We start from the raw sequence: 110,871 nt of genomic DNA, 5'->3' as shown, positions 1-110,871 counted from the left end.
TCACACACACACACACACACACACACACACACACACACACACACACACACACACACACACACACACACACACACACACACACACACACTTAGAAGGGCTATGTCATCTTAGGTCAAAGGCATTTGATATGGTGAAGCTCATCTCAGTCAGTAATGCTTCTTTACACAGCGGTTTGTGTGGTATTGTCCTTGCATTTCATAAAATGGTATGCCATAAAACTGTCTGTTACAGTAACACCCTAGATTTTAGAGCACCAAGAAGAGAGCACTCTGGAGCACTGAGTGACAGCTTTACGGTTGTCTTTGGTAATGGATGGTTTGTCTTCTGGCTGAGTGGGAGGGGGAAAGGACTTTGAACCAGAATGCATCTCTCATTTTCCATCTGTGCTCCCCTATCGGTGTGTGTGTGTGTGTGTGCGCGGGCGTGTGTGTATGTGTGCTTGTGCAAGCGTGTGTGCGTGTGTATGACATGACAGGTGTCTTATGATGTACACTGCTTCAGTTTGTTACATCATCCCAGGCTGAGGTTGCCTCTCCTCACCCCTGACCTAATCAACCACCACTCCATGTGTTTTGTAGTCAGTGCCCCTTGCTAGTGGGCATAAGGGCGTGAACATCCCTTGATAATCTACACAGTCTGTATGCTTTCCCAGAACTGTGCTTTAGTAAAAACCTCTGGTCTCCATCCAATCTCTCCTTCTCAATGAAACATTTATGCCACATTCAGATACACTTTTAAAAGGGCTATTATATAAAACGTACTTGCAGGAGAAGAAGGGGTATTTGGGTGAACTGTGGAGTGTGAATAGTAGGTGCTGAGGATGAGCCGAGGAGAAGGAATGACAATGATCAGACCGTTTACTGTACCTGGACTACTTCCCCCTGAAAATAAACCCTCTCCTCTGCTGACCATGTGGGGTCTAGTTCAGCGCTACCCTTCGCACAGAAGGAATAGAAAAATCCAAAGGAATACAAATCTTATTTTTTTCTACAGTGCATTCGGAAAGTATTCAGACTCCTTCACACGCTACAGCCTTATTCTAAAATGTATTAAATAGTTGTTTCCCTCATCAATCTACACACAATACTCTAATTGCTCCTGTAAGTCGCTCTGGATAACAGTGTCTGCTAAATGACAAAAAAAAAAGATTTAAAAAAGAAAGAAAAGAAAACCCATAATGACAAAACAAAAACAAGTTTTCAGAAATGTTTGCAAATGTATTAAAAATAATAAACTGAAATATCACACTTACATAAGTATTCAGACCCTTTACTCAGTACTTTGTTGAAGCACCTTTGGCAGGGATTATATCCTTGAGTCTTCTTGGGTATGACACTACAAGCTTGGCACACCTGTATTTGGCGTCTCCCGAGTAGCGCAGTGGTCTAAGGCACTGCATCGCAGTGCTAACTGTGCCACTAGAGATCCTGGTTCGAATCCAGGCTCTGTCGTAGCCGGCCACGACCGGGAGACCCATCGGGCGGCGCACAATTTGCCCAGCGTCGTCCAGGGTAGGGGAGGGAATGGCCGGCAGGGATGTAGCTCAGTTGGTAGAGCATGGCGTTTGCAATGCCAGGGTTGTGGGTTCGATTCCCACGGGGGGCAAGTATAAAATAAATAAAAAATATGTATGCACTCACTAACTGTAAGTCGCTCTGGATAAGAGCGTCTGCTAAATGACTAAAATGTAAATGTAAAATGTATTTGGGGAGTTTCTCCCATTAATCTCTGCAGACCCTTTCAAGCTCTGTCAGGTTGGAAGGGGAGCGTCGCTGCACAGCTATTTTCAGGTCTCTCCAGAGATGTTAGATCGGGTTCCAGTCCGGCCTCTGGCTGGGCCACTCAAGGACATTCAGAGACTTGTCCCGAAGCCACTCCTGCGTTGTCTTGGCTGTGTGCTTAGGGTCATTGTCCTGTTGAAAGGTGAACCTTTCTGTCTGAGGTCCTGAGAGCTCAGGAGCAGGTTTTCATCAAGGATCTCTCTGTACTTTGCTCCGTTCATCTTTCCCTCAACCCTGACTAGTCTCCCAGTCCCTGTCGCTAAAAAACATCCCCACAGCATGATGCTACCACCACCATGCTTCACCGTAGGGATGGTGCCAGGTTTCCTTCAGACGTGACACTTGACATTCAGGCCAAAGAGTACAATCTTGGTTTCATCAGACCAGATAATCTTGTTTCTCATGGTCTGAGAGTCTTTAGGTGCCTTTTGGCAAACTCCAAGCGGGCTTTCATGTGCCTTTTACAGAGGAGTGGCTTCCGTCTGGTCACTCTACCATAAATGCCTGATTGGTGGAGTGCTGCAGAGATGGTTGTCCTTCTGGAAGATTCTCCCATCTCCACAGAAGAACTCTGGAGCTCTATCAGAGTGACCATCGGGTTCTTGGTCACCTCCCTGACCAAGGCCCTTCTCCCCCAATTGCTCAGTTTGGCCGGGAGACCAGCTCTAGGAAGAGTCTTGGTGGTTCCAAACTTCTTCCATTTAAGAATGATGGAGGCCACTGTGTTCTTGGGGACCTTCAATACTGCAGAAATGTGTTGGTAACCTTCTCCAGATCTGTGCCTCGACACAATCCTGTCTTGGAGCTCTACAGATAATTCCTTCGACCTCATGGCCTGGTTTTTGATCTGACATGCACTGTCAACTGTGGGACCTTACATAGACAGGTGTGTGCCTTTCAAAATCATGTCCAATCAATTTAATTTACCACAGGTGGACTCCAATCAAGTTGTAGAAACATCTCTAGGATGATCAATTGAAACAGAATGCACCGGAGCTCAATTTCGAGTCTCATAGCAAAGGGTCTGAACACTTCTGTAAATAAGGTATTTCTGTTTTTAATTTTTTATACATTTGCAAACATTTCTAAAAACCTGTTTTTGCTTTGTCATTATGGGGTATTGTGTGTAGATTGCTGAGGATTTACATTTTTTTAAAATCCATTTTAGAATAAGGGTGTAACAAAATGTGGAAAAAATCAAGGGGTCTGAATACTTTCCGAAGGCACTGTATATATATATATATATATATATATATATATATATATATATATATATATATATATATATATTTGTAAATATTGATCACATTCCTTTTGTATGGTCATATATTTTAATACATTGAATGTTGATATTGTATATATTTTTACCTCCTGTTTCAGGAAGTGATGTCACTGAGTACTGCCCATATATATAGGACCTTCCACCCCCACCTGGGATATGGATGCCTGATGAAGACCTAAGGATCGAAACGTTGTTATAAATATCACATGGGAGCATGAGCAGCAGTGTGCAGCGTTTTTGTTTTTGTTTTTCAATTATTCACTTACAACTCCAGCACCTGGATGTGTGTATGTTCTTCAGCTTTTGCACAACACCTCAATATCAGCAATATGGTGCTACTTTAATTATCTTCCTCCTGCCACTTCCTGGCAGTAATCTCTGTGAGGCTCTCTGATAATGAGACGGGCTTGCGAAGACTCCCACCAGCCAGCCAGGAGGATCAGACAGAGGCAGGCAGAGAGTAATGTTTTCGCTTTGTCATTATGGGGTATTGTGTGTAGATTGATGAGGTAAAACATGTATTTAATCAATTTTAGAATAGGGCTGTAATGTCTAAAGGCACCACAGCAGTAGAGATGACTGAGTGGAGTGGATGAGGTGCTAAAGGGTTTGGGTGAAGGAATCTAATGGCTGGCTGATTGGGTTGTGAGTGTTTGTCTCTGTGAGGTGGTTGTTGGCTACATAGAAATGGAACATAAAGAGCAGCCATCAGCATTAGGAAAGTGTGCCAGCCAGCCAGCCAGAAAGCCCTGATGGGGGCTATTTAATCAAATGAATCAAAGCCTGCTTACTGCAGCTTTTTCCATGATTTGTGCATTATGAGCACAATGTACTAATTCAAGTGGAGTAGTAATCTGTTGAATACATTTAAATTGGTTACAGTATATTTTTGGACTGGATGGTCTAGCTGGACTATGTGTGTGTGCTGCAGTGTTGCTCTGTGGGCTGACTGTGTCCGGGCTGAGGATGAGGTCATCATTGCATGGGCCATGCACTCGGACCGACCATATGTTACATAAAAACAGTGTGAAAGTCCTAATCCTCGACTGCAAAGCATTACGCAACCCCTCTCTGCCAAAGGGCAACCCATCTGTCCATCATCATCATCACAGGCAAACAAATATGATGAGAGGAACTCATTATAGTAGATCTGTAGATCTGTCCAATGGCCAACTGTCCAAGAGCAAACACCAGCCACTGTTTGTTCTCCTTCTTTTCACTCAGGTCATGCACTGTCTGACTGTCTGTTTCAGTTTGTTCACAAATGTTGAGGGCACCAAACCACGAGTAAAACATTCTCTATACTCAAGCCTTTTTCTGATGGAGCGAGACATTCAAAAGTTTCAGCTCCCTGCCCTCTAATCGTTCATGGTAATTTATTATGCAACAAGTGGATGACAACTGTTTGAGATCTAACCTGTTTGCTACACATAGGCCTATTTCATCAAACTCCAGGACATAAAGATATTGGATATGGGCCAGGAATGATCGGTCATCCCTAGGGGGGTTAAATCCTGGATATGTCATGCATGATAAAGCTGATCGCGCATGCTTGATCACCATCAGGTTAGTAGACTTACTGGATTCCATTTGCAAGGTCTCCTGATATGAGCTTTTGAGACCAACATACACTATGAAGAGAAATTGCAAAAGGACAAATATATATGTCATATACAATGTACAACATTTTGATTGTAGTGCTGGTAAAAAAAAGAATGTCAATGCAATGGCGAGAAGTAAAACTATTTAAAAGCCAAGGCACTTGGCCTCCACACGCATGCGGTTCTCATCATTGCCCAACAATGTTGTAGTTCACCCCATATTAGCCTACTTATCTCATTATTCAGAAAACACCCCCCACACCCCATTTGCCAGTGGCGAGAGAAGAGGGCTTGCTTAGTTCATCACACTGGCCCAGTTGCTGATTGCGCGTGGAGGAGGGGCGAGAGGGAATCCCGGGCACCGAAGAGTTACAGATATCGCGTTATTGTCGTCCGTTATCAAAGGAAGTGAAGGTAGAATAATGAATGGACTGCGGAATGCAGCCAGGGAGAAAAACATTCTCTCGAATTTTTTAAGATTGAGCGGAAGGACGATGTGTTTTGTTATGTCATGGACTGTTAATGCCTTGGGAGTCCAAAGAAGTGGATAGATTCCTGGGCGAATCAGCGGCAATGTCAACTGGACTGACTGAGCTCGAGGAAGCAGGTTTGCACGTCTCGCACCGTTGCTCAAGCAGCATCAACCGCGAAATAAACATTCTGGTATATTGTGAACATGTAATGCTGTAGGTGTAACTTATTTTAGATACCGCCAAAGAATTGGTGCAGTAGACCGCCAAAGAATTGGTGCAGTAGACTATATTGCAAGTGAAGTCTCTAAAGAAATGTTGGTGGTGCACAAAGATGCTCTAAAAACAACCTGAAGAAGTGAAGGTGACAGTCGACTATCAACATGGGGCAATTATGAATCATTGACTTAAACATTTAATAAACCTATAGGCTACAGCGGAATAACTTTATTTTAGAGACGTAAAAGCCCGAAGACCCTGCTTGTTTCAGATGCTACGGGACATCTTAGCATTTGGTGGTTTTCAAGCGGTTCCTCAACGTGACACTGCACGCGCTTTGGCTCAAAGTGAGCAGCGCCGCGGTCTCGGCTGTGTTATTTGAGTGAGAACCGGACAGCCAGTGGATGCCGCAGAGTTGTTTGGGTTGAAACCGAAGCAAGTGAAGGGTCAGGGGGCTGTTTTGGGGAAATCCCCATCCGACTGCGCCTTATTACGCAATGGATGACTCGGGGATAATTCGGCGTCGGAGGCTGCAGGTGAGGTTCGGGCGTAATGTGTTTGATAGTATCTCTCATTTGACAGTTAGTTCTATGTAGGCTACACTCATGTCAATAGAAATCGTACAGAATGTGCCAATGATTTTGAGATTATGTTAAATACAATATTTTGGCTAATATGTTAATAACCAACTACCCATACACGACATCCTTTTTAGAGCATGTGTTATAACAACTGTGTTATGCATTTACGACTTAATATGCTCAGCTGCAGAAATCTTTAGTTAATGTATCTCAGCAGAGGTCATATTTAAAAGATACTTGGCGACTCTATGTCTATAATGCCACTCAAGGTAATAGCTCCATAATGAAAATGTACCGCCATGCATATTGATATGACATGTTCATATTACTGAAGCCGACGTGTTCATCCATTATGAAGTAGCCTGGTTAAGTACGGGTCACCCCTCCCCCTTGGAGCGTGATTCAGTCAAGTGAACTGAGCTGAGCGGTCAGCCAGCCAGCCAGGCAGGCAAGCAGAGTGCCTTAGGGCCTCGTTAGGGCTGGGAAGTATAGTGATGAAGAGGAGGGAGGGATAGACAGCTGGGGATGGAGAGACTGGGGTTGACCATTACACAGTTTCTTTACTGTGGTGGGAAAATCCACCTCATGGCATTGTCAACACTCTCAATTCCAGTGTATGTGTGTGTGTGTGTGTGTGGTCTGTGTCTGTGCACATATGCTTGACTTCACAGTATTTTATTTTTTATTTAACCTTTATTTAACCAGGCAATTCAATTAAGAACAAATTATTAATTGCAATGACGGCCTGGCAAAAGGCAATGTAAGACAAAATGGACAACACAGACAGAAGACACTGGCAAACACAACAGCAAACAAACAGTGGATGTGTGTGTTTGTGTAGGCATGTGTGTGAAATAAAACATAAGGCAAAGCAAACTAGTGACATCGGGTGACATCTTGTCTCAACAACAAGCATGAGTCATGAATGTGCATAAAGAAGATGTGTGTGTGTGCCAGTGTGCTTCTGTGTGTTTATGGGGATGGATAGTGTCTGGATGACCATCCAACAGCTCATCTCTCTGGAGTCTCATCATCCCAGTCAACACACACTCTCACAACCGTTAGTGTCTGTTTAAAATCCCCCTTCTGGCGCATCTCTCTGGAGTCTCATCATCCCAGTCAACACACACTCTCACAACCGTTAGTGTCTGTTTAAAATCCCCCTTCTGGCGCATCTCTCTGCGCCATATGGTGACACACCCCACTCCCACAGAGAGCAGGTCAAGGGTCAGCCCCATGATGCACTGCTTCAACATGACTAACATGAAACAAACATCTTTGTATCCGCTCCAGACACTATCCCTCCAGCCTCCACACACACATTTGGGAAGGTAAGCCAATCACTGACACTGACTGAGGTGATGAGCAGGCCCCTGTCTAGTTCCCGTCTCAGCCCCCAGACTCACTTTCTCACCATTGTCCTTTGTGTGTCCACGAAATGATGGGGCCAGTGGCGGTGTAGCTGTGGGCAGGGAGCCCATCCAGTACTAAGTAATTACAGTCAGGGCCATTTCTCCTCCAGCTCAGACAGGAGGAGCTGAAGGGCATGACATCAGACGACCATTTCTAGTGCTGTTGTTTCTCATATCTCAGGGGAAACATGGCAGGGTCCGGCGGTAGCATTACTCTCTGCCTGCCTCTGTCTGATCCTCCTGGCTGGCTGGTGGGAGTCTTAGCAAGCCCGTCTCATTAACAGAGAGCCTCACAGAGATTACTGCCAGGAAGTGGTCTGGAGGAAGATAATTAAAGTAGCACCATATTGCTGATATTGAGGTGTTGTGCAAAAGCTGAAGAACATACACACATCCAGGTGCTGGAGTTGTAGCTGAATTATTGAAAAAAAAAAAAAAAACGCTGCACACTGCTGCTCATGCTCCCATGTGATTTTTATAACAACGTTTCGATCCTTAGGTCTTCATCAGGCATCCATATCCCAGGTTAGGGTGGAAGGTCCTATATATATGGGCAGTACTCAGTGACATCACTTCCTGAAACAGGAGGTAAAAATTTATACAATATCAACATTCAATGTATCAAAATATATGACCATACAAAAGGAATGTGATCAATATTTACAGTAATATATATATATATATATATATATATATATATATATATATATATATATACAGTGCCTTCGGAAAGTATTCAGACCCCTTGATTCTTTCCACATTTTGTTACAGCCTTATTCTAAAATGGATTTAAATTTTAAAAAATCCTCAGCAATCTACACACAATACCCCATAATGACAAGGCAAAAACAGGTTTTTAGAAAGTTTGTAAATGTATTACAAATAGAAAACAGAAATACCTTATTTACATACTCTAAGTATTCAGACCCTTTGCTATGAGACTCGAAATTGAGCTCAGGTGTATCCTGTTTCCATTGATCATCCTTGAGATGTTTCTACAACTTGATTGGAGTCCAACTGATTGTGTCGAGGCACAGATCTGGGGAAGGCTACAAAGACATTTCTGCAGCATTGAAGGTCCCCAAGAACACAGTTGCCTAAAGGCACCTAAAGACTCTCAGACCATGAGAAACAAGATTCTCTCGTCTGAAGAAACCAAGATTGAACTCCTTGGCCTGAATGCCAAGCGTCACGTCTGGAGGAAACCTGGCACCATCCCTATGGTGAAGCATGGTGGTGGCAGAATCATTCTCTGGGGATGTTTTTCAGCGACAGGGACTGGGAGACTAGTCAGGATTGAGGGAAAGATGAACGGAGCAAAGTACAGGGAGATCCTTGATGAAAACCTGCTCCAGAGCTCTCAGGACCTCAGACTGGGGTGAAGGTTCACCTTCCAACAGGACAACGACCCTAAGCACACGCCAAGACAATGCAGGAGTGGCTTCGGGACAAGTCTCTGAATGTCCTTGAGTGGCCCAGCCAGAGCCCAGACTTACAGAGCCCAAACCTAATCGAACATCTCTGGAGAGACCTGAAAATAGCTGTGCAGCAACACGCCCCATCCAACCTGACAGAGCTTGAGAGGATCTGGGAGAAACTCCCCAAATACAGGTGTGCCAAGCTTGTAGCATCATACCCAAGAAGACTCAAGGCTGTACTCGCTGCCAAAGGTGCTTCAACAAAGTACTGAGTAAAGGGTCTGAATACTTATGAATACAATTTTAGAATAAGGCTGTAACCTACCAAAATGTGGAAAAAGTCAAGGGGTCTGAATACTTTCCGAAGGCACTGTATATATATACACTACCGGTCAAAAGTTTTAGAACACCTACAGTTGAAGTCGGAAGTTTACATACACCTTAACCAAATATATTTAAACTCAGTTTTTCACAATTCCTGACATTTAATCCTAGTAAAAATTCCCTGTCTTAGGTCAGTTAGGATCACCATTTTATTTTAAGAATGTGAAATGTCAGAATATTTACATTTTTACATTTTAGTCATTTAGCAGACGCTCTTATCCAGAGCGACTTACAGGAGCAATTAGGGTTAAGTGCCTTGCTCAAGGGCACATTAACGTCATTTAGCAGACGCTCTTAGCCAGAGCGACTCACAAATTGGTGCGTTCACCCTATAGCCAGTGGGATAACCACTTTACAATGGTTGTTTTATTTCAGCTTTTATTTCTTTCATCACATTCCCAGTGGGTCAGACGTTTACATACACTCAATTAGTATTTGGTAGCATTGCCTTTAAATTGTTTAACTTGGGTCAAATGTTTCAGGTAGCCTTCCACAAGCTTCCCACAATAGGTTGGGTGAATTTTGGCCCATTCCTCCTGACAGAGCTTGTGTAACTGAGTCAGGTTTGTAGGCCTCCTTGCTCGCACACACTTTTTCAGTTCTGCCCACAAATGTTCTATAGGATTGAGGTCAGGGCTTTGTGATGGCCACTCCAATACCTTGACTTTGTTGTCCTTAAGCCATTTTGCCACAACTTTGGAAGTATGCTTGGGGTCATTGTCCATTTGGAAGACCCATTTGTGACCAAGCTTTAACTTCCTGACTGATGTCTTGATGTTGCTTCAATATATCCACATAATTTTCCTTCCTCATGATGCCATCTATTTTGTGAAATGCACCAGTCCCTCCAGCAGCAAAGCACCCCCACAGCATGATGCGGCCACCCCCATGCTTCACAGTTGGGATGGTGTTCTTCGGCTTGCAAGCTCGCCCTTTTTCCTCCAAGCATAACGATGGTCATTATGGCCAAACAGTTCTATTTTTGTTACATCAGTGTACATGTTACACCAAAAAGTACGATCTTTGTCCCCATGTGCAGTTGCAAACCGTAGTCTGTCTTTTTTATGCCGGTTTTGGAGCAGTGGCTTCTTCCTTGCTGAGCGGCCTTTCAGGTTATGTCGATATAGGACTTGTTTTACTGTGGATATAGATACTTTTGTACTTGTTTACTCCAGCATCTTCACAAGGTAATTTGCTGTTGTTCTGGGATTGATTTGCACTTTTCACACCAAAGTACATTCATCTCTAGGAGACAGAACACATCTCCTTCCTGAGCGGTATGCCGGCTGCGTGGTCCCATGGTGTTTATACTTGCGTACTATTGTTTGTACAGATGAACATGGTGCCTTCAGGTGTTTGGAAATTGCTCCCAAGGATGAACCAGACTTGTGGAGGTCTACACATTTCTTTCTGAGGTCTTGGCTGATTTCTTTTGAATTTCCCATGATGTCTAGCAAAGAGGTACTGAGTTTGAAGGTAGGCCTTGAAATACATCCACAGGTACACCTCCAATTGACTCAAATGATGTCAATAGCCTATCAGAAGCTTCTAAAGCCATGACATCATTTTCTGGAATTTTCCAAGCTGTTTAAAGGCACAGTCAACTTAGGGTATGTAAACTTCTGACTCACTGGAATTGTGATACAGTGAATTATAATTGAAATAATCTGTCTGTAAACAATTGTTGGAAAAGTTACTTGTGTCATGCACAAAGTAGATGTCCTAACTGACTTGCCAAAACTATAGTTTGTTAACAAGAAATTTGTGGAGTGGTTGAAAAACCTGTAGAAAATAGTAAAGATAAAGAAAAATCGTTGAATGAGTAGGTGTTGACCGGTAGTGTATATTCAGTTAGGATTTTAAAAAGCACACAATAATTCAGACATTTTGGAACTATAAAAACTGTTTTATGTCGAACTCCTTGTTAAGGCCTGATATTGAGGTGTTTCCATAATTCTAGAGCTGATACCTCTTTCCGCATTAGTGACATCTCATCATACATCACAATCACTTGTATTCTATTAATTAGGAATTCTTATTGAAAGGATAAAACCCCTTGAGACGCACCATCTCGTGTTGAAACGGTCATCAGCGCAGCACTTTCTGCTCTGGGCTGAATACACAAGCATGTTGTGGAGCATCCGGTGGAACACGGACTCCTAACTGGGAGTTCAACCTCCCCCCTGGGCCACAGCATAGTATACTGTACTGTACACAGCTTACAATCAGGCAATACAAACATGAACCTGAACTATATTTGTAATGCTGCCAACCACAGCAATCACAGGACAATGCAGTCTATTTGAATATTCATAGACATTTGACATACGTTTTGTCATTTTGTCACAAACATCCCAATGTGGATGCGACTCAGAGGGACCATTTAGACTCTATAGGAGCCCACTCCTCAACCCACAGTGCAGAACCTTCTGGAAGAGCAGTCATCCTCGTCAGAGAGATGGGGTAAATATAGAGTATAATTGTTTTGCTTTCAAATCTGTGATCAGTCAGTGGGAACATTATCGTTGTGACAGAGCGCCATCTGTCGTCATTCCGCTCCAGATCCATCAGATTCAGAGCACCAACCTCCACCGTCAGCCAGGCTGTGCTTTTAGTGTGTTTAACACTCGGAGAGCGGAAACTCAATTACAATCCCTTTCATTAGTGTCAGCTTCCTGGATTGACTGAGTCAATGGCCGACAGAGGAACAAAATGACACAATGGCTGGCCATTGATTAAGTCTAGATTTCAGTGGGACATGAGTTTCTCCCAATCTGGCCTTGACAAAGTGAGAGAGCATTAGAATATTGGTTCAACAATTAAAATCATGTTGTTCGTAGGGTAGATTGAGTTAATAGGATATGTTGGCTCTAGAGCAGCTAATCTCCTCTCCTGATCTCATTTGGTCTTTTTGAACCTATACACTTCTCTGAATCCCTTTACTATATCTCTTCTATATCCCACTACTGAGTTGGCTCTGTGGAGTGACCTCCTCCTAAGTATCTCCGGTCCATGGTTCTGATCCCTTCCTCCAAGGAAGGACCAGAGACGGTAGTGAAAGCGAGACACCCCACTCCCTCACTCTGGTCTACTTATTGCCCCCGTCTCGCGGAGGGGGTGCCACAGAAGCATCTCACTGGCAAATTGTTTGGGAGCGGGGCGGGTGGGGAGAGCAGGGAACCGACAATAAGTGGCCCATAGCCATTGGTCTCACACAGAAAAGTATGCTCTTGCGAGAGAGGGAACGCCAATTTACACAGACAGGAACCTTGACCATCTTTTCCAATGGTAAACTGCCTGTGTAAGACATATTAATTTATCTACCATCTGTCAATGGTGCAGATTCCTTCCTCCAAGGTAGAGCCCTGTCCATGGTGCTAATAACTTCCTCCAAGGTAGAGCTCTGTCCATGGTGCTGATAACTTCCTCCAAGGTAGGGCCCTGTCCATGGTGCTGATAACTGCCTCCAAGGTAGAGCCCTGTCCAGGGTGCTGAACACTTCCTCCAAGGTAGAGCCCTGTCCATGGTGCTGAATCCTTCCACCAAGGTAGAGCCCTGTCCATGGTGCTGATTCCTTCCTCCAAGGTAGAGCCCTGTCCATGGTGCTGATAACTGCCTCCAAGGTAGAGCCCTGTCCATGGTGCTGATTCCTTCCTCCAAGGTAGAGCCCTGTCCATGGTGCTGATAACTTCCTCCAAGGTAGAGCCCTGTGCATGGTGCTGATTCCATTTAAAACTTGTAGTGTATTTGAAGTTTAAAAAGGCCTCTGAAGTTTGTAATTTACACTTAGAAATGTCAGAGTTGATTTTGCCTTGTGTAAAATGTATCAACCCCGACAAACATTTCCATTAATTATAATCGACACAATAAGTCACATTTCCTGTTGCTGCTGGATTATTTTCCTGAGGTAGCAAACTGGCTCAAATTATGCACCACATTGTTATCTTTGTTGTCTAGACATGCCTCAGACATGCCACAGCAGTTAAGGGCCCTACTGAGGACATCAGACAATGAGCAGACTCATTTTGATTCAATGCCGTAGTCGGCGTAGTGCATCCTGCTTTGTTCCTTTGGTTTTAGACCTCTAAATTCTGAAGGTTTTCTCTTCATTCTTTCTTACTAGTCTGCACTTGTAGCAAAAAAATATCTCCGCTCCTTGTGTGTCAAAGCGAACTAGATATTCTCTTCATAATCATGTTGTGAGAGGTTACATTGACTTTGTTTAGTCCTGGATGAAAAAGTATGAGCAATGCAGAGTATCTATTGAAAGTGCATTTCAGTACAGGCATAGACTCAATATGGATCTATGCAACAGCCCTTAAAGTGGCAATTATAAAGTGATTTACTGGTATGTACAATATGACGGGTATAAGCCAGCTTTATGATGTGGTGTCTGAGATATGTTCATACACCCTCCCCCATCACTAGTCTCTCTGCACTGTCTTCCCTCCATCCACCCTTTCAAGTCATGTTGTACAGAGCTCTGATGGCTCAGGGTCAATTAGTCTGATCAATGGAGGACGAGTGAGGAGGAATCAATAGGTTGAATATTCGGTCGTCCTTGTAAAGAGGGATTTGTGTCTACACGTAAACCCATGAGAGGAGCTTAATATACACCAACAACTATCGATAACCTTCGGTTTGTGCTGGGTGTAAAACTCATGTGAGAATCTGACTTTACAATGGTGAGGTTACTTCTCTGTTGATCCAAAATGGTTTCTTTCATATTCACTCATCAATCAAGGCCCTACTGCCTTCTCTCCCAAGCATTCCTAGCTTTTACCAGCTCTCTATGGGGTAAGACTAAATCTGTGGAGTGTTCTGTTTGACACTTCAAGGTAACTGAATGTTGAAGGTATTCTGCTATGTGGGAGGTTTGTCCCTTGGATACAAAGACATTCCTCTAGACAAGCACACACTGTGGAGAGGGTTTCTCTAGTTGTTCAAGAGGGAGAACCTTATTAAGAGGATCACACACATTATACAGTCTATAGTCTATAGTGATGGGGAAAAAATCGATACAGTTAGATATCGCAACATTCTTTTTGGATGATATTAAGTATTGATTTGTAATAATAAAAAATAATAAAAATAATTGTAGGTAGAGCTAGTCTGCTGTACCTGCACCAAACCTCTGGTATTTTTCATCCTATAGCTTGTTCTCCATCTTCCTTTTAAATAGTGAGCCAACATGTTTTCAGAAGTTTTATTTCCATGACTGATCAAAACTCATTTTCTCATTCTCTCTGCAGCAGACATATAGTGAGCAATATGTTTGGAACACCAAATCGCAATATATATAGAATCATGACAATCGCAATACAAATTGTATCGGCTCCTAAGTATTGTGATAATATCGTAGTACCTGGAAATTCCCAGCCCTAATAGCTTATAGTATACATGTAAGCACACACACACTCACAAACAAATGTACACTTTAGCTCAAGATTAACCTAATATTGTATTGATTGTCACTGGTTGCCTGTCAATCAATGCTAATGGAATCTTGACTGAGTCACCCCTATTTGACAGGAGTGGATGTGGAGTGGCTAATGCATTAATTAGTGCTCTACACAACACACACCTGGGAAACGGGCTCAGTGTTAGTCACCAAAATGATGCCTGTGAGCGTTTGGACTTTCTGGATCCGCGTTTCTCTCAATTATCTCTCTATTCACCTCTTCTTGGCCTTCTCTCTTGGCCCCTCTTTCCCCCAATTTATTTTGCATTACCACTTGGTCCATTTGCAATTTCTCTGTCTCTTTCATGTTCTACATGTATGTCTGGAGAGAGTGGGAGTCTGCTGCAGTGAATGTGTGTGGGCAAATGTGTGTGTGTAAGAAGTAAGCAGTCAGGGACACAGACAGAGGCAGAATCAGGCTCAGGTGGAGGCTGAAGCTCTAGCCACCACAGAGCTTAAAGGGATAGTTCACCCAAATTACAAAATGACACATTGGTTTCCTTACCCCGAAAGCAGTCTATAGACAAGATATGACAGCAATCCATGCATTAGTTTTATTTTCCTGGCATTGTTTTCAAATGCTAATGTTTTAGCATTTGGGGCACAAATCCCATTCAAGTCATGGTACCAATATTAGCATTTTTCGCGCACCAACTCCTCCGAAAGTATCTAAAATTGATTGTGAAGCTCAACAAAGTCACTTACAGATGATTTGAACATGATGCGTGAAAAATGCTAATATCAGTACCATGACTTGAATGGGATTTGTGCCACAAATGCTAAAACGCTTGCGTTTGAAAACTGTGCCAGGGAAACTAAACCAGTGCCTCAGTGTGAAGCATTTCAAAGAGCCAGGCTGGGCTGGCGTAGGATCTGGCACTTCTCAATCCGCTTTTCATTCAGGGTACACAGCGTTTGCTGCTGTTCCAGCCCAGTGTTCTGGGTCCATCTGGGACCAAGGGGAGAGATAGGAGGATGGACACACTGTTCTGCTCTGCTCGGGGAACACAGAGACAGAGAGAGAGAGCGAGAGAGAGAGAGAGAGAGAGAGAGCGTTGGTCCACTTCAGAGAGAGCGTTGGTCCACTTCAAAGCACTGCTTATTGAAGCACACACTCACATATACAAGCACATAATGGACTTACCCATCCTCTCTGTTCTGCTGTTTCCTGGTATCTCTCCCTCAAGGGAATTCACAAACAAAGACACACAGAATAGCATGTACAGTATATAATAAGAATGAGAGTCTTTATAGCAGAGGCGAGGTCCAAGTGGACTGAAGGGAGGTGTCATATCATAACATTCCATTGCTAAGCTTATGTACTAATGTGGTGAGGTGACGTACAGGGAATCTGTTTCTCTGCTTTTAACCACCTCGTAACCTGTGAATCCCTTTAATGTTACCAGTCCCTGATCTCTGTTGTCCTCTCTTTTTCTACCTTTCTTCCAGAAGGATCTGCCACTGCCCCGCAAGAACAGCAGGTTAGTACAGTCCCTCCCTCCTAGCCAACTGGGCACTCTATATGGAACACACCCCAAGCCAGGGGAAGTGGGTGTTTGGAAACAACAACTATTTTATCAGCCGAGGGCTCTACTGTCCTGGTTGGAAGATTTAATCCGTGTTGAATCCCTTTTGAGACATGATTAGCATTTCAACACCCTATTGAGGGGTTGAGGATACTCTGTCTAGAGGTACTTAGAAGGGAATTAGAATGAATGGAGGAGGCAATCCTGCAGTCTGTCTGGGTAGACAGCGCTCTGAGTCTGATCGCTGTCCATGGTGCTGAAACAGTTCCTCCTCTTTCTTTGTCTGTCTCTCTCTAACTCCGTCTCTCCCTCACAATGTCTCTCTGTCTTTCTCTCTCTCTCTCTCTCTCTCTCTCTCTCTCTCTCTCTCTCTCTCTCTCTCTCTCTCTCTCTCTCTCTCTCTCTCTCTCTCTCTCACCCTCCTTTTCTCATGTCCTAGCTTGTGTGTGGTAGGGAAACAGCTCCAAATCAAATCAAATCAAATTTTATTTGCCACATGTGCCGAATACAGGTGTAGACCTTACAGTGAATTGAGGTAATATGTACATGTGGGTAGAGGTAAAGTGACTATGCATAGATAATAAACAGAGAGTAGCAGCAGCGGGGGTGGGGTGGTGTGGGGGAGGGGGAGGGAGGGGGGGTTTGACGACGACAATGCAAATAGTCCAGGTAGCCATGATTAGCTGTTCAGGAGTCATATGGCTTGTGTTATGGTCTGTGTCAGCAGGACAAAGATATGGCTGACATGATTTATTGTGTTAATTAAATGTTATAATATGTTAATAATGTGGTAGATGGAGCTTTCATCATCCTATCATTGTGACTTTGTGTGTGTGTGTGTGTGCGCGCGCACACTTGTGTGTGTTTATAATCACAGCATACAGAACACAGACCCAAGCAGTCTCTCTGTGTAGTCTCTTCTCCCTACTTCCATCCAGTCCCTCTCTCTGCCTCTCTCTGTAACCCGTCTGTTCCCCATGCCCATATCACCCACACCACACCCCATGGAAATAAACCAGGAAATGAACCTGGGGACCGTGCTGACCTCTGACCTCGGTGACCACTGGTCATCTCCTCTATTTTCCACTCACAGTTGTATTCAGCTTTCATTTTGTCCCCCATTTTGTCATCAACTCTATGCTCTCCTCCAGAGATGTACCATCTGGGTTCATTCTGTCTCAGTCTGGTTCCCATTTTAGGCCTCCCTAGACCAGTATCATCCATATCATCCATTATAGATATGCTCACTGGAGTAGGCCTCACATTAATCTACTGCCTTGATCTATTCATCTGGAAGGGCTGTCTCCTCTATTGTTCTCAGCAGGCTTGTATTTATCAGCACTGTTTTGGTTTTACATTTGCTTGGATGAATTATGAAATGGATATGTTCATATCTAACCTAAAATATCAGTTTTTTGTTATGTAGGACACATCCAATTGTATACACACATATTGTAGATAAACACACACACCTCTACCACCTCCTAGCATCAGCTTCAATTAACAAGCTCTGGACTATCTTCTCCTCCTCCCTGGAATAATGAATTCATCATCCCTTCTTCCCTTGCTCTCTTTTCTCTCATTCATATTTACAGTAGCCTCCAGTAAAAAGCTTTTCAGACAGATTTACCTCTCAAGCACGCACACACACGCGCACACACACGCACACACACACACACACACACACACACACACACACACACACACACACACACACACACACACACACACACACACACACACACACACACACACACACACACACACACACACACACACACACACACACACACACAGTGAGACATGACATTGCCCCCACCACCACCCCTCCTTTCTGGCTCAAATGAGTCCTTTTGGAAGTTTTTCTTGGTAACCCCTTCCCTTGCCATGGCCCTTACAATTCCCTGTCTGCTTTTTTGTTCCTATCTAAAATCAAAGACAGCCTCAGCCTCAGCCTCAACCCCTCCCTCCCTCCCTCCCTCCCTCCCTCCCTCCCTCTCGCTCTCCCTCACTCTCCTTTACTGTCGTTTGTCCACCGCCACATCACTCAGACACCGGTGCACATCTAAAGGTTGAGGAAGTGTTGCGATGACATTTTCAAGGGACCCTGCTGCCTGACTCTCTCTCAGTTCTCAACTGCTCTCGTTGCTTAGCATTACGCTAAGCTACCCTCACTACGCAAGCAACATGTTCCGACGCACCAAAAGGTACAATATAAAACAAAGGGCACTGTTAAATAGGTCTGTGTGTCCTGAGGGGTGGGGGGATTCTGTCTTTGTAATACGTGATGTTGTTCCCTGTCCTCCCTTCTTATCCTTCTCTTATCCCTCCCTCCATCACCTCATCTATCTGTGTTTCACTCCCTCTCTGTGTTTGTGTAGCAGCTAAGTGTACATTAGGAGGTGGTTAGCATTGACAGTGTGACTGATGTGTTTGTGCTGGGCAGAAATACAAAACCAGATGGACACACACACGCCTGCACCCACTCACACACACACACACTCGGTCCCCTGTAGCTCAGTTGGTAGAGCATGGCGCTTGCAACGCCATGGTTGTGGGTTCGTTTCCCACGGGGGGCCAGTATGAAAAATGTATGCACTCACTAACTGTAAGTCGCTCTGGACAAGAGCGTCTGCTAAATGACTAAAATGTAAATGTAAAATGTGCTTGTAAGGTCACCGAGTGTGTGTGTGTGTGTGAGTGGGTGCAGGCGTGTGTGTGTCCATCTGGTTTTGTATTTCTGCCCAGTTCTGCTGAGTGAGCCTGTCGAGTGGCTCAGAGTAGTGTTTATGAAGATTGCTGTGTCAGTGGTTCTACTGACAGCTTCTATGTACCAGTTAAGACAAGACTGTAGCATTGGCATTGACAAACCCTCATACTCATCAAATGAGGCTTATTTGAGGCTTAATATAGTCTTTACTAATCAGTGACTCAAATGAAAGGTGACTGTTTGATTACATCCATGACTCTGTTTGAATCAGTTTGTCTCAGTGATGTTGAGATAAACTATTTGTTGAGCAATGACTGTAAGGGCATACGTAGCTCTCTGACACATAGAATATTATAAAACGGTTAGTTCTAGCCATGATCAAGATCATTTGGCTTTTTTCTCAGAGAAGTTCTCCTACTGTGCCCCAGTCCCTCCGACTCCCAATTACTTCATTCTCTCCTGCTGATTGGCCAGGAATTAGGCTGTCTCCTCTGGCCTGTTATTACTGCAGTTTTAACGCACACACCAACACACATAAACACCCACCAGACAGAACATTCTCGTCTTAGTCAGCATGCTGATTTACAAGAAGGCTGATGGTAGTAGTTTCATATGAATTTGTGTGTTCAATCATCTCATAGTGCCCCTATATAATTACTTTCAAACAAATGTCTATCTTCTCATTACACTGCATTGCAATAGATCTATCAGCCTGTGTTGCCATTTTAAGTTAGCTGGTGCTCTGCTGCAGTAGGTTCATCACCGTCATTCCCTGTTTGTTTTGAATGGACATGCCATTATCACACTGAGGACACTACATTATCTTCCAGTCACATCCTCAAGTCAAAGTGGCTTAGCAAGTGTAGGAGAGAGAGTGAGGGAAAAAGAGAGGGGTAGAGAACATGAGAGCGGGAGAGACAGGGAGTGATTGAGTAAGAGCACAGGGCCCAGGGGTAATATCTCTATCTCAGCCTCCATTAGGGACCATCACACTGGGGTTACGTGAGCAGTGAAGACAAGCACAGGCCTCTCTTACTCCCTCTCTCTTTCTCTCTCCCTCTTTCTTTCTGTCTGTATCCACCTCTTTACAGATTAAACATGAAAGAGAGGATGACAGAGAGAAAGAGAGCTAGTGAGCAAGAGAACGTCCTGGGATGAGTGTCCATTCAGCTGTAGTCAAGCACACGTGTCTCTCCTCTTTTTATGTGGGGGGGGTGTGTGTTTCCATGTGTGTGTGAGCTAAATACAGATGTAGTGGTTGGGTGTTTGTGTTCAGGATGGAAGGAGTGAGGTAAAGTAGATAAGGAGGGAAGGAGAGATAAATTAGGGATAATGAGTGTTGATAATCAGACGGTGTATGTCCCTCAGGTGCTGGGCTCAGGTGTACCTCATCACAAAAAAGATCAGAGCGAAAACAACACTGCTCCATCCCCAACCCCTCCCTAAAACACACACACACACACACACACACACACACACACACACACACAGACACACACACACACACACACCTACACACACCTCTCTCTCATGGCCACACCTTAACCCTTACAAACAAACAAGGCCATCAGACCACTATTACACAGTACTTAAAGGTAGACTCAGTGATATGACGTAGATGCAGAAAGTAAAGAGCGTAGTGGGTCAATTTCCACAACAACTAAGAGCATTGAAGCGCAAGGCTCAACTTCTCTACTGTTTTGGTGCCCTGGCTACCACGTTGTACACAGTGTGAAGCGAACCCGTGTACATACGCAGATACTGTGTGTGACTGTGAGAGCGAAGTCTTGCATCTCATTTATCTCAATGTATCGCCGGTGCTGCTCGTGGCAATGTCATTTCGCTGAATCTTCCTTTAACCAATACCACACATATCACACATCGGAGGAGGTAAGTGGGGTGTCAAGATACCTGGGCCAGACCAAAGAATCTGTCCTTCTTCTGAGTGCTCTCCTGTCTCTCAGGGAATGTTTGGATTCAATAGCAGTACCTTTGGTGGTAGCATTACTCCTCTCTTAGAGTAAAAATCAATTCTGTGGAGTAATGGGGCTTTTATTTTCTTTGATCCTCTCTAGTCCCGTCGGAGCCTGACTTCAGTTCCAGGAAAAGTCTACACCCTCAATACTGAATCTGAAGAATGCCACTCTTGACACTGTCTGCTGTTCCTCTGTCAGCCTCTATGTTTATGACAAAATAAGGGATCTTTGTTTGTCAAAGACAATAACAAGAAGCTAATGTTTTGTCTCTGAGACGCTTTGAAGTAAGCCTCTAGACCAGTGTTATTCAAAGTTGGGGTCGTTATAAAAAATAAGAGTAAAGATTATTGTATGGTACAATATACAAACGTTTTTGAGAAAGATAATTAGAAAATTGTTAATTTATTGAATAAATGTATTTATTGGTTTCTTTTTTTATTGGAGATGAAAATGCAATGAATTGAATTAAATCTAAATTTACCGATTTTAAGGTTGTGTCGTTGGGGTACCCAGAAACTCTTGGTGAAAAAAATGTGGTCTTCGCTGAAAAAGTTTGAATACCACTGCCCTAGACACTGATCTATGGTCAGTTGTGATTTCTCTTAACTGGCGATAGCCCCCACAATATTATGGCATTGGTTAAAGCTCAATGTTAAATTCAAATCTCCCTACCATCATATCTAAGCCAATATGACACCAATGTCAATGAGTCAACAGTTTTGATTAAATGTATAATTTGTCAATCTCATGTGCTCATTTCTGTCCATTAAGAACCAACGATGTGCTACCTTTTTGTTGCATTTCTGACAACGCTAACATCTTTTCAGCCGAATCTCAAGAGTTCTAAAACCAGACCAAAGCACTTGGGTTGTGTTAGTAGTTAGCTGACACAAGTCGGATGAGAGGCAAGCTACAAGCAAAGGAAGCTAGCTATATTTTGCGATGGAAGGTTTTTCACATGGCTGAAGTCATCTGTGTAAACTGTTGGCCTTGACACTTGTGTGTAATCAGAGCACAAACAAATAAGCACAAATAAGATAGCGAACGTCCTTGGCTGCTATTGCCAGTTAGCTAGTCAACTAATGTTAGCCAGTAATGTTAGCTAGCTAGCTATCTACAAGCCAACAAGGCTTTAACATTAGCTGTATGGACAGATCGTGCACCGGCACAGCTGAATGTTGACAATATCTCCCATATTCTTCCACAAAGCACAGCTAGCTAGCTAAGTAAATTTCATAGTCAACACCAAACCTTAGGAAACTGCCACGCTGCTAATGTATAATACATGCAATGGGAGTTGCTCATCTAACGTTAACATCAGCTAACGTTACTCCATACACTAGTCAACCTGGCTTGCTTAGCAATATAGCTAGCTAACGTTACAGCCCTTACCTTATGTATTGATTCAGTACGCTCCCTCCTCTGTCAATGCAAAAAAAAAAAGTTTATTATAATCAACATTTGCGCTGACTGATTAACACAAGTCAAGTTGTATTCCCGAAAATCTAAAGTCGCCATCCAAGTAAAGAGTAGGCAGGGGTGTGCGGGTGCACCCAGGTTAAACTACACCAAAATCATTTTCAACCTTTGCACAGTCAAAAGAAAAAGCCATGTTTGCTAACTTGGTTACCTATGTGACTGTTTTCAACACATCAACCGTTTTAGACTATTTTTTTTAACCAAGCAAGATAAATAAATGTTCAATCAGTACTGAGTGAATGAACAACAACAAAACATTCATGTCATCACCAAACTGTCCATTTAAATAGTGTCAAATTTTGACCCCTTGGTAGAGCATGGGTGGAGTAGGAATTGTGGAGCTCATGAATTTCCTTTCTTTTTCGGCTTCAGACCAATGCCTATGTCATGGAAATTCTTACACAGGGACACTCAAAGTCAATCTTTAATGAATCATTGTTTATTGTCAGCGCGCTGGAGAGGTTCCAACAAACTTAATGCACCATAGTGAACGTCTGTCAGAAGCTCTGCTGGGGCAGTCCCAGCAGTTGTCTTATATACGGCTATACACAGACAAGTTATATTTGCATGATTTAGCATAATTAATTAATCATTACCGTTTTGTTCCATTCATGTGACCGACCAATACTGGTTCATAACATGTGACAGACCAATACCTCATGAGGCTTCTTCTCTTTAAGGATAGACCTTGAAACCGAGATATCTTTAGTTGTCAAAACAAGGTCTGGGCGTACTGCCAATTAAAAAATATATATATTTAACCTTTATTTAAGTCAGTTAAGAACAAATTCTTATTTACAATGACGGCCTACCCTGGCCAATTGTGAGCCGCCCTATGGGACTCCCAATCACGGCCGATACTGCAGATACTGATAGTGAGGATTTGTTCAGTCAGTCACTTGCATGAACACAGAAATTGCTTTATAAGAAATGCACAAACGTAGAACATAGAAATTGGTAAATAGAAATGCACCAACATTCAAATTTCCATCACACCTACTTCTCACTTAAAACGTTTGTTTTTGTTTTTAACAGTTATAAGGATCTGGGGAAGGCGAGCTGATCCTAGATCTGTGCCTCAGGGCATCTTGTACCAGTATCTGTAGCTTGTGTCTCAGACAGCTGTAAGAGGGTCAGTAGAAGGTGACTAGGCTCTGTTTGACTTATCTGGTGGCGGTAATTAAATTAGGCCACACAATTTGACATTCAACACACAGCATCCTTATGTGGTCCAGTGCAGATGTGACAAAGCTGTGTTAGCCAGAGCTCTGCTTGAGGGCTGCCACGTCCATTTCAACATCTGTCAGTGTTTAAACTCTCAGGGACAATCAAGCCACATCCATCATCTGTATATAAAGTGTAGACATACAGTAGGCTGGGACAAAGGTTCCCTCATATATAAAATATACTGTACATTTTAGGATCTTTATCTCTATGTGTGGTTCTAGGAACTCTCAGCTCCATATATCAATTTCAGTAGCAGTATTTCAGCAGTAGCGTAGACAGTTTGCCAGGCTGGGGTGGCATCGCCTCTCCTCGGGTGTCTGTCCAGATTGGGTTGCTGTGATGTGCTGACGCTGGCGACTTTGTCCCAGCCCATGGAGGTCAGGAGGAGGAGAGGATGCTGGGAGATGGAAGGAATGTGTGACTTTGGATTGACTGAGAAGATTCTTGATGGCTCTAGAGGGGTTTAGGTGTTGAGTGTCAGGATAGAGGACTAGGCAAGGCACACTCTTTTTCACTGTAATGTTTTTCCCTCTACCCTGGTTTGCTTTGCTTGGTATATCATCGATTGTGGTCACATAGTGTAGCCTATACAGTACTATCACAGATAGAACAATGAGCTAGATGTTTCACCGGATGTATAAATCTGAAGCATCTGGTTGGAACTTCCACTCACAGCAAATATGGTTAATGAGAGGAAGCCCAGTGGCCGGCAGTGGGAGAAGATAGAGCAAGATGGATTTTGGCCGATATTCTGCACATTTTCTCATAGATGAAAACTCAATACAGTTTTCTGTTCCCAGAAAGTTTTCTAGTCCACTCTGTTATGAACAGAGTGGACTAAGTTTTGTAGACTTTACCCTTTGCCAAAGTTGAATTGTTTAGGGAGTGGTCGAAATTTACACAATTGTTACCTGGAGGCAAATTGGGGAGGGTCATGCTTTTACAATTTCAGTCAGGGGGAGGGTTTAGTTGTTATTTTTTTGGTCCAGGGGAGGGTCATGTAATTTGTACTCGATTAACAAACCTATTGCAATGGTAAATCTAAGTGCTGGCGATAGACCTTTAGATTCGGGGGTGTGCCAGAAATATGTTTGCTATTTTCACAGCCAAAAATGATCGGTGCAGTGCTGGCGGTAGCACACAAGTGGCTGGGTTTTGATGAATAAACCAGTTGTGGGTGTGTCGAGGCTTGGACCCTCACTGGCCAATCAGAACAGGGTTTCCCAAAATCAGGTGCACGTTTTGTTTTTTGCCCTAGCACTACACAGCTGATTCAAATAACCAGCTCATCATCAAGCTTTGATTATTTGAATCAGCTGTGTAGTGCTAGGGCAAAACCAAACCGTGCACGAGGGGGCAGGACCGAGTGTGGGAAACCCTGCTCCATGGCTAAATTCAAGAAATAAGAGGTAGGCCTACCTGTTTGACAGACTAAATTATATTCTACTATCCATAAATTTTGTCAGCAGTTTTGAGCCCCACCTGTTTAGCAAAAAAAATAGATATATAATCTGTTACTTTAGCATTAATAGGTGTCACATATCAGTTTGCAAACAATGTAAAAAACAACAACAACAACAACATTGAGTTAATAAAGCCGCATACAAACATGGTCTCTTTTTTGCTTACTTGAGTAAGGCAGCTCCAAAATACAGGTGTTTCAGCCTAGCTCAGGGCTTTCTGTGGTAGTGGGGCAGCCAGCAGAAAATACGGAGCGTAGGGGTTGGTAATGTTTTCTAGTTGCGCCGTGATTGGCTCAGTGTTCTGTCACTCATGGGGACACTACCTCACCTTAAAATCTATGGATAGAGCTTGAAAATTCAAGCCCCCTGGGTGCTGCCATAGAGTTACATTAAAAGTGCCCATCCAAGAACGCTCAAGGTCATTGGCCACAGATAAAATGGCGTCAAATCACGTTATATCTACCGTAGCTTTGATTGGACTGATCATGTCAACATCATACTTTCAAAATCTTAGCTAGCAAGCTAGCAGTCATCATCATGAATCAAGTCGACAATCTACTGGCAAATACTTTTCAATCCTTGTCACATTAAGAGAAATTATGAAGAGAAATTATAGATAAAACATACGTTTTACGTATCGGTGTTCATTGGACATAAACATTATACAACAAGTTGGATATCGCAAATTCAACAATGAGTGGTTTGGAAGGAATCAGTGGCTAACTACAAGCGTTGCAAAGCAATCACTAGCCTGCTATTCAGTGGAGTGGGTGTGTGGTCTGGGTTTAAGCGTATCTTTTCCAAGCTTAAAAGGATAAACATTTAACACGATGGGCCAGAAAAGGTTGAATACATTGGCCATGCTGTCAATCCAGCATGACTTCTGCCATGTTTAAAAACAACTGGAAACTCGGAACTGGGAAATCTCAGACTTCAGTGCATTCAAGACAACTGGGAACTCGGGAAAAAAACAAGCTCCAACCGGGAAAATACGTTTTGAACGGTCATCCAACTCAGAATTCTAGAGCTCCGACATGAAGATCACTGACGTCATGATTCGACTTTGTTTTTTCTCTCGAGTTTTCAGTTGTCTTGAAAGCACCATAAATCCAGAGAATGCAAGATTTTGATGACAAAATTTGCCCACGAAGGACCGCCGCGCCACCTTCCTGTTCAAGTGAGCACAGCACAACAAGGTGAGTCCAAAAATGTATTGTATGCTGCTGCATAAATTATGTAGTATGCCAGGGAGATATGTATACTGTAGCTAAGAAAGTAATACTAAGTGTATGTTGTGTAGTAAGCTGTTATTAGCCCATGTGCCTCACCCTAATAATTTGGTCCCTTTTCCCCTCATAATTTAGCCATTTGTTCTGACATAGTGGTGCACATGTAGCCTATAACCTGTTTTAGAAAAATGTCATCATCGAATATTGTAAGAGCTTTCATTGTCTGCTTATATGACCCCTTTATTTATCCTACGATTCTGACTTGGTGTACAGGGAGAATACTGTAAGAACGGCCCATGTTCTGAATTCTGACGCTGTACATTTCAAAAGTGCTGAACAAATAGTTATGTTGACTACGTCCGTCCTAGCTCGCTCATTAATGTCTTAATCGAAATTACGGATGGCCTCTTATCCACTTGTCGTCCCCTTATGCCATAGTTTGTACATCTCAATTGTCAGTAGAAACCACATTTGTTTAAGCAAGTCAGCCATATCAGCTATGTTTTTTAGGCTGAATTAACTGTTTCGCAGCCAGACAAGGCTCCGCTGATAGCCAGGTGTAGCAGTGGTAAAGATTCACTCCATGGTGCTGAAAAGAAAGCTCTGCTGTTGGGACAGCTTTATGTAGGCCCTAACAGTTTGTAGGCACTGTTTGTCACCGTTATAGTGCAATTAATGTATTGTTTAGTGTTGTATTGTGGCTTTGCTGGCATGCATAAAAATAAAAAATAAATGCGTTTGCCCCACCAAGATGCCACTGGGCCTACATTAGGTTTAGATAAATGTTTATAAATGATTATATAAAGCGATCTGTGTCTACGCCTTAGTCCGCAGTGCTTTATGCTAGAAGCAAGCTATAAAATGCAGAGGAAAGACGTGACTCCGATGCTAAAGGGACATCTTTGGTTTGTCTCTATGGCATTCAGAGGCTGCGCTACATCATTCTATAGCCGAGGAGACAAAATATGTACTTTGCTTGGGAAGTACATTTTAGTCATTTAGCAGACACTCTTATCCAGAGCGACTTACAGGAGCAATTAGGGTTAAGTGCCTTGCTCAAGGGCACAGACAGATTTTTCACCTAGTAATGAAAATTAATGGCTTTTTCTCGAATTCATTGATTGATCTGATTCATTGATCAGATACTTCAGTTGTAACTGGTTCTGTTGCGCTCAATTTATACAGTTGATAGATAACTTTAGCACTGTTCCAAACTTAGAATATCCTATTTTTTAACAATAGGCTGTATAGAAATCAAAACCTCTCTGGTTCTGCAGCATGCGCTCATTAGTTGTCATGCGCTGTTGCGGTGTTAAAAGATTCTGCTTGTCTCCAGTCATGTAAACTAATGTAGAATTGCATGAAATGCATTTATAAAAGGCAATTTTTTCTCTGACCACTAATAAGATGATCTATTCATGCAGTGCTTTTATTATAATGGAGATATTTTCACCCCTACCCTTGTGGAATGTGAATCAGGTAGCTTAGTGGTTAAGAGCGTTGTGCCAGTAACCGAAAGGTCGCTGGTTCTAATCCCGAGCAGACTAGGTGAAAAATCTGTCTGTGCCCTTGAGCAAGGCACTTAACCCTAATTGCTCCTGTAAATCGCTCTGGATAAGAGCGTCTGCTAAATGACGTAAATGTAAAAATGTACTTTGTCATGTAGGCTAATGCTTACAAAATGGAGGACAGTTTCTAAAACTGCATATCGAAAGGCTCTGGTCTCTCCTAGGAGTGAAGGTAAACGGTAGGCATGTTCTCTGCTATCCACTTCATGTTTTAATTATTATTTTGGGTATAGGGGAGGGTCACTTGTTTTTTTTTTCAAGCGTTCAGGTAGGGTCGGTTAAAAATATATTTTACTGAAGGGAGGGCCATCCATTTTCATTTCAGAGGGGTCTGATTTTCTTCAGGTATCCCTCACTATAAATAATGTACAGTCCCTTAGAAGGAGTGCAAGGGCACACACGTTATTGCACACGCGTTATTCACAGAGTAGGCGTTCCCTAACGAAAAAATGCAAATACATGCTAGAATGCGCCAATAGGATCTCGCTAGCTCGTGCTTGGGTCTGCCCACCTCTTTGCTTGTTCTGCCCACTATGCTTAATTTGCTCACAATGGAAACGACAGGCTGTGGTCTATCTTGGGTTAGTTACAAAAATCTTTGGTACTATTGTAGCAATTGTTTACACAATTGTTTAGAATGATTTTTGCACCCACATCATACATTCACTGTATTTTGTTCTTTCTCTCTTTCACATTATCGCTTTTCCTTTGTCATTTTCTTTTCATCTCACACGGTCTGTGAACTGTCCCCAGTCACCCTCTCTCAACTCTTATCTGTGTCTCCCCTGCTGCACATTGCGTAGCAACAAGCCACCATGTGATCTGAGCCCACCACTCAGTGCTCTCTCCTCTCAACTAACTCTCTCCTCTCCCTCCTTCCCACCTCTCCTGTACCCAGTAGTCTCCTCTTCCACCTATATCTCTCTCCCCTCCTTTCCTCTACTAATATCTCCCCTTCTCCACCCATTGGTCCCGATACCCTCTATCCATCTTTCCCCTCCTCTCCTCTACCAATCTCAGCTCTTGTCCACCCATCTCTTTCCTCCCTCCCTCCCTCCCCTTCAGTGAGAGGACCCAGGCAGTGAGCAGCCTGTCAGCTGGGAGGTTGTGTGGAGTCAGCCGGTTCAGTCCAGCCTTAGTCACTGGGGTTGAAACAAACAGCCACATCTCCCCGATGTCCTGTCTGCCCTGTGACCCTGAATGAGCAACCAGAGAATGGGCCTGGGCCCCGGGGCCTTGGGGGACTGGTCCTAAATTATAAAGCCATTACACCAACACTAATTTCCCTTTAAAATAATGGGTAAGGGGGTGTACTGACTGGCCGTTGCTAGCAGAGTACAAACACTGTGCATGGGTATTAATGTACCAAAAGTATGTGGACACCTGCTCGTAGAGCATATCATTCCAAAATCATGGGCATCAATATGGAGTTGGTCCCCCATTTGCTGCTATAACAGCCTCTACTCTTCTGGGAAGGCTTTCCACTAGATGTTGGAACATTGCTGTGGGGACTTCCATTCAGCCACAAGAGCATTAGTGAGGTCGGGCACTGATGTTGGGTGATTAGGCCTGGCTTGCAGTCGGCGTTCCAATTCATCCCAAAGGTGTTTGATGGGGTTGAGGTCAGGGCTCTGTGCAGGCCAATCAAGTTCTTCCACACCAGTGGCGGTCAGTGCTGTTACTTCTTTCATGAGCATGGCCTTATGAAAAATGTATGCACTCACTACCTGTAAGTCGCTCTGGATAAGAGCGTCTGCTAAATTACTAAAATCTCAAATCTAAATCTTATTTCTATTACAGCATATTGGATGACTGTCATTCATATTCCTTCACCCAGTTAAATGTAACAGCGATAGGTTTAGGCTACTACATGATACTACAATTTTCCCTATACCCATCATGAGGTTGCTACAAAATAGCCTATGAATGAAAGTTTACAACGTAGGTGCACACAGGTTGAGAGACACATTTTACAGTTTTTTACAATCACTTTGGCACTAATTTCAGAACCTTGATGTCATTTTTCTAAACTCTAGACACAAAACTCAAAACGGTCATCACTTGTAACACAGGGTGTCCAATGTTCAAAACATTGCATTGTGCATTCATATCTTTAAAGAAATCTTGCACTTGCACAATCATTGGTTCAAAAAACAAATGTATTGTGAAATACCAATGAAACTTTAATTTAGATCACCCACACACAAGCAACCGATAGTTTCACTGTGTCATTGTTCGTACAATCATTAAATATTGTAGTACAAAATAGGTGATACATGTTTCATTATGGTACTACATGTAAATACATCCCTGTAAAAGTACTGCTGTAGTAGAGAGAATACTACAGACACAGTGGAATCATTGAACAAAATCTGAAATATGTTGATGAAAAACGATACAGTACTGTAAAACATCAAATGCAGTGTTCCTCAACTTGCTTGCTTGTACTGTAAAAAGCAAAACATAGGAGTGATTACTGTACTTCTACATTTTCATCAACTCTGTCTTGTGGATTTGGCCACAGGTTCTCATCTACATCACAATGGATGTTTTCATTAGCCAAACATCTTGGAAAAAACCTTCAGGCATGGCGAATCCAGGCCTGACACTGGTCTGCCGTGATGTCATTGCATGTGTCATCCATGGCCTGGAGAAAAGTGACTTGTTCATGAGGGCGCCCATCATAAACCTTCCATCTCCATGTGGAGAAAAATTCCTCAATCGGGTTAAGGAAAGGAGAGTATGGGGGTAAATACAGGGTGGTAAATTGTGCATGGGCATGAAACCATGCTTGCTCGGATTTCATTGGACACTCTTTGCTGTTGCTGCCGCTGTCTTGGTCCGTGGCCTTGTCCTCTACCACGTTCCCCCACACCTCTCAAACGAGGCCCACGACCACCTCTCAGAAGGGGTGCTTGTCCCCTGCCATTCCTTTGACCAACACGTCTTCCTCTATTGTGACCTGGATCACCTGCCGGCTCCATGTTACAGTATGTATCGCTATATTGTTGCAAGTGGATCCCAATCAATTCTTTATATACTCGTTCCATAACGTGAACTCAATAAGTAACAAGTTGGCAGAATTGGACAAGCAATTACAAGGGCCTTCATCCATACAGTGCAGTACTGTCAATACTGTAAATAGTCTGAAAAGGTGGTACATGGGACCATAGAAACGGTGTCTGATAAAGAATGATGATGAAATATTACATCCATAGATAATGTAGTCTAATTGGTTCATGCTCCACGCTAATTGGTGACAATGAATCTCGTTATCTTGAAACTTTCATGATCTAAACATGGAATATTGTTTGTCTGTTTCCATACAACTATGCATTAAGAGTAATGCAACAGTTACTTATCATTTTGAGCAGTTGTATCAATTGATAGTTGGATAATTGTAATGAAATGAATAGACACTGATCTGAAATGTAATGTGTGAATTGCCTTTTGAAATAGTAGTACTTTGATGTTAAGTTGTGTCATATAGAACAGGTGATTTTTGTTAAATGAACAAATGATCTTAGTTTTATGTGTATTGTATCCAAGCAATTGAAAAAAAGTGTTAGAGTTTTGAAAAATGTGCATTTTGATCATTGGTTGTGAGTTTTGTGTCTAGAGTTTTGAAAAATTACGTCAAGGTTCTGAAATTAGTGCCAAAGTGATTGTAAAAAAACTGTATGTGACAGACAGTGACATTCAATACTGCCTTGCACTTGCACACTCTTGCCTGCATCTAGCTGATAGTGGGTGTAATCATTAGTCCAACAGTTGCAAACAAGAGTTTCTATTGGATAAATTCAGGTATGTTTATCCCTGTTTTGTTCCGTTTGCTTCTGTTTAAGAAACATTTTAACAGAATCGGCGGAATGAATACACCCCAGATCACGCGTAAACACAGTTCACAGTTTCATAGCAGCCACGTTCTATTACTTCTCGCATCTACGTTATGCGCTCTCCTCCTTTCACCTCTTCCCTTCGCTTGTGGACTTCAATGCACAACACATCAGCTGTATGTGACCAGACGAAAAAACCTTTCCAAGCCAAACCGCTACACACAGCCTACATCGTTGTCACCATATTAGCTAAAGTAACGTCATAGTCAGCATAGCTAATAGAACTAATGCGTTAGTAAACCCACTACAATCATGCAGTAACGTTTCAGTAAGCAGTTACACCGGCGGGCCCCAGTAGCAATAAATTAGTAAAACCAAAAGCTTACCTTGACTTGGAAGAGTTCCAGTGTTGTGCTGGATAGTCATAGCCAGCTAGCTAACATAGCATCACTCTGTTTGAGCAGGGTGTTTCAGTAGGCTAAACTAGCTAGCTGCATTTGCTAGCTAAGTAAATGAAACTGAAAAAAAATGTACAGTGGCTTGCAAAAGTATTCACCCCCCTTGGCATTTTTCCTATTTTGTTGCCTTACAACCTGGAATTAAAATGGATTTTTTGGGGCGTTTATATCATTTATTTGATTTACACAACATACCACTTTGAAGATGCAAAATATTTTTTTTGTGAAACAAACAAGAAATAAGACAGAAAAATAGAAAACTTGAGCGTGCATAACTATTCACCCCCCCCAAAATCAATACTTTGTAGAGCCACCTTTTGCAGCTGCAAGTCAGCTGCAAGTCTCTTGGGGTATGTCTCTATATGCTTGGCACATCTAGCCACTGGGATTTTTGCCCATTCTTCAAGTCAAAACTTCTCCAGCTCCTTCAAGTTGGATGGGTTCCACTGGTGTACAGCAATCTTTAAGTCATACCACAGATTCTCAATTGGATTGAGGTCTGGGCTTTGACTAGGCCATTCCAAGACATTTAAATGTTTCCCCTTAAACCACTCGAGTGTTGCTTTAGCAGTATGCTTAGGGTCATTGTCCTGCTGGAAGGTGAACCTCCATCCCAGTCTCAAATCTCTGGAAGACTGAAACAGGTTTCCCTCAAGGATTTCCCTGTATTTAGCGCCATCCATCATTCCTTCAATTCTGACCAGTTTCCCAGTCCCTGCCGATGGAAAAACATAGCCACAGCATGATTCTGCCACCACCATGCTTCACTGTGGGGATGGTGTTCTCGGTGTGATGAGAGGTGTTGGGTTTGCGCCAGACATAGCGTTTTCCTTGATGGCCAAAAGCTAAATCTTAGTCTCATCTGACCAGAGTACCTTCTTCCATATGTTTGGGGAGTCTCCCACATGCCTTTTGGCGAACACCAAACGTGTTTGCTTATTCTTTTCTTGAAGCAATGGCTTTTTTCTGGCCACTCTTCCGTAAAGCCCAGCTCTGTGGAGTGTACGGCTTAAAATGGTCCTATGGACAGATACTCCAATCTCTGCTGTGGAGCTTTGCAGCTCCTTCAGGGTTATCTTTGGTCTCTTTGTTGCCTCGCTGATTAATGTCCTCTCTGATTAATGCCTGGTCCGTGAGTTTTGGTGGGCGGCCCTCTCTTGGCAGGTTTGTTGTGGTGCCATATTCTTTCCATTTTTTAATAATGGATTTAATGGTGCTCCGTGGGATGTTCAAAGTTTCTGATATTTTTTTATAACCTAACCCTGATCTGTACTTCTCCACAACTTTGTCCCTGACCTGTTTGGAGAGCTCCTTGGTCTTCATGGTGCCCCTTGCTTAGTGGTGTTGCAGGCTCTGGGGCCTTATATACTGAGATCATGTGACAGATCATGTGACACTTAGATTGCACACAGGTGGACTTTATTTAACTAATTATGTGACTTCTGAAGGTAATTGGTTGCACCAGATCTTATTTAGGGGCTTCATAGCAAAGGGGTGAAAACATATGCACACACCACTTTTCCGTTATTTATTTTGTATAATTTTTTGAAACAAGTGATTTGTTCATTTCACTTCACCAATTTGGACTATTTTGTGTATGTCCATTACATGAAATCCAAATAAAAATCCATTTAAATTACAGGTTGTAATGCAACAAAATAGAATAACAAAGAGCGAGTAAACGACACGACGCTAACAATTACACAGAACAATGAACGAACAGTCCAGGGCTATATAGTGGTGGTGATGAGATGATGAGGTGCAGGTGCGCTGGAGGTGATTAGGGTGCGTTGGGTTTCCATTCCTGTGTTTGCCGAGTTGGTGCGCTCAGACCGGTGGCTTAGTAGACCGGCGAATCAGAGCGCTGGAGGGGAGCAACGGGAGGAGTCGTGACAATTTCTCTCTTCCTTCTTCTTCATTTAGGAAGAAATTAATTTGTTGAGAACTGTTCAACTATTGTCTTTCTCGCTCTTTGAGTCAACTGCTCACCACATTTTATGCTCTGCAGTGCTAGCTAGCTGTAGCTTATGCTTTCAGTACTAGATTAATTCTCTGATCCTTTAATTGGGTGGACAACATGTCAGTTCATGCTGCAAGAGCTCTGATAGGTTGGAGGACATCCTCCTGAAGTTGTCATAATTACTGTGTAAGTCTATGGAAGGGGGTGAGAACCACGAGCCTCCTAGGATTTGTATTGAAGTCAATGTACTCAGGAGGATGGACGCTAGCTGTACTCCGGCTAGATAACTGACTTGTTGGAAAGGTGGCATCCTATGATGGTGCGACGTTGAAAGTCACTGTGCTCTTCAGAATGGGCCATTCTACTGCCAATGTTTGTCTATGGAGATTGCATGGCTGTGTGCTCGATTCTATACACCTGTCAGCAACGGATGTGGATGAAATAGCCGAATCTACTCCTTTGAAGGGGTGTCAACATCCTTTTGGCCATGTAGTGCATCTTAAATTGTGTACGTTTGCATGCGTGCCTTTGTGTGTGTGTGGACATGTTTGTGTGAACACTTAGCCCTATTGATTTCCCACTGCATTGAAAGTGCATTTACCCTGCTAGTCTGAGAGCCACAGAAGTATAATCTCAGCCAGTGAGGCTCTTTGTACTCTGGGTTTCTCACTGACGCCTCAGAGCACCCTGCACTCCTTCAATAGCCCCAGTCGCTGAAGAAACAATTAACCACGAATGTGATGAAAGCCAAGTGAAACAGTGTTGTGTTTAATGTGCTCGCCGTCGCTTTCTGGTCCCACCATCATCTGCAGTGAAATGAAGCGTTAGTTAATACGTCTCCAAAGCCTCTCCCTCGAATTAGGATTGAATCTGGAGAGGCCCAGTGCTGGGTATGAGGGCAACAAATTAGGATTACAGAGGCATCCATCAGTACCAAAGGCTAAAGGGTCGAGACCGGAAAAAGAGAGAGTTTGTTGGTATTTAGCTTTAGAGCAACAGCCATTGACCTAATTGATCTAGCTGGGAAAAGTTGAAAAGCCACAACAGATCAGATTGGATTTGCACATATCTCTAGTATTGGCATAAATGACCATAACTATAAGCTTGACGACAGATCGTATTTTATAGGATATCATGCATGAAATGTAGGTAATAGAAAACAAAAATGAATGTACTCCTCACTCTGGTTAGTGGTTGGGGATATTTGGGTTTAGGCTAACAGCTGTTTTTGTGATCAACTCTATCAACATTTTCAGTAATAACCACAAGCACAGGAGTACAACCTTCACAACTGAAACAAGCAGATAGAGCAAACACAGGGGTTGATTCAACAGATTTGTTGCAGAGTCATGCTAATCATTAGCATTACCTACGGGCCAAAGATGCAGCCTGACTAGACTGTCTGTGATTGGTTGCTAGCAGCACTCTGTCACTGTGTCCCAGTGGGATAGAGGGGTTTGTCTCTGCGTCTGCCTCTGTGTCTGTCCGACTGGGTGATCTTACAGTCAGCTCACGTCAAGACTCAGCAAACAGCGTATTAGTCCCAGTGACTCTGCATTTATTCAGACAGAACAACACTCCTCGCAAACAACGTCAACGAAAGTGTGTGTGTGGTGGTAGGGGAGGGGGGGTCTGTTTATGTGTGTGCTGGGAGAGGCTGTACGGACACGCCTGGTGCCTTAAATTGATGATGTATGCCGCGCAGCGATAGTTGAGTGGGGATTATAATTTTTCTCGGGTCCACACATAACCCGAATACCCGAGACCCGACCCGAGACATAGTTGTGTTCTGTGGGTGTCACTGAGTAGGCTGATACCCCATTTCATGGGTGCGCACTCTATAGGTAAGGCTGTACAGTCCAATATGAATGTCCAATACACATAGTAGGTTGACTAGGGAGGTGATTTCCCACAGTCAAAGTCCTGCAATAAGAGCTAAGACTCTAATATTTGTGTAAACTCTTTGTAATTGTAATTTATGAGTGTTACTGAGTAGGCTGATACCCCATTTCATGGGTGCACACACTATAGGTAAGGCTGTACATGTGCATATACAGTGGGGAGAACAAGTATTTGATACACTGCCGATTTTGCAGGTTTTCCTACTTACAAAGCATGTAGAGGTCTGTCATTTTTATCATAGGTACACTTCAACGGTGGGAGACGGAATCTAAAACAAAAATCCAGAAAATCACATTGTATGATTTTTAAATAATTAATTTGCATTTTATTGCATGACATAAGTATTTGATCACCTACCAACCAGTAAGAATTCCGGCTCTCACAGACCTGTTAGTTTTTCTTTAAGAAGCCCTCCTGTGCTCCACTCATTACCTGTATTAACTGCACCTGTTTGAACTCGTTACCTGTATAAAAGACACCTGTCCACACACTCAATCAAACACACTCCAACCTCTCCACAATGGCCAAGACCAGAGAGCTGTGTAAGGACATCAGGGATAAAATTGTAGACCTGCACAAGGCTGGGATGGGCTACAGGACAATAGGCAAGCAGCTTGGTGAGAAGGCAACAACTGTTGGCGCAATTATTAGAAAATGGAAGAAGTTCAAGATGACGGTCAATCACCCTCGGTCTGGGGCTCCATGCAAGATCTCACCTCGTGGGGCATCAATGATCATGAGGAAGGTGAGGGATCAGCCCAGAACTACACGGCAGGACCTGGTCAATGACCTGAAGAGAGCTGGGACCACAGTCTCAAAGAAAACCATTAGTAACACACTACGCCGTCATGGATTAAAATCCTGCAGCGCACGCAAGGTCCCCCTGCTCAAGCCAGCGCATGTCCAGGCCCGTCTGAAGTTTGCCAATGACCATCTGGATGATCCAGAGGAGGAATGGGAGAAGGTCATGTGGTCTGATGAGACATAAATAGAGCTTTTTGGTCTAAACTCCACTCGCCGTGTTTGGAGGAAGAAGAAGGATGAGTATAACCCCAAGAACACCATCCCAACCGTGAAGCATGGCGGTGCAAACATCATTCTTTGGGGATGCTTTTCTGCAAAGGCGACAGGACGACTGCACCGTATTGAGGGGAGGATGGATGGGGCCATGTATCGCGAGATCTTGGCCAACAACCTCCTTCCCTCAGTAAAAGCATTGAAGATGGGTTGTGGCTGGGTCTTCCAGCATGACAACGACCCGAAACACACAGCCAGGGCGACTAAGGAGTGGCTCCGTAAGAAGCATCTCAAGGTCCTGGAGTGGCCTAGCCAGTCATCAGACCTGAACCCAATAGAAAATCTTTGGAGGGAGCTGAAAGTCCGTATTGCCTAGCGACAGCCCCGAAACCTGAAGGATCTGGAGAAGGTCTGTATGGAGGAGGGGCCAAAATCCCTGCTGCAGTGTGTGCAAACCTTGTCAAGACCTACAGGAAACATATGATCTCTGTAATTGCAAAAAAAGGTTTCTGTACCAAATATTAAGTTCTGCTTTTCTGATGTATCAAATACTTTGTCATGCAATAAAATGCAAATTAATTACTTAAAAATCATACAATGTGATTTTCTGGATTTTTGTTTTAGATTCCGTCTCTCACAGTTGAAGTGTACCTATGATAAAAATTACAGACCTCTACATGCTTTGTAAGTAGGAAAACCTGAAAAATCGGCAGTGTATCAAATACTTGTTCTCCCCACTGTATGTATTCCCCCAAATAACTTTTCTGTTTATTGTCAAATTAAATTAATTATTGTACTTATTTTTAAGTTATATAACAACATTCCAACCTTGAGCATTAATATCTAGTCCAAATATGGCATTATTCCACTATTTGTATCCGTTTTGGTCAGTTTTAATTGGGGACTTTAATTCTGAAGGCAAAGTGCAAATTCCACTATTGTGGCTAATCCTTATTGTGGCTAGCTTCACACAGGTGTGGGAAACAAATCAAATCAAATTTTATTTGTCAAATGCGCCGAATACTGTGAAATTCTTACTTACAAGCCCTTAACCAACAATGCAGTTCAAGAAATACAAGTAAGTAGTAACACAATAAAACACAATAAAATAACAATAACGAGGCTATATACAGGGGATACCAGTACAGACGTAATTTGTACATGTAGGTAGGGGTAAAGTGACTATGCATAGATAAACAGCGAGTAGCAGCAGTGTAAAAACAAAGGGGGAGGGGGTGTCAATGTAAATAGTCCGGGTGGCCATAAACAACTGCTGCCTCTATGCTGCGGCCCAGCGGGAGGGAAGCAAGAGTGGGAATTGCAACTGGTCATCCACATCGGCTTGTGGTTGAGTTAGCAATTGGCATGTCACGGTGACAGTCAACCACCAGACCGAATATTGATGATTATGTAAATCACGTGTTATCAAGTGTTACTCAAATGTTATGCAGCTTGGCTTGCTACCAGAGGAGGCTGGTGGGATGAGATATAGGAGGACAGGCTCATTGTAATGGCTGGAATGGAATAAATGGAACGATATCAAACACATCAAACATATGGAAACCCCAGTGGGTTCAGAACAACAATGACAAAAACAATACCCAAAACGGCACTTGAGGAGTGGGAGGGCAAAGGGGAAGGTGCTCTGGCACAGGTAGACCCCCCTATCTGTGCCACTGGTGTAACGCAGCTTCTCTAGACCCCCGCAAGGTAGGAGTTCGCCCTCCCTTCCCTAAAATAAAAATAAATAGAATGCATTAACCAGACAGCCACTCACAAAGTATAGACTACTGATCACTGTCCATGGTGCTGAAGTTGCGACATCTAATCGATGATAGGCTTTCTGTGGTGCCAAGGCATGTAGCCTAGAGCTTTAGCTAATGGATAAATGTTTAGTGGTAGGCCTATTTGGTCATCATTTCCTAATGTTAATCCTAACATTTCATGAAGGTGTCGCAATGCTGCCATTTATTTAGACTGCTGGCTGGCGGCAATAATGTAATTAATTCAAACATTGCCGATTGTAAAATAAAATGTTTATGCAACAGCGTATTAATCAGCTACCAATATACAGTTGAAGTCGGAAGTTTCATACACGTTAGCCAAATACATTTAAACTCAGTTTTTCACAATTCCTGACATTTAATCCTAGTAAAAATTCCCTGCCTTAGGTCAGTTAGGATCACCACTTTATTTTAAGAATGTGAAATGTCAGAATAATAGTAGAGAGTGATTTATTTCAGCTTTTATTTTTTTCATCACATTCCCAGTGGGTCAGAAGTTTACATACACTCAATTAGTATTTGGTAGCATTGCCTTTAAATTGTTTAACTTGGGTCAAACGTTTCAGGTAGCCTTCCACAAGCTTCCCACAATAAGTTGGGTGAATTTTGGCCCATTCCTCCTGACAGAGCTGGTGTAACTGAGTCAGGTTTGTAGGCCTCCTTGCTCGCACACGCTTCTTCAGTTCTGCCCACAAATTGTCTATAGGATTGAGGTCAGGACTTTGTGTTGGCCACTCCAATACCTTGACTTTGTTGTCCTTAAGCCATTTTGCCACAACATTGGAAGTATGCTTGGGGTCATTGTCCATTTGGAAGACCTATTTGCGACCAAGCTTTAACTTCCTGACTGATGTCTTGAGATGTTGCTTCAATATATCCACATAATTTTCCTTCCTCATGATGCCATCTATTTTGTGAAGTGCACCAGTCCCTCCTGCAGCAAAGCACCTCCACAGCATGATGCTGCCAACCCCGTGCTTCACGGTTGGGATGGTGTTCTTCGGCTTGCAAGCCACCACCTTTTTCCTCCAAACATAACGATGGTCATTATGGCCAAACAGTTCTATTTTTGTTTCATCAGACCAGAGGACATTTCTGAAAAAAGTACGATCTTTGTCCCCACGTGCAGTTGCAAACCGTAGTCTGGCTTTTTATGGCGGTTTTGGAGCAGTGGCTTCTTCCTTGCTGAGCGGCCTTTCAGGTTATGTCGATATAGGACTTGTTTTACTGTGGATATAGATACTTTTGTACCTGTTTCCTCCAGCATCTTCACAAGGTCCTTTGCTGTTGTTCTGGGATTGATTTGCACTTTTCGCACCAAAGTACGTTCATCTCTAGGAGACAGAACGCGTATCCTTCCTGAGCGGTAGGACGGCTGCGTGGTCCCATGGTGTTTATACTTGCGTACTATTGTTTGTACTGATGAATGTGGTACCTTCAGGTGTTTGGAAATTGCTCCCAAGGATGAACCAGACTTGTGGAGGTCTACCATTCTTTTTCTGAGGTCTTGGCTGATTTCTTTTGATTTTCCCATGATGTCAAGCAAAGAGGCACTGAGTTTGAAGGTAGGCGTTGAAATACATCCACAGGTACACCTCCAATTGACAGAAGCTTCTAAAGCCATGACATCATTTTCTGGAATTTTCCAAGCTGTTTAAAAAGGCACAGTCAACTTAGTGTATGTAAACTTCTGACCCACTGGAATTGTGATACAGTGAATTATAAGTGAAATAATCTGTCTGTAAACAATTGTTGGAAAAATTACTTGTGTCATGCACAAAGTAGATGTCCTAACCGACTTGCCAAAACTATAGTTTGTTAACAAGAAATGTGTGGAGTGGTTGAAAAACAAGTTTTAATGACTCCAACCTGAGTGTATGTAAACTTCCGACTTCAACTGTATGTTTTTGAATATACAACTGTCCTGTATCACCTACCTGAAACTGCATGACATTCTCCTAGCTTGGATAGAAAGTTGTTGTGCATAAAACCAGTCTATGCCCAAAATAAAAAATCCAAAAAATCCAGTCAGTCCACCCTCAAAACACTAGCTTACTACGGATTGTTTCATTATGCAGTATAGCCTTCTATCTAAAGCTATATAGCTTACCTATTTAGCTGCTATTTCAAAATGTTTTATAAAAATTACACATCAAACAATGAGGAAAAAAGTAGTTGGCTTGAGGATAAATTCAGCCACTATTTATTGTTGAACTCAACAGGTTGTCTGGCTAATACCTTACACAAATGGGCTGCAATATTCAAGGTAAATTAAATCCAACTTGAGAGACTCCCCTAGTCTCCTGAAGAGCTCCTTGCTGCTTCTCTCAACCTGGTCTAAGAGCATTTCGTATTATTCTGTACATAAACCTGCGACATTTAGTGTGATATGTTACAAATTACAATTCGTATTATATGTTATGAATTTTCAAAACGTATGATATGTTACGAATTCTAGCTAGGTGGATAACGTTAGCTAGGCTAGGGGTTAGGGTAAGGGGTTATGGTTAAGTTTATGGTTAAGTTTAGGAGTTAGGTTAAAGGGTTAAGGTTAGGTTTAGGGTTAGGGGAAGGGTTAGTGAACATGCTAAGTAGTTGCAAAGTAGCAAGTAGTTGAAAAGTTGCTAATTAGCTAAAATGATAAAGTTGTCCGTGATGAGATTCAAACTCGCAACCTTCGCGTTATATGCCCACCCATCTCTTTCCATAAAGTGTTGAAGCAGAAGGAGAGGCTCAATTAAAGATGTTGCAGAACTGCTGTATTTTAAGCACCATTCCCTTCTACCCAGTTTCCCGGATGTTGCTAGGGTAATCAAATTAAATTAAATTTTATTGGCCACATGCGCCGAATACAACAGGTGCAGACATTACAGTGAAATGCTTACTTACAGCCCTTAACCAACAGTGCATTTATTTTTAATAAAAAAGTAAAATAAAACAACAAAAAAGTGTTGAGAAAAAAAGAGCAGAAGTAAAATAAAATAACAGTAGGGAGGCTATATATACAGGGGGGTACCGGTGCAGAGTCAATGTGCGGGGGCACCGGCTAGTTGAGGTAGTTGAAGTAATATGTACATGTGGGTAGAGTTAAAGTGACTATGCATAAATAATTAACAGAGTAGCAGCAGCGTAAAAAGCTATTTTGACCAACCCTGTAACTGTCGCTTCTGTGGAGAGATCGTTTTCTAAACTAAAACACATAAAGAGCTAGGCCTACCTAAGAACCATTAGGCTCCCAGTCTGATATGCACTTTTAAACACGCAAGTAAGCTCCACTCATTGCACTGGCGCCGTCGTAGCCTTGACCACGGAATTAGTTCACTGATATCCCTTTACTTTCAGTCAGTGAAATGTTGTATTTATCAAGGCTTGAGGCACTTTTTTGGTCACATTCCTAAAAGCCAAGAAAACAAGACTTAGTACATATGGAAATTTAAAAGGTTTATGAATGACACTTTGGAGGGTTACTGTCAAAATTATTTATTAAATTTAAAATAAATAGACATCGATGACAGGCGCATGGGCCCCCAGAGCTTGTGGGTCTCCCTGCCTTGCTGGCAACAACAGCCATGCTCTGTGTGACAGAGGTAGGATGTGGAAAAACAGCAGGACTCTTCCCGCATTCACGTGCTAGACAGAACTACTGTAGGAAACTCTGACATTTCCGACTTGCTAACTGGTTGTAGTTATACACATGCCGCATTCAACAAATCCGCAAGTTGGACATTTTCGAGTCTCCTATTTCCGACTAGCATATGAACGCAGCGTCTCTCCTCCTTTCCTGGACAGTAAAGCCAAGCCACAGTGACTGACTAGCAGTGCATACAGTACTAAAGAGGACTGGTGATGGAGCTTTCTGAGTGTGTTTCAAATGGATCTGATCTGTGGGCTATTAGTGTCATTTAAGAGGCCTCGTGCCATTACTGAGAACATCTGTGTGTGACTCAGTCATCATGTGTAGCAGGACATGGCGGAGAGTGTGTGGAGTGGAGTTTCCAATTAGGGTTGAGGTTCTCCCATGGATTTGAAAGGATCCTGTTGTCTACCCATTCACCCTCTCGCTCTCTCTCTCCCCCTCCTCCCTACTCTACACCCTTATCTTGCATGAGAGGAGACGGCTGGGGATTGATGGCAAAGGAATTTTCTTTATCGCCTTGGTCCTCCTGCAGTGAGACCTGCATACGCACGTGTCAACACACTTGAACACACTAAACCACAGACAAACACACAAATACTTGCAGTAACACACTTGGAAAATAGGGGTAGGGTTGTAGAGAATCGAAGGACCATGAATGTAGTAAGAAATCTTAGGTGCTGGCTTAAGGCCGGTAGCAACCACTCCAGAATGTCCGTCAGAACAAGGATGAGGCGGATGTCCAAGTTATGGAGAGTTTAATGGAAGAAGATGTCCATATTCACACACACATCACACACATCTGACCGCTCATGGTTCAGATAACTGAGAATCATGTCTAGTGAGAACTGACATTAACTACATGGTCCTGAAAGGAAAGAGGAGAAAGAAAACTCAGGCTATAGCACTGCTATAATATGAATGACATGGCTGTATAAGCTAGCACAGGTAAGTATATAACAGCAAGGGCTATACACTACAGCAGGCATAAAGCCTAGTCACATGGCAATAGACTAAACAGCCTATTGCACTTGTACACATGAAACTCAGGCAAATGTGCTCAAGTAAACATTACAGTAATGTTGGAATGTATACATAATATAATTACAATGAGCATGAGTGATATACAGTGAGGGAAAAAAGTATTTGATCCCCTGCTGATTTTGTATGTTTGCCCACTGACAAAGACATGATCAGTCTATAATTTTAATGGTAGGTTTATTTGAACAGTGAGAGACAGAATAACAACAACAAAAATCCAGAAAAAAGCATGTCAAAAATGTTATAAATTGATTTACATTTTAATGAGGGAAATAAGTATTTGACCCCTCTGCAAAACATGACTTAGTACTTGGTGGCAAAACCCTTGTTGGCAGTCAGAGGTCAGACGTTTCTTGTAGTTGGCCACCAGGTTTGCACACATCTCAGGAGGGATTTTGTCCCACTCCTCTTTGCAGATCTTCTCCAAGTCATTAAGGTTTTCGAGCCTGACGTTTGGCAACTCAAACCTTCAGCTCCCTCCACAGATTTTCTATGGGATTAAGGTCTGGAGACTGGTTAGGCCACTCCAGGACCTTAATGTGCTTCTTCTTGAGCCACTCCTTTGTTGCCTTGGCCGTGTGTTTTGGGCCATTGTCATGCTGGAATACCCATCCACGACCCATTTTCAATGCCCTGGCTGAGGGAAGGAGGTTCTCACCCAAGATTTGACGGTACATGGCCTTGTCCATCGTCCCTTTGATGCGGTGAAGTTGTCCTGTCCCCTTAGCAGAAAAACACCCCCAAAGCATAATGTTTCCACCTCCATGTTTGACGGTGGGGATGGTGTTCTTGGGGTCATATGCAGCATTCCTCCTCCTCCAAACACGTTGAGTTGATGCCAAAGAGCTCCATTTTGGTCTCATCTGACCACAACACTTTCACCCAGTTCTCCTCTGAATCATTCAGATGTTCATTGGCAAACTTCAGACGTGCATGTACAGTGGGGAAAAAAAGTATTTAGTCAGCCACCAATTGTGCAAGTTCTCCCACTTAAAAAGATGAGAGAGGCCTGTAATTTTCATCATAGGTACACGTCAACTATGACAGACAAAAATAGAAAAAAAAATCCAGAAAATCACATTGTAGGATTTTTAATGAATTTATTGGCATATGATGGTGGAAAATAAGTATTTGGTCAATAACAAAAGTTTCTCAATACTTTGTTATATACCCTTTGTTGGCAATGACACAGGTCAAACGTTTTCTGTAAGTCTTCACAAGGTTTTCACACACTGTTGCTGGTATTTTGGCCCATTCCTCCATGCAGATCTCCTCTAGAGCAGTGATGTTTTGGGGCTGTCGCTGGGCAACACAGACTTTCAACTCCCTCCAAATATTTTCTATGGGGTTGAGATCTGGAGACTGGCTAGGCCACTCCAGGACCTTGAAATGCTTCTTACGAAGCCACTCCTTCGTTGCCCGGGCGGTGTGTTTGGGATCATTGTCATGCTGAAAGACCCAGCCACGTTTCATCTTCAATGCCCTTGCTGATGGAAGGAGGGTTTCACTCAAAATCTCACGATACATGGCCCCATTCATTCTTTCCTTTACACGGATCAGTCGTCCTGGTCCCTTTGCAGAAAAACAGCCCCAAAGCATGATGTTTCCAACCCCATGCTTCACAGTAGGTATGGTGTTCTTTGGATGCAACTCAGCATTCTTTGTCCTCCAAACATGACGAGTTGAGTTTTTACCAAAAAGTTATATTTTGGTTTCATCTGACCATATGACATTCTCCCAATCCTCTTCTGGATCATCCAAATGCACTTCAGACGGGCCTGGACATGTACTGGCTTAAGCAGGGGGACACGTCTCGCACTGCAGGATTTGAGTCCCTGGCGGCGTAGTGTGTTACTGATGGTTGGCTTTGTTACTTTGGTCCCAGCTCTCAGCAGGTCATTCACTAGGTCCCCCGTGTGGTTCTGGGATTTTTGCTCACCGTTCTTGTGATCATTTTGACCCCACGGGGTGAGATCTTGCATGGAGCCCCAGATCGAGGGAGATTATCAGTGGTGTTGTATGTCTTCCATTTCCTAATAATTGCTCCCACAGTTGATTTCTTCAAACCTAGCTGCTTACCTGTTGCAGATTCAGTCTTCCCAGCCTGGTGCAGGTCTACAATTTTGTTTTTGGTGTCCTTTGACAGCTCTTTGGTCTTGGCCATTGTGAAGTTTGGAGTGTGACTGTTTGAGGTAGTGGACAGGTGTCTTTTATACTGATAACAAGTTCAAACAGGTGCCATTAATACAGGTAACGAGTGGAGGACAGAGGAGCCTCTTAAAGAAGAAGTTACAGGTCTGTGAGAGCCAGAAATCTTGCTTGTTTGTAGGTGACCAAATACTTATTTTCCACCATAATTTGCAAATAAATTCATTAAAAATCCTACAATGGGATTTTCTGGATTTTTTTTTCTCAATTTGTCTGTCATAGTTGACGTGTACCTATGATGAAAATTACAGGCCTCTCTCATCTTTTTAAGTGGGAGAACTTGCACAATTGGTGGCTGACTAAATACTTTTTTGCCCCACTGTATATGTGCTTTCTTGAGCAGGAGGACCTTGCGGGCGCTGCAGGATTTCAGTCCTTCACGGCGTAGTGTGTTACCAATTGTTTTCTTGGTGACTATGGTCCCAGCTGCCTTGAGATCATTGACAAGATCCTCCCGTGTAGTTCTGGGCGGATTCCTCACCGTTCTCACGATCATTGCAACTCCACAAGGTGAGATCTTGCATGGAGCCCCAGGCCAAGGGAGATTGACAGTTATTTTGTGTTTCTTCCATTTGCAAATAATCGCACCAACTGTTGTCACCTTCTCACCAAGCTGCTTGGCGGTGGTCTTGTAGCCCATTCTAGCCTTGTGTAGGTCTACAATCTTGTCCCTGACATCCTTGGAGAGCTCTTTGGTCTTGGCCATGGTGGAGAGTTTGGAATCTGATTGATTGATTGCTTCTGTGGACAGGTGTCTTTTATACAGGTAACAAACCCTTTAAGAGTGTGCTCCTAATCTCAGCTCGTTACCTGTATAAAAGACACCTGGGAGCCAGAACTCTTTCTGATTGAGAGGTGGTCAAATACTTATTTCCCTCATTAAAATGCAAATCAATTTATAACATTTTTTTTATAAAGTTTTTCTGGATTTTTTTGTTGTTATTCTGTCTCTCACTATTCAAATAAACATACCATTAAAATTATAGACTGATCATTTCTTTGTCAGTGGGCAAACGTACAAAATCAGCAGGGGATCAAATACTTTTTTCCCTCACTGTGTGTGTATATATATATATATATATATATATATATATATATATATATATATATATATATATATATATATATATATTGTGATGTCACGAGAGGCTGTGTCCTGGAGGGACGTTACATCCCCCTGAGATGGCTGCAAACCCAGACAGCTATGGCTCCATCTGCTGGTATGGTCGGGAACTCCAACCCTCTATGGCCAATCTTCCCACGCAGCTGAAACCAATCAGGAGCTGATGAGCTGAAGGTTTGTTGAAGGGAAGAGACACGGTCTCCAAGGGGGGGCTCTCTGGAGGACAAGAGTGCTGCACGTCCACTTCCATGAGGAATATAAGGATTTGGAGATACTTACCTTTGGGGAAATACTCACCTTTGGATATATGCACCTGTGGAAATACGTGTGGGACATTTGGAAGGACGTTTTGCTGGGTTGGCCACTAGCTGCAACGTGGAATACAGTAAGACTGGGGAAAAGTTATTTGAGCGAGGGAGAGTTATGATTTTGGATGTGGAAGAGACATCCCTGAACTGTTAACCCTTAAGAGCCACCAGAGAACAGAATTGTGTTATACTTTCGTTAGTTTCCCAAGACCTTTAATAAAATCCTTGTTTTGGTTGAACCTGGTCTCCTTGCACTACTTGAGCAATCCCGCTGAAAGCTGTGTAGCCTCTCGTGACGTCACAGATGGTGGAGAATACAGGCACGCTCAAGCGTTAATAGTGCATGTCAGAGGAGGATACCGAAGGTTTGATCACCCAGTTTTCCAAGTTGGCCGTAGGCTCCCCCCGCCGACTGAAATGGAGGACATATTGAAAGCCCTTGTTGCTGGCCAGCAAGCCCAGATGCAAGCAAACGTGGCTCTCTTGGAGGAGCAAAAGAAAGCCAACCTTCTGAAGGCAGAGGAATTGCAGTTGCAGAGACAGAGGGTTGTCCAAAATACCCGCCCAATAAAGGCAAGTGACTTTATATCTAAGATGGGAGCTACCGATGACATTGAGGCATACCTGCATGCATTTGAGGCCACGGCCACTAGGGAAGCCTGGCCCAAGCAACAGTGGGTTGGTCTGTTAGCCCCCTTTCTAACCGGGGAATCGCTGAATGCTGTCCGGGACCTGGGCCCTGACCAGGTTACTGACTATGATGCCCTGAAGTCTGAGATCCTCAGCAGATATGGACTCACAAAGTTTGGTATGGCCCAGCGCTTTCACAGTTGGACCTTCCAACCAGACCAACCTCCTCGGGCGCAGATGCATGAACTTGTCCGAATCGCAAGGAAATGGCTGGATCCGCAGAGGAATACAGCAGCGGCGGTGGTGGAGGCCGTTGTGGTGGATCGTTACCTACGCGCCCTGCCTTATGAGGCAAAAACGGTTCATCAGTCAACAGGCCTTGACCACGGCTGATCTGACCGTGGAAGCTGTGGAAAAGTACCAGGCCACAGCGGAGATGCTGAATGCTTCCCGAAAAGACCCCAGGAGGGCGGCCCCACCACAAATGGGAAGAACCCGTCCAAAGGACCCCAAGGTCTCGAACCCAGCCACGTCAGGACTTATCCCGGCTCCAGGGGGAGCCAGAAACCAGGCGGGTCCAAGAAGAGTACACCAGGAGGGGGGAAACTCGACAGTGTTACCGGTGTGGGGAGATGGGACATATCTCCTGGCAGTGTGGGAAACCAGCCGATGAACCTATGCCCACTGCGGAGTCCTCCAGCTCAGCACCCACACACCGTTTTGCCTCGCTCTTGGGAGTCGTAGATGGTGGCCCAGATCGACCCCCCCACCTGCCCGGTAACTGTGAATCACCATGATGTGGAGGCCTTACTGGATTCTGGTAGCCGGGCCACCCTGGTGCGTAAGATTTGGTGGGCCCAACGTGTCTGACCCCGGGAAAGTCCTCCCAGTTTCCTGTGTCCATGGGGACACCAGAGAATACCCCATTACTGAACTTACAATGACCAGCACACGGGGAACCATACACACGACGGCGGGGGTGGTTGATTCCCTCCCCGTCCCTGTCCTAATTGGACGAGACTGCCCAGCCTTTTACCCACTCTGGAGAGAGTCTCAGGAGAGGATAACCCGAGTACCTCGGAAACGGAGAGGCAAGACTCATCCTGGGAAGGCTCCGGTGCAATCCTCCGAGTTACTCACTCCCGCCCGGGCTCTGATAGGGATGGCAGGTGCCCAGACCGACACAGAGACGGAGATACAGAATCTGGACAAAGAACTGTCTGGTCTGAAGGGGACCGCTGAGAGGTATCGTTTGTTAAAGCAACAGTTAGACATGAAGACAGAAGAGTTAGATATCCTCCAGGCTAAACTCCAACAGAGCTCCTTCCCTAAGCAACAGGAGGAGCTGGAGAGGCTGCGCAGGACCATCGAGGAGTGTGAGGAGACCCTGCGCAGTAGTAAGGAGGTCCAGAAGAAGGCAGAGGAGAAGTACAAGGTGTTGGAGAACAAGATGAAGAATGCGGAGGCAGAGAGAGAGAAGGAACTGAAAGCTGCTCAACAGAAGCTAAACTCTGCTAAAACCAAGGCTGATGCGTTCAGTAAGAAACTCAAGGAGAGACAACAGGAGGCTGAGTCCCTGGTCCTAGAGGTGGAGGAGTTGAAGAGAGAGCAGGCTGGCAAGCACCACGGCAATGCGGACGCCCCTCTCCCGGCGTGATGCCTTCTTCGCTGCCTTTACCCCGACGAGGACGTCGGTCCCGAGGAGGGGGATGTGTGATGTCACGAGAGGCTGTGTCCTGGAGGGACGTTACATCCCCCTGAGATGGCTGCAAACCCAGACAGCTATGGCTCCATCTGCTGGTATGGTCGGGAACTCCAACCCTCTATGGCCAATCTTCCCGCGCAGCTGAAACCAATCAGGAGCTGATGAGCTGAAGGTTTGTTGAAGGGAAGAGACACGGTCTCCAAGCGGGGCTCTCTGGAGGACAAGAGTGCTGCACGTCCACTTCCATGAGGAATATAAGGATTTGGAGATACTTACCTTTGGGAAATACTCACCTTTGGATATATGCACCTGTGGAAATACGTGTGGGACATTTGGAAGGACGTTTTGCTGGGTTGGCCACTAGCTGCAACGTGGAATACAGTAAGACTGGGGAAAAGTTATTTGAGCGAGGGAGAGTTATGATTTTGGATGTGGAAGAGACATCCCTGAACTGTTAACCCTTAAGAGCCACCAGAGAACAGAATTGTGTTATACTTTCGTTAGTTTCCCAAGACCTTTAATAAAATCCTTGTTTTGGTTGAACCTGGTCTCCTTGCACTACTTGAGCAATCCCGCTGAAAGCTGTGTAGCCTCTCGTGACGTCACAATATATATATATATATATATATATATATATATATATAGTAAATAGCCTAGCACCATGAATGAGCAATGCTAATAAATGGCTAATCGCGAACAGTCATGCTAAAATGCTCATGCATTCCAATGCAAACTGCTAACGGTAGTGCTAACGCTAGCGGGAGCATGAGCTAGCTAACAAGCTCAACACACGGTAATTATACACAATAGACCACAAAACTTAGCTCCACATAATATGACACAGATCTCAAGGCACTTACGTTTAGTTGCATGCACAATTAAATATCAGACATACAGGGATTCAGTCCACAGGAGGAAAAGTTCAGCAGGAGGGTAAACTGGGGAAAGCACGTTTCTGACCACACAGTGTGCTGGGGTCATAGACTAAGTGAAACTGAAGTCCCGGGAATCAAGGCCACTGATAGGCTGAAGGAGACGTGGTGATAAGTATTTGGCATGAACTTGACCAATAAGACACTAACAAAAATGGGGGTCCTCTGTATGGGAGACTAAGCTGCCCAACTAGAACTAACCAGAAGGGATGGCTAGAATCAGCTGACTGTTTTAACAACACTCTCTCTTTTATGTACCACACTAAACCTTCACATAAGGTCTCCTACTAATACATAATTGTTTATAAAACTCCCTCTATTTCTGTTTCTCTGTGTTTCCAGTTGTCGTACCAGTAACAGGAAGAGTCTGATCCTGACCACCACCTCCCCCACTCTGCCCCACCGCCCACACTCTCCTCTGCCCCTCCCTGGACACCTCGGTACGTACTACAGCCAAGTCTCTCAGACTACAAACATATTACTGTAAACACGTCATTTTACAGTACCTCTCCTTCCCTCTCATGCTCTGTCTGTTTCTCTATTCCCATTCCTTTATGTTTCCAGGAAGTAGCCCTCTGGACAGCCCACGCAACTTCTCTTCCAGCACCCCAGCACACTTCTCATTCGCCTCCTCCAGAAGGTAACAGCTCCCTGACACTGTATGTGTATGCATGCGTGTGTATGTGTGTGTGTGTGTGTGTGAGAGAGAGGGAGGGAGAGGTGAATACCTGTTAGATGCAGGTCTAGCACCTCCCAGTGAGAATGATCACACCTCTCAGAGTCAGTGGTGAGAGGAAGCCAAAAAGCCTGGGCAGGAGGTCTGTGTATGTGTGTATGTATACACAACAACATACACATGTGAGGTCCAATCCAGTCATCCCTTCTCTTCCCAGTCAGTCAGTCAGTCAGTCAGATTTAGAAGAGCAGAGGCAGGAGCAGCAATAGCTTCCTGTGCTCACTGCTCTCATTTATCAAATCCCTCTCCCTGTCTGTCACTGCGGCATGCTGCAGCTCCATAGAAAGACAATGGCCAGGCCACTCCACTCAGGCTTCGGCTTCTCTATTCCCTCTCTCTTCGGATGGCTCCTATGACTAATACAATACGGTGGATCAGTTGTGTTATACAGAATGTGGATGTTGGGCATAAGTCTGATGCTCTCATGTTTAATACTGTACATTGTTGTTCTCCTCTGAAGGGCGGATGGTCGACGATGGTCCCTGGCATCTCTGCCCTCCTCTGGATATGGCACCAACACGCCCAGCTCCACGGTATCACAGATTTGACCCTGCTTTATCTCATCTCGTGCATCAATGGCATTTTCCTAAAAAGCTCTTTGTCTTTTCTTCAAAACGCGCCTTCTTACACTTTATCTTTCTCCTTTGTCTGACTTACTTCACTTTCTCTGTCTCCCTTTCTCTTTCTCACACTATGGCACACTCTTACTGTCTCTGTCATTGCCTCAGGGTCTTCTTCAGTTTCTCTCTCTCATTCACACACTCATAGACACACACACATACCAGCACACACCTCATCTCTACCCACATTTTCTCTCTTTGATTCTCCTCCCTCAGGTCTCTCTCTCAGTTTTTCTCATTTATCAGAGGCCCTGGACTGAGTCTGATCATGGATATCTCTATGGTGGACACAGATCCATTTGGGAGTGAAAACAATGCTTTTTCAATACCCTGGCAGACATATAAAGAAAGCAGCATCGATGAATAACAGAACATTTATAACCATGAAATGCCGTGACAGAGATAATCTTCCCCCTCCTTCCATCCACCCTTGTCCTGATTGTTTTAAGCAGGGATGCCAATTGGGATTGATTTGGGATTGATCCTGTGGTTAGTGGTGAATGTTAAGTCCCATTGCTTTGACTCAGCAGGTAAATGAGTCTGTGTCTGAAAGAGACAGATTAATGTAGCAGCCCCTTGTGCTGGGCTCACTTCATTAGTGTCTCTCTCTGTCTCTCAGAGGTGAGACAGTTGGACGAGGTTAACTGTCCCGACTCCCCAGTATAGCCACTACCAGAGCCACCAGAGCACATAACTAGCTATGGTTCTGGCCAATACAATAACTGGATTTCATGTATGAGAGAACATCACTTTTTTTTGCTGGTTTTTGATGTTCTAACTTTCATCCTCTTTTGTCTTCTGTCCAACTCCTCCACTCTTCCGCCCTTCTCTTTCTCCTCCCTCTCTTCCTCCCCCTCCAGTCCTCCAGCTCATCTCAGGAGCGGCTGCACCAGCTGCCCTTCCAGCCCACCATGGACGAGCTGCACTTCCTGTCCAAGCACTTCGGCAGCACCGAGAGCATCGCCGACGACGACGGGGGCCGCTGCTCACCCCATATGCGCCCGCGTTCCCGCAGCCTCAGTCCTGGACGCTCCCCCTCCTGCTATGACAATGAGATCGTCATGATGAACCATGTGTACAAGGAGCGCTTCCCCAAGGTAAGACATGACACATGCACAGACGCACATGCACACACACACACACACACACACACACACAAAACATAATTTTCTCTCACACTTTCAAGTGCAAGTAAGGATAAGGATTGGTTAGAGCAGACTGGTATCAAAAGGAAGCAGGTTATGATGTTTGCTCATTGTGGTACTGTATGTCAGAGATAAAAATAAATATGAAGTTTGATGTTTCAGAGGGGAAATTAGGTAAATGCTGTCACCCTCTGATTTGTATGTCAGAAGTTATGTCTATTTTTAAACGGGTGTAAGTGAGAATGATGGAAATACCACGGGTCAATGGAGCAGAACTTAACTATTTCAGTTTTGAATGTAAAATATGAAATAGGTAAAAGGTGAACTCTCCTAACTCTGTTTCTTGTCTCTCCCTCTCTCCTCCCCCATCTCCCAGGCCACGGCTCAGATGGAGGAGCATCTAGCAGAGTTCATCAATGCCTTCTCCCCTGAGAGCGTGCTGCCGCTGGCCGACGGGGTCATCAGCTTCATCCACCATCAGATAGCAGAGCTGTCCAGAGACTGCCTGTCCAAGGCTCGCGAGGGCCTCATCACCACCGTCTACTTCTTTGAGCTGCAGGAGAACCTGGAGAAGCTGCTCAATGATGTGAGTCACAGAAACGCTGCAAGTATAGGCTAAGATGTCATGATAGGTGCCATGACAGGCCAGTTCTGGGGTTATTGAGCTGCCCAGAAGCCAGTCTTATGTTGCAGTGTTAACATCAGCATAGCCCTGAGTGGAATTGTTGCATGTGAGCTACATTGTCTTCATATCAGGCTCTCCTCAGGTCTGGGTGGCCTAGCTGCAGGCTGCTGAGAGGCACATTTAGTTCCTATCATCTCATTTCAAATGGCAGCACTACGCCTTTCAGTAGGATAAGAACGAGGAAAGGAGTAAAATATGGCTATTGTGTAATAGTGCGTGTGATTTGTCTGAGCAGATAGAAGATATCAAGGAACTTCATCTGCACTCCCGGTTTGACGGGTTGATTAAATCGGTCTGATTATTATGGGTTGCCAGTATTCTGTTTGATTGGATTAGTTTTGCCTGGAATATGACTGTTCTCACATCCCACGTTGCTCCAAAGATTGGATTTATTTTATTTTTTTTCTGTCTGTCTCTGTCTCTCTCTCTCTCTCTCTCTCTCTCTCTACTTCTCTCTCTCTCCCTCTACATTTCCCTCTCTCGCTCTCTTCGTCCATCTATTTCTCTCTCTCTCAGGCGTATGAGCGATCAGAGAGCTCAGAGGTGGCCTTCGTCACAGAGCTGGTGAAGAAGCTCCTCATCATCATCTCTCGCCCAGCAAGGCTGCTGGAGTGCCTGGTGAGAATAGAACACATAACTCTCTTAACACAGTCACGGTCATGGTAATGGTCACTGGCGTGTTCAGTCACATTCACGGTCCATGGCCCCACTAAGTATTTAACAGACCATATCCCTGGCCTGGACCAAAGACAAATTAATTTCCTTAAATAAATATGAGCACAAACACTCATTTGCGGTTCCATTATAAACATTGAAACAGGAGGGTTTATTACACAGTAGGGGCAAAAATACTGAGCTCCAACTAAGCACCTCGATAAAAGGCCCAATCTGCCTGGCTAGTGACTACATTTGCATTTAGATTAAAATTAAATTTGCCTCGCTACAGTATTACAAATACCAGCGGCCCCCTGAAGTGCTGTCTGAGTCTCACAGACCATGACTGTGTCATTTAAAGTTTGAGCCTGTGTGTGTAGCCCAGACTGACTCAAGGTCTCTGGCAGAGCAGTAATCCTGTCCTCTGGGTGAACGCAGCCGGCAGGCCTCATAAACCAGGTTTCCATTCAACCTTTTTATGCGAGTAAAGTACATGTTGGATAAAAAAATGTAATGACAGGACTGATGGAAACAGAAAATGTTTCATTAAACTTTCCAAATGTCGACAAAACAAAAAACGCTTGACAAGGTGGGATCTTTTTGTGTCTGTAAAATTAATTATGCGAGAAATGACGGTGGAAAGGCTTTTATGCTCAAATATTGAAATAATAACCCATTAACGTAAACTTGGAGTCACGTGATGACATGTTGTGTAGTCCTCCCACTACTACTCGTCGGGGAAGCATGCAGTTTATTAGGCTACAAATTAAATAATTGATGATGAACTTTACAGGGAGGTGAAAGTGCAAGGTGATGAGCTTGATGCTCCTTTCCAATAACGATCAAGGGTCTTATTCTGGTGACATGATCATCGATGCTTGACTGCCGTTTGACAAATAAAAATAATCTCGCTCTTTTGTCCATAATAATCTCATCAACTCAACTCTGGACCTCGAAGCCAGTTCCACTGCGTTTTTTCATTGTTCCCCTCTAATCAGAGACTGATTTAGACCTGGGACACCATGTGGGTGCATTTAATAACTTAAAACAGAAAACCAGCAGGCTCCAGACCTCGTAGGTTAACAGTTGAATACCCATGATGTAGGCTATACGTGTGCTCTAGCCAACAGCGCAGATACAGTACTGTGCCAATACCATCAGTGAAGTAAAAAATTTGATGGAAACCCATTCAATTGTAAACATGTATTCGGTGCATGCATAGCTGTGGGAAGTAGGGGTGCTGAGGGTGCTGGGGCACCCCCTGAAAAAACAGAAGAAAAAAAAAATGTGTTGTTTAATTTATTTGGAAAAAATATATTCACAAAAGTAGTGCACTGGGCCTTTACTGGTCCTGTATTAGCGGACCAATATAGCCGTCTGAAGCGCAGGCAATACAATTATACAGAACAAAAATATAAATGCAACAATTTCATTTTTACTGAGTTACAGTTAATATAAGGAAATCAGTCAATTTAAATAAATAAATTAGGCCCTAATCTATCGATTTCACATGACTGGGCAGGGGTGCAGCCATGGGTGGGCCTGGGAGGGCATAGGCCCACTCACTTGGCAGTTAGGCCCAGCCACTAGGGAGCCAGGCCCAGCCAATCAGAATGAGTTTTTCCCCACAAAAGGGCTTTATTACAGACAGAAATTCTCTTCAGTTTCATCAGCAGTCCGGGTGGCTGGTCTGAGACGATCCCGCAGGTGAAGAAGCCAGATGTGGAGGTCCTGGGCTGGCATGGTTACATGTGGTCTGCGGTTGTGAGGCCGGTTGGACATACTGCCAAATTCTCTAAAATGACATTGGAGGCAGCTTACGGTAGAGAAATTAACATTCAATTCTCTGACAACAGCTCTGGTGGACATTCCTGCAGTCAGCACGCCAATTGCACACTCCCTCAAAACTTGAGACATCTGTGGCATTGTATTGTGTGACAAATCTGCAAATTTTTTAAGTGGCCTTTTATTGTCCTCAACACAAGGTGCACCACCTGTGTAATGAATTTGGCTGTTTAATCAGCTTCTTGATATGCTACCTGTTGTAGAAAATTATCAAACAAACAGAGTACTTTCAGAGTTTTTGTAGAATCAAGATAGACTTTATTACACAAGCAATAGAGCCGAGTTGGTCTGCAGAGCAACTGCCGTCCCAGACTTGGAGCTCTCTTTTTATACAGCTTCATCTTTTCATATCATATCTGAGCCACTATGGTTTCTTTGTCTAGCTTCTTTCCTGTCTATCCCCATGTCTGCTTGGTCTCCTTTTCATGTCATATCTTTGTCCTGACCGTGTGACCAGGTTACTCAGAAGCAACAAGAAATGGAAACAATACAGGTCTATCTGTTCCTGAAGTTTATCTCCATCCCAAGTCCTTGACTACACGCCAGACCAGCTGCAGGGAGCTAGAGGGAACCATCCTTTCTCAGAAGCACAGCATTTGCACTAAATAAATGTCTCTACTATTGTTAAGCATATTATAACATATGTAATGGAAAAATACCTATAGAGCCATTTCATCATGGAACCCTTTTATTTGTTCTTAATCCATAGGCATATAGGGCATATAAGCATTTCATTCTACAACATGAATAATTAATATAATTGGTTTGTTATGTTGTCTGCCCTTAAGTGAGACAGAGTAGTTAACTAAAAATCTCCAATACACCCTTGTCAGGTGGATGGATTATCTTGGTAAAGAGAAATGCTCACTAACAGGAATGTAAACAAATTTGTGCACACAATTTGAGAGAAATAAGCTTTTTGTGCATATGGAAAATGTCGGGGATATTCTATTTCAGCTCATGAAACATGGGACCAGCGCTTTACATGTTGCGTTTATATTTTGGTTCAGGATAGTTCTATCTTGATAAAAGTAGTGTTATACCTGTGTCACACTGAATGTGGTACCCCTCTTCCTGTCCCCCAGGAGTTTAATCCAGAGGAGTTCTACCACCTGATGGAGGCAGCAGAGGACCACGCCAAGGAGGGACACCTGATGAAGACGGACATCCCTCGCTACATTATCAGCCAGCTGGGACTGACCAGAGACCCTATAGAGGGTGAGCGAGAGAATGAGTCCAAGAGAAAAAGAGAAAGAGGAAACCTTGACTTGTGTTGACTACTGTTGCTCTGTCACTCTGTGTATTGCTGAAATGGAGCTCATATTTACTCCCTCTGTCTGTCCTCAGAAATTGTTAATCTGGACAGCTACGACAGTGAGGGACCTCTCACACCAGAAACAGACGACTCAACAGAGGTGAGAACCTTGTCCCTACTCCACCTCTCCCCAGCCCACCCACCATCAACCCCCCTCTCTCTGTCCCTTTGGGTTAAGTCAAACTGTAGTCCAAGGCCCTACTGGCTGTAATAAATATGACTGCTTCCTCTACTTGGCACAGTGGACATTAATCTACGCAATTGAGTCCATTTGCTTTAATTAGAGTCTGAAGTCAAAAGCAGGATATCCTCTAGTGCTTTGTATGCCTGCAATCAGCCATCCTTCAACCATTAGGACAGGTGCCAAAATTCAGCTAAGTGGACAAGAAGTCAGGAAGACAAGGGTAGCACTGGGGGAACATAGAGAAGACGTCACTCCTGTGGGCCTGGTGTTGGAGGTCTGGCCAGATCCAGTCTTGTCTTACCCTGTTGTCATGTTCTCTCCCTCAGGGCAAGATGAGAGCCATGAAGCCGCCCGAAGAGGCTGACTTCCAGACCATTAAGCTGATCAGCAATGGAGCCTACGGGTGAGTGTGGGTGTGTTCATGCATATGAATGTTACATTAGCACATGTATATGAGCCATCTTGTTGATGTCCATTGAATGGTTTTAACAGAAAACACTGGATTTACTCAGTAAAATGTGTAAAATATCTGATTATTAACTGTGTGTATGCGTGTGTGTCTCCAGAGCTGTTTACCTGGTCCGTCACCTGGAGACCCGTCAGCGTTTCGCCATGAAGAAGATCAACAAGCAGAACCTGATACTGAGGAACCAGATCCAGCAGGCCTTCGTAGAGAGAGACATACTGACCTTCGCTGAGAACCCCTTCGTGGTCTCCATGTTCTGCTCCTTCGAGACCCGCAGACACCTCTGTATGGTCATGGAGTATGTAGAGGGTAAGTTAACGCAATAATATACTGGACACCATTACTTGTCTGTTTAGGACAAGAGCAGCATTTAGGACATTGCTGGGGATGGGAATGCTAGCAGTCAGTCTGATCACGTATTATCTGTTGTCAGGGGGAGACTGTGCCACCCTGCTGAAAAACATTGGGGCATTGCCTGTGGAGATGGCGCGCATGTACTTTGCAGAGACCGTCCTAGCGCTGGAGTACATTCACAACTATGGCATTGTGCACCGCGACCTCAAACCAGACAAGTAAGACCTCACTTGTGTTGTCATTGAACAATTATCAGATGGGACTCATTGGGGTGAACTCAAAGTTTGATTATATTACAAACATGAAGAGTGTTTCAGGTAACCTTTGATCTGTCTGTCCCCAGTCTTCTGATCACTTCCATGGGGCACATCAAACTGACTGACTTCGGCCTGTCTAAGATGGGTCTGATGAGCCTCACCACCAACCTGTACGAGGGACACATCGAGAAGGACACCAGGGAGTTCCTAGACAAACAGGTGTGCACTGTATATAGAGCAGAGAAACTTATAACCACCACAGTATACACAATGACTTTGCAGTAATATATTTTAATTTCTACATTTTCCATAACCATTCAGACAGAAAGAAACAATCACTTTTTGATTTATTTATTTCTAGACAAATTAATTAATAAATGCTGAATTTAAAAATGTGTGCATATAGTTGTCAAAGCATGAATAAATGAAATGATCAACATCTAACAAAATGATAACCAAATATTCCTCAGTTATTATAATCAGCTGTCTTTTCAGATGTTTTGTTTTTCCCACCCTTTGAATGGTACTGCTTCAATTAAATCCCCAATTATTTATTGGCTCGGCTTTCTCACAGCCACAGATCTGTTAGCATTTGATGAATACCCATCTGCACATGAAAACACAACATCCAGAGCTTTCATGTTTCATCCTGGCATTCTCGCATTGATCCCCTCATTTAGGCAGAAACGTGTATTGGCCACACGTGTCTCCCACTCACATTTTGAGAGAGACTGGCCTTAGCATCTCACCAGCAGTGTTTTATCCATATATATGAATATAGAACCTCTCATAGGAGCTCTGTGGTTCTGTCCTCCATCAGGTGTGTGGCACGCCAGAGTACATTGCCCCGGAGGTGATCCTGAGACAGGGCTATGGGAAGCCAGTGGACTGGTGGGCTATGGGCATCATCCTCTATGAGTTTCTGGTGGGCTGTGTGCCCTTCTTTGGAGACACGCCTGAGGAGCTCTTTGGACAGGTCATCACAGGTGAGAAGTTGGGGGTTAGTGGGTTCATTGAGCAGCATCTTGCAGACATTTTGAAGCCATATTTCTCACTTCTACATTGTCCAATGCAACTTATCTCTGTCTCTTGTAGATGACATAGTGTGGCCAGAAGGTGATGAGGCTCTTCCTGCCGATGCTCAGCATCTGATCTCTACTCTACTTCAGACCAACCCACTGGTCCGACTGGGCACAGGTCTGCATACACGTGCATGTTGACAACATGCTTAACATCAGACGTATGCTGTAACAGAGATGGACCAAACTGTCCATTCATAGTGAAAATATAGATTCACTCAACAACACACACCTTATCTCTCTCCCTCTCTCCCCCTCCCCCTCTCCCTTTAATTCTCTCTCGCTGCCCCAGGTGGTGCATTTGAGGTGAAGCAGCACTCATTCTTCACTGAACTGGACTGGAACAGTCTGCTGAGACAGAAGGCTGAGTTCATCCCCCACCTAGAGTCAGAGGAGGATACCAGCTACTTCGACAGTGAGTCTCTCTCTAACTGCACTGCCCCCTGGCTACATGGAGGGGAACTGTGCTGACTCGTTGCATTCTTAATGTATAGAATCACCATAAGGCAGTAGTATTTAAATAATTTCAGCGGGGACACCATTCTCTTCTCCAGAATTTCTGGGGACACCATTTTTTTGCAACAATTTCTTGTGACCCCAGCCCACTCCACCCCTAATCTAATGACAAAACCTTCATCAGTAAATGTTGGTTTTTACATTAACAAATAACCTTCAATAACATTTGAATCTCTTATCTAAGAAACCAATAAATACATTTACTCAATAAAATTGTATTACTCAAAAAGGTTTGTTTATTGTCCCATACAATAATATTTACTCTTAATTTTTTGTTCCTAAAAAAATAACTGCAGTTCCCCGACATTGAATACCACTGGTATAAGGGATAGAGATAAGAACTAGCTGTGTTTGGAGCTTTGATGTACTTGTCCAATTTGTCTGTTTGCATTTGTATGTGTGTAACACCCTGTCCTACTCCGTCCCCAGCCCGCTCGGACCGCTACCACCACGTCCACTCTTATGACGAGGACGACACCAATGATGATGAACCTGTCGAGATCCGCCGTTTCTCCTCCTGCTCCCCTCGCTTCAGCAAGGTCAAACTCTACACTTACTCATCCTTAAACTTACCTTAAAACTTCAATTAAACGCTGTCTCAAATAGCCGCCTGTCCCTTTTAATAGCCGGCCATCGGCACACATTTCAGCAAATAAACGGCTGTTTCAAATAAACGCTGGGTCTAAATGAGTTGTTTACAACGTTACCATGAATTACCATGAATTGTTTACGAGGTTTAATGTTTGATTTGTTACATTAGATAATTCAGTAATGACTCGAAAAAAGGATGGCAATCATCAGTTTTTATCGCCAGTAAGAAACTGCTAGCCTTTGGCTACTAACAGATGAGAACTGCTAGCTAACAGACAAGCACAAAAACAGTCAACAACTTCAGGAGTACAGACCCCCCAGAAATCAGCTGATCGCTCTAGTGGCGAAGGTAAGAACTGCCGAACAAATGCACAGTCAAAGAGGAGGATAATTATTCTATCAATGGTTCTATATCGTGGAGTTCCGCCCCATAGGGGAGCTCTGCTCCTAGTGGTTTACCCTCTGCCCTACGGCAGCAGCAGCCTGAGACAAAATTATGCACACACCTACAGCCAATAGGAGTACAGGTGTCCCTATAAGAGGGGATGCCTCCCCTCAATCAGCCTCCCTTTTTCTTCAGCGACTGGATGACTAGACTGAAGAGCCAAGAAGAGACGAAGCACGAAGACTCAGGACGAAAACGCCGTTGATATTCCAGTCATCAACGTCGTCTAAATGAGCACACCGGGAGATTTTCCACCCCCAAAAGCTCTTTTCAGAGCTCAGTGCAGATGCACTTCCATGGCGGCCGGTGACCACCACGACCTATGTTTCGTGTGTTTGGGATCCCAGCATGCCAAGGAAGGCGTCTGCAGTCCCCCGAATTGCGCCTCCTGCGCCCTCCTTTCTTTAAAGGAGAGGAAGCAGCGTTGGGCGTTTTTCAGGGAGGACATCCCCCTTGAGGATGTGCTGTCGATACTAGCCTCTGCTTCAGAGGCGTCGTCCGACGGCGCAGACTCGGGGGAAGATAGGGACTTTGAGGAAGAGTCTGGCATTCCAATGGAACAGTCGGACCCCGTCCCTCATACTTTCAAGCCCCCCCCTTTCCTTTGGAGAGCGAGAGGGCTTGTAGTCCCTATAGCGAAGGGGGATACGAGCTCTGAGAGATCAGAAGCTCTCTCTTTCGCTGCAGCCTCTCTGAGATCGGACTTTCCGGGTCTCATTGAGAGAGCTGCTCAACGGCTGGTAATAAGGCTGCCCCCTCTTCCCTCCGCACCGGAGGTTGATATGATGGAGGGCGGTCCTTATTCCAGGCCAAGGAAGGCGGCAGAGCCAGTGGCTCCTGCCATGCCTTCTTTGGCTAGGTACGTTGAGGGCTCGTGGGAGGCACCTTTAGCGGCGCGTTCGCCTGTAAAAGCGTATCTCCCATTCACGAGAGTGGAAGGAAGGTTTCAGGGTCAGGGAATCCCCAGGTTAGAGAGCGCCATGGCGGCGTATCTCGTACCGGGTTCGAGCCCTTGGCCCTCTTCCAAGAAGGCCACGTTGCCATCCCAGAAGGACCGACTCACAGCACAGCTGTTAGAGAAGTATTTTGGGTTGGGAGCCCAAGCTGTAGCAGCAGCTAACAACATTTCCCTCTTGGCGGCCTCTCTGTCCCATTTAACCACGGGTAAGACAGAGATGGCACCGGAGGAGGTGGAGGAGGCGTCCAGAATTTCTGGCGCTATACTCCACCTGACACAGGCGTCCGCAGTCTGCGCGGGGAGATCCATGGCCACTTCGGTGGTCGGGGAACGACACCTCTGGTTGTCATTGACATCCATGAAAGAGGCAGACAGGACGTCTCTCTTGAACGCCCCCCTCTCTGACGACGGCCTCTTTGGGGTCGCAGTCAAAGAGGCGACGGAGCGTTTCTCTAAGTTAGAGGAGGAGAAGAAGCAGTTGGCCAAGCACCTGCCGTTGGCAGGACGACTCGGCCCCCTCCTCCCCAAAGGCCATCTACCTCCGCCCCTCTAAGTAGACCGGGGTCTACGACGAGGCGGCGTGTCGGCGTCATCCGGCGGCCACGAGCAGCAAGGGAACGGGCCCGGCCCTCCCAGCAGCTACGGTAGCCCCACTACAGCCGGCGAGGGAGGTGACGAGGATGCCGACCTGGCCCTCCAAGGGAGGCAAGAGGAGGCGTACGTGACGGGACGCGGGGGAGAGGATGGAGGACGCATCGATGGTGTCGAACGTGCCCACTGTTCCCCCCCCACCCTTCGGTTGAAGGGATGGGTGTTGATGTTAATGCCTTTGTTGATGTGTTTAATAAAGAGTTGGCTCCACCTGACTTTGTCAAAAAAGAGCCTCTTTTCCATAATACGTCCGAGAGCGTTCAAATCTCACCCTCTCTTCCTTACCAATCTAAGAGCCGTTCAGCCCACCGAGGGTGCGTTGCTGAACAGGCACTAAGAGTAGGTATCCAGAAGACCTCAATCAGGTCGTCACATCACACTTCACGTATAAGAAGTGCTTTACATAGAAGGCAGCAGTCCCGGTCAGATTCTGACATGAGGACGCAGCCGCTATTTGGGGATGGCGCACTAGCACAGACTAAGGTCTCCACTAGTACGAGCCAGACCCATGCTGCGTTCACGGAGGGCCCGATTACCGCAGTCACCAAGGTGCCCAGAGTATCGGCACCCCCAGGCATTGTAACACAGCAGCTATCTGGGGACAGCAGCTATCAGACCCATGCTACGTTCACAGAGGGCAGGATTACTAGCGTTATGGGTATAACCAAAGTATCAGCTCCCCTGACAGAACGAGCCAGTACTCACAACACTGAGCGTGAATCAACCCACCAGGGGTGCAGTGTTGAACACACACAGAAGGTGAAAGTCAAGAAGGTATCAAGGCGCCGCCTTGTTTTACCTCATAGAGACCTCATACTACAGACTTCTAGGAGTACTGTAGTGAAGGGCTCTGATAGCGAATTGCAGTCACCTAAGATGACGCAATTGCTTGCTGGGGATGGTGCCCTGCTGCAGGCTGTGGCCTCGGTCAGCGCAATTCAGACCCGCGATGCGTTCAAGGAGGGCAGGAATACGACGGTTACGGGTTTAACCGACGTCCCTACTCCTCTTTCTTTCTCAGAACGCATCGATAGTTCCTCTCCCTTTCACGGGAGGCCCACCTTGGGCTGTTCCACCACTTCAATGTTGGGGAACAGTGGCGGTAAGGGCCATAGAGGAATACAGGTCCTTCCTACTGGATGCACCACAGCTTCGCGCCCAGCCGCTTTCTCTGCATTGCTGGCAGTGGCGAAGAAGCTGCACCCTCTCACGCTGGCTAGAACAGACGTTGCAGAAGGGTTATGCCCTCCAATTCCACCGGACCCCACCCCCGTTCAGGGGAGTGGTGGAGACGGTGATGAAAACGCCAGACAAAGTGGCCGCTCTGATGACAGAGATTACGGAACTTTTGGCGAAGGAGGCGGTGACAGCAGTTCCCCGGGAGCAAAGGAACAAAGGGCTATATTCGCCTTATTTCCTAGTGCCCAAAAAGACGGGGGGAGTGAGGCCGATTTTGGATTTACGCATTCTCAACGAGAGCATAGCCAAACGGCCCTTCCGAATGCTAACGACAAAACGTCTGCTGGAATGTGTCCAGAGAGGGGACTTTTGTACGAGCATAGACCTAAAGGACGCGTACTTTCATGTGCCGGTTCAGCCGCGTCACAGGAAGTTTCTGCGGTTCGCCTTTCAAGGGGTGGCGTACGAATACACGAGGATGCCATTTGGGTACGCCCTGGCACCTCGCACATTTTCCAAGTGTGTGGAGGCGGCATTGGAACCGTTGCGTCGTCAGGGAATACGGCTACTAGCCTACCTGGACGACCTACTGGTTCTCGCCCCGTCAGCAGAGCTGGCGATCACTCACACAACACAGACAGTGATGCATCTCACAAGTCTGGGGTTTGCTGTGAATTGGAAAAAGAGCGCGCCCTGGCCCACTCATCAGATTGTCTATCTGGGGATACAGCTAGACACTGTGAGGATGAGGGCCCGAATCTCGGACCCCCGAAGGGTAGCCTTGTTGCTAGCCCTAAGGAAGTGTCGTCCGAATCACACGGTGACGGCGCTGTCGATCATGTCACTTTTGGGTCTCATGTCGTCAGCCCACTCTGTGGTTCCACTGGGACTCCTGCATATGCGCAGGATGCAGCGATGGTTCGCCCAACTAAGACTAGACCCATTGCGTCAACGTCATCGGTTGGTGGTGGTTCCCCTCTCGCTCAGTGCAGACCTAAACTATTGGAGAAACTCGCGCGTTCTCACGCACGGAGTCCCGATAGGAAAGGTGTCCTCTCACATCCCAGTATTCACGGATGCGTCCCTGACGGGATGGGGAGGAACATGTCAGACACAAGCGATAGGTGTGTGGCCTCAATCAGGTCGTCACATCAACCTCCTGGAGTTGGAAACGGTTCGACTGGTTCTGACCCACTTCGCGTCTACCCTTCGGGGTCGCGATGTGCTGGTCTGGTCAGACAACCGGACCACAGTAGCCCACATAAATCGCCAGGGAGGAGTCAGGTCTCCTGCTCTCCATCGGGCGGCAGAGGAATTGTGGCTGTGGGCTCACGAGCACCTTCGCTCATTGAGAGCAGCACACATTCCGGGGTACTTGAACGTAGGAGCAGACCTCATGTCAAGAGGGGGTCCTCGAGACGACGAGTGGTGTCTGCATCCAGACATTGTTCTCCAGATTTGGGAACAATTCGGGAGAGCCGAGGTGGACCTATTCGCGTCACGCGTGAACGCGCAATGTCCTCTGTGGTTCTCTCTGAGGGAACAGGACGAACCGCCACTGGGAAGGGACGCCTTTGCGCACCAACCGTGGCCGAGAGTTCTCCTGCATGCATTCCCTCCGCTGTCCTGCATTCTCCCACTGCTAGCCAGGGTGAGGTCAGGGGGGCTGTCAGTGATACTGATAGCGCCCGATCGCCCGGGGGCTCCTTGGTTTGCGGAGATGAGTCAGATGTTGATTGCGCCACCTTGGCCAATTCCACATCGACGGGACGCGTTGTCTCAGGCGGCTGGCACGATAGGGAAATTGCCCATAATCGGCCAACCACTGAAGGCCTGGCTGCTGAGTGGGACAGGCTAGAACGCCGTGGGTTATCTGATGCAGTGATCAGGACCATACAGGGTTCACGTGCCAGTTCCACTTCTAAGATGTATGCCAGTAGATGGAACGTGTTTTCACGATGGTGTGTCACACAAGGTGTAGACCCCATGAGCTGTCAGGTGGAGAGTATTCTCTCTTTTCTACAGCTCATGTTTGATAAGCAAAAATCGCCTGCCACGATTAGAGTGTTTGCAGCAGCGATTTCAGCTTGTCATGAGGGTTTTGGCAGAGACAATGTCTTTAGCCACCCTCTAGTGAAACGCTTCCTATTAGGAACGCGGCGACTTAGGCCAACACCTAGAGTCACGCTTCCTCAGTGGGATTTGGCTTTGGTACTCGAGCGCTATGTAAGTCGCCGTTCGAGCCATTGAATCAAATACCCCTCAAGATGCTGTCTATAAAGACAGCACTGTTGCTCGCTTTGACTACAGCTAAGCGGGTCAGTGATTTGTGTGCTCTTTCGACGAGACCTGACTGCTTGGCCATCAATGGTGACCTGAGCAGAGCAGTGTTACGTCCTAACCCGGCATTTGTGCCGAAGATTATTAAGAGTTCATATAGGTCACAGACCGTGGAGCTGTGGGCTTTTTCTCCTCCTCCTCATAGAGAGAGGAGTGAGGAAAAGCTCCATCGCCTGTGCCCGGTACGCGCTTTGGCGTGTTACGTCGAGCGCACAGCAGCGATTAGGTCATCGCCTCAGTTGTTTGTGTGTCACGGTGCGGCTGCACTAGGTAGACCACTTTCAAAACAGAGGTTGTCTCATTGGCTTTGTGAAGGCATTGAGACAGCTTATGAGGCAGCGGGGCGGCAATTGCCTCAGGGTATCAGAGCTCACTCCACTCGTGGAGTAGCGGCTTCTACTGCCCTTTTCAGAGGAACAGGAGTAGAGGATATATGTAGAGCAGCATCCTGGTCGACGCCGTCTCCATTTATCCGTTTCTATCTCTTAGATATGTCTTCTAATTCTCTGGCTCGATCTGTACTCAGCGTGGCTGAAGGGAGATCTTGAGCAAGAAAGAGAGGAGAAGCAGGACTGTGGACACAGGTTTCCATCAGGTCCGCTTTGGTTAGGAAGACATGTTTTTTGACAGATGTGTTTTCTAACTCTTTGGCTCGGTCTGTACTCAGCATAGCTGAAGGGAGATCTTGAGCTAGGAAGAGAGGGAAAAGCAGGACTATGGACAAGGTTTCCATCAGGTCCGCTTTGGATAGGAAAACATATTATGTGGCATGAATCCTGACTGACAGGGTCAGTACAGTAGAGGCATGCGTTGATTAACAGAATGTGAGGTCATCTATCTGCTTGTTCAGTTAGTATGACTCATGTTTTTGTTCCTGCCCACTAATCTCTGGGATTCCATTGAGTGAGTGAGGCGGTCTACCGCGTTTACAATGTAGAGTGACACTTGGTGTCATTCCATTAGTGGTCGGTAGTGTTTTCACAGGATATTGAGGCACATCTATCTGCTTGTACAGATTAGTATGGCTTCTATTCTGGTGATCTGCCCACTAGTCATTGGCATTGCCATTGGACTAGGTGGGGCGGGTCTTTAACCGATGACGCGGTATATTGTGACGCCCGTAGGGGTTTTTAGTTGCAGTACTGCGGGACTCGGTTGCAGCCATTGCTAGGCCTGACTTTCTCGTTTCGATGGGAAGTGTTAGGCTCGGCAGGGAGTACATTTTGGGAGCGCTACGCTCCGCCTTAAACCACTAGGAGCAGAGCTCCCCTATGGGGGCGGAGCTCCACGATATAGAACGATTAGTTACCGGAGTGTAACTCCAGTTCTATGAGTGGAGCGGAGCCCCATAGGACTTAAGGCCCTGCCGACCCTCTCTAGTCTCGCTGAAGAAAAATATCTCGGGAGGCTGATTGAGGGGAGGCATCCCCTCTTATAGGGACACCTGTACTCCTATTGGCTGTAGGTGTGTGCATAATTTTGTCTCAGGCTGCTGCTGCCGTAGGGCAGAGGGTAAACCACTAGGAGCAGAGCTCCCCTATGGGGCTCCGCTCCACTCATAGAACTGGAGTTACACTCCGGTAACTAATCGTTTTTATTTTTTATTAGAGGCATACTAAGACAAAAGAAACGTGGCACAGTGTGCAAATGATAACACATTAGTGCAGAAAATGAAGAAATTGATTAAAATGCTGGAAGTGAATGCTGGAATTAAACAATTAACTATATAAATAAGCAAAAGCTGTCTGCATTAAGGAAATAGACGCCTGGCTCAAATAGAAGCCTGTCTCTAATAAGCGCCTGTTGTGTTCAGTGATTCAAGCAAATAAATGCCCGGGCTATTAATTGAAGTTTACGGTAAAACCTATTCTTCGGCCTAATCAGTTCTTCTGTCTCACCTCCCTTCTACAACACTCCTTGCTGAACTAGATGAACCTCATTGTACCAGTCTAGGCCAAGTAAACGTGTCTTCTCTAAAGCCTGTCAATAAATCTCATAATCCTTTACATTTTACATTTTAGTCATTTAGCAGACGCTCTTATCCAGAGCTACTTACAGTTAGTGAGTGCATACATTATTTTATTTTTCATACTGGCCCCCCATGGGAAACAAACCCACAACCCGGGCGTTGCAAACGCCATGCTCTACCAACTGAGCTACATCCTTGCCAGCCATTCCCTCCCCTACCCTGGACGACGCTGGGCCAATTGTGTGCCGCCCCATGGGTCTCCCGGTCGCGGCCATCTACGACAGACTGTGTTAACTGAGTCAACTGACTTTATGTGACTATCACACATGGTAGACTAAGTCATGAAAGAACCTCTTTCGTAACCTTGGGTTTTATTGACACACATGCCTCATATATGTCTCTTTCTGCTCAGATCTCCCCTTCTTGACTAAACTCTGAAAGCTAATTATGCCAGTGAACCCATTTTAAAACAAAGAATCATGGGAAAATGTGTAATTTTTCCCTCTGTGGGTGCTGAAAGCTTATGCACCCTCTCTCTGTTGGGAACTACAGGTGTACAGCAGCATGGAGCACCTGTCCCAGCTGGAGCACAAGCCCCCGACAGTGACCCGGCGGGAGCACAAGGGACCCAGGGAGGACTGGGTGGCAAAGAGAGAGAGCCTGGGCAGCCTGACCTTGAGAGATAAGAGCTGGAGGACAGGATCACCTGAGATGTGAGTATGACCACTACTGTGCTCTGACTAGTACTAGTGCCCTCTTACCTCGCTTAAAAAGTAGGAAACGTGACATTGTTGGCCCTCATTATCAAGGCTCTCATTATCATTAGTCATTGTTTGTTTTCATAAATACAATAAATCAATTCTGTGCTGCGTTGTTGTGTGTAGGAAGCGACTGTCGTGCTCAGAGTCCTTCTTCACTGAGAGTGACTCCAGTCCTCCATCTGGGGCCCGGCGACGCTTTTCTGCCCTCATGGACACTCACCGCTTTGCCTCCCCACTAGAGGCCGATCCTGACCTGCCCGTGCCCACCAGACAGCCCCCGGTCAAGGCCAGGGGCACCTCTCTGGAGGGGGCCATGGGCACCACATCCATGGGCACCACATCCAGCCAGGGGGATTTTAGGAAGGAAAAGGAGGGTAACGGGTTGACTGCTGGAGGTGAGGGCATTTGGCATTGGATAATGGATGAATCCTGGCTTGACCTACATGATATTATTCCTCCATCTTTCTGCTCTGCTCCAGACAAACTGCTGAGGCCAGCAGATGTACCAGTGGGAGCCATCCCCAGCCCCAGCAGTACTGTGACTGCTGGGGACACAGAGCCCCAGGGGTCCCGGGCCACCAACGAACTGGTCCTGAGGAGGGTCCGCCACAGCCAGCTCTCAGCTGAGGGAGAGAAACGCAACTCGCGACCCGTGACCAAGGTCATCAAGTCTGCCTCCACCACAGCCCTGTCTGTCATCATACCTACAGGTGAGGAGCTGGAAGGCAAGAGAGTGTGAGGAGAGTGGGTCTGTCTGTTGCTAATGACAATATTAATGTTAAACAGTAAAACGGTTAACTGGACTTGTTTGGAAAATAGTATATTTCTTATAGACTGTATCTATTGCTTTGACCTTCAATTGACTTATTCAGATGTTTTTTCTCACACTTTATTACTGTGATTCTCTCCCCCCTCCTCAGTGGAGCAGCATGGTACGTCCCCTCTGGCCAGCCCCATGTCTCCTCGATCCATCTCCTCCGACCTGTCGTCTCGAGACTCCTCCCCCAGCCGAGACTACTCACCCACAGTCAACGTGCTGCGTTCGCCCATCACCATCCACCGCTCTGGGAAGAAGTACGGTTTCACCCTCCGAGCCATTCGAGTCTACATGGGAGACAGTGATGTCTACAGCGTACACCACGTGGTCTGGGTGAGACAACGAAAGAGATGCTATGTTCTCTGTTCGTTTCTATGGAGAAAGCAGTGTTAAGTAAACATCACTCTATTGAAGAAGTTCTGTATCATAACAACGCAGTGCTACAATTGCAGTGGAAAAACAGACTTGTCCAATAGTATGATGACTTGTTTGATTGATGTTGATCTGTATCAATCACAGCATGTGGAGGACGGAGGCCCTGCCCAGGAGTCGGGACTCTGTGCTGGTGACCTCATCACTCACGTGAACGGGGAGTCTGTCCATGGGCTGGTGCACACTGAGGTGGTAGAGCTCATTCTGAAGGTGAGAGGAGAGGAAAGAAACCAGGTGTGTTTTTCTCCTAGAGTATAGAATACAGGTGAAGCCTAACATACACTGTACGTTTTTTGTTTCCGTTGTTTCTCCAGAGTGGAAACAAAGTGACAGTGACCACCACGCCCTTTGAAAACACCTCCATCAAGATTGGTCCTGCCCGCAAGTCCAGCTACAAGTCCAAGATGGCACGGCGCAACAAGAAGACAGGGGCCAAGGAGGGACAAGAAAGGTACAAGTGGGTTTCTCTGCACAGCAGCTGTGTCGGCTACACTAGGATTTCAGATGAGCGCTGTACAAATCAATGTCAGTGACTCTGTTTTTCTAACTCTCTCTCTCTCTCCTCTCATCCTCCCACCTCTCTCTGTTCCCTTCCCTTCTCACTCTAAGTAAGAAGCGCAGCTCGTTGTTCAGGAAGATCACTAAGCAGTCGAACCTGCTCCACACCAGCCGCAGCCTGTCCTCTCTGAACCGCTCTCTCTCATCAGGGGACAGCCTCCCAGGCTCCCCCACCCACAGCCTCTCTGCCCGCTCCCCCACACAGAGCTACCGCTCCACCCCCGACTCCACCTACCTGGGTCAGTATGAAGGGCATTACTCTACCTACATTACTGTACAACACTCCTCTTAGCATCTACACACTCACATAACAAAATAATACAGTTTGAATGATTGCTGTATGTCTCCTCTTCACTCCTCAGGTAACTCTTCTCAGAGCAGCTCTCCAGTCTCCAGCACCCCTAACTCCCCGGCTGCCTCCCAGCACATGAGACCCAGCTCCCTGCACGGCCTCTCCCCCAAGCTGCACCGCCAGTACCGCTCAGCCCGCTGCAAGTCAGCTGGCAACATCCCCCTGTCCCCCCTGGCCCACACACCCTCCCCCACCACCTCCTCCCCCCCACCCCTGTCTGGCCACACGGTGGGTAGCTCCAACACCACCCAGGCCTTCCCAGTCAAGCTCCACTCCTCTCCCCCTGTGGCCCGTCCCAGGCCCAAAAGCGCAGAGCCCCCCCGCTCACCCTTGCTACAGCGGGTTCAGTCGTCAGAGAAACTGGGCGCGCCCCTCCTGCCCTCCTCTTCATCTTCATCGTCATCTTCCTCGCCCCTTGCAGGGGGGGTGTCGATGCGTAAGCACAGCCTGGAGGTGTCACATGGTGACTACAGGAGGGAGTCTTTCCACTGCGAGCATAGCCTGCAGAGTCTGCTAGAGATGGAGGGAGAGAACGGGCCCGTTCCCCCCTCTCCCTCGTCTTCCTCCTCCCCCTCTCCCCCCACGGTTGGAGAGACAGGGTGCCTGAAGCCTGCGAGGAGGCCGGGGAGGCAGGAGTCGCCCCTGAGCCGGGACACACTGCTGACAGGGAGGGAGAGAGCTCCCCAGACTACAGCATCTGACCCTCACACTGACAGCACAACTGTTAAAGTGGAGCCCAAGACCAGCGCTGGTGAGACAGCTAAGACATTAACCCCTTGTGAGGCTCTGAAGAGAAAAGCCTCCCCAGTACCAGGTGAGGCCCAGCCTAGCCCAGCCTCAACCCCCTCCACTCCAGGGGCCAAGTCCAGCCCAGCAGACAAACCTCTAAGCTCCAGTGCTCCAAGCTCTGAGACAGTCAGTGGAGGCCCTAAACCCACTGAGAGGGCCCCAGTCCAGGCCACATCCCAGAGTCCGCTCTCCCAGGAGCGTAAACACCAGGCTGTCCAGACAGACACCACCCCAGTAAGCAAAAGCCAGGAGAAGAGTGAGGAGAAAGGGAGTGTGGGCCCAGACAAAGCCACTACACAGAGGGCGGGAGCTACAGAGGTGGCCAAGCCAAGTAAAGACACACAGATGGAAGAGGCCACTTTGAAAGGAGGGATGGGGGGCATTGACAAAGCCACTGAGACCAGGGTTAAAGGACCTGCTCCTCCAGTCCCAACCCAAGCACCAGCCCCAACCCCAGCCCCATCCCCATCCCCTCTTGCCATAGGTCCAGGTCCAGCTTCAACAAAATCCAGAGCAGACAAGGTTTCTGTCCCGTTGAGTAGCTACCGAGAGGCCAGGGAGGAGAGGAGTCACCTGGAGGTGGTGGAGGAGAACCCCATGTCCCCCTCCTCCACCGCTGCCTCCCCCTGCTCCAGCAAGTCATGCCCTGTCTCCCCTGGTGACAAGGCAAGCTTTGTGACTCAGCTGACCAGTGTGGCCAAAAACGTGCTGGGGCCTATGAAGATGGGATCCCAGGAAGGGCCCAAGGGCGGTGAGGAGAAACGGGGAAGTTCAGCAGGAAAGTCTGAGGCTCCATCTGGAGGTAGTCGATGGGGGGCCCAGGGGACATCTCCAAGTCCTGCCGGCTCAGCTCAGCCTGAAAAGGCAAACACGAGGAATTCAGGTAAGCACCGCTTCTGATCTGCGAGCGAGGGACAAACCTGGGATCTCCCAGAAAATACCTTTATGATTGGAATATCATTCAACCACATCAGGCACGGACAGGGCACCCTCAAAAAAGGGACAAAAACATGTATGCCTAAAAAACACACACCAAATATCTAGAAAATACAGACCTGTAGATAAAACAAGAATATGTGGAGGAATGTGCTTTAATGCTGTTCTCAAATGTTTGTATGTACAGTTGAAGTCGGAAGTTTACATACACCTTAGCCAAATACATTTAAACTCTGTTTTTCATAATTCCTGACATTTAATCCTAGTAAATATTCCCTGTTTTAGGTCAGTTAGGATCACCACTTTATTTTAAGAATGTGAAATGTCAGAATAATAGTAGAGAATGATTTATTTCAGCTTTAATTTTTTTCATCACATTCCCAGTGGGTCAGAAGTTTACATACACTCAATTAGTATTTGGTAGCATTGCCTTTAAATTGTTTAACTTGGGTCAAACGGTTCGCATAGCCTTCCACAATAAGTTGGGTGAATTTTGGCCCATTCCTCCTGACAGAGCTGGTGTAACTGAGTCAGGTTTGTAGGCCTCCTTGCTCGCACACACTTTTTCAGTTCTGCCCACAAATGTTCTATAGGATTGAGGTCAGGGCTTTGTGATGGCCACTCGAATACCTTGACTTTGTTGTCCTAAAGCCATTTTGCCACAACTTTGGAAGCATGCTTGGGGTCATTGTCCATTTGGAAGACCCATTTGCGGCCAAGCTTTAACTTCCTGACTGATGTCTTGAGATGTTGCTTCAATATATCCACATAATTTTCCTTCCTCATGATGCCATCTATTTTGTGAAGTGCACCAGTCCCTCCAGCAGCAAAGCACATTTTACATTTTAATCATTTAGCAGACGCTCTTATCCAGAGCAACTTACGGTTAGTGAATACATATATATATATTTTTTATACTGGCCCCCCGTGGGAATCGAACCCACAACCCTGGCGTTGCAAACGCCATGCTCTATCAACTGAGCTACATCCCTGCCGGCCATTCCCTCCCCTACCCTGGACGACGCTGGGCCAATTGTGCGCCGCCCATGAGTCTCCCGGTCGCGGCCGGCTGCGACAGAGCCTGGATTCGAACCAGGATCTCTAGTGGCACAGTTAGCACTGTGATGCAGTGCCTTAGACCATTGCGCCACTCAGCACCCCCACAGCATGATGCTACCACCCCCGTGCTTCACGGTTGGGATGGGGTTCTTCGGCTTGCAAGCCACCACCTTTTTCCTCCAAACATAACGATGGTCATTATGGCCAAACAGTTCAATTTTTGTTACATCAGACCAGAGGACATTTCTCCAAAAAGTAAGTTGCAAACCGTAGTCTGGCTTTTTTATGGCGGTTTGGAGCAGTGGCTTCTTCCTTGCTGGGCGGCCTTTCTGGTTATGTCGATATAGGACTCGTTTTACTGTGGATATAGATACTTTTGTACCTGTTTCCTCCAGCATCTTCACAAGGTCCTTTGCTGTTGTTCTGGGATTGATTTGCACTTTTCGCACCAAAGTACGTTAATCTCTAGGAGACAGAACGCGTCTCCTTCCTGAACAGTATGACGGCTGCGTGGTCCCATGGGGTTTATAGTTGTGTACTATTGTTTGTACAGATGAACTCACTAAGTCCCCTGTAGCTCAGTTGGTATAGCATGGCGCTTGCAACGCCAGGGTTGTGGGTTCGTTTCCCACGGGGGGCCAGTATGAAAATGTATGCACTCACTAACTGTAAGTCACTCTGGATAAGAGCGTCTGCTAAATGACTAAAATGTAAAATGAACATGTTGCGTTTGGAAATTGCTCCCAAGGATGAACCAGACTTGTGGAGGTCTACCATTTTTTTCTGAGGTCTTGGCTGATTTCTTTTGATTTTCCCATGATGTCAAGCAAAGAGGCACTGAGTTTGAAGGTAGGCCTTGAAATACATCCACAGGTACACCTCCAATTGACTCAAATTATGTGAATTAACCCTAACCCTGGAATTGTGATACAGTGAATTATAAGTGAAATAATCTGTCTGTAAACAATTGTTGGGAAAATTACTTGTGTCATGCACAAAGTAGATGTCCTAACCGACTTGCCAAAACTATAGTTTGTTTACAAGAAATTTGTGGAGTGGTTGAAAAATGAGTTTTAATGACTCCAACCTAAGTGTATATATACTTCCGACTTCAACTGTATGTACTGTATGTGTAATGTATATAGTAAAAGCGTGTCTTCTTGCATGTTCCAAATTGTACATGAGAGATGAAAGAGGAATATTTAAAGAGATTGGAAAAAAATCTAACAGACCTGATGGTAGTGAACACTGTGAACATCATGTCAACAGCCCCCACACATTCCCAATGTAAACAGCATGCCTATAGGCAGGCTTCTGCCACAGTCTGTCACCACGAGGAGGATTACCCATGTCCGTCAACTCCAGTGCCATCTTTTCACTCAGTTAAAATATAAAGATAGCTCCTTGTTCTTTTTCTCACACAGTACCTGGAAAAAAGATTGAGAGAAGAATTGTTGCATTGGTGTAACATGCATTGGTGTAACAAATTGAGATGTGTTGCTAACTGAACTAAGATGATGACCTGCTTGCTAAATGTGGAACTTGGAATTGTATTGTGTAAAGGAGAGCTGAATGAATTTGTTTGTTAGTCCCCTGTAGCTCAGTTGGTAGAGCATGGCGCTTGCAACGGTAGGGTTGTGGGTTCGTTTCCCACGGGGGGCCAGTATGAAAATGTATGCACTCACTAACTGTAAGTCGCTCTGGATAAGAGCGTCTGCTAAATGACTAAAATGTAAGTGTTTTAAGGGCTGAGTCCTGGTTGGATTTAGGTGGACTATCTGAATTTGCACAGGGACACTATGCAATGGGCTTTTTAGGTATTTTCCTGTGTGTCCCCTACTTAATATGTTTACAATGTACCCATGAACGGATGTTAGGGAGGTAAAGGTTTGCAATAAGCCAAGCAAGCAGATGTATTGTTTTACGAATTGTCTCCATTGACTCCATCCACTGGGCACACACTTGTTGAATCAACGCTGTTTCCACGTAATTTCAATGAAATTACATTGAACCAACATGGAATAGACGTTGAATTGACGTCTGTGCCCAGTGGGCATTGTGAATTGTGCAATTATTTAGGTTCTGAAATGAATACAGTGCTAATGAACTGAACTAAAGAAGAGGAACCCATATGTCTCTGTGTGTGAATTAAGTGTGGTCAGGTGATGAAATAGATACTATAGAATGGGAGTATTGTTTGAGACTTACTCGTACTCTGGCAACATAGGCTAGAACTCTCCCTTTTCAATGTATGCAAAATTAGCATTGTATAATGTAATGTCTGAAGAAAAGTGCCAGTTTTAATTGAGGGATAACGTGTTGTTACAGTGATGTGTAATTATATGCAAGTTCTATGTAGAATTCCTAGTCAGATCTGAGAGCCCGCCATAGACCTAGGCTGCACTCTCATCAGTGACATAACTGAATATGTTCATGCCCATACCTGTATCAGACTGCCATCTTGTGGTCATCACAAGCCTGTCCTGAACATAGTATTTGAGGTCAAAATGTCATTCACACATAATCAGTTCACAATTTGATGACACAAGATTAGATTTTATCCCAGATATTACCTTCATATCTTCATGATTTTCTATTGTAACCAATATTCCATTCATATAGCTACTAGAAATGTGTTTGTTTGTCTAAATAAAGTTTGAGAACGTTTTGTGTGTATTATGACCGATAAAGACAGATGTATGATACTGATACAGTGCTCCTAGGAGACGACAAACAGCTCATATTTAGATGAATGCTAGTTAAAAGCTTGTTTGTGTATGCGCGTATGTGTGTGGAAATTGCACTTTATTTTGTGTCAAATGTATTTATCTATTTATTTGTATTTATTATATTTGATTATTTGTCAATTGCTCTCAAATGGTTTACTTGTGCATTGTTCTTTGAATTGTTATTTATATCTCTAAATTGTAAGTCTACAAATGAATTTACCAAATCTGTGTGGTTGTCCTATTTTGTGCAGTTCTACTTCTGTCATTCCATAAGAGAGTTGCAATACACCATGGCCTCTGTCCATGTTGACTTATGTGTGAGTTTTGACTTTTTTATGACACTTCTCTCAGTTAATTGTTGTCCATGTCATTTTATTCCCTAGCCACTGTTATGAAACCAATGCAAAAAAGCCTAAAGTGTAATAAAATCCTGAAAGAGAATCCTTCAATTATCATGTGCCTGTTTGTGTTCTTGTTGTGAGCCATAACTTTGACCGAAAACTTCTAAATGGATTTCATAAGGGTCTATAGCGCGGCCACGTTCAGCCAAACTTTGTCCAACCTTGCAGATAGACATTTCATGAATAGAGCCTACATCATTCCTTATTCTATATGTTAGAGAGGCATGTTTGTTCTACGTAGCATATATCTGAACGTTCCAAAACGTTGCGTCATGCTGAACGGGCCGCAATGATGGAGTAAATCAATGGGGTAAATGAAACGTTGGTCCTTTATTGACCAATCACGATGTCGATTGCCAAGTAGACAAACAGGAAGTCAGGCCGCTAGCTAATCACTTCAGTAAATCTGAGATTACTTGTTCTTGAAAGTCAGCTCCAATTCAGACAAGTTTTTTGTTGACAGTAGTTTGTAAGTGAAACATACAAGATGACAGATGTGTAAATAAAAGGTAAGATGACAAATTATCGACCAGCTATAAAGAGCTCTGGAGAGAAGAACAGCTAACATTAGCTTGTTTACAGAATATAAGAAGACATGGACGTCGTTGGCTAGCTAGATAACGTTAGCTCGCTGTCAATTAGCTATTAGCTCACTAGCTATGTAAATTAGTTAGCAAATTAGCTAGCGTGCATTGAGTTAGCTTAAGATTTGAAAGCAATATACAATATTTTTGTTAGCAATATTTTTCCAATGTAACGTTAGAACACATTCAGCCAGCAAGAAGCTCGTCATTGACAAATGAATGCCAACGTGCTTGCCATTGGCATTATGTTGGAAAAAATGTTGACGATTCATCTGTAATGTTAAGAGACATGTAACTAGCTACCTCAATTCTAGGCGTGTCACTGTAATGTTAGCTGGTTGTCAACACAAGTATTATTACTTACGTTAAACAATTCAGTTGCTGACTTATCACACAGTTTATCACAGATTGTTAGCTCGCTACTGATATAGGCTTACCAGCTACAAAATATTTCAATGTATATTAAACAGTTGGATACTAATTACATACGAAGGCAGGTATAGTTCTACTGTGTGAGTAACTGCATTTTCAGTGTCTGCTTAAAAGAAAGTGCTGCTCCACCATTATTTGCCCAGAAGATACTGACCCTACCGTTACGCTTGTTTAAACTGAGCTACACTGGGGTCAGAACGCAATCATGGTTACCATCATTAAGTTTGCCGACGACACAACAGTGGTAGGCCTGATCACCGACAACGATGAGACAGCCTATAGGGAGGAGGTCAGAGACCTGGCCGTGTGGTGCCAGGACAACAACCTCTCCCTCAACGTGACCAAGACAAAGGAGATGATTGTGGACTACAGGGAAAAAAAAGAGGATTGAGCACGCCCCCATTCTCATCAACGGGGCTGTAGTGGAACAGGTTGAGAGCTTCAAGTTCCTTGGTGTCCACATCACCAACGAACTATCATGGTCCAAACACACCAAGACAGTCGCGAAGAGGGCACGACAATGCCTATTCCCCCTCAGGAGACTGAAAAGATTTGGCATGGGTCCTCAGATCCTCAAAAAATTCTACAGCTGCACCATCGAGAGCATCCTGACTGGTTGCATCACCGCCTGGTATGGCAACTGCTTGGCCTCCGACCGCAAGGCACTACAGAGGGTAGTGCGTACGGCCCAGTACATCACTGGGGCCAAGCTTCCTGCCATCCAGGACCTCTATACCAGGCGGTGTCAGAGGAAGGCCCTCAAAATTGTCAAAGACTCCAGCCACCCTAGTCATAGACTGTTCTCTCTGCTACCGCACGGCAAGCGGTACCGGAGTGCCAAGTCTAGGTCCAAAAGACTTCTCAACAGCTTCTACCCCCAAGCCATAAGACTCCTGAACAGCTAATCATGGCTACCCAGACTATTTGCACTGCCCCCCCACCCCATCCTTTTACGCTGCTGCTACTCTAATTATTTATGCATAGTCACTTTAACTCTACCCACATGTACATATTACTTCAACTACCTCAACTAGCCGGTGCCCCCGCAACATTGACTCTGCACCGTTTTATTTTTACTTTTTTGTTAAAAATAAATGCACTGTTGGTTAAGGGCTGTAAGTAAGCATTTCACTGTAATGTCTGCACCTGTTGTATTCGGCCCATGTGGCCAATAAAATTTGATTTGATTTAAGACACTGTGGAGCCAGCGTGAGATATGGCTTGAAAAACGTACTATTATGTTCCGTGCAATCAATATCTATCAGCTTACATCAGAGCTTTGCCCCTGATGGTAATCAAGGTTTTTTCTTTGCTGAATACTCATTGCTGTGTCCACTCTCAGGTTGCTATGGCAATAAGGAAACGACCTCCAGACTCTAGACAGTTGGTCAAGCCCAGTAGTCATGAACCCCAGTTCTCCCTGTGAGGGCCAGAGCCCTGAGGGTGACCCTCCAGAAGATTGGTTCCACCTCTCCACCGTGTCTCTGGGAACTCAGGGCTCTTATGGAAGCCAGGATGACCCAGAGGAACCTGAGGAGAGAGGCAGACTCAAGTCCAAGTTGGTGTCAGCATGGAACAATGTCAAATATGGTATGTGTGCCTAGAACCTTTTTGACCTAACAGTGACCAGTCACTTACTGTTGTTTGTCATTTTATAGTTTGTTTTCCTTTGCCCATCCAGGCTGGTCATTCAAGTCAAAGGCCCGCTTCAGCAAGACCTCTCCTCTGACCATGCTTGGACAGTCTTATTTGCTCAGTCATGGAGGTGAGAGATGTCCTGTTGGTTGGGTAACTCCACCCTTTTAAAAAGGGTAAACTGGTATGTAACTGTATTTGAGACAATTCTATATTCAAGGCCAGTGTCTGTCCTGTGTTTTGTCAGTGGAGAGGGAGTGCTTTCTCCGGGCCTTTGCCACTCTGCTGTGGCTAACGTACAGGCGGGGCTTCCCACAGCTGGATGGTTCTTCTCTGACCACAGACAGTGGCTGGGGCTGCATGCTGCGCAGTGGACAGATGCTGCTGGCACAGGGGCTGCTGCTACACCTGCTGCCGCCAGGTAATATAAAAAACACACTTGTGCACGTGGGACACACAATACATACATACATACATACATACATACATACATACATGTTTCCAGCAGCATCTCAAAGTATCTCCTGAGTAACACACTACTACAGTTTATCAGTACATAGCCTTGTCCCTCTCTATTGTTGCCAGGCTGGACCTGGCTCTCTGCCCACCATGTGTTCAAAGATGACATGGAGGTACAGGAGTCTCGCTCCTTGGGTCCAGAGGTGACTAAGAAGGGAAGGAGGAAGAGCATAGCATCCTTCCCGGAGAGCCGGACTGACGTCACTCACAGACGGGTGGTGTCCTGGTTTGGGGACCATCCCATCGCCCCGTTCGGGCTGCACCAGCTGGTGAAACAGGGCACAAGCTCAGGGAAGAAGGCGGGGGACTGGTACGGCCCCTCCATCGTAGCACACATACTTCGGTGAGAACTTAGAAGAAGCTAAACCTGCCCTCTCCCCCCCAGCCATCTGCATTCAGGACAATACATCTTCCCTTAGTGATGTGGGGTATCTGTTTGTTTTAGTAAGGCTGTTGAAGCAGCATCAGCAGAGGTGTCCAATCTGACAGTGTATGTAGCACAGGACTGCACTGGTGAGTGTTCCCTTGTTATCTCATTCTCACTATTTGGCAGGGTGCCCATCAGACTAGTAATAGATGGTATCATTATGTGGTTCCTGTCCCTGTGTAGTGTACATAGATGACGTGGTGAGAATGTGTGAGCGACCTCTATCTGAGGGCTCCAAAGGACCCAGTCCAGCCTGGAAGTCTGTCATCATCCTGGTCCCTGTGCGCCTGGGAGGAGAAGTCCTCAACCCCACCTACATCAAATGTGTCAAAGTATGTGTCAAATCAGAGTAACATGCTAGAGACATGCACACAGACACTGACAACCACAAAACACAGTGAGAGATTGGTAAATCATGCTTGTGTTTTTATCTATCCATAGAACCTCCTGAGGTTAGAATGCTGCATTGGAATCATCGGCGGCAAACCCAAGCACTCTCTGTTCTTCGTTGGGCATCAAGGTAGGTGTATGGTCTTCCTGTTGTCAATCTGTATTTTACAGTCCTTGTACCCTCACTCTGACCATGCTCATGTTTCCTGTGCTAGACGAGCAGCTGTTGTACTTGGATCCCCACTACAGCCAGTCCACAGTGGATATCACACAGGATAACTTCCCCTTAGAGGTAATGGAAGGTGCTCTCTTCCTGTTTTGGCTGTCTGTGTTTGCAAACCCTATACATTATTCTATATCCATGACACTAGCCCAGCTTCTAGACCGAGATTGTATCTCTTTCTGGGGCCTTGTTCTCCCCTGCAGTCGTTTCACTGTAAGTGTCCCAGGAAGATGGCCTTCAGTCGCATGGACCCCAGCTGCACTATAGGCTTCTATGCCAAGAGCCAGAAGGACTTTGAGTTACTGTGCTCAGCTGTTAGCACGGTATGTGGGGCACACACACACAGGCACTATTACTGCTACTATTTATTATTATTTATCTTTTTGTGTATATATTTCCAAACATTAAAAGTGTTATTTTGTTACTACTTTGTATTACTTATTGTGTATTATTATTTTTTACAAATGGGTATTGCACTGTTGAGGAAAGCTTGCAAGTAAGCATTTCACTGTACCGTTTACACCCTGTGCATGTGACCAATAAACTTTGATTTTATTTGTGGTGTCCTGGTCAGGGGAATAGGCTGGCTATGGATTTGAACCCTGGACAAGATGCTGGTGTTTACTCTTGAGTGATCAAATATGCATATATGAAGAGTACGCTGAATAACTGGTGGAGGACATGTTTTAGTTGCAAGGAGCCAAGTACATTATTGCTTTTCCAGTATGTCGTAATACAGTCATGCCCATTGGTTAATGGTTACATTGAGATGAGGGGAAATATAAGAGCTCTCCTAGAGATGGTTCTCTCATTCATCTCTTTCTCTTCCCCAGGCTCTCTCGTCATCAACAGAAAAGTACCCCATCTTCACCATTGCAGAGGGTCAGGGACAGGATGGGGGGCAGGAGGATGAGAGCGATGCACCCCCAAACTCTATCACCCACATCCTGACAAAGGACAAGGAGAGGCTGAGAAGGACCAATACCAGCAACAGCATGGATGAGTTTGTGTTATTGTGAACTAACGTAGCAGGAGTAAAAGTTCTAAGCTAGGTTGAATTAGCTGTATCCCTGAAAACCGGAACATCCGGTTGTTGGCAACTCTGCTAAGGGTGCTGTGAATAGACTGACTTAATGTGCCCTGAGTGGCCAGCAACCGGATGTTCCGGTTTTCAGGGATACAGCTAATTCAACCTAGCTTAGAACTTTTACTCCTGGAACATAATTAATATACCAACTCATACACATAGTTACTGAACTGAGCTTTATCAGTGGCAACAACTGACAGGGGGGGGACATGCTACAGATTTAACCTTTATCCCCAACCTCCACAAACAATAACTAGGCTTGGTGAGGTGTTGCTGAATAGAACAGGCCAATGACACTATTCTCGTGTATTTATTAGTTTTAGATAATTATTTATTGTTTTAAGGTGAAGTGTTGTGATGAATGTAACAGAATGTTTTTAAATGAAGGTTTTTGTATAATTGTTTTTAATTTTAAGATTTTGATATTAGTATGGTTTTGAGGTTCTTATGTTAAATATCCTGCCTTCAACTTCCTTGTTTACTATTCTACATGAAGTCATGTCATGGGTGACTCAATGCCTGGCTGAAAGACACTGACTGACCCTATTTCATCATTGTGTAGATAAGCTGCTCATCCTATAGTCCTCTCCACTACAACCTTTTGTTGAAATACTTTGTCCTGCATTAGACTCAAGACAATCTGGGCTCTGAGCTGCTGTTTGACGTCATGTGACAGGATGTCTGCTCTGTGAATGGATTAGGAAATTTGATTCCTTAGACCTTGGGACGTGCACATGGAACCAGTGAATGGAATCAATTTGTCTTCTTATAGATGTGTGTATTGGTTTGTATGTGGTTGAGTGGGGAGAGTATAAAATATGCATCAGTCAATTAAGAGGCACATTCTGGGCAATATGGGGTTGCTTTTGCCCTTTTTTTATTTTTTTCGGAATGAATGTTTTTTACATGGAAAATGAGTGGCACAATGCATTCAATAAAAGCTATCAGTAAAAAGAAAACACAACTTCATCAGACTGATGTAGTTTAGGCCATACAAATTTGAATTACATGTTTAACGGATACCCTGCAGTGCTTCTACATCTGCATTGCTTTCTGTTTGGCGTTTTAGGCTGGGTTTCTGTAGAAGCACTTTGTGACCTGCTGATGTAAAAAGGGCTTTATAAATAAATTTGTTTGATACCCCTCTTGTTTTCTCCCCACCCAAAAAATCTGAAAAATTGTACTGAAAAAATGTAAAGATTATAGCAAAAATAATGGCCTCAATCTTCTAGTAAAGAGATACGCCACTTCCTTTCGGATAATGGCTGAACTATGCCTCTTTTAGCCTCCCCAAGAGGCTGAAATATATTGATTAGGTCACTAGGAGTTGAATTAAGGTCGCTATAGTATTTTAACAAGAAGGTCCACATAAAAATAATCTGTGAAACATTTGGAAAGAGACCCTCTAACAATGTTTGTATTTTTTGTTTATTGGAAAAATACATCAAAAGCAGAGGAATTCTGAGCAGTGTAGAATCTAAAATGGAAAGTGCTGCACATTAATCTGTAGGTATGGACCTCATGTCATGGCCATACTGCTGGAAATAGAGGTGAGAGTGGTACTGTAGCTCAGGCAGCACTAGTCGCACACAGAGCCCCTCTTCCTGCAGAGTCAGGTTCCCTCGTACCTCGTATCCCAGGATGGTGACTGTGTCGGTCTGCCAGGGCCTGACCAGGTCCTCCAGCTCACCAGGGGGCACCCCTCCCCTGGCCACACACTTCTGTCTGAGCCTCTGTGTGGAGGCCCTCAGCAGGGCCACCTCCCTGTTCAGTCTCCCCAGGCCATACTGCTCAGCTTTCTCCCAGAACACCTGCAGAAATAAGTTGTAGAGCAGCACATCCAGACTGTTCCAGGCCCGGAGCCTGGCCTTGGTGTCCTCCTCCAGCGGGGTGACATCCGAGGGAGCGCGGACGTTCAGGTGCACATAGGCCAGCTCCTCAGGCTCCAGCTGCAGCAGAGCCCCCAGGAGAACCAGAGACTCATCAAAGTGCTCAGCGATCATCACCAGCTGGAAGGCCTCCTCCAGCTGAGCCAGCTCCATGGGCCAGGACGCGTTCCACTCCTGGCTGCTGAGGCCCAGGTCAAAGCTCATAGGGTTCCTGGCTAGGCCATTCCCCGGTTCTTTAGGGTCCCAGTAGGACTCTGTGGCCTCCAGGAAGACCGAGAGGGCTGACTTCCTGTTAGCCGTGTCAGCTGCCTTTTTGGCTAGAGTGAAGGCGGGTACAGTGGAAGTATAGTAGCTGAAAACGGACTCAAAGGTCCGTAGAGGATCACGCAGCAGGGTGATGTAGATGGTGTTCCTGGGCATCACCTGTCTTAGCTGTCCCAGGTCCAGCCGCATGTGGCTGCAGAGCATGTCGAACTGAGAGGAACCCGGTGGCAGCTCATCCACAAAGTCTGCTCGGAACCTGGAGCCATAAGGAAGGTAAAACCCATGTTAAAGCAGTAAAAGTTATCTGTAGTTAATATACACCAAACGGAGGGGCTCCAAATGTACCACAGACCTGACAGTAAATTTGATTGATAATCTGAACATTGCAATAGAACCGTATCTTACAGGAGACAGTAGTCGTGTGCCCATACCTATCTGGGTAGCTGAACTGGTATGCGTAATAGGGGAAGGCGAAAGTGAGGCTCTCCTTCTCCCCAAGGCGGAACATCAGATTCTGGACAGTGCTGCTTCCAGTCTTGTGTGTTTTGAGGAAAGCTACAGGCGGAGGGCTCCTCCTTGTCCTCATAAAGGTGTACCCATTGGGGTCTCTTTGATGCTGCAGATCGGGGGTCTGAACCTCCTTCCTCCTGTTAGGGGCAGTGTGGGATGGGATGGGTGTGTTAGGAGAAGCATCATCGGAAAGTGCTCCCCTCTCCTCCACCTTATGGCCCTTGTGCCCAGAATAGTGGCTTTCGAAAAAGGAAAGAGAGAGGATTTCAACTGACATCTAGGTAAACATAGACACAGGACATTTGCAGCTTAGCTGTATGCCATGACAAAATACTCCTCATTAATCAATTCTGTATTTAAAAGGTTTTTTAATCCGTAAATGTATTTACATAATATATGTAGTGTTTCTCTGGTACATTGATACAATAACCACTGAGCTAAATCTATTAGTTTTACAACGAACAACAGCTACAGACAGTACATAATGGTGGGGAGAGAAAGAGAGACAAAGACAGAAAGTCCCTTACCTTGGATGCTGCAATGACTGAGTAGCCAGGAGCATGAGTAACAAGGTGACACACAAAGCCATCAGGAGACCCATCACACGGTGTCTCCAAAGTTGGGTGGACAACCAGCGGAGGGTCATCTCCTTTCCGTGGCCCACCCGAAACACTTTCCTCTGGAACCTTCTTCCCTCCCAGCATGGTAAATAGGCTCTGGGACTTTGAAGGTGAGACTGGGTTCCGGAGCTTAAAGAAACTAAGAGAGACCTGACCTTACCCTCTAAGCTGGCTCAGCGAAATGTCACGCAGCCAGCCAGCAACTCTCCAGCCAAGAAGTCGTGATGATTGAGTTTTTGACTAACAACATTTGAGACTGTCTATTCTATAGCTTTGCTGCTGTAAACAGTCGCGTAAGGTGCAACTGCAAAATGTCAAGGCTAATGTCCTATTCACATGTTAAGAGAAGCAATCACTGTTTTTGTATATTAGGGATGCCAAATACTAAAAGCTAAACTGGACAAAAAACAAGAGACAAGGACATTAAGGAAAATAAATAAATACAATAAATTAGATACAATTAAAATAAATAAGAACAGAAAATTCCCCAACACAAATAATAGTAAAACCACCTAGACCTAAATCAAGGTGTGCAACAATGAAAATGTATTATAAGATTGTGTGATATGACTGTGGCAAACACATTGACAGTGCTATTCATTGAAAGGGACTGGGTCTGATGTTGGAGGGGGCGTTGCTTTCCTCATCGACCCTAAACGCGCATTATCATTCAATTGGTTAAAATGCTACAGATACTATTGGCTCATACTAAAACCGGTGATAAACGCCTAACCCGCTGTGAGCAGGCCATGTTCATTACGAAAACGTTGCAGATATATATATTTTTTTATTTTATTTAACCTTTATTTAATCAGGTAAGCCAGTTGAGAACAATTTCTCATTTACAACTGCGACCTGGCCAAGATAAAGCAAAGCAATGCAATAAAAACAACAACACAGTTACATATGGGGTAAAACAAAACATAAAGTCAAAAATACAACAGAAAATATATATACAGTGTGTTCAAATGTAGCAAGTTATGGAGGTAAGGCAATAAATAGGCTATAGTGCAAATAATTACAATTAGTATGAACACTGGAATGATAGATGTGCAAGAGATGATGTGCAAATAGAGATACTGGGGGTGCAAATGAGCAAAATAAATAACAATATGGGGATGAGGTAGTTGGGTAGGCTAATTACAGATGGGCTGTGTACAGGTGCAGTGATCGGTAAGGTGCTCTGACAACTGATGCTTAAAGTTAGTGAGGGAGATAAGAGTCTCCAGCTTCAGAGATTTTTGCAATTCGTTCCAGTCATTGGCAGCAAAGAACTGGAAGGAATGGCGGCCAAAGGAGGTGTTGGCTTTGGGGATGACCAGTGAGATATACCTGCTGGAGATATAAATGACATGACTAGAGCGGACATGAGTCCTTATTCGATACACTAAATAGGTAGCTATGTTTGTTCTACGTAATACATTTCTATCTGAACGTTGGCCAACGTTTTGTCCTGCTGAACGCAGCCCAGTTCCAGTGGTGCACGACTCCAGGATTTTTAGAGTCGACTCCGACTCCTGTGATTGGAGTTGAAAGGAGTCGACTCTTGCTCGACTCCCAAAACACGCGTAAACGGATACGCGCACACACATACACACCACCTCATTATTGCAGAGTCCTACTAGGAAGACTACATTTTAGAGGACTGACATGAGCATGATGCTTACCATTTGCATATGGCCTATTTTGTTTGAATATAGAAGGTGATGTGTAAGAACTATAATATTTCAGTGAATTTTCTGCTGTGCTTCCTTGACGGATCCCATGGGATGATGCGGCGCGCTCTATGCTGATAAGCCTATTATTTGACATGTTATAGCCCTATTCGGACGGGTATTACTAGAGACGTTGGTTTTGTAATTATTATCCAAGTATGTGCGTTATTCCAGAGGAATATAAATATTTTTTGATTTTTATTGAATGGACTCTTATGACGGAAACCTGGAGGTTGTTATTGTAGGCGTGAAGATATTTCAATGTCATGTCTAGACGATAATAGGCTACACTGATAACTCGTGCTTGGCTGACAAATCTGTATAGGTCTCCCTATAATATTTAAATTGATGAAGTGTGATCATAATAATTATTTTTGCGATCCATCCATGGTAGACATCCTTCCTAATAACAATGCCCCACATCCTGCTGATTTGAGCTGCTGAACCGTATTTGCACTTGACTGTGTTTATGGATGAAAAAGTGAACTTGCCATTTCCAAAAAGTTCAGCGGGGATCCTGCTTTGCGATCTATTGCCTAGGACAGGGCTCGTCAACCCTGTTCGCCGAGAGCTACCATCCTGTAGGTTTTCACTCCAACCCTAATCTAGCGCATCTGATTCAATAATTAGCTGGTTGATAAACTGAATCAAATTAGTTAGGCTCCAACTGGGGTTGGAGCGAAAACCTACAGGAAGGTAGCTCTCCAGGAACAGGGTTGGAGAGCCCTGACCTAGGACATCAAAAGCAACAGCCAGCCAGGGTTGAATTAAATAAGCTTTAGGCAATCATTTTTATTGCACATTTAGGCCTAATTGAACTGATGCATTTGGCGATGTTCATCTTCAATTCACTGGCACTATGAAGAACAGTTTAGCCATACTCACTGTCTGCCTAATATATACTTTAATATACTTTTGGTGAATTGACGAGGCATAGCTAGATACAGATTACCAAAATAAAGCCTATGCGCAGGGTTCTAACAGTCTTTATCCCTGCCCCTATCTTCTCTCTACCTCAACTGCTCCTCTTTCTCTTCGCTATGAAAAACGCTACTGTGTGTTTGGTCTTCGGTCTGTTGCATGTAGAGTCGAGTAGCTCAGCCTACTCATTGATAGCGCGTACTTTAGTGAATTTGCGCGAGACATTGCAAGCCAAGAAATTGCGAAATACAGCATTGCAATAGCCTACATATTTTTTATTACTGATGCACAGTTCTGCCTGGTGGCCGACATGCCTACCTATGCCTGGCTGTGCCCCTCCCCTCCCATCTCAATTCAATTCAATTTAAGGGGCTTTATTGGCATGGGCAGGGGCGGCCTGTTCAATAGGGCGATATGGGCGACGCACTGCCAAACGGGAAAAGGAAGGGATTTTTTTTCTAATCAATTATATCACGGCAACAGTAGTTATCAGTGTTGTAATCTATACGTCTGATCTGCCACAGTGCCACACTGCCACTAAATGTCGAATCAGGCTAAAGTCGTGCTTCAAATGGCTCCCCCCCCTTTTGGGGCGATTTCAGTCAGGTTGAAAATCGCCCAGAAGTCTGTCATAGACTCCCATGTAAAATCTATTTTTCAAATTTCAGAGCCTTCAATACAATCTCAATGGGTGTCTGTGGGCTTGCACTTACGCGCTTTCGTCATACGTTACGTAACCATGAACGTAACTGAGAAAAGAGTGGATTGTTTGAAAGAAGTTCCTTTTTGTCGGCGAACAAATGAAGATAAATTGGCAACGAAACAATTAGGACCTCCCAGACCAAATTTAATAATTCAACAGGTTTCTACTAAAGGCGGAAAGTCCTACACCCGAGGATTTTCCAAAAATTGGTACGAACGAAAAAAGACATTGCCACTCACTCAACTGGATGACGAGGGATACAGGCTAGCTGTCCGCCGCCACAACGATGAGGTTAGTGTTGATAATCACAAGTTTACTGGAGAACCAACTGAGACCAAGTAGAGACTTTGGACAGGGTGGATATATGGTGTAATAAAGGCAGTTTATTCAGAGGTAAATATATCTGGAATCGCGTTCACGGACCCGTTCGTCAAACTCTTAGGGAGCTATAAATTAAGCCCCATTACTTACCATATCAGATAAGAGAAATTGCTGCAGCTACATATATTTTACATCCTGGCCCTACATAGTTCACTATTTGCATCACTTACCAAAATATTACATGTGGTCATATATGCTTGGAAAGTGGAGATGCCATAGAACGTCAAAAAAGTAAACATTGCTGGAGACACATTGCCGTTTTGGAGAAGACATCACGTTTGCTAGCGAAGAGATTTGTTGTGGCAAATGAACTTGGGCTGGGAATTGCCAGGAACCTCACGATAAGATATATGCATCAGCATTGCGAGTCTCATGATTCTATACGTATTGCGATTCGATACTGTGATTTTATTGCGCACCATATGTCTGTTGCAGAGGGATCAGAAAGCCATCAGAACGAGTTTTGATCAGTCATGGAAATAAAAGTGCTAAAAACAAATTGGCTCCCAATGTGAAAAGATTGAGAACAAGCTATGAAGGAACAATAATGGTGTTTTGGTGCAGGTACAGCCAACTAGCGCTAAAATATTGCGATATTGTCAATACAGTATATCGTAAAGTATCACTATGTAACTCGATTTCTTTCACCCCAATCCCTCAAATTAACGGTAAATAACTGAATTGTTTGCCCCACATTTAGCTAAGATGATTAGCTAGCCAGCTAAAATGTTTTATTTAGTTAGCAGTCGCATCTACAATAGTTTACTGTCAATAACATGTCTCCAAAAAATGACGTGGTGTCTCCAATTGTGTTGACATTTTACAATTGCAATGCGCATCCATGAGTATCCACTTTCTGTAGCTCAGCTGGTAGAGCATGGTGCTTGTAACGCCAAGGTAGTGGGTTCGATCCCCGGGACCACCCATACACAAAAATGTATGCACGCATGACTGTAAGTCGCTTTGGATAAAAGCGTCTGCTAAATGGCATATTATTATTATTATTATTATCTGAAGAGAGCCCCGAAACATTGTGTGCAGACATTTTATGCAATAAATGAAGTAGGTTCAATCTAGTAGTTCTGATCTTCTGATTGGTCCTGATGAGTTGGGCGAGGTCACCTCCAGGCTACTGTCACTGTTGCATTGGCTCTGAGTCGGGTTCTCTGTCTTCAAATGTTCAGCCTAAGAGAGGGGATTTTTGTGTGTGTGTGTGTGTGTTTAACAGTGATGATGTGTGTGTGTGTGTGTGTTTAACAGTGATGATGTGTGTGTGTGTGTGTGTTTGTGTGTGTGTGTGTCCTCAGAGCAAGAACTCGTGAGTTGGAAGAACTGAGAGGCCTATGGCGTGGGTGTTGTCCTTGGCCACCTGCTGACAAGGCTGACAAGATAGGACCCTTTTGTCCATTGTTATTGGATAGGAACAGAACTTATAACCAGCTCCTGACCTAAATAGATCTTAGCACAACATTTTACTCAACATATCATATTCCATATTCACTATAACAAATATATTTACTACGACATTAGCAAGAACCGCCACATCCTCAGCCGGCTAATCCAGTGTGTGAAGTTTTGCGGAGTGTTTGAGTTAGCTTTGCGAGGCAAAGATGAAACTGAGGGCTCCACCAACCCTGGTAAGCCAACACTTTTGAGATCAGTCAATAAATGCTTCTGGTATTGACTTATATGCTGCCCCTGTCTTCATGTTGTTGCTGGACATATCTTTTTTTAAATGTGTGTAGGTCACCTAAATCATCAGAAAAATTGCCCCTCCTGAGAATTTTTTCAGGAGCCGCCACTGGGCATGGGACACATATGTTTACATTGCCAAAGCAAGTGAAATAGATCATAAACAAAAGTGAAATAAACAATACAAAATTAACAGTAAACATTACATTCACAAAAGTTCCAAAATAATAAAGACATTTCAAATGTCATATTATGTCAATATAATGTTGTAATGATGTGCAGATAGTTAAAGTACAAAACGGAAAATAAATAAACATAAATATAGGTTGTATTTACAATGGCGTTTGTTCTTCACTGGTTGCCCTTTTCTTGTGGCAACAGGTCACAAATCTTGCTGCTGTGGTTGCACACTGGTATTTCACCCAATAAATATCGGAGTTTATCAACATTTTTGTTTTCGAATTCTTTGTGGGTCTTTGTAGTCTGAGGGAAATATGTGTCTCTAATATAGTCATACATTTGGCAGGAAGTTATAAAGTGCAGCTCAGTTTCCACCTTATTTTGTGGGAAGTGTGCACATAGCCTGTTTTCTCTTGAGAGCCAGGTCTGCCTTTGTCGGCCTTTCTCAATAGCAAGACTATGCTCACTGAGTCTGTACATAGTCAAAGATTTCCTTAATTTTGGGTCAGTCACAGTGGTCAGGTATTCTGCCACTGTGTACTCTCTGTTTAGAGCCAAATAGCATTCTAGTTTGCTCTGTTTTTTTGTAAATTCTTTCCAATGTGTCAAGTAATTGTGTTTTTGTTTTCTCATGCTTTGGTTGGGTCTAATTGTGTTGCTGTCCTCTCTCGCTCTTTATTTGCTGTGAAAGAAGCCAGAGTTTGTTCTCTAAATAGACTACGGAAAATAGTTTCCTCCGTTGCAAAAAAAATACTGAATTTTAGGAGTTTAAGCTTGACACACATAAATGGGAGTCGACGGGCAAGGAGTCGAGGAATCGATTACTTTGGTGTCGACTCCCACCCACTATCCACTTCTCTCCGTGGTTCTATCTAGTCCCTATGCATTTCATTTCAATAACCTGTATTTTCATATTTTTTTTTTTACTGTAAAGCGGACTGGTACATATTCCAATCTACAAAACAGCACCTTTGGTTGTGGTTATTAAACGTGGCAATGTAGCTAGGGTTGATACCGGTAAATGTTTTTTTTGGCACTGCACATTTTATTCAGATAGAAAAATGTATGTAAACGTCGCTCAATTGCTTTCATTGTTACTGTCAATGACTACTATCAACAATGAGCCCTCATGATCTTGTTTTACTACATGTAATAGTATTGTTCTATAATAACTTGTACATCCATCCCCCATGTCGACATACTTTGAAAGGACCTACCCGCGAAGGGTGATTTCAATGTAAATCAGATTCAGCTGTTTTATTTTTTAGACTTCGTCGATGGTATCCTTATTCAGATTATTGATACGTCATTTCATTTTGAAATACCTTTTGGTTATCGTTGGGTTGGAAGGAACGGGAGTCAGGACCGACGTTATTAGTCTGTCTTTCTGCAGACAGTGGCGGCAGAGTAAAATTAATAAATGTTGTTTTTGGTAAATGTATGTAGTTAACTAGAGCGGGGATGCGGGTTGGATCAATCAACTGAAATTATTTTTAAAAACTTTTTTACTCTCGCCGCATCTCTAAAGTCAGCAAAATAACAATTCTCACCATACGTTTTGTTACGACAGCATGGTCGGCTAGCAGAGACCGTACCATTAGCCAACTGTCTGGCATTGTTTATTCGCATTTATTATGTAGAAAACAATGTTTGAAATGTAGCCCATCACATGGTGAATGGTTTCTGACCTCAAACAAATATAGCGTGCTACTATGTTGTAAACGGAGGTTGTTTTGCTGCTAACTAGCTTTCTAGCCAAGTCAAGCTATGCTAGCTAACTATACATCACATTAGGTGCCTCACGCGCAGCAGATCTCTGCGAGTTTTGTAAGTGTTAACAGCATCGAAGACCGATAAGGAGCTACCAGTATCTTTGGTGGGGGATAATGTTTTGGGTGATCAAACTTGAAGTGTGTGTCGCAGCGGGGAATGGTGTCCCATGACGGCAAGAACGAGGAGAATGTCAGAAGTGCAGTATTATCATAAGGAGACATACACTTGGATTACGGAGGATGGAGACATATACTTGGATTACGGAGGATGAAAAGAGAGGCAGAGGTCTTTGAAGAGAGGGAGGAAGAGGGTGAGCTTGAATTGGTTAAAAATGGAGGATAAAGGGAGATGGTTTGTTGAAGAAGATTGGTAGAAAGTGTGAGCTGTAGCTACACCGGATCGAAGACAGGAGGAGGATAAATTAAATTGAATGAGGCCAGGTGAAGTATCGGAGGTGGTAGGTGTGGTGAAGTTCTCGGAGCCTGAGGATTGTACGGAGGGTCAGAATAAAGATGAGTCTGTGACATATCCATTTGCGGTTTCAGGGTGGGTGAAAACGGAGTTAGGTGCTGTGGAATTGGTTAAGGTAACTGTCTTGTTTTGTACGCTTTGTACAAAATAATAAAATGCAGGACGACAGGATATTTATAAACGTACCTCTTTATTAACTAGCTATAACGTGCATGTCCATGTGTCTCTGGCCATGATCATCTTAGAATGACCTCACCACCTGGGTGGTCTTAACCAATCATTGCACAGTATGATGCATCCAATTACAATTCAGTATGGTGACACATATGAATATTACATCCCCCTTCTTTTAAAAAAAGAAAAAAATATGTGGAACAATAAAGCGTTTCTTTTGAATATATGCTCTGTAGTTTGAACTCGAGGTAAGTAACCATTTAAACTGCACCAACTGCATCAACATAACAGACAAACAATGATTCAGCATATTGTTATTTTTAGAACAAATATTTCTCAGCAACTCAGCTTTTCACTGTAGCAATGACATCTCAACATATCAAACAAATACAATACCAAAGCATTTCAAGTTAACTTTCAATAACAAGTTTACAGTCTGGAAACTCTTTTAGGGCAGCGATCCGCCTACACCCTTTGACATTTCACAGGTCTAGGACAGCTCTAGGCTTGACCTCTCTTCCTGACCTTGTGTGATATGAAGCTGAGCATGCTTCTGTGTCAGTCAACAGTTCTTGTGGTGTTGCAGGTAAGTATGGTGTATGTTGTGTTGTGTCTGTGTTTAGTCCATCCCGTTCTCTTTCAGGGGAACAGTTCATCTCGTCAGTGTGTTGTTCTTTTGTGTTCAGTAGGTGACGACGATTGCGGCGGTACACCGCTCCTTCTGCGGTGCGAACGTGATATGAACGTTCAGTGTCAGCTGGTTGGATGACGACTGCTGGCTTCCAGTAGCCATGCTCCTGGATTCTAACTGACTCTCCGTCGTTCAGTGGTGGCAGTGGTCTGGCTGACCTGTCGTAGTATCGCTTTTGCTGTTGCTGTCTCTGTGCACGTTTTGCATGCACTTCCTTGTAGCTGACGACCTCAGGTTGCAGCTGCTGGTTGGTGCTGGGGAGGATTGAGCGAAGTCTGCGGCTCATCAACAGCTGGGCTGGTGATTTGAAGTTGTCAACTGGAGTGTTGCGGTATTCAAGGAGACTGAGGTAGGGGTCTCTCTTGTCTGCTTTTGCTTTGTCCATGAGTGATTTAGCGATCTGCACAGATTTTTCAGCAAGGCCATTACTTTGAGGGTAATGTGGGCTTGTGGTGACGTGTGTGAACTCCCATGCTTTTGTGAAGGATTCAAACTCATTTGATTTGTAACAGGGCCCATTGTCAGATATTAAAGTCTCTACAATGCCATGCCTGGCAAAGGCTGCTTTCAGCTTGTGTATCACAGCTGCAGATGTGGTGCTGTGAAGCTTGTCGAGTTCAAAGTATCTGCTGTAGTAGTCCACTGTTATAATGTAGTCCTCGTTGTTCCACGTGAACAGATCGGTTGCCACGACCTGCCAGGGTCGGTCTGGGATACTGGTGAGGTAACATTGGCTCTTTGGTGTTCGAGGGGCGCTCGTTCAAGACACGTGGGGCATTTACCAACCATGTCCTCTATTTGTTTGCACATTCCGGGCCAAAACAAAATGTCCCGTGCTCTCTGTTTGCACTTTTCCATGCCCATGTGTCCAGCATGGATCTTTGTCAAAATCTCTTCTCTGAGACTGGTAGGAATGATGATTTTCTCTCCTTTGAAAATGATTCCGTTGATCTGTGATAGTTCGTCACGATGGTTCCAGAACTCTGAGACGCTCTGAGGGCATTTTCTCCTCTCCTCAGGCCATCCTGACTGTATGACTTTCCTCAGCTGTGTGAGTTGTGTGTCTTTTTCTGTTTCTGCTCGGATCTCCTTCAGTTTTGTGTCACTAACTGGTAAGTTGCTGTACACAGTGTGCACCTGCATGTCCATGCCTTCACTGAGGCTGCTGTCCTTGTAGGTAAGAAACTTCCTGGAGAGTGTGTCTGCGACAGGGATGTCTTTGCCTGGACGGTGAGTGATTGTGAAGTCGTATTTTTGTAGTTGAAGGATCATTCTCTGTAGCCTTGGCGGGGCTGCGGCTAACGGTTTCCTCATGATTGACTCGAGGGGCTTGTGGTCTGATTCCACAATGACTTGTCGTCCATAGACATACTGATGGAAACGCTTACATCCGAACAGAATGGCGTACAGCTCCTTTTCGATTTGGGCGTAGTTGATTTCACAGTCTGTGAGAGATTTGGAAGCGTAGCCGATGGGTTTTCCTTCTTGCAGTAGCACTGCCCCTAGTCCATACTTTGACGCGTCCACCTGGAGTCTGAGCTCTTTGTTGGGGTCGTAGTAGGCAAGGATTGGTCCTGGTTCTCTCGTGATCAAGTCTTTCACTTTCTGGAAAGCGATGTCGTGTTGGTTGTCCCAGAGGAACTCACTGGACTGCTTTAGCAGCTGACGCAGGGGTGCATTAGCATTGGAGAGGCTGGGTGCGAACTTGGCTAAGTAGTTGACCATGCCAAGCACTGTTTCCAGCTCTGCGCGGTTCTTTGGTGGCTCCATTTCCTTTATGGCTGAGATCTTCTGCGGATCTGGCTTGATTCCATTCGCTGTGAGAAGATGCCCGAAGTAGCTGACCTCTGTAGCGCCGACTGTGCTCTTCTCGGGGTTGAGCCGGACTCCTCTCTCGCGGGACCTTTGCAGCATCGCGCTGAGGTTTCTGTCGTGTTCCTCTTTGGTTCGACCATAGACAAGGATGTCGTCCACAATTGCCACGACTCCGTCGAGGCCTTCGTACACCTCGTCGATCTTTCGCTGAAACTCGTCTTGGGCTGAGATAATCCCAAAAGGCAGGCGACGGAACCTGTAGCGTCCAAACGGTGTGTTGAACGTTGTGAGCTTAGATGACTCTTCTGTGAGCTTGATAGCCCAGTAGCCTGATCTGGCGTCCATGACACTGAAGTAGCGTGCGCCCGCTAGCTTGTGTGTGATGCCATCTAGCGTCGGTAAGGGGTAATGGGGGCGTTTGATAGCCTTGTTCAAGTCTCTTGGGTCGAGACATACTCTGAGCTTGCCTGTCCGTGGTTTCTCCACCACCACTAACGCGTTGACCCAATCCGTCGGTTCTGTAACCTTGGTGACGATGTCAGATTGCTCCATGCTCTCCAACTCTTTCTTCAGACGGGCGCGGAGAGCAAGTGGAATCTTTCTCGGTGGGTAGATCACAGGGGTTGCGTCTGGGTTAAGGTGAATGGTACATTCTCCTGGGAATAGTCCTATTCCTGTAAAAACATCAGCAAACTCCTCCATGACATTCTCTATCTCTACTGGTGCTGTCACTGATAAAACTAGCTTGATAAGGTCCATGTCTAAACATGCTTTAAGACCCTAGCACTGCAGGTGCTCGAGTGTCAACAACGTAAAAGTCCAACATCATGTCCCTTTCCTTGTATTTGCATTTGAGAGTGCATGTGCCTTTTACTGGGAGCTGTTCACCACCATAACCAGTCAGTCTGCGCGTGGTGGGCTGTAGCTCACACTCAGATGTCAAGCTTCTGTACTTACTCAGAGGAATAATGTTTACTTGTGCACCAGTGTCTAGTTTGAATTTTAGCTCTGTGCCTTGTCTTCCTATCTCAATGTCAGCAAAGGCTTGCTCTGTCTCTGATATCTGACTTTTCTGTGTCACTGAATCAATAAACAGTTCATCAGCATTTGACTCTTTGATTGACATTTCATCTTCACTCACTGTATGTACTGTTTTTCCACGGTAAACTCTGCACACTTTTGCAAAGTGATTCCATTTTCCACATTTAGTACACTGTTTGCCTTTAGCTGGGCAATTCCCCTGTTCGCCATGCACTTTGTATCCACAATATCCACATGTTTTGGGGCGTTTGGAGTCTGTGTCGCTCTGTTTTGGAGTTCTGTCTGTCTCCGTTCTGAAACATGCTCTCTGGGCACTGGAGGTGTGCTTTGATGTCTGCCTGACTGCGTGCACTGCTTGTTCACGTGATGCGCTCATGCTGCCGCCTGAAATGGTTTTCATCTGAACCTGTGCTAGCTCGTGAGATCTGGCTATGTCGATAGCTTTGTCCAGCGTTAACTCTGATCCAACATTCAAAAGTTTCTCTCTCACTCGCGGTGATTGTATTCCAAATACAATACGGTCCCTGACCATCTCATCCTTGTTTGCATAATCACAGTCTTTCACAAGCAGACGCAGCTCAGTGACAAACTGTTCAAACGATTCACTAGCGCCTTGTACTTTCTCATGGAATTTGTACCTAGCGAAAATTGTATTGGTCTTTGGCAAAACATATGCTTCAAAACGATCGTAGTATGTTTTCAGTACCTTTGATTCAGCCTCGGTAAGTGTCCATGTGTTGTAAATGTCTCTCCCTTTTTCACCGATCCAGAGGAGCAGGTAGCTGCACTTTTCCTCTTCTCCTCTTTCCTTCAGAGGACCCGTGAACATCAGCTCCACATGCTGTTTGAACTTACGCCATGCATCGGGTAGATTTGTAGACCCCCAATCCATTCGAGGTGAAGGAACTCCAGCAAAATCCATCTTTTAGTCCTTTTACTCTGACACCATGTCTTGTTTTGTACGCTTTGTACAAAATAATAAAATGCAGGACGACAGGATATTTATAAACGTACCTCTTTATTAACTAGCTATAACGTGCATGTCCATGTGTCTCTGGCCATGATCATCTTAGAATGACCTCACCACCTGGGTGGTCTTAACCAATCATTGCACAGTATGATGCATCCAATTACAATTCAGTATGGTGACACATATGAATATTACAGTAACCTGAAGTGGTCTTGTGATAATTGTTTCTGTTGGTCAGATGGAGCAGGCGCTCCGCGTCAAACGACTGGGGACAGGATATATGAATTGTTTTGCTCTCAAGAATAGGGCGCCATTGAAAGGAGTGATTACTGGGTAGTGGTGAAAGAGGAACAACTGAAGCCAGGGCAAGATTCCCGGTGTTTGTGATGCTCGTCGTTTGGTGCGACGCATACAGGGTGGCTTGAGTGGAGAAATAGAAGAGTCGTTGTGTTCTATTGAGTTTTGAAGTTCAATCTTTGCCCGACAAAGTGATGTTAGGATATATCAGTTATCCCGTACGAGCTTTTGTACCGAATACATTACGTTGTTACAGGTGTGTCAAGCTTATTGGCATGTTGCAGCAGTGTGTAGGAGGGAGGTTCCTAGGTGTGCAGAAGTGCATGAGACAAAGGTATGTGGAGCATTAGGGAAATAAGCGGTATGTGTTAATTGTAGGGGTGCCCATGGAGCTGGGGGTCAGAAATGTCCGGTGAGAGAGAGGCAGGTTGAGGTTACCAAGGTTAGAGTAGTGCAGAAGTTGTCATATGCTGATGCATTGCAGAAAGTAGAGGAAGATGGGTCAAGGGGGAGGGAAATCCTCATTCTTCTTTTGATGAGGTTTAACGCGGTTGGCATCCAATAAATGTTGCATTACCGCCACCTACTAGACTGGAGTGTAACTCCCTTATGGCCGTGTGGTGCCAGGACAACAACCTCTCCCTCAACGTGACCAAGACAAAGGAGATGATTGTGGACTACAGGAAAAAAAAGAGGACTGAGCACGCCCCCATTCTCATCGACGGGGCTGTAGTGGAACAGGTTGAGAGCTTCAAGTTCCTTGGTGTCCACATCACCAACGAACTATCATGGTCCAAGCACACCAAGACAGTCGTGAAGAGGGCACGACAAAGCCTATTCCCCCTCAGGAGACTAAAAGATTTGGCATGGGTCCTCAGATCCTCAAAAAATTCTACAGCTGCACCATCGAGAGCATCCTGACTGGTTGCATCACCGCCTGGTATGGCAACTGCTTGGCCTCTGACCGCAAGGCACTACAGAGGGTAGTGCGTACGGCCCAGTACATCACTGGGGCAAAGCTCCCTGCCATCCAAGACCTCTATACCAGGCGGTGTCAGAGGAAGGCCCTCAAAATTGTCAAAGACTCCAGCCACCCTAGTCATAGACTGTTCTCTCTGCTACCGCACGGCAAGCGGTACCGAGTGCCAAGTCTAGGTCCAAAAGACTTCTCAACAGCTTCTACCCACAAGCCATAAGACTCCTGAACAGCTAATCATGGCTACCCGGACTATTTGCACTGCCCCCCACCCCATCCTTTTACGCTGCTGCTACTCTGTTAAGTATTTATGCATAGTCACTTTAACTCTACCCACATGTACATATTACCTCAACTACCTCAACTAGCCGGTGCCCCCGCACATTGACTCTGCACCGGTACCCCCCTGTATATATAGCCTCCCTACTGTCACTTTATTTTACTTCTGCTCTTTGTTTTTCTCAACACTTTTTTTTGTTGTTGTTTTATTCTTACTTTTTTTGTTTAAAATAAACGCACTGTTGGTTAAGGGCTGTAAGTAAGCATTTCACTGTAATGTCTGCACTTGTTGTATTCGGCGCATGTGACCAATAAAATTTGATTTGATTTGATTTGATTTATACTTTGCTTGAAAATAATAATAATACAAAATCAACAAATACCCTACCATCTAACCCTACACTCACTAAAAACCCACCACCCTACTCCACTATTTAAATCTTTCTAGTCCTACCTCAGGCCAACAGCCTGCAAGGACAGGACACCACCACTCAACACACCCTGTAGGCCTAACTCTTATGATGTCAAGTGTCGTACACCAAAATACTTCTCTGCAGCTGCCACCACAACCTCAATTTTATGCGACTTATGTTCCATCCCTGCAGTACAGTTGATAACCATTACCTTACTGAAGCATATATCATGTGTTGGCCTATCCCTCTGTACTGGTACAGATCTACTACTCACACCAATCCACTCAGGATCCCTCCCCTTTGACCCATCTTCTTCTCCATTCCTTCCCAACAATGCAGAGAGAAAAATAAAAAAAATAACATGAGGAATAGCCTAAATACACAATGAGTAAGGATAACTTGGCTATATACACTGGGTACCAGTACTGAGTCAATGTGCAGGGGTATGAGGAAATTGAGGTAGATAGCTATGTACATACAGTGGGGAGAACAAGTATTTGATACACTGCCGATTTTGCAGGTTTTCCTACTTACAAAGCATTTAGAGGTCTGTAATTTTTATCATAGGAACACTTCAACTGTGAGAGATGGAATCCAAAACAAAAATCCAGAAAATCACAGTGTATGATTTTTAAGTAATTAATTTGCATTTTATTGCATGACATAAGTATTTGATACATCAGAAAAGCAGAACTTAATATTTGGTTCAGAAACCTTTGTTTGCAATTACAGAGATCATACGTTTCCTGTAGGTCTTGACCAGGTTTGCACACACTGCAGCAGGGATTTTGGCCCACTCCTCCATACAGACCTTCTCCAGATCCTTCAGGTTTCGGGGCTGTCGCTGGGCAATACGGACTTTCAGCTCCCTCCAAAGATTTTCTATTGGGTTCAGGTCTGGAGACTGGCTAGGCCACTCCAGGACCTTGAGATGCTTCTTACGGAGCCACTCCTTAGTTGCCCTGGCTGTGTGTTTCGGGTCATTGTCATGCTGGAAGACCCAGCCACGACCCGTCTTCAATGCTCTTACTGAGGGAAGGAGGTTGTTGGCCAAGATCTCTCGATACATGGCCCCATCCATCCTCCCCTCAATACGGTGCAGTCGTCCTGTCCCCTTTGCAGAAAAGCATCCCCAAAGAATGATGTTTCCACCTCCATGCTTCACGGTTGGTATGGTGTTCTTGGGGTTGTACTCATCCTTCTTCTTCCTCCAAACACGGCGAGTGGAGTTTAGATCAAAAAGCTCAATTTTTGTCTCATCAGACCACATGACCTTCTCCCATTCCTCCTCTGGATCATCCAGATGGTCATTGGCAAACTTCAGACGGGCCTGGACATGCGCTGGCTTGAGCAGGGGGACCTTGCGTGCGCTGCAGGATTTTAATCCATGACGGCGTAGTGTGTTACTAATGGTTTTCTTTGAGACTGTGGTCCCAGCTCTCTTCAGGTCATTGACCAGGTCCTGCCGTGTAGTTCTGGGCTGATCCCTCACCTTCCTCATGATCATTGATGCCCCACGAGGTGAGATCTTGCATGGAGCCCCAGACCGAGGGTGATTGACTGTCATTTTGAACTTCTTCCATTTTCTAATAATTGCGCCAACAGTTGTTGCCTTCTCACCAAGCTGCTTGCCTATTGTCCTGTAGCCCATCCCAGCCTTGTGCAGGTCTACAATTTTATCCCTGATGTCCTTACACAGCTCTCTAGTCTTGGCCATTGTGGAGAGGTTGGAGTCTGTTTGATTGAATGTGTGGACAGGTGTCTTTTATACAGGTAACAAGTTCAAACAGGTGCAGTTAATACAGGTAATGAGTGGAGAACAGGAGGACTTCTTAAAGAAAAACTAACAGGTCTGTGAGAGCCGGAATTCTTACTGGTTGGTAGGTGATCAAATACTTATGTCATGCAATAAAATGCAAATTATTACTTAAAAATCATACAATGTGATTTTCTGGATTTTTGTTTTAGATTCCGTCTCTCACAGTTGAAGTGTACCTATGATAAAAATTACAGACCTCTACATGCTTTGTAAGTAGGAAAACCTGCAAAATCAGCAGTGTATCAAATACTTGTTCTCCCCACTGTATAGGTAGGGGTAAAGTGACTAGGCAACAGGATAGAAAATAAGCAGCAGTGTATGTGATGAGTCAAAAGAGTTAGTGCTAAAGGGGGTCAATGCAGATAGTCTGTGTAGCTATTTGGTTAACTATTTAGCAGACTTATGGCTTGGGGGTAGAAGCTGTTAAAGGTCCGGTTGGTTCCAGACTTGGTGCGATGGTACCGCTTTCCGTGCGGTAGCAGAAAGAACAGTCTATGACATGGGTGGCTGGAGTCTTTGACCATTTTTAGTGCCTTCCTCTGACCCCACCTGGTATAGAGGTCCTGGAATGCCGGGAGGTCGGCCCCAGTGATGTACTGGGCCGTACGCTTTACCCTATGTAGCGCCTTGCGGTTGGATGCCTAGCGATGATGCAGCCAGTCAAGATGCTCTCAATGGTCCTCTGTAGCTCAATTGGTAGAGCATGGCGCTTGTAACGCCAGGGTAGTGGGTTCGATCCCCGGGACCACCCATACGTAAAAATAAGTCGCTTTGGATAAAAGTGTCTGCTAAATGGCATATTATTATTATTATTATTATTAATGGTGCAGCTGTATAACTTTTTGAGGATCTGAGGGCCCATGCCAAATATTTTAAGCCTCCTGAGGGGAAGAGGCGTTGTCATGCCTTCTTCAGGACTGTGTAGGTGTGTGTGGACCATTATTTAATGGAGTTGTGCGCGGCCACGCAGTCGTGGCTGAACAGGGAGTACAGGAGGGGACTAAGCACACACCCCTGAGGGGCCCCGTGTTGAGGGTCAGCGTGGCGGATGTGTTGTTGCCTACCCTCACACTTTTGTCTTAAGTTGAGAATGCTTGGGCTTATAATTTGACAAAATGAACCACCTTGTGACTGAAGCAGAAACTGGCTTTCAAATAAACTAACTCAGGAGGTGGATGGGCTGTGCTTTCAGGTTCTACCAGTCTAGTGTCTTATTTTCCCTGTGCAGTTCATGATCCGTTGTTTACACTCTGCTAATGCTCTACTGAGCAGCCTCTGCAGAGAAAGCTTATCTCTGTTTAGCTACAGTTTCAGCTTGACTCATCTTATCTCAACGTTCATGTACACTTTCCTACGCTGAGCATGGATAGGGTGGCCTTCTACGTATATTCCCAACTATTCCTACTTGTGTATATTTGTGCCAGTCATGCATATTCAAACAAAACATACATTTAAATGACTACAAAATGGCTACCATCTTGAGAATTGGATCTTGTTATTCAAACCAATTGATGTATTTTAGGTCATTTGGGCACATCCGAGAACCTACAGCTCAGAGAACACAAAGTCCATTTGTGGATGAAGGCTACATAGAGATTGTCTGGTACGCACTTGGGCTGGGAATTGCCAGGGACTTCACGATACTATATATATTGCGATTCAATACTGGGATTTGATGTTCCAAACAAATTGCTCACCATATGTCTGCTGCAGTGGGACAAAAGAATCATGAGAAAACACGTTTTTTGATCAGTCATGGAAATAAAAGTGCTGAAAACAAATTGGCTCCCTATTTAAAAAGAAGATGGAGAACAAGCTATGAAGAAAAAATACTGGAGTTTTGGTGCAGATACAGCCAACTAATGCGATATTGTCAAAACAATACAATATATCGTCAACAATAATATCCCAATATGTAACTGTATCAATAGCCCCCCCAAGGTACCATACCATGGTGTACTGAATAGATTAGATTGCATGGAGGATAGAGGAAACATTGACTCTGTTATTGAAGGAGCTTAACACAAAAGGTTAACTTATTAGCTTTCCATATGATCTTAAAATGGTGATTATGATTTTAGGCTTAAGCACAATTGTCTTTAAAGCCAATTCCCAGAAAAGAGGAACTGTGAACGCTAACTCGTGTAGACGCGTGTGCACTTGTACTATGAACTCAACCAGCCAGTTTCTCCTCTTTCGCTTCTGTTGTTTTGTTGGGTAGCATGAGCAGCAGCCGCTCAGTGGAGGGGCGGGGAATGAAGCTTCCCCTTTCAGACAATGAAGGTGGCAGCTGTCTGCTACAAAAACAGTCAGTCACCAAGGAGAGAGAGACAGAGGGGCTGTTGAAATACTGTAACACAGGGGAGGGTGTTTTTCTGTTGACTCTTCTATCCTGTATTGACTGGTGACAGAGGGCGAGGCTCAGCTGTAATGTGTGCATGTCTGTTAGAGACTGTGATTTGTAAAGTGTTTGTATCGCCAGTCCAGCTCATAATCATAATACCAGTCTGCATTTTGGTTTTGGCTAATATTTGGCAATTTGGCAAACATTTCTTCTGGTCTATTAGCATCCATTTTCAATGTATCTAGCCATTTTATTAGTCATTCAAATCAGTTTCCCACTGTTCTCAATTAAAGGGACAGTCATGCCCTACCATTCCCAGGGAAGAAGACTTTTCTCACCTGTGCTGTTGTCTCTCCTTCCTAGGCTACCCCTCTCCACTGGGGGGTTCTGAGCACTCTCCCAGCCCTGTGCCAGCCAATGGCCCTCACCCCGGCCCCATGATGCCCTCCGGCCCTGGAGGTGTCCCCATGGAGGGCGGTGACCCCAAGGCCACGGGCCAGCAGAACTGCGGCGGTGTCCTGAGTGGTGGTACTGTGCCAGGTGTGGTTGGGCCGGGTGGACCCACCCCCTTCAACCAAAACCAGCTGCACCAGCTCAGGGCCCAGATCATGGCCTACAAGATGCTGGCTCGCAGCCAGCGCCTGCCAGACCACCTGCAGATGGCCGTGCAGGGCAAGAGGCCCATGCCAGGGATGCAGCAGCCAGGGATGCCCAATATGCCCCCTTCCTCTGGGCCCGGAGCAGGGCCTGGGGCGGGGCCCGGACAGCCACCAGCACACTACAACAGACCTCTTGGTGAGTGGGGTGGGCACATACAAGGTTATGCTACACAGCCTGTCAACGAGTTTTGCAACCCTATGAATTACACATAAATGCACATAATTACGGTCAATCACACCAGGACCCTCAGGTGTTCCCTCTGGTATGCAGGGCCAGCCCACCAACGGACTCCCTAAACAATGGCCCGAAGGTGAGCCTCATCTTGACCCCTGGGCAGTGATTCACCTGTGTGTGAGAGGGCACTAGTCTGTAGTGTTTTTAGTCCATGTTCTTCTCTTTCCTGTGCTGATAATTTCACCAGACCTATCACAAGAAATACACACATATTAAACAGATAATCAATACACCAAAACACTCTGTGGAATGGTAGAACTAATAACTCCTTCAATGCCATATGTTCTAGGGCCCATGGTGAATGCTGCTGCTCCATCCAGTGCCCCCCAGAAGCTGATTCCCCCTCAGCCCACTGGCAGACCCTCCCCTGCTCCCCCCTCCGTGCCCCCAGCTGCCTCCCCGGTCATGCCCCCTCAGACCCAGTCCCCTGGGCAGCCCTCCCAGCACCCACCCATGGTGCTGCACCAGAAACAGAACTGCATCACGCCCATCCAGAGGCCCCGTGGCCTGGACCCAGTGGAGATCCTCCAGCAGAGAGAGTACAGGCTGCAGGCTCGAGCGCTGAGGCGTGTAGTGCGTAAAAATCGTCTGTCCTCGGTTGCACCACTCACTACCAAGTTCCAAACTTCCTCTGGAAGCAACGTCAGCACAAGAACTGTTCGTCGGGAGCTTCATGAAATGGGTTTCCATGGCCGAGCAGCCGCACACAAGCCTAAGATCACCATGCGCAATGCCAAGCGTCGGCTGGAGTGGTGTAAAGCTCACCGCCATTGGACTCTGGAGCAGTGGAAACGCGTTCTCTGGAGTGATGAATCACGCTTCACCATCTGGCAGTCCGACGGACGAATCTGGGTTTGGCGGATGCCAGGAGAACGCTACCTGACCGAATGCATAGTGCCAACTGTAACGTTTGGTGGAGGAGGAATAATGGTCTGGGGCTGTTTTTCATGGTTTGGGTTAGGCCCCTTAGTTCCAGTGAAGGGAAATCTTAACGCTACAGCATACAATGACATTCTAGACGATTCTGTGCTTCCAACTTTGTGGCAACAGTTTGGGGAAGGCCCTTTCCTGTTTCAGCATGACAATGGCCCCATGCACAAAGCGAGGTCCATACAGAAATGGTTTGTCAAGATCGGTGTTGAAGAACTTGACTGGCCTGCACAGAGCCCTGACCTCAACCCCATCGAACACCTTTGGGATGAATTGGAACGCAGACTGCGAGCCAGGCCAAATCGCCCAACATCAGTGCCCAATCTCACTAATGCTCTTGTGGCTGAATGGAAGCAAGTCCCCGCAGCAATGTTCCAACATCTAGTGGAAAGCCTTCCCAGAAGAGTGGAGGCTGTTATAGCAGCAAAGGGGGGACCAACTCCATATTAATGCCAATGATTTTTGGAATGAGATGTTCAAAGAGTAGGTGTCCACATACGTTTGGTCATGTAGTGTACACTTTATTTTTTGGGGGGGCGGTAGATCAACTTAAATGTTGCAGATAGATAGAAGCCACAATCAATGTAATTGTCTGCATCATTTCCAATCCCCCATATATTTATATACAGTACCAGTCAAAAGTTTGGACACACCTACTCATTCAAGGGTTTTTCTTTATTTTTACTATTTTCTACATTGTAGAATAATAGTGAAGACATCAAAACTATGAAATAACACATATGGAATCATGTAGTAACCAATAAAGTGTTAGTTAGTGGGTTTAGTGGGACTATCATTTGTTTTTCAACAGGATAATGACCCAACACACCTCCAGGCTGTGTAAGGGCTATTTTACCAAGAAGGAGAGTGATGGAGTGCTGCATCAGATGACCTGGCCTCCACAATCCCCCGACCTCAACTCAAATGAGATGGTTTGGGATGAGTTGGGCCCTGCAGAGTGAAGGAAAAGCAGCCAACAAGTGCTCAGCATATGTGGGAACTCATTCAAGACTGTTGGAAAAGCATTCCAGGTGAAGCTGGTTGAGAGAATGACAAGAGTGTGCAAAGCTGTCATCAAGGCAAAGGGTGGCTATTTGAAGAATCTCAAATATAAAATATATTTTGATTTGTTTAACACTTTTTTGGTTACTACATGATTCCATATGTGTTATACAATGTAGAAAATAGGTAAAATAAAGAAGATCCCTTGAATGAGTAGGTGTTCTAAAACTTTTGACCGGTAGTGTACGTGTTGTTATGATCGTAAGAAAATCCAGACATAAATTGTTAGGATTGTAAGAAAAGCCATGCGTGAAACATAAACCATAAACGTAAAATTTCATCTGTGAAAGTACAAACACCATGTTACAATAACGGACTAACATTTTAGGCTTGAACAAATCTTGTGTTGCAATTCTGACATACAATAATACCTTTCAAAGTTTGGGCAGTTTCATTTCACCAACAACAAAAAACGTTCGCCAAACGGCCTATGAGGAGTGCTACGCGAACAAGCATAACACAGTATAAAAGAGCCGGAAGTCAGGGAAACCGGAAAGAGTTATCCTGCACGTTTTCAAGTTAATAGTCTCCATTCTCTATTACTCCTTCATTGAGTTTACTTCACATTTAGGTAGCTAATGTAATGGATTTGTTTGCCAGTGCAAGTGTAGATAGCACTAGCTGTATTATGCCTACAACAGTGAAGTTTCAGTCCGCTAGGTGTATTTACATTTTACATTTTAGTCATTTAGCAGACGCTCTTATCCAGAGCGATTTACAGTTTTAGTGAGTGCATACATTTTTCATATCTCTACACCATGGGCATATCTCTGGGTGACGTGGACATCCCCATGCATGCACCTGATCAAAATATGACTAATTCAATACTGCACCATCCCATTCTCTGGGCTCTGTCTGCAATCATAACCAGTAGTATATACCAGGAATAATGAAACATAGATGTTTGGTGAATCTATGAATGATGTATGACCACTGTAGTCCTTGCCACTCAAAATATTGTTTCCTAGAATATTTTGAAATGTATTTCATCACTCAAAATCTTCCCAAAGCATATTCTGTAGGAGGGGTTAATATGAATAAAAAATAATTTGACATGATTTATATGAATCGGGTCATGAACATATGGACTTTGAAATGAACAAGGGAGAGGTTAAATGTAGGCTAAGTCTGGCATAAGCTTATTCCCACACTTTACAATAACTCTGTTGCAGTGGTCTTAAGTAGTCTCCGTATAGGCTATTCCCTCCATCGCAACACTGCTGCCCAGTTGAAGAGCTTCGGAAAAGCACTCCTCAGCCTCAGAAGATGCCCTTCTGGAGGCATGCGGCCATAGAGTCATTATACCCTAATGTAGGCCTATTTGCCTACTAGCCAAATAAAGTGCAGAGCATGTATGATGCGTGCAAATCATCATTCCAACATATTTCAACATTTCATTCATCCTTCATTCAGGTCAATCAGTTAGTATGTCATCCATTCTGTCATTGGTCTGAGTTGTGTCTTTTATAGTATCATTCTCACACAAGTCATTTGCTGAAGGCCCAAGCCTATACTACGCCATCTTACTGGTATAACGTTGTTATCGAATGCCATTCTAAAACAAGCTCTAGACTTTTATTTTGGAAATGAAACCGTAAGCTGCAAAGCAACTCTAACGTCTGAACTAGAGTTGCTTGCTTGACTAGCTAACTTCAACTAGCTACATTCGGTTCATGTCCTTTGCAGATGCCACATTCCTGACAAAAGTTTGTACGTATAAAAAAGATCTGTAACCGAGTAAAGGGAGACGTAAAGTAAGAATCGAACGTGTAAATGTTTATTCATTGTCGTAACATAGGGTTTGTACGTTTACAGATCTAATTTAACGGTTCCGTTTCATGTTTCACGCATGGCTTTTCTTACGATCAGGGAAAATTTATAACAATTTACATATGGATTTTCTTCCGATCCAAACGATACGTATGTTAAACCTTTTGGCAGCTATCTGGCTCCATATTTTTCAGCCATTCCTGAACCTGTGACCAAAAACAAGCTACAAATGGACAGTACCAAAACAAATTATCTAATGATTTTGTCTCTTCGCAGCAAAATCTGCAGAGCTGGGATGGTTATATCCAATGTGCCATGGAATCGGTACATCAAAATCTCTTCCCAAGTATTTTGCAAATACAGTGGGGAGAACAAGTATTTGATACACTGCCGATTTTGCAGGTTTTCCTACTTACAAAGCATGTAGAGGTCTGTAATTTTTATCATAGGCACACTTCAACTGTGAGAGACGGAATCTAAAACAAAAATCCAGAAAATCACATTGTATGATTTTTAAGTAATTAATTTGCATTTTATTGCATGACATAAGTATTTGAATCATCAGAAAAGCAGAACTTAATATTTGGTACAGAAACCTTTGTTTGCAATTACAGAGATCATACGTTTCCTGTAGGTCTTGACCAGGTTTGCACACACTGCAGCAGGGATATTGGCCCACTCCTCCATACAGACCTTCTCCAGATCCTTCAGGTTTCGGGGCTGTCTCTGGGCAATACGGACTTTCAGCTCCCTCCAAAGATTTTCTATTGGGTTCAGGTCTGGAGACTGGCTAGGCCACTTCAGGACCTTGAGATGCTTCTTACGGAGCCACTCCTTAGTTGCCCTGGCTGTGTGTTTCGGGTCGTTGTCATGCTGGAAGACCCAGCCACGACCCATCTTCAATGCTCTTACTGAGGGAAGGAGGTTGTTGGCCAAGATCTCGCGATACATGGCCCATCCATCCTCCCCTCAATACGGTGCAGTCGTCCTGTCCCCTTTGCAGAAAAGCATCCCCAAAGAATGATGTTTCCACCTCCATGCTTCACGGTTGGGATGGTGTTCTTGGGGTTGTACTCATCCTTCTTCTTCCTCCAAACACGGCGAGTGGAGTTTAGACCAAAAAGCTCTATTTTTGTCTCATCAGACCACATGACCTTCTCCCATTCCTCCTCTGGATCATCCAGATGGTCATTGGCAAACTTCAGACGGGCCTGGACATGCGCTGGCTTGAGCAGGGGGACCTTGCGTGCGCTGCAGGATTTTAATCCATGACGGCGTTGTCACGATCGTCTGAGGAAGCGGACCAATACGCAGCGCGTTGAGTGAACATGATGACTTTATTTAATCAAAGCAACCACGAAAACAAATAAACGAATGACGATAGTGAAGTCCACAGTGACAAATGACTGTACATGGAACAAAAACCCACAAACACACAGTGAAACCACAACAGTTTAAATATGGCTCCCAATCAGAGATAACGAGCCGACAGCTGTCACTCGTTACCTCCGATTGGGAGTCACCTGAATAATAACCACCACAACATAGAAATGAACACCTAGAAACCAACATAGAAATACACCCAAAAGAAAATGAACAACCCTGGCTCAATAATCAAAGTCCATGGAGCCAGAGTGTCACAGTACCCCCCCCTAAAGGTGCGAACTCCGGGCGCACCAGCATACAGTCTAGGGGAGGGTCTGGGTGGGCGTCTGTCCATGGTGGCGGCTCTGGCACTGGTCGTGGTCCCCACCCCACCATAGTCACTACCCGCTTACGTAGCCTCCTCCAAATGACCACCCCCCAACTAAACCCCACAGGATTAAGGGGCA

General features: G+C 44.9%; 3 protein-coding genes across 5 annotated transcripts; 2 read left to right on the top strand and 1 right to left on the bottom strand.

Moving 5' to 3' along the window:
• The first annotated feature begins 4,988 nt into the window (after positions 1 to 4,988).
• Positions 4,989 to 73,206, top strand: LOC121551033 (microtubule-associated serine/threonine-protein kinase 1-like). Of its 3 annotated transcripts, XM_045212385.1 has the most exons (26): positions 4,989 to 5,889; positions 16,059 to 16,090; positions 50,668 to 50,765; positions 50,890 to 50,965; positions 51,522 to 51,594; positions 52,542 to 52,778; positions 53,203 to 53,412; positions 54,028 to 54,129; positions 57,096 to 57,228; positions 57,358 to 57,425; positions 57,836 to 57,912; positions 58,076 to 58,284; positions 58,409 to 58,547; positions 58,673 to 58,805; positions 59,407 to 59,572; positions 59,682 to 59,783; positions 59,958 to 60,080; positions 60,611 to 60,720; positions 68,867 to 69,027; positions 69,199 to 69,470; positions 69,555 to 69,785; positions 69,996 to 70,225; positions 70,412 to 70,534; positions 70,639 to 70,775; positions 70,934 to 71,121; positions 71,245 to 73,206. In XM_045212385.1, exons 1-26 carry the CDS (start codon positions 5,851 to 5,853, stop codon positions 72,921 to 72,923), a joined length of 5,148 nt encoding a protein of 1,715 aa, XP_045068320.1. In that variant the 5' UTR covers positions 4,989 to 5,850; the 3' UTR covers positions 72,924 to 73,206. The 3 variants fall into 3 exon arrangements, with proteins under 3 accessions (XP_045068320.1, XP_045068319.1, XP_045068318.1); XM_045212384.1 differs by having other exon boundaries at positions 16,062 to 16,090; positions 69,199 to 69,785; XM_045212383.1 differs by having other exon boundaries at positions 69,199 to 69,785.
• Positions 73,207 to 77,471: 4,265 nt separating this feature from the next.
• On the top strand, positions 77,472 to 83,327 carry LOC121551035 (cysteine protease ATG4D). The gene is made up of 11 exons (XM_041863558.2): positions 77,472 to 77,657; positions 79,507 to 79,754; positions 79,846 to 79,929; positions 80,047 to 80,220; positions 80,385 to 80,661; positions 80,764 to 80,831; positions 80,929 to 81,077; positions 81,187 to 81,265; positions 81,351 to 81,427; positions 81,562 to 81,681; positions 82,192 to 83,327. The coding sequence occupies exons 2-11, from the start codon at positions 79,568 to 79,570 to the stop codon at positions 82,375 to 82,377; spliced, it is 1,401 nt and encodes a 466-aa protein (XP_041719492.1). The 5' UTR covers positions 77,472 to 77,657; positions 79,507 to 79,567; the 3' UTR covers positions 82,378 to 83,327.
• Positions 83,328 to 83,854: 527 nt separating this feature from the next.
• Positions 83,855 to 85,816, bottom strand: LOC121551487 (galactose-3-O-sulfotransferase 2-like). The gene is made up of 3 exons (XM_041864176.1): positions 85,636 to 85,816; positions 85,030 to 85,347; positions 83,855 to 84,854 (listed from the first exon to the last, which is right to left on the bottom strand). Exons 1-3 carry the CDS (start codon positions 85,752 to 85,754, stop codon positions 83,945 to 83,947), a joined length of 1,347 nt encoding a protein of 448 aa, XP_041720110.1. The 5' UTR covers positions 85,755 to 85,816; the 3' UTR covers positions 83,855 to 83,944.
• Between the last annotated feature and the right edge of the window lie 25,055 nt (positions 85,817 to 110,871).

The sequence above is a fragment of the Coregonus clupeaformis genome, unplaced genomic scaffold (genome assembly GCF_020615455.1).
Source record: "Coregonus clupeaformis isolate EN_2021a unplaced genomic scaffold, ASM2061545v1 scaf0010, whole genome shotgun sequence".
NCBI lineage: Eukaryota > Metazoa > Chordata > Actinopteri > Salmoniformes > Salmonidae > Coregonus > Coregonus clupeaformis.
Note: the sequence above shows the minus strand (reverse complement) of the source record. Positions and strands in the feature narration are given on the sequence as shown.

Bases quoted from the DNA above. Each gene is read 5' to 3' on its own strand.
- LOC121551487 (XM_041864176.1), bottom strand. From the start codon at position 85,754: ATGACCCTCCGCTGGTTGTCCACCCAACTTTGGAGACACCGTGTGATG. The intron at 85,348-85,635 runs GTAAGGGACTTT...CTTTTTCGAAAG, and splicing joins CAGTCATTGCAGCATCCAAG to CCACTATTCTGGGCACAAGG. The intron at 84,855-85,029 runs GTATGGGCACAC...TTATGGCTCCAG, and splicing joins CAGTTCAGCTACCCAGATAG to GTTCCGAGCAGACTTTGTGG.
- LOC121551033 (XM_045212383.1), top strand. From the start codon at position 5,851: ATGGATGACTCGGGGATAATTCGGCGTCGGAGGCTGCAG. The intron at 58,806-59,406 runs GTGTGCACTGTA...GTCCTCCATCAG, and splicing joins GGGAGTTCCTAGACAAACAG to GTGTGTGGCACGCCAGAGTA. The intron at 59,573-59,681 runs GTGAGAAGTTGG...TGTCTCTTGTAG, and splicing joins CTTTGGACAGGTCATCACAG to ATGACATAGTGTGGCCAGAA.
- LOC121551035 (XM_041863558.2), top strand. From the start codon at position 79,568: ATGAACCCCAGTTCTCCCTGTGAGGGCCAGAGCCCTGAGGGTGACCCT. The intron at 79,755-79,845 runs GTATGTGTGCCT...TTGCCCATCCAG, and splicing joins ATGGAACAATGTCAAATATG to GCTGGTCATTCAAGTCAAAG. The intron at 80,662-80,763 runs GTGAGAACTTAG...TGTTTGTTTTAG, and splicing joins ATCGTAGCACACATACTTCG to TAAGGCTGTTGAAGCAGCAT.